Below are 116,467 nucleotides of genomic sequence, written 5' to 3' on the forward strand. Positions count from 1 at the left end.
AATTTAGTAACCACTGTGAAAGTTTTCTTCTCATCCGGTCTGCTGCCACCAGTTTTAAACAGAACCATCATCATTCTGATCCCTAAGGTCACTCAAGTAGAAAGGTTAGACCAATATAGACCGATCAATCTATGTAATTTTATTTAAAAGATGATATCCAAGGTATTGGCTAACCGTCTCAAATGCTTGCTCCTTGATATAATCTCACAAGAACATAATGCTTTTATTGTTAGAAGACAAATTCAAGACAGTATTCTGATCGTTCAAGAGGTGTTACACCAGCTGAAAATCAGGGTGACAAAGCACAAAGTTCAGGGCATCTTAAAGTTGGATATGCAAAAGGCATATGATCGGATTGAGTGGGATTTTATGGAGGCGTATCTTCACAAATTGGGGTTTGATCCTAGATGGATACAATGGATAATGCAGTGTATCACCATAGTATCCATTAGCATCAAGCTAAATGGAGAAACTCTCCCTTACTTTCAGCCATCCAGGGGCCTACGCCAAGGGGAATCTGGAAAAGCCAAAGGAAGAGGGAAAGGTCAAAATCAAACGATACTCTCGTTGTCTCCGATTTGGGAATTGGTGTAACTGTCTGCTCCACGCTTTTGAGATCTTCCTTTTTGCATCTCTTTCAATGACATCAATGCACAATTTCATTGTCATTCTAGACGATCAAAAGTCAGTTCCATGTCTGACTTTTCCATCAATATATTTGTTTTTCCTTTTATCCTCCATCTTTGAACCGTTCGCCCGTCTAATTTTGTTTGATTTTGTTAATTAGTGTCCTTAGACACTAGTTGAATTCAATAAAAAATGAAACAATACATTTCAAGATACTTGAAAATGAGAAAAAAATACACAATTGATTAAAGTCACTTACGCGTGATTTGGATAGAGTGACAATGAAATACCCACAAATCATCAGGTAATGCACGAGATTAAGAAATTTGAAAATGAAGGCCATAAGTTAACCTTGAGCGATGAGGTTTCTCAATGCAAACACTACACTCGATTCCACATCGAATTCTTGTTGAAGTCCATAAACACATTGGCTTCAATTAACGAGATTTGAAGCTGGAAATGGATCCTACAGAGATAATTGAAGAAGGGAGTGGATCACATGAGGATCCATTCGTGAGCAGAGGTATGTATCATCTAGAGTCAACCATATAATCCACGAAAAAGTCTAATTGCCAATAACATCGATGATCAAGCACGAGATACTCACCTAAACATAATGTTGTAGCAATTTACCAATACATAGTAGAATGCAGCTTAAGGGTAGGTAATACCTCAAATTAACCGTTCATTCTTAAAATTTGATTATTTAGATTATAAAAAAGAATGAATATAAAATATTTTTATCATCCATGTTTATATATAAATTATTGTTAATAATGAAAATATTTTTTATTGACTAATTATTTCAAGTGATACAAGCGACATTTTTTCAGAAAAAATATTTTTCAAAGAACTCTTTTTTCGCAAAAATAAAGAGAGGCTAATAAAGCAAACGCCATCTCGCATGTGCTTGTTTGAATCCCAACCCTCCTGAGCATTGTTTCAAGTATATCATCGCGAAGACTCGGACGGCAGTATTCCAAGTAAATTAAGCGAAGCATAACACAACTTCACCGAACAACCCGTGAAGGTCGCAACTGCGAAGCACGTGTACTTCACTACGTTCGTCTATTTCCGGACATTTTACGAAGCCTGAAATGCACCTTTTTTTTTTTTTGGGTGGAACTGCAATGCACTATTTACTTAATTCTAATATTAGCTGATTGAGTCAGAGATTACGTAGGGTACAACCGACATCTGGATGGTCCGAGTAATTTTGCATATTTTTGTTCTATACTAGCTCTTACTTAAGGGATATTTATCCAAACAATCCTAAATTTATTTATGGATGTGAGTTCATTCATGGGCTTTTCAATTTTGTTGATGTATATATTATTAACTTTTATGTAAAATTTTAATGTAGATTTTCCTACCAACTATGGTCGGAATTTGCCAACGTGGCCTTCGGTCATTGTTGGCCGTTCTCTATGAGTCTATGACACACTAATATTGATAACTTGTATATCACCAAGATAGTGATCTCCAGTGGGAAGTGATTCGAAGGGACAAAATTAGGAAGTTAATTAACATTAAGACAATATGTTTAGAATTGATTCTGTGATTTTCCCTTTAATTAATGCGAAATCTTGTATGGTTTCTTGACTATTACCTAGGTAAGTATAAGCACTCATCTTCATGGATCAGCACACAACGAAAAAGGTATCATATTTATGTAGATACATATTTGGACTATGGTCTACAAGTTACAACACGATAAACTTTTGGAAATGCTTGTTTGGGTCATGAATCGGCCCACAAAAGATGTGAGATTAGGGATGTCGCTCTCTCCTCGTGAGTAACGATAAGATTTCCCATCCAATACAAATTTTAAACTTAGGGAGTGTTTATTCGAACGAATTTTTTTTTTCGCGAATTAATTTTCTAAACTTTCACTCGTTATTGAAAATAATTAATAAATGGGAAAACATTTATGGTTAAAAAAGTATGCATTTTTAAAATCAAGGAAATAAATTACTTAATTTAAGAAGGGGAAAATATTTTCCTAAAGGATGATTTTTCGGAATGCATTTTCTTTGATTATAAATTATTCTCCAAAATAAACACAACCAAGTGTAAATTACTTGTCTTGAACTTGTCTAGTGAGCTGGGGTCCCGGGGTGCACATTCCAGCCCAAACGAATCCAACTCAAGCCATAATCTATGCAATCGTGCATGTTCGACTCCCATTAAAATCATCAACCGCCAAGCTGTCTCATCCATAAAAAAATCCATGCAAGAAACAAGAGAGCAAGGTCAATTTTGATCCTCCTACATCCTCTACAAGCTCAAGGAGAAAAAATAAGCGGGAGATTCGCTTTGAGATGAAAAAACCTTACAATGTCACCCTTATATTCTGACTCATCCGAGAAGAAGAAGAAAAGTTTGCTGGGAACTTGAGACCTCTTCAATAAGGAAGGTAGACTCCACATTTAAGAGTCAAATATTAGATTTACGTTCTGTGAAACCGATGGCCGCAAGTAGACAACACACACGCCTCCAATACGCCAGATCATGGTCCACATGTCCCGGGAACATCAATGCCTATGCGTATCTGACCGCTTTATGTCTCTTCGTCGATAACAGAATCTAGACTCGATCGACCAGACACAAATAAACGGGAGAATTACCAAAAAGTTCTAAACCTATTGCAATTATGCTAATTCAGTCCTAAACTTTTTTTTTTTTTGTCCAATTTAGTCCTAAACCTTTTATAATTGTGCCAATTCAATCCATCCTACCAAAATTGGCTGACGCTAATGTGGACGCCAACGAGGGACAGCTGGCGGCGAGGTAATTTTTTTAAATATTTTAAATAATTTTTTTTTTTTTTTTTCGAATTTTTAAATATTTTTAAATATTTTTTAATTCAAATTTTTTTTTCTTCTCCTTCCTCGCCGACGCCCGCGAGGTGAGGGCCGGCGAGGTCGCCTCGCCGGCCACCGGCAAGGCTCGCCCGCCGACCACCGGTGGAGGCGAGCCTCGCCTGCCGACGGCGAGGCGGCGTCGCCCGATCTAGCGACGCCGACCTCGCCATGGCTAGGCGAGGCCGAGCCTCGCTAGATCTAGCGATGGCCGCCTCACCGGCCACCGGCGAGGGCGAGGGTCGACCTCGCCCGGCCGGCAAGGCCGCCGTCACCATCGCCACCTCCGCCGCCTCCCCGTCCCCGATCATCGGCACGATCTCCCCTCCGAGCTCAAGCGGCCCTCCCAGCCCGTGACCGTCGCCAAAACCCCGTTCCGGCGCCTGGACCGACGAGGACGAGATCGAGCTCCTCCGCGAGTTCCTTGACTACACCACGCAGCCGCGCAGTGGCCTCGCCTGCTGGCCGATGAGGGCCGAGCTCGCCGGATGTCGGCGAGGCCGCCGTCGCCAAACCGGTGAGGCTCGGTCTCGCCCGGCCATGGCAAGGTCGAGCCTCGCCCGCATCTAGCGACGGCCGCCGCCGTCGCCGGGCGAGGCTCGCCGCTAGTGGCCGACGGGGCGAGCCTCGCCGGCCCTCACCTCGGCCGGCGTCCGGCCGAGGAAGGAGAAGAAGGCCAAAATATATATATTTAAAAATTGAAAAAAAATAAAAATATTAAAAATATTAAAAATAACATCGCCGGCCGGCCGTCCCCACCGGCGTCCACGTCATACCGGCCAATTTTGGCCGGATGGACTGAATTGGCACAGATTATAAAAGGTTTAGGAATAAATTGGACAAAAAAAGTTTAGGACTGAATTGGCACAATTGCAATAGATTTAGGACTTTTTGGGTAATTCTCCCCAAATAAACGAATAAAAATTTTGAAATTTAGTTTTGTCGAAGTGCCTTGCGTCGCTCATTAAAGATATTTGATTTTTTTTTTCCTCTGGAAGCCGTGTCTCTACTGAGTAATCTGAGAGGGGTTGTTGACCATTTCCAATGAATGCAAAGAATTGCCTAATTGGTGCTGAACTTATTTTGCGAATGTTAATTTAACCTTAAATTTCTCAATTTTATTCTAAATCCTTAGGAGAGATTCTAATGTAGTTATTTCGACTAATTTTTGTTGGAAATCGTTGACACGATGATGAGTTTAGGATTGAGCGGAGGGCCTACATTGGATGGTTGGTAATGACTTGACTGCTCTGTTAGCAAATTTTGGTAAAGATTGATCGGAAGGACTATATTAGAATTTTGCGCAAATATTTTAAACTAAACTAATAATATTGAAAAGTTTTAAATTGAATTGACATGAGTTTATGATTGATTGGGTAATTTTTTTCTCCAATGAATAGTTAGTTTATTATGAATTGTTAGAAATATTACAAAAATTCCATGCAAATACCACTAAACATGTAAGACTCATCATAGAGAGGGATTACAAATGAATATTTGAATGTTATTACTTGTTTAGTTCTTTTTCATTTGAAATTGGGTATATGTTAATGAGAATCTCTGAATACTTATCTTGTGGCAAAGGAATAGCTCAAGTGCTAAAACTTAGAAATGTGGGATACTTAAATGCCAAAAGTTAGGAAAGTGACATTTAAGTACTATTTTTTTTTTTTTTTGGGAAGTCTAGCTAACCTCACCCTCACCGGAAATACTTCGTGACATTTTTTTATTAATATTGCTCGCTTATGTGGCTTGTCAGAGAGCTGACTTAGTAAAAAAAACGCCAAAATAATGTTGTTTTGGCTTGGATTTGAATTTTAATATAAATATTAATTAAATTAAATTTAAAACTAAATTTAAAAAAAAGGAGGAAGATGGAGATTGCAAGTGGCCGGGCTGAGCCCTTGCTGCCGCCTCCCCACTGTCATTGGCCCTTCTCAGCGACCGTGGGGGAATGGTTGGCCGGTGTTGCTAACCCCTCGGTCCTCCCCCAAATCTAGTGAGGGTCGGCGACCCTCATCGGATATGGGGGAGGTGGCAACCTCGGCCGACTATTTCCCCACCATCGTTGGCCCTTCTTGGCAATGGTGGGGAGGTGCCCTTGCCGCCTTCAATCTCCATCTTTTTTTTTTTTTTTTTAATCTCTTTCTTTCATTCTTTATAAATACAGTTTTGAATTGAATTGAATTTATATTAATTATCTAGTCACATCAACGTGCAAAATGATGTTGTTTTGACTTACCTCGTTGTAAAACTGCCACGTCAGCATTTTAGTCGATTGTTAGCAATTAATTAATCAATTTTGCTCTGATTTTGATACTTAAGTGTTATTTTCATAATTTTTAGTATTTAAGTGTTTTCTTATATCAAATTTTGGTACTCCAGATGTTCGAAACTCCTTAGCATACATTATTCGAAATAATTTGATTTTCAAGATGGCGATTGTGCTTGCCACGGGAGCAGTAATTTACAAAGCTATTCAATGAACTAGTGTTTTAAATTAATCTTAGTTCAGCTTAGGCTCGGTTGCCTAATCCTTTCTGTGTTAAATTTTGTCCTATTTCGTTACGACGGCAACAGCAACCTGGAGCAAGTAAGTTTTTTTGTCCAATTATTATAAATCTCTCTCTCTCCCCTTTAAATCTCGTGAGTCCGCCACAAACAGATTTTCCATGGCGGCAAAGGGAGCTTGTCTCTTCCCGCCCGTCTTCTCTCTGGCTCGCCATCGCCGGACCGAAGCTTCAGACACCGCGGGCTCCAATCACAAATCGAGGCTCAGCTCATTGTCCACTCGCAGATTCGCGCAACTGTCCTCTGCAGCAGAGACCGCGACTACTTTTCCTTCGTCTAGGCCGGTCAGTTTCGGTGAGAACAGGAGGAGCCCCGAGAAACATGGAGAAAAGGCGAGCGACCAGGGCTTGTCGTCGCCGTTCATGGAGGACGTGGAGCTGGAGAGCGGACGCCAAAGGCTGAGGAGGTTCTTTGACGAGGCGAAGGATCTGACCAGAGCAGACGGGGGACCGCCTCGCTGGTTCTCTCCTCTGGATTGTGGCTTTCGCCTGGAGAAGTCGCCCCTACTTCTCTATTTGCCTGGTGAGCTCCCTCGAGGCCGGCGTCGTAACTAACTTAACGTTCTTGTCCGCGGTTGTGAGATTTGTTAACGTTCGATTTTGTTGCCTTCATCGTTGAAGTCGTCCGACAGGAATTTGAGAATTGGACAGGACTTGCACAACGGCACTCTTGTGATGTCGGGGCGGTGCCTTTTCAATTAATGATTGCTCTCTTTATCGTGACCAAGGGCTTGTTTGTTTTCACTTTCGAAAATAATTAATTCTATTTTTTCCTTCTCGAGAGCCAAAAAAATGGTAAATTTTTTTGTTCCTAAAACAAAAAATAAATTATTTTGTTCACGAGAATAGATTTGAAATAAAATCAAAAAGTAGGAAAAAGTAATTCATTGTTTCCAAAAACAAAGGCTAAAATCTAATTTTTTTCTTCTCCTCCTTTTCTCTTTCATTTTTTTTTTCTTCTTCCTTTTGGCCGATTGTTGGCCTTGATTATGGCCGTTGACCTCACCGAAGCATTGCCAACCCTAGTGATGCCGAGGCTGGGTGAGGCTCGTCGGCCCAAGTCTCACCGGGGGTTAGGTGAGCTCGGCCTTGCCAATCTCGGCGAGGTTGACCTTGCCCTACCAAGGTGAGGCCGAGCCTCTCGTAGCCATCAGTTAGGCTCGGCCTCCCCATCCAGCATGAGGTTGGGTCTCGCCAAGCTAGGGCGAGGCCGACCTTGCGCCCCGTGTGAGGTCAATGCTCAAGCTTGCTCGGATCCGCGAGGCCAAGACTCGCCGTGGCTAGGCGAGTCCCCGATGAGCTCATCGGACATTGCCTTGGCCTGGCGAGGCTCTGGCAAGCTCGTTGGACCTCGTTCAGCTAGTCATCGGCCACTGTGGCTTGCGACTAGTCACAAAGGAGGAAGTAGAAGAGAAAAAGAAAAAAAGAAAAAAGAAAAAATATAATAAAAGTATTAAAAAAATTAAAAGAAAAAAAAATCCTACCAAACATATTTCTATTTTGGGAATATAAATTTTGTGAGTTATCAAATGCATTTTTTTGCTTAGAAATTATTCCGAGAATAAAATCAGAAAAAATCATTTTTGTTAAAAAATTGTTCACTTAGTAACATAATGGTTATCAAGCACACCTTGACATGCCAAATGATATCTGAATCTTTTTTTTTTTTTTTTTTGCTCCAAAATAAAAGAATGATAAAAATTCATTTGGTAACATTTTTTTTTTTTAGATTTTAAACAAAATCAAGAAGTGTAAAAAAAAAGTTACTAATATGTTCTTGAGAACAACTTCAAAATTAAACCATTTTTTTTTCTCTCTTTTCTTTTATTCTTCATCTTCTTCTTCCTCTTGCCAATAGCAAACCTTCACCAAGGCTAAGTCTCATCGACCCGAGAGGAATCTCATCGACCCCCAGTGAGGTCGAGCCTTGTCGACTCAAGTCTCGTTGGTGGCTAGCCAAGGCTCGACCTCACCTAGCCACCGTGAGGTTGGCCTCGCTGGTGGTTGGATGAGCTTGGCCTCATAGTGGTTGGGCAAGGTTGAGCTTTGCTGATGGTTGGGTGAGCTCGACCTCGCCTTAGCTAGGTGAGGCTTGACTTGGCAAGGCCGAGTTTGATTACGCGTAGCCATCACAAGGCTAGCGTCGCCCAACCATGGCAAACCCGATCTTGCAGTGTCGCCCAACCACCGGCGAGGCTTGGGTCAATGAGCTTGGTCTTGCTAGAGGCCGGGCTCCCTCGAGGCCAGCAACCGCCAAAAGGAAGAAGAAGAGGAAAAGGAAAAATAGAAAAAAAGAAAAAAAATGTAATAAAATTGTTAAAAAATTAAAAGAAATTTTAAGTTAAAAAAATAAAAAGTCCGGTCAAAACGCTAAAACGTATTTCGATTTAGAAAATAGAAATTTTGTATAGTTACCAAATGTCTTCAAATGCTTGAAAATTCATCTAGCAAACATAATGGAAATAGAATGGTTGAAGGATCTAATAATGTCCGTTTCTTCTGTTATGGAGTTGTTGATGTGCAGCTTGATGTTGGAGCCTTTTCCGCTTTTGCGTACAGACGTCACTTTTGTCTAATCATGAGCTGTTTGGTTTTCTTCTGAATTCGTTATGTTTCTGTGAAATTTTTCCGATCGTGATGGGAGCTTCAATGATTTCTGTTTCCTGATATGTTGTTTCTCAGGAATCGACGGCAGTGGAGCTGGGCTTACTTCACAGTACAAAAAGCTCGGCGAGTGAGCACGCTCACTCTTCCTTGATTATTCGATCTTCCGGTTTAGCACTGAAATTTCAGCATCTAATTCCGCTTATTGCCGGAATGCATCAATCATCTCTTGACTATACTTTCGAGCACTCTGGTTTTGAGCGCCCACCTGAACTTTATAAGGAAACCAAAGAGGGGGTAAGTGTCTGGCAACATAGGCACCTTGTTTATGAACAAACGACCTCAGTCCCCTACCAGCCAGATCAATTATAGGGTCGCACAGTTTGAAATCTTAGAAAATAATTCCGTCAAATCGAAGCACAGTGGCTTCCGTTAAGATGGATTTGACTGGTGCGTTTTAGAGATGTAACAAATCAGTTTTTATTTTCTTATTCGGAACAAATCTGTTCATTCCCTGTTCACTGTAGAAGATGCGGTGATTGCCGCACTTTACGTAAGGTTAAAAGCTCTTTCATCTCTCTACTGAAATTGGCTTGAGATGAGTCACAGCGCCTATGTTACTCTACCATCCTTTGAGGACTACTCTGGCTTTTAATAACTATACAATCTGTTTAGTAAAATATAAAGTGGACAAGATAATTGGGAAATTTTCTGTATAATTCGAAATATTCTAATAAAGAATATACCGGTCTATTATAGGTTTAATGATAGGTTATCAAAAGGAATATATATCAATCAATATATGGACAAGCAAAAGATATATCACATAATCTTGAGAGATATTCAAAATAAAGTAGATTTCCCAAATATCTCTAACATGTTTCATGCAATAGATGATGCACTTCACTATTTAATGCTGTAAATGGCTAACTAGACGAATGTTTTCATATGTATGAAGGATCTTCGACATTTGGTGCTTGCACATCCCAGTCATGGATAGAACGTCATTTCTAGGTCCACCTCTTCTTACTCTCTCCAACTGCTTTGCCAATTCTAAATATACGGTAACAATCTGAAGACCATGTCATTCGTAATCAACAATTCAACTGCCATTCTTTTTAGCTCCATTGCGTAGCAAGATCATATAGTGTTATTTTGGAGTTGTAATACAACAAATCCAGGTTTCTACAGATGCTTGAATTATCTATCTCAATACCATATGTGTTGATAACTTCTAATCAATTTACATGGCTCAGACCTGGTGAAAATGTTTGAGAGAATGATAAAAGCAGAGACCTACCGCTCCCCAAATAGACCTATATATCTTGTTGGAGAATCATTGGGAGGATGCCTTGCGTTAGCTGTCGCAGCACGCAACCCTAACATTGATCTTCTATTGATCTTGGCCAACCCAGGTGAGAAACAATTTCTAGTGAAGTTAAGATACAACACGATGAGGAAATCAAGTTATTATATTAACTCAATGATTGGTTTTCTAACTCAATCTCTGGAAAACAAAGGAGACAAGAGGCTTATGCATATGCAGCCTTTTCTTGGGGTAAATGAAATGCTATATGAGTTATGCAGTGTCCACGTTGAATTATGTAGTAGTTAGGGTTATCTTCATTTAGAACCTCTGTCAGTTGTGGCAGCCTTGCTAATTAAGTGAAATACACCACACGTATTTTTTTGCAGCCACATCTTTTGACAAGTCTCAAATACAACTGCTATTACCTTTGCTGGAGTTAATGCCGGAACAATTGCAGCTAAACTATCCTTTCATCCTGAGTTTGATGGCAGGTTTGCAATGCTCCTTTTTATTTGTAATTTGCTACAATTTTCCATGTAACGCAGGAAATGTTTCAGGCATATTATTTTCACTTCTCTATAGTATACGTCGCTACTGACGCTGATAATATAGAAATCTACAGTTGAGTCTAGCAAATGTTAGTAGAGAGAAAAATCTCACTGACGAAACTTTCCAGCCTTGCCGCCACTTGAGACAAGAAGCACGGGGCCAAAGTTTGATGTCTGGCTGCAGTTACAACTTACATCATCGTGTTTGACATAGTGACTGCTTACTAATTTTAGATGAGTACTGTATCAATTGTTTATTGAAAACCTGTGGGAATGTTTGCATTCTGACTAATTGAAAGTAAGTGTCATTGGAGAGTTCGACTTCAAAAACTACTGAATTACTGAGGATAGCCTTGGCATAGTTGCCTGTTATTGTCACCGGTACCACGTTTGTGTATTTAGCGAACCTTTCTATTCAGCTTCTCTCTCTCCTGGCTGTTTCTCTTTTAGAAAGTTCTTTGTGGGGATACAATTACACAACCTTTGTTTCATAGTTTAGATGATGTTGCCCATTTTTAGGAATACCTTATTGCTTGCTGATGGTGAAAAGGGGGTGCCGTCTGCTGTGTAAATGTGTTGGGGCTGGGCTAGTAATGAAGTGCTTCTGAAGCGAAAATATAGTTTGGGCACACTTAGTACCATAATAATCTGGCTGCAGCCATGCTGCAATTTCTCCTCTTATTCCAATTCATTTCTGACAAATATAAGGTGATCCTTCGAGGATGTTCAAGGCTAGCACAGAAAAAGGGCTTCCTCCCCAGCAAACAGTTGGAGAGTTATCAATGGACTTATTGATCATGCCATCTTACATATCAGTAAGCTAAACCGTGGCCATCATCTTTGTGAGAGCAGCGTGCTTTTTTGTGATATATTTTCTAGAATTCAAGTAATGAGCAGAACTCTTCCCAATTACATTTTCTTCAGATGTGAACAACGGGCTAGACTTGCGCTATGTATATCCACTGTAATTTTTTGCTTGGAAAAAGATTCATGGAAAAATTTGCAGGTTCTTGCTGGTATTCTCCCAAAAGAAACACTACTGTGGAAGCTTCAGATGCTTGAATCGGCTTCAGCATATGCAAATTCACGCATTCATGCTGTCAAGGCAGAGACTCTACTTCTGACTAGGTCCTTCTTTTATCCATTTCTGTCAGATCTCATGCAATTAGATACTCAGAGATTGGAGTTTGCAATGGTTATGAAGATCTTGGCAGGGCTGATATTGCGGGCCAGACTTATTTCTATCTCACACATCTCCTAAATAGCGAGGAGGAAACATGATACTGGCTCATTGATATATCATTGCAAAGGCAAATGAGGATCAACTAGTTATACTTTTATTTATTATCATTGGATTTCTTTTTATCCCTTAAGCTACTAATATGTTGAGTTTCATAAGTCCTTTGGTAAAGCAAACTAAATGGATTCTCTCACATGTTTGTGAGATTAATATGGAAAATTTCTAGCATGTATGTATAATCAAGTAAGATCTGCATCTTCCAATCAGCAACTTAAACATATCTGCATTGAAGAATGATTTCCTTGGGCCGGAGATGCCTAAGAAAAGATAATTAGAGTGTTTAAGGCATATGGATGAGCCCATCCACATGTCAAAGAGATAAATCATTATCTTGAGTGCAGATATTAGATAGTAAAAACAGGCTATGCAGTGCAACTACTAGCGCAGTGGATATTGTCTCAATATTTTGGCAGAGTCGCAGGCTACAGCCTCATCTGGAAGAACTTCGATGAGTTTTCCTTCAACTAGAATTTAAATTATCGTCTTTATTCAACTACATAGAGTCATTTAGTAAAATCTATATAATACTGGCTTGTGAGATTAATATGAAAAATTTCTAGCATGTATGTGTAATCAAGTAAGATCTGCATCTTCCAATCAGCAACTTAAACATATCTGCATTGAAGAATGATTTCCTTGGGCCGGAGATGCCTAAGAAAAGAGGGTAATTAGAGTGTTTAAGGCATATGGATGAGCCCATCCACATGTCAAAGAGATAAATCATTATCTTGAGTGCAGATATTAGATAGTAAAAACAGGCTATGCAGTGCAACTACTAGCGCAGTGGATATTGTCTCAATATTTTTGGCAGAGTCGCAGACTACAGCCTCATCTGGAAGAACTTCGATGAGTTTTCCTTCAACTAGAATTTAAATTATCGTCTTTATTCAACTACATAGAGTCATTTAGTAAAATCTATATAATACTGGCTTGTGGAAATGGCCATCACCGCCGAAAATTGTCCACTATTCAGAGGAAAGTTCATTGTAATCCTTCTTCTCTTTGCCTGAACCAACTTGATTTCGTGAGCAGCATGATGGTCACATCTCCTTTTTTTTTTCATTGTTATTAGCTTATGAGGTGCTTGGTCTCTGTTAAACTTCTTCACCCTTCCCTTTTGTCCCCTTTCATCAAACTTTATTTCTGAAGATACACAAACTTATCATTTAAAGTCGTGATCGTCATGTATTTCTGTGAGGCAAATGTGGACTAAATTTAATTGGAATTTGTAATTCTAGTGGGAAGGATCAGCTATTGCCAAGTCTAGCAGAAGGTGGTAGACTAGACGATGCACTGCAGAGAAGTGATCTCCGTAAATTTGATGACTGTGGTCATTTCCTTTTCTTGGTAGGTCTCTCTTTCCAGAAGCTAGAATGATGCATGAACTGATCTCATATGTGCCTTGCAATTTCAATAGAATGGAGAAGGAAAAGTGCCTTGGAAAGAACCGAACAAGTTTTTGTGTCACCACAACCCTTTCTAGCTTGGTTTGCCATATCAAGTGAAAAATTTCACGAATAAGAACAACATAGAAACTTGCTGCCAGTCTCAAGTGCTCTTCTTCCTGGATGACTACTCGACTTCAGAACTTCCACTATCTCCAATCTGAGTATTTGTGTTCTCCCTTGGTGAAATTTTGCAGAGCCATTAATATTAAAATTTACTCCTTTGATTGATATTTCGGATAGGTATTCTGCAGTACGTCATGAGATAATCATCAGAGTCTATTCTGCTGATAAATCTGTTAATGCTAGCTTTACTATGCTCTTCGATGATCATCCTTTATCTATATTTGGAGATATTGTTTCTTGCTGATCACTAAACTCTAGGTCAAAAAATATCGGTACTTTCTGGCTATCAACTCTATTACATGAGTATATGATCCAGCACAGCTGCATTATACTTTAGTTGTAATTGATTTTTCTCTCCTGGATGAATGATGTCACTGCAGAATCATACTAGTGAGGTCATATGCCCTACTAACCTCTGCACATCAGAAATATGATGCAGTTTAGCTTCATTGAAGCATTCTCTTCACTGTCACGGAATTGCATTCTTCTTTTTGCAGCTGATATGGGTTTAGCTTTATCTAATAAGGGGTAGTGTTGTTCTTCTATTTGTTCTTTGCATGCAGGAAGAAGGTTTTGATTTGGTTACCATAATTAAGGGTGCTCGTTTCTACCGTCATGGAAAAAGTCTTGACTATGTTTTAGACTACCTGCCGCCAACCCCTGCTGAATATAAGAAACAATTTGAATCAAACAGGTAAAATTTTTTTGTCTTGAGAGTTTAAGACACCACGGAATTTGAACGTATTGTCTAAAGAAGATGGGTGTTGTAAGCAAAATAGTTACAGTTGACTAGTTTGTTTCTATAGCAAGATAGTCCTGTCCTCTTTAAAGGAGTTCCAACTTTGGATTTTTTTTCAACCTTTAGACTATTCTTACCTGAAACTTGCATTATCTTAGATGGTTTAATGAGATAACTGGACCAGTGATGCTGTCAACCTTAGAGGATGGGAGGATTGTTAGAGGTCTGGACGGTATTCCATCAGAGGGGCCAGTTCTATATGTTGGCTATCACATGTTATGGGGACTTGAACTAGCACCTTTGGTAACTGGATTCATGAACCAGAGGAACATACTCTTACGAGGGATAGCACATCCTATCATACTTGAGAAATACAAAAAAGGACAACTGCTTGATTCGGCATCTTATGACACTCATCGGTTGATGGGTGCAGCACCTGTTTCGGGGACCAATTTGTTCAAGCTTCTTTCGTCAAAGTCCCATGTCTTACTCTATCCAGGAGGCATGCGTGAAGCGCTTCATCGTAAGGTACTAGTGCTGGAACCTTAATGTACTGCAAATGTCAGAAATTGCTGATAGCTTTTCTTCAGCTGTCGCTCCAACTATACCCCAGGTGTTATCTGTAGTTACATTACCATATCGCACCATCTAAAGTGTGCATGTTTGTGGCACATGCACAAGGGACATACTCAATTTTCATGTTTGCTTGCTGTAACAAATATAAACATCTGTACCTACATCGGAACTTGAAGTGATGTCATATGTAATTGCCAGGGTGAAGAATACAAGTTATTTTGGCCGGAGGAACCTGAATTTGTCAGGATGGCAGCTAGATTTGGAGCCAAAATAGTGCCTTTTGGTACCGTTGGAGAAGATGACTTTGGTGAAGTAAGTCCTCCGTGAGTTACTGTGGAGCTTTGTGCTCCCGTCATACTGTTTTATTTTTTGTTTTTTTTTAATTAATGCTTATGTGTTCTGCTAATCGAGTACGTCTTTTGACTTGAAAATTAAGCAGACAGGACATTTAGAGTTGGATGCTCTTATTTTTCTCGAAAGCAATGATTTTTGCTGTCAGCTGGCGCAATTACATCCGAAAGTCTTCGACTATATTGATGGAGATGTTAGAACTTTTTGCAGAGCTTTTAACAGGATAGCATCAACTGGACATCTTCGAATGCTTTCGTATTATCCTCAAGCGTAGACGCATTTATTTTCCTAGAAGTAAAAGTTAGATCCTGACCCGTTAGTTGCATGAAGGTAGAAGGAGAACTTTTTTAGTCCACGGAACAGCAATAGTTACACATAAATCCAACTCCGTTGACTCATGTGGTGTAACATCCCGCAGATGTTCTTGAGTCAATGTCCACGTTGTTGTTTAATCTAAATTTTGCACGCAGGTCTTTTTCGATTATAATGACCAAATGAAGATCCCATATTTCAGGGACCAGATTCGACAAAGGACGGAAGATTTAGCAAAAGTGAGGTATGAAAGCCCAGCAGACTCCAATTCATTTTTCCTGTGAACACTACCTTTTGCATGACTTTGACAGGGCTAACGCAACTGGACAGGTAGCCAATCAAGATTTGCACACTCCTTGGATTCGGCCAAAAATTCCTGGGCGGTTTTATTATCGCTTCGGAAAACCAATAGAAACAGCAGGTATGTCTATTGCTGCAACATACTATCTGATTCTTAGAATTAGCTTCTCACATCAAGCTGCCATCTGTAACGAATTTGCGTGCGTGGATGGAAATGAAGCTGTCCTTAATTACATCCATGCACTCATCACCGCTTCAATTTCCATTGCATAACTTGTGTTCTTATGCTCGATTACTGGTGCTCTTTTTCTTTTTTCTATCATTTTTATGCTAAAAAAGTCTCATACTTTGGCCAATAGCGTTGATGTTGATCATGAAGCTGCACTCTTCACTTCCAATCCTAGAGCGCGCACCTTTGTCTGTTAATGATTTTCCATTACATTACATGTTTACGTGCTTGTACACTCCTGAAGGGAGGAAGCAGGAACTGAGTGACCGGGAAATGTCCCATGAATTGTATCTGCAAGTCAAGTCAGAGGTAGAGGGATGCTTGGCGTTTCTGAGAGAGAAACGAGAGAGCGATCCTTATAGAAGCATCTTCTCCCGATTGATGTACCGAGCCACACATGGTTCCACATCTGAAGTTCCAACATTTGAACCGTGATCGGAAGGAGAACTTTGACGTTCTTTGGAGAAAACACCGCTGAGGAAAGATAAAAGATTTTACAAGTACGTCTTTGACAAGTGTTACAGGGGACATGTCAGTATCATTCGACCAGAACGCAGGTTTTTGAGATCTCCGATCTGTGACATCCACGACTGCTGTATTCGATGTCGCTCAGGAGCCTCACAGTCTGAAGAACAATCGTGGATGGGCTTCTCTTCTTTGCCTTTTGCCACTCTTTACTGAAGCGTGTCCTTAACGTTCATCTTGTAATTTTAGAAGGAAAAGAGCAGCCTTTTGCCTTCAGAACTAGTGAATGTAAATTATAGATGCGCTTCTCCATCATTCTCACCCCGTCCATTTGATTTGAAGTTATTCCTGCTTTATTCTGGCGTTTCTTCCTCTCTTCATGCCATTGTCAAGTTCTGAAACCTTCGGGACCATCCACTTCACACCAAGACGACCATCGAAACACAAAATATAGTCATTACTTGGTCAAGGTACCTATCACTTGCATCAGCGTGATATATTTACGATACTGTAATTATATACTAAGTGGTCGTATTTTCATAGTTTCTACTCAGCGACCGATTGCTAGTTATTGATGCTTGTCACTTCATTATGCTTTCCTATTGAATTTCTATTATCGACATAGTTCTTTTTTTTTTTTAACAAATTCACAGTTGCGTAATTGATGTGTTGACACAAAATTATCTCCAAGTACGCATGTGGGGTTGTTTTACAAGACCGACCGTCTGACGTCGGGCATCAATTTTGACTTTGTATCAGGTGGACATTCTCCTCCCCATCTCAGACATGTTTACAAAAGCACCCGCCATGTTAAAAAAAAAAGAAAACGACAGCGACCGTCGTGCTGGCGCGACTCCGTTCGCTATAAAAGTGAAGCAACTTTTTAGCTTCTTAAAAAGTCCTACAAAAAAAGAAAGAAGAAGGATACGATTATTAATAATGATTGGGTGTTCAAAACGGTTGACAGATATGGAAAACTGGCCTTTAATAATAATAGTAATGATAATGATGATGATGATGATGCATATATATACGTATATGATGGATATGATATGATATGGCCTCGGCTTCCAGCTCTACTAGATAACTCCATTTTGTTAAGATACGAGTTTTTTGTCTTTGCTTCCTCACGAGTCACGACAGCCAGGAGCAGCACCGTCGCCGGCGAGGTCGTTGTCCAATCATCGATACTCCCGCCTTTTATAATCTCTCGGAGTCCGCTAACGACAGATTGTTCCCAGCTTCTCGTTCATTCTGTTTCTTCATTTTAACTGATCTGACCTTCCCAACCGTACTCTCTCTCTCTCTCTCTCTAGTCTCCGCCGTCCATGGCGGCCACCGGCGCCTGCCTCCTCCCGCCCGGCGTGTCTCCGGCTCCCCGTCTCCGGGGCCGAGCTTCAGCCGCCGCAAGCTCCGACCAGAACCCGAGACTCAGCTCGTCGTTGACCCGCGGATGCGCCGTTTCGAAGCAGCAGGCGCCCTCCGCATTGACTGGAACTACCATTCCTCGGACGAGACCGGTTGGAGAACACGGGAGGCGCTACGAGAAGAGCACGAGCTACCGGGGCTGGTCGGCGCCGTTCATGGAGGACGTGGAGCTGGAGAGCGGGCCCGACAGGGTGAAGAGGTTCTTCGATCATGCGAAGGACCTGGCCAGGCCGGACGGCGGACCGCCTCGCTGGTTCTCTCCTCTGGAGTGCGGCTCTCGCTCGGAGAAGTCGCCCCTGCTTCTCTATTTACCCGGTGAGTTCACTCGAGGTCCACGTTGATGACCAATCAACATCCTTGCTCGTGTTCGTAAGTTTTGTTGCCTTCGGTGGTTCATCGCTGAAGTGATCCGACAGGAGTTTGAGAGTCAAACTGGACTTATGTGGCGACGCTTTTGCGATTTCGACCACGATGATCTATAGATATATGTCATCGGGGCTGAACCTTTTTAGTTAATGATTGCTCTCCTTATTGCGAGTGACACTTGAGAATCTAAGGGTGCCAGCTTTCTTCCGTTGCGAAGTTGTTGACGTGCAGCTTGGAGTCGGAGCCTTTTCCGCTTTTGTGTTCAGACCTCACTTTAATCTTAATCATAAGCTGTTGGGTTTCCTTCCAAATTCGTCACGTTACTGTGAATCTTTTTCCAATCTTGATCACACTTTAAGTGCTTTGGGTTCCCGATATGCCGTTTTTCAGGAATTGACGACACTGGAGCTGGGCTTACTTCCCATCACAAGAAGCTCGGAAAGTATGCATGTTTACTATTCCTCAATTATTCAATCTTCCAGTTTAGCACTGAATTTTCAGCATCTAATTCTGCTTTTTGCCGCAATGGATCCATCGCCTTTACACTGTATTTATTCAAGCACTCTGGATTATAAGGAAATGAAAGATTGAAAAAAAGAAGAAGCAATATCTGGCAACATGGGGCAGCTAGCTTGTTTATGAACATACAACCTCAAATCCGTTCCAGCTAGATCAGTCCAGCTAGATCAGTTATCAAATAGCAGAGTTTGGAAATTTAGAATATCAGTTGTCAAATCAGAAGCAGTATGCCTTCTGTTAAGATATATTTGCTCTGGTTCATATTAGAGACATGATAAAGCTGCTTCACAAATCAGTTTTCTTTTCTCATTCCTAATAAATCTGGCGAAAATTCATCCACTTCCCGTTCACTATAAAAAAAAAAAAGCGGTGATTGTTGCACTTTGCATGATTAAAGGCTCTTTTCTTTCTCTCCTTAACTTGGATGAAGTAAGATGAGACACAGAGCCTGTGTTACCCTACTATCATCTGCAGGCTCTCGGGCTATTAATGACTGTGCAAACTGTTTCATGCAGTAGATGACACTTCACTGTTTAATTTAGTGGGAAATAGCTAACTACATGAATGTTTTCATGTATGAAGGATATTTGATATTTGGTGCTTGCACATCCCAGTCATGGATAGAACGTCATTTCGAGGTCCTCCTCTTTCTTACCCTCTTCAACTGCTTCACCAATTCTGAATAGTAACGATCTGAAGACAATGTCATTTGTAATCAACAATTTAATTGTGATGCTTTTAACTCCATTACATAGCAAAAGCATATCATTTTATAATGGAGTTGTAAATAAAACAATGCTAGATTACAATAGATGCTTTCGATTATCTTATCTTGGTACCACTCTTATGAGTTGATGACTCTTGTATCAATTTGCATGGCTCAGACCTGGTGAAAATGATTGAGAGAACAATAAAATCAGAGAACTACCGCTCCCCAAATAGACCTATATATCTTGTTGGAGAATCACTGGGAGGATGCCTTGCACTAGCTGTTGCAGCACGCAACCCTGACATTGATCTTCTATTAATCTTGGCCAACCCAGGTGAGGAGAAATTTCTAGTGAAGTTAAATAAATGGAGCAAGAAGCTCATGTACATGCAGCCTTTTCTTGTGGTAAATGAAATGCTCTATATGAGTTTTGCAGCATCCACATTGAATTTTGTTGGATTAAGGCTTACCTTAGAAGAGAACCTGTGTAAGTTGTGGCAGCTTTGCTTATAAAAAAGGAAACACCATTCATTTTTTTTTTTTTTTTTCTGTAGCGACATCATTTGACAAGTCGCAAATACAAGCACTATTACCTCTCCTGGAGTTAATGCCAGAACAATTGCAGCTAACCTACCCTTTCATCCTGAGTTTTATGGCAGGTTTGCTTTGCTCCTTATTATTTGTATTTTGCTACACTGTTTCATGTATTGCAGAAAACCTTTCAGGTTTGTTTGTATCACTTCTTATAGTATACTAGGCTACTGACTTATTGGAGGCTGATAATATAGCAATCTATGGTCGAGGTCTAGGGAATGTAAGAAGCGAGAAGAATCTTACTGAAGAAACTTTTGAGACATGCCACCTCCTGAAACCAAGAAGCTAGGGACAAAATTTGATGCCTGGCTGCAATTACTTCATCATAAGCAATATAGTAACTGGTAATCTTAGATGAGCATTGCCTTGATTTTTTATTGGAAATCGGGGGTTTGCATTCTGACCGATTTGGAAGTAAGTGTTATTGGAGATTTTGACTCCAGAAACAACTGAATGACTGAGGATAGCAGAGGTGTGTTTGCATTTTAATCTCATAGGAACCACCTTGGGGTATTTAGTGAACCTCTCTATTCAGCTTCTCTCTCTCCTAAATACTTCTCTTTACAACCTCCATTACTTTATGGTGCTACAATTACAGGCGACCCCAGAACTTCCGTTTCACATGCCCACATGTAGGAATACCTTATTGCTTGATGATGGTGAAAAGGGGCACTGACTGCTGTGTAAATGTGTTGGGGTGGGGCTGGTACTAAAGCGATTCTGAATTGCGGCCCTAGTTTTGGGATACCCAGTAGTCAATACCATAATTATCCAGCTGCAGCCATGAAGTAATTTTCTCCACTTATTCCACTTCATTTCTGGCAAATACAAGGTGATCCTTCGAGGAAGTTCAAGGCTAGCACAGAAGAAGGGCTTGCTCCACAACGAACAGTTGAAGAGCTATCAAAGGACTTATTGACCATGTCATCTCATGTATCTGTAAGCTAAACAATGACCATCATGTTCATGAGACTAGCATGCTTTTTTGCAATTTATTTTCCTTGAATTCACGTATCAAGTAGAACTCTTCCCAATTACATTTTCTTCTGACATGAACAACAGGCTACACTTGTGCTATGTATGTTCACTGTAATTTTTTGCTTGGAAAAACATTCATGGAAAAATTTACAGGTCCTTGCTGATATTCTCCCTAAAGAAACACTTCTGTGGAAGCTTCAGATGCTAAAATCAGCTTCAGCATATTCAAATTCACGCATTCATGATGTCAATGCACAGACTCTTCTTCTTACAAGGTCGTCATTTTATCCAATTTTGTCAAATCTCATCTAATTAGGTGCTGGGAGATTGGAGTTTATGATAGCTATGTACATTTTGGCAGACCAGATATCCTGAGCCAGTCTCATTGCTATCTCACACATCCCTTAGACAGCAAGGAGGAAACATGACACTGACACATGGATATTTGACAATAAAGGAAAATGAGGATCATCTTGTTATCTTCTTGTACTGTCATTGGATTTCTTCTTAACCACTAAGTAACTAATATGGTTGAGTTTCATAAGGCCATTAGTAAAGCAAACTAAATGGATTCTCTCACATGTTTATGAGACTGAAATGAAAAATTTCAAGCACTTACATATAATCAAGTAAGATCTACATCTTCAGGTGAGCAGCTTAAATATATCTGCATTGAAGAGTGAGTTACTTGGGCCGGAAATACCTTATAAAAAAAGGTCATTGAGAGTGCTTAAGCCATATGCATTAGCCCATGCGCTTGTCAAAGACAGCTCATTTTGTTTTAGTTCAGATGTTAGATGGCAAAAACAGGCAATGCAGTGCAACTACTGGCGCAGTGGATATTGTCCCAATATCGTAGGCATAATTGAAGGCTACAGCCTCATTTGGAAGAACTTTGATGAGTTTTCCTTCAACTATGAGTTAAACTATTGTCTTAATTTATCTGTGTAGAGTCATGTAGTAAGACCTATATAACACTGGCTAGTGGCGACGCTATTGCTGTGGCAGATTTGCCCACTAATCAGAGGAAAGGTCATTCTAATCCTTCATTTTCTTTGCCTGAACCAACTCGATTTGTGAGCAGCATGATGGTCACATTTCCTTGCCCTTTTTTGTTTTTTGTTTTTGTTTTTTTGGGTGTTCTCTCTGTTTATGAGGTGCTCAGTCTCTATTAAACTTCTTTCTCCAATGATTGTTTCTGAAGATGCACAAACTTATTATTTAAAGTTGCAATTGTCATGTATTTTTCTGAGGCAATTGTGGACTAACTTTAACTGGGATTTGTTATTCTAGTGCGAAGGATTGGTTATTGCCAAGTCAAGCAGAAGGTGCTAGACTAAACAACGCACTGCGGAGAAGCCATATCCGGAAGTTTGAAGACTGTGGTCATTACCTTTTCTTGGTGCGTTTCTCTCTTTCCAGAAGCTGGAATTATGCATGAACTACTATCTTGTTTATGTCTTACAATTTCAATAGATGGAAGAAGGAAAGGCACCCTATGAAAGAATTGAAGAACTTTTTGCGTGACCACGATCCTTTCTAGCTTGGTTTGCCATATCAACTGAAAATGTCAAATAGGAAAAAAATAGAGAAACTTCTACTAGTCTGGAATGCTCTTCTTACTGGATGAATATTCCACTTCTGAATTTGCACCGTCTTTAATCTGAATAGTGTGTCCTACCACGGTGAAATTCTGCAGAGCAATTAATTTTAAAGTCACTCATTTTGATTGATATTTCCGATAGGCATTCTGCAATACTCATGAGATAATCATGCCAAGTCTATTCTTCTGAGTAATTTTTCTAGTAATGCTAGCTTTAGTCTGCTCTTTAATGATCATATACACCTGAGCCACTCAGAATTGTTTTCAGATACTCTTTCATGCCGATCACTAAACTCTAGGTGAAAGATATCAGTACTTCCTTCTCAATTAATGACCATGGCTGTCGACTCTATAACATGTGTATATGACCAACACCACAACCACTTACTACTTACTTCTAGGTGATGTTTCTCTGTTGGATGGATGATGTCCCTGCAGAATCATAATAGTGAGACTGTATACTGTAGTATCCCCTGCTCTTCAGAAATATGATGCAGTTTAGCTTCATTGAAACATTCTCTTCACTGTTATAGTGCATTCCCCTGCTTTTACCAGCTGATATGGGTTCAGCTTTATCTGATGAGGGACGGTGTGATTTATTTTCATGTAGGAAGATGATTTTGATTTGGTGACCATAATTAAACGTGTTGGTTTCTACCGTCGTGGAAAATGTCTTGACTACGTTTCGGACTACCTGCCACCAACCCCTGCTGAATATAGGAAAGTATATGAATCGAACAGGTGCAGTTTTTCATCTGAACTTTGTCCAAAGGTCAAAACAGGATAGCAGTTTAAGACCCCCAGGAAGTCCATAAATATCATATTCTGTGTACTTAATCCAGCATTTGGTCTGCTAGAGGCCTTGTGTCATGATTGACCTTCATATCTATGCTTATATTATTCTAAAGGTTCAATGAAATGAAGTTCACAAAAGAAGATGAGTATTGTATGGTCAAATCAACATACTTTTTAGTCGAATAGATTGTTTCAATAGCAATATAGGCATGTCCTCTCTAAAACAGTTCCTCCCTTGAATTTGTTTTCAATGTTTAGACTGTTGTTACCTGACATCTTGCATAATCTTAGATGGTTTAATGAGATAACTGGACCAGTGATGCTGTCAACTTTAGAGGATGGGAGGATAGTTAGAGGTCTGGATGGGATTCCATCAGAGGGCCCAGTTCTATATGTTGGCTATCACATGTTATTAGGACTTGAACTGGTACCTTTGGTAACTGGATTCATGAACGAGAGGAACATTCTTTTACGAGGGATAGCACATCCTATGATCTTCGAGAATTACGAAAAAGGACAAACGGTTGAACCTGAGTACTTTGACAATTACCGGATAATGGGTGCAGTACCTGTTTCAGGGACCAATTTGTTCAAGCTTCTTTCGTCAAAGTCTCATGTCTTGCTCTATCCAGGAGGCATGCGTGAAGCACTTCATCGTAAGGTACTAATGCTAGAACCTTAATGTGCTGCAGATGTCAGTGATCATATGATTGGTGAAATAACCTCAAATTGGATCGTGATGGCAAGCCTTCTGTTGAATAATAATCATACATATCAGTAAATAGTTTTTATCACCTCCTCCCTCCAAATACGCCTCAGGTGTTAATCGTTGGATTGCCATATCTCTCCATCTAAAATGTGCATGTTTGTGGCACATGCACAGGGGAATACTTGATATTCATGTTTGCTTGCTTTGGAAAAGATGAAATCTACCTGTACATTACAACTTACTAATGTCAGAAAACATGTACATGTAATTGCCAGGGTGAAGAGTACAAGCTAATTTGGCCAGAACAGTCTGAGTTTGTCAGGATGGCGATTAAATTTGGAGCCAAAATAGTGCCTTTTGGTACAGTTGGAGAAGATGACTTTGGTGAGGTAAGTCAATAAAAAATTCAGCTTGCAATGTGAGTTCTTGTTGGCTTTTTTCGCCTCATTGTACTTTAGAGACGCATGGAATTGTTGAGGACATGATCGTTTGACAGAATTTTTAGATTATTTTTTTACTGATTATTTTTTTTTTCTTGATTGAGTTTGTCTTTTGACTTGAAAATTAAGCAAACAGGTCTATGTTAAGGTGGATGCTCTTATTTTTCTTGCATGCAATGATTTTTACCGGTAACTAGCATAAATTACATTTGAAAATCATTGACTAGTTTTATGGAGATGTCAGACCTTGTTCCAAAGCTTTTAATAGGATAGCATCAACTGAACTTTGCTTTCATATACTCTCATATTATGCTCAAGGACAATATGCAGTTCTTTACCTAGAAGTATAAGTTTGGATCATGATCCGCTAGTTGCATGAATTTAGATAACTTTTCTTAATCCACTGAAAATCAATATTTGTTTGTAAATCAACTCTGATAGTTCGTGTGCACATGAATTTAATCACGGTACATCCTGCGGATGTCCTTGAGTCATTGTCCGCATGTTTGTTTACTCTAATTTTTTGCGCCTAGCAGGTCTTTTTTGATTATGATGACCAAATGAAGATCCCATACTTTAGGAATTGGATACAGCAACTGACGGAAAATAGTGGAAAAGTGAGGTATGAACAATCCAGCAGATTCCTTCTTTACCAAAAAAAAAAAAAAACAATCCAGCAGATTCCAAGCCATTTTTCTTATGATTTTACCCCCACTCCCTGTTTTCTGCGTCTATTTGCAGTGAACACATATCTTTTGCATGACTTTGATAGGTCTAATGCAACTGGAGAGGTAGCCAATCAAGATGTCCACCTTCCTTGGATTCGGCCAAAAGTTCCTGGCCGATTCTATTTTTGTTTCGGAAAACCAATAGAAACAGCAGGTAATGCCCTTGCTGCAACCTACAATTTCCACAGAAGTATTATACAGTGATTCTGGGAATTAGCTTCTCACATTAGAACCCATCATCTCCTAAGAAGTCATATACATGACTGGATATGAAGCCTCCATTAAATCAATCCATGCCTTTGAATTATCCTGTCTTGCTTCAATTTATTATTTTTCCATCGCACAACTTACATGCACAAGCTTGATTTCTAGTGGTCTTTCCTTTATTTGTATAAGATGGATAGTGGTCAATTCACTGAACCTTGTACGACAGATGCAGAATTTGTACACTCGATATTGATCATGAAACTGCACTTTATGCCCCTTGATACCGGTTCCAAAGCACTCTGCACAATAATTTGTCTCTTGCTGGTTTTCTCAATTCAAATCAAATGGGGTTTACTAGTAAGTTGACTTTATGACGTGATTGTACTCTTGAAGGGAGGAGGGAGGAACTGAAAGACCGGGAAAAATGTCATGAACTATATCTACAAATCAAGTCAGAGGTGGAGAGCTGCATGGTATACCTGAGAGAGAAAAGGGAGAGCGATCCTTATAGGAGCATCTTCTCCCGATTGATGTACCAGGCAACACATAATTCTGCATCTAAAAAAATTCCAACCTTTGAACTGTGATGGAATGGAATATATTCGGAGATGGACCATTTTGCTTTTTGGATTCCCTCTCAAACAGCGTAAGCCACGGGCTTTTTATTGTACAGTGTAGGAGGTCTTTTGGCTAATCATTATTCAGACTCAGCTGACTTCTGGACTTGCTGAGCCTCAAGAATAATTATGGACAGGGCTTCTCTGCTTGGCTTTTCAAGCTCTTACTAAATTTGTTCTTCAGTTTTCTTTTTTCCTTCTAATTTATGTGGTCTCTCAGGAGTAGAGAAGCTTTTGCCTTTCAGAACTGGTGGATGTAATAATGGACAGCCTTCTCTGTCGCCATAGATGGTATCAAGTGGTTTATTTTCGCATTATCACTCTTCTTATGCAACAATTGAGTTCGGAAAACTTGCACATGTATATATTGGCACATTTATATAAGCCTGGAACATGCCACACTCGATAAATACATTAAAAACATCATGTTGAAAAAATGATCAAGAAGAGGGGGTTATATTAGTTTTGATGAAAGAAGAATCAAATCTGGGGGTCGATGTCCATTTTAGTACTAGATGAGTAAAGAAGACAGCCACAATGTCTCAATTTTGTAGTAGGCGCTAGTTTCACTTGTTTTTTGAAAAGCAATGGTTATGCCAACTTCTTAGATCAAGAAATATCAATAACCTGCACAAGAAATTCGTGTCCACTTCAGGATGGATCATGCCATGCTCAATCTGTCTCGTCTCTGAGTTCTCATCTCATAAGTAGGAGAACATAAGTGTAATGACAGGCAATGAACATTTGCCCATTCGCATGTCAAAGACAATTCATTTTCTTTAGTTCAGATATCATATGGTAAAGACAGGCAATGCAGTGCGACTACTATTTCAGTGGATTTTGTCCCAATATCTTAGGCATATTTGAAGGCTACAGCCTCATTTGGAAGAACTTCAATGAGTTTTCTTTTCTAAAAGTTAAATTATTGTCTTAATTCAACTGCACATAGTCATTTGGTAAGATCTATATAACACTGGCTAGTGGCAAAGCTATCGCTGCAGTGGATTCATCCACTATTCCGAGGAAAGGTCATTGCTATCATTCATTTTCTTTCCTGAACCAACTTGATTTTGTGAGCAGCAAGATGGTCGCATCTCCTTACTTCTTTTCTTGGTGTTGGGTGTTCTATCAGTTTATTAGGTGTGGCCCCTGTTAAACTTCTTCAACCTTCCGTTTTGTCCCCTTTCTTCAACCTTTGTATCTGAAGATACACAAACTTCTCATTTGCTTTCGTCATGTATTTCTGTGAGCAATCTTAAGCTTACTTATAATTGGGATTTGTAATTTTAGGGGGAAGGATTGGTTATTGCCAAGTCAAGCAGAAGGAGCTAGACTAAACTGCGCACTGCAGAGAAGTCAAATCAGTAACTTTGATGACGGCGGTCATTTCCTCTTCTTGGTAGGTTTCTCTCTTTCCAGAAGCTGCTATGATGCATGAACTATTATGCCATATGTGTGTTGCGATTTCAATAAAAGGGAGAAGGAAAAAACACCCTACATAAGAACCGAATAAGCTTTTGTTTGGCAAGTCCTTTCTAGTTTGGTTTAGCATGTTGACTGAAAATGTCACAAGAAAAACAGAATAGAAACTTGCTGTTGGTCTGGAATGCTCCTTACTGGATGACTATTTGACTTCTGAATTTGCACTGTCTCGAATCCGAATATTGTGTTCTATCATGGTGGAATTCTGCAGAGCCATTAATTTTTAAAAGTACTCCTTTGGATTGATATTTTGCATAGCCATTCTGCAATGGGTCATGAGATAATTATGCCAAGTCCATTCCATTGAGTATTAAATCTGTTAATGCTAGCTCTGCTCTTTATCGATCATCATTTCTCCTGAGGCATTCAAAATTGTTCAAAGATATTTTTTCGTGCTGATCCCTAAACTCTAGGTGAAAAGATATCAGTACTTTCTTTTCAATTAATAACCAGTGCTATCAACTCTATTTCATGAGTATACGATCCCCCACAACTGCATCCTACCCTAATTCTTGCTGATGTCTCTGTCAGATGAATGATATCATTGCATTATAATACTTGTGAGGCAGGCATCAGAAATATGGTGCAGTTTAGCTTCGTTGAAGCATTCTCTTCACTTTTTAAAGAACTCAATTCCTCTGCTTTTTACAGTTGATGTGGGTTTAGCTTTATGTGATGAGGCGTATTGTCATTAATTTATATATCCTTTGCATGCAGGAAGATGGTTTTGATTTGGTAACCATAATTAAGGGCGTTGGTTTCTACCGTCGTGGAAAAGGTCTTGACTATGTTTCAGATTGCCTGCCACCAAGCCCTGCTGAAATAAGAAACTATATGAATCGTTCAGGTAACGTTTTTCATCTGAACTTTGTCTTGTGGTCAAAACAGGATGGCAGTTCAAGACACCTAGGAAGTTTACAAATATCATATTTTGTGAACTTAATCCAGCATTTGGTCAGCCAGAGACCTCATGGCTTGATCCACCCTGGTTTTCATGCTTATGATATTCTAAAGGTTTAATGAAACGAAGCTCACAAAAGGAGATTCATGTGATATTCCCAAGGTCTTCTGTGAGTAAAGTGACAACGGTCTTGCTCTTCATGGATGGCCATGGCTCTATCTGAGTACCATACTGTCAAAGAAACATATTCTTCAGTTGACTAGTTTGTTTCCAGAACAAGATAATTGTGTCCTCTTCAAGGGAGTTCCTACTTTGAATTTGTTTTTAGTCTCTGGACGACTGTTACCTGGCAACTTGCATAATTTTAGATGGTTTGATGAGATAACTGGACCAGTGATGCTGTCAACTTTAAAGGATGGGAGGATTGTTAGAGGTCTGGATGGGCTTACATTGGAGGGGCCAGTTCTATATGTTGGCTATCACATGTTATTAGGCCTCGAACTGTTTCCTATGGTTTTTCGATTACTGAATCAGAGGAACATTCTTTTACGAGGGATAGCACATCCTAAGCTCTTTGAGAAATACAAAAAAGGACAAACGCTTGACCCGGCATATACTGATGCATTCCGGATGATGGGTGCGGTACCTGTTTCAGGGACCAATTTGTTCAAACTTCTTTCGTCAAAGTGCCATGTCTTACTCTATCCAGGAGGCGTGCCTGAAGCACTTCATCGTAAGGTAATATTGCTACCCTAATATACTGCAGATGCTAGAGATCATATAATTGGTGAAATAACCTGAAATTTGATCGAACTAAGGCAAGCCTTCTGTTCATAGAATCATACGTCTCAGTTGATAGTTTGTTATCACCCCCTCCCATTTACACCTCAGGTATTATCTGTAGTTACGTTACCATGTCTCTTCATATAAAAAGTGCATTTTTGTGGCGACATTTTATTATTTTTGTTTGATTGCTTTAGCAAAAACGATAGCTGCCCCTACATCAAAATTTCAAGCAATGTCAAGTGTCCATGTCCATGTAAAATTGCCAGGGTGAAGAGTACAAGCTATGTTGGCCAGAGCAGCCTGAGCTTGTCAGGATGGTAGTTCGCTTTGGAGCCAAAATGGTGCCTTTTGTTGCCGTTGGAGAAGATGACTTTGGTGAAGTAAGTCCATAAAATTCAGTTTGCAAGTGAGCTCGTCACCTTCGTGTTTCCGTCATTGTATTTTGGAGATGCAGGGAATTGTTGACAGAATGTTTTGTTTTATTTGTTATCTTTAACTGCTTATGTTTTTTGCCGATCGAGTTTGTCTTTTTACTCGAAATTTAAGCAGACAAGTACATGTAAAGGAGGATGCTTTATTTTTTCTTGCATGCAATGATTTTATCGGGCAACTGGCGCAAATTGCATTTGAAAATCTTTGAAGTTTAATGGAGATGTCAGAACTTGTCGCAAAGCTTTTAACAGGATAGCATCAACTGAAGTTTGCTTTCAAATGCTCTCATATAATCCTCAAGGGCAATATGCAGTTTGTTTCCTGAAAATAAAAAATTTGGATCTCGACCCATTAGTTGCATGAAGGCTCAATCCACTGAACATCAGCACCTGTGCATAAATCCAACTCTGATACTTCACGTGCGCATGATTTGATAACATGCTGCAGATGTTCTTCAGTCAATGTCCAGATGGTTGCTTTACTCTGAATTTTGCACCTGGCAGGTCTTTCTCGATTACGATGAGATCCCACTTTTGAGTGACTTGATACAACAACTGACGGAAGATAATGCAGAAGTGAGGTATGAATAGTCCAGCGGATTCCAGTCCATTTTTCCTGTGAATTTACCCACAGTCCCTATTTTCCTTGTCTATTTGTGATGAATAAATATCTTTGGCATGACTTTGGCAGGTCTAACGCAACCAGAGAGGTGCCCAATCAAGATCAGTGCCGTCCTTTGATTCGGCCAAAAATTCCGGGCCGGTTCTATTATTGTTTCGGAAAACCAATTGAAACAGCAGGCATGTCCATTGTTGCAACCCACTTTCCAATTTGCTTTAGGTGTTACAGAATGATTCTTGGAATTAGCTTCTCACATTAGAACCCGTCATCTCCTAAGAATTCGTACACGTGACTGGAGATGAAACCTCCATTCTGTCAATCCATGCCACTCATTCATCCCTTCAATTTCCATTATTACATGGCACTACTTCGGCGCTCGTGCTTGATTTCTCGTGGTCTTCTTTATTTTTTTTCCCTGCTGGAGAGTGCTCAATATGTCCAAACCTCGTCAGATACATAACTAGTACAGTCGATATTGATCATAGAGCTGCATTTTATTCCTTCCGTTACCAATTCAGGAGCACCCTCCACAATTTTCTCAGTTTATCTCAACCGTGGTTTACTAGTAAGTTGACCGTATGACATGATTGTTCTTCTGAAGGGTGGAAGCGGGAACTCAAAAACCAGGAAAAATGTCACGAACTGTATTTACAAGCCAAGTCAGAGGTGGAGAGCTGCCTGGCGTACCTGAGAGAGAAACGAGAGAGCGATCCTTATAGGAGCATCTTCGCCCGATTGATGTACCAGGCCACGCATGGTTCTGCATTTGAAACTCCAACCTTTGAACTGTGACGGAATCTCGTCCAAGATGGACGACATTGCTTTTCAAGCTCTTACAGATTCGTTCTTCAGTTTTCTTTTTTCCATCTAATTCTATGACATCTGGAATTTTCATAATAATACTTAAGGAGTGCCGGACATCTAAAGTGTCAAAATTTGGCACGGAGAGACATTCAAGTACCAAAAGTTAGGAAATGACACTTAAAATACCAAAATCGAAGCAAAATGGATTACTCAAGTGCCAACGGCGAGAAAATCCGGTTAAATGCTGACGTGATGATTTTCTGGTAAAATAAATGTAAAACGACGTCATTTTGCATCTTGACGTGGCTAGACAAATGCAAAAGCGATGTTGTTTTGTCTTTGACATAGTAAATAATTAATATAAAAATTAATTAAATTAAATTAAAAATTAAATTTATTTAAAACATTTAAAATTTACAAAAAAAAAAAAAAAAGGGAGAGAGGAGGCACGTGGCTAAGGGTTGAGCCCTCGCCGCCGCCACCTCCCCACCATCGCCAAGAAGGGTCGACGATGATGGGGGGCGTCGTCGGCTCGGGTCGCCGAGCCCTAGCTAAGGGCCGCCGACCCCGGCCAACTAGTAGCGAGGGCTCACAAGCCCTCGCCCAAATCTGGGGTGAGGTAGGCGAGGGCCACCGATCTCGTCGGATCTAGGGAGGGCCACGACATTCACCCTAGATCTGAGCATGGGCTCGGGAGCCCTTGCTGCTAGTCAGCCAGGGTTACCGGCCCCTGGTCAGGGCCTAGCGACCCCAGCCAACCCTCCCCTTACTTTCGCCGGCCTTTCCTGGCAACGACGGTGAGGGCTCAGCCCTCAACCACCTTTTCCACCCTCTTTTTTTCTTTTTCTTTTTAAATATATATTTAATTTAAATTTTTATTTATTTATTTTTAAAATTTAATTAAATCAATTTTTATATTAAAAATTCGAATCTGCACAAAAAAACGATGTCATTTTTACATTTATTTGTTGAGTCAGCTCTCTAGCAAGTCACGTAGGCGAGAAAAATAATAAAAAATTATTTCCGGTAGGGTTCATCGGAGATGGCACTTAAGTATTTCACTTTAAAAAAAAATAGCACTTAACTATTACTTTCTTAACTTTTAGTACTTAAGTATTCTTTCGTGCCAAGTTTTGGCACTTGGGGTATACTTTTTTCAATATTTAAGATACAAAGTTAAGTATTATTTAGTTTCAAACTTTGGATAGAATATAAATCATTAATTTTGTGAGGTACGCAAAGTGCAATGGACAGTTGTCGACAACCGTAATAGTCCAAAATCCAATATGTTAGAATTAAATTGTTGAAATGTATGTCGATAGCTAAGGAAAATGAAAACAGAATTTGTGGCATATATGTTATTCGGCAGCATGGTCCTTCCGACCTCATAATAGGAACTGCCTGTTGGCCACCAAATCCTTTTCATTTTCTGGCTCATATCATAAAACAATTCATGATAGCATAATTTTGATGGTTTCAATTGCACCAAGTGCAAAGCATACTATCAGGATTAACCAAAATATCTATAGTTTTAAAGAATCATATCAGTTAATTAGAAAGTAAGTTAGGAGAGAGCTTTAAGAATTCGTGCGTTCTACCCCTTAGCATTACAAGTAGTGCCTTAAATAGGCATAAGACAAACACCAAACAATGCTTATTGATGATAGTTCTGGAGATCAGCAACAATTTGTACAGGCAATTTATGGCCAACAATGACCAATAATTTGTACATAGTATCTCTTATATTGACAAACGTGACTTTCAGCCTGACAAGCTGTTATCACGCATTTTTTGCTCTGCTGCAGTGTGCTACAGTACTCCTATAGTGTACCACAATGCTATGAATAGTATTTCTGCAACAATAACTCAGGCCAAATTTTCTTCATTTAATAGCACTTTCTCTTGTCGCGTTTGACTCTATCGCATGTCATATATATGAATTGGTTTTTCAATATTATCGTCTAAGGTACTGAACCACATCCATCATTTTGCTTTATGTATTCTTTTATGAGTCTTTCAACCTCTAAGACTTCGAGCTAATCATATTGTGTGGACTCCAGAGGGGCTGATGAGAACTTTGATGGAATGTCAGTGAACTCACCAAAGTACTTGTCTTAGGTCTGTCTTCGTATTGTTGCCTACGTTCTTTCAGGAGCCTCTCCACCTTTTCAATTTCTAAGGCAATTTCTGTTTTTAATTCAGATGACTTTTGTCTTTTCAAAGACAAATGAGGACTTATTAACATTTCAGTGGAGCTTGATGGAATGCCAGATTGGGGTAGACACCCAACCTAGAGTGATGGGTTTTCTTTCTTGGATCCTAGACTAAGTGTAAGCTGTAATTTACTATAGTCGTAAGGATCATGTGACAATCGTCCTCATGACTGCGATGACCATGCCAGCTAGTTTTGATTTAAGTAGAATGGATACGTAGATCTTGCACACTTGAAAGGTATTCGTACTTCTTCCATCATCTTCTTTACTCGAGTCAAACTTTTCAATCTCATTTAGAATCCGAAACATCGGGGAATGCTACGTCTCCACTTGGGCTAGAAGAGGCGGACTCTCAAGAAAATGACATGGTAGTACACTCTTCACCTCCATGAAGTCTTCCGCAATGACAGCATTGAAATCTTCATGACCATAATGAGAAGTCGCTTCTGCAAAGGAAAAGTAACTATAGGCACCACAATAGTTGCGCTTTTGTGAGCAATAGTGCCAGTGTAGGCTTATCCTTGTGATTTTCCTTGAGTGGGTACTGTGTCTATACACAACATACTTCGGAGTGTCACATTTGCATCAGCTATAGCATACCTAACTTTTGTTTCCTCATATAATGCAGTTGGTTGAGCCAAGACCTGATTGAACATTTTCGTGCAATAGTCAGTAGATAAAGATGTTTAAAACAGGTGTAGAAATAGAGAAATGGACATCACGTTTCAGAATTTTTGCTGATATAGTAAAGATAATTATAAATTTTTTATAGAATATCGAGTTAATCAGAGTGATAAGACTTGTAAAGAAACTCTTATTAAGGAAGTTCATGATAAGAATAAATAAATAAATAAATAAAAACTTCATGTTTTTATATAGCTCCCCTAATTAAGATCACAAAACATCTTCATCTGGATACAATGTTATGCTTTTCTTGCATTTTTAATCCAAATCTTTTTGTCAACATTACAAAAGAAACAATAATAATGGAAAGAGTATCACTTAGAGAATATGCTATTTAGCTCATTTTCACACACAATCTTGAAAACATATTTGGCATGAAACGCAATTTTCAGAAACAATATCTTATAGATGCTACCGTGAACATAAAATATATGCAATATAGCTCATTTTGTAGAATCAAATACCATATACATCAGTATATATCAATGAACATGATTGCAATATATAAATTTAACATACCTTTTTTGTCATAATAAAATGATAATGAAAATATGAGATTTATAATGATAAAAGTGAGTGAAATAGGAAATATACTAACTAGATCATGTAGAACTTAGCAAGTTCTAACATACATTACCTTTTCTTCCATAATGAAGAGCAAGCAACAAATTAAATTGATTTAATTAGGATTTTCTCACACTTGATTTACGCCCCCACCTCAATTTGATGCCTTTTTTTGAGATGATCACGATTTTTTTGCCTTTACTGTGCATCCCCTTTCTCCTTCTTCGATATATTGTACCAATTTTGCGCAAAGATGAGAATTTTCGATTCTTCAAAAATGGTGCGGAATCTTCTCAATTTTTCGGATCAAACGTTGCAAATTTCATACGGAAAGATTTTTTTGCCACCTTCCCCTTAAAAAAATATTCTCACTCAAGATCCTTTTTGATTGCATCATAATTTGCGATCAACCTTCCTTTGTATAATTGCCTGCAATAAACTCATTCCCTTTTTGGTATATCCTTTCCGTTTGTTAGTCACAAAATAGGAAACTTTGCATAATCTAATGGCATATAAAGAAAGATCATCACGTGCATAATCAAATAATATTTCAAAAAATTCTCACTTTGCAACACATGATAAAAATATAAAATCAGACCAAGAAATCTAAATTATCTTTAAGCAATATATCAAACAATCACATGTATATTAAAGATCATATCTCATGAGCCACCAAAAAAACACCACACCATTCTTTCTCATGAATTCTATTGTTATTTCTCAAAAATACTATTGTGATAATCATTAATTATATATATCTTGGCTTATTCATGTGAAGCTTCAATTCGCGCCTTAACTTATCGATTGGCTTAGTGAGATATTCTCATATAATTAGGTAACCATTTGGATATCTGATGACCATGTCAAATGGTGACATACTAAGCGATTGCTCTTAAAAAATAATTATTGGCTAAAACCTTTAGAGTACTTGATTTTGACATTTCATCATTTAGTGATCATGTTATGTTTCAAGAGCCTCTAAAAAATATATATAATTTTTTTATATATATGTACGCTCTTTTCTTGATCTTTTATAAATGTATTGTTTATAATGTCAATTGATATAATTGTTATTAGAAAAATTATATTTTGAGTCATAAATTACCTTCTATGTCACGAGAATTTTCAAAATTATGATGGGTGGAATTTCTTTGAAAAAAAAAACATTATATATGGAAATATATCTCAAGTTTATTTGGTGGCATCTCACGTGTGATTTTAAATGCATATGTCATATTAAAGAAATTGACAGTGAATGTTGTGGTAGCACTAACTCTTCAGGAAATATTTAGCAATCCAAATGATAGAGCATCTCCCTTTATTGTAATTGTGAAGTAACTTCTTAAGTCTCAATGATTGATATCCTTCACAATAGCTAGCTCATTAGATTTTACCAAAAAAAGATAAATGATGGATGCTTAAATTTGCAAAGGAAAATATCGAATTTAACCTAATGTTGAATATTACTGATTCTAGTAAAATTATTACTTCTTTTCCATATAATATACATATATATTATCGTTTCCAAGTTTCTGATAGATTCCTCCTTTTTTGTTAATATACTTTCGTCTTGTTTCCTCAAGAGTGACCACGACAGTCGCAGCACCGTCGCAGTCGAAGTCATTGTCCAATCATGAGTACTCTCTCTCTCTCTCTCTCTCTCCTCTCTCTTTACCTCCCTCCCTCCCGCCTTTTTATAGCTCTCGAGCTTCGTTGAATTTACTTCACTTTTCAGCCGTTGCTGTCTCCAGTCTCCACCGTCCATGGCGGCTATCGGAGCCCCTCTCTTCCCGCCAGGCTTCTCTCTTGTCTCCGCCATCCTTGGTGACGACCGGACCATGCCTCTTCCCGTCCGGCTTCTCTCCAGCCCCCCATCGCCGGAACGAAGCTTCGGCTGCGGCAAGCTCCAATCAGAATCCGAAGCTCAGCTCATCGTCGACTCACAGATTCGCTGTTTCAAAGGAGCAAGTATCCTCCACAGCCATCGGAACTGCCTTTCCTTCGTCGAGGCCAATTAGTTTGGGAGAGAAAGGGACGCGCTACAAGAAGGATGGAGAAAAAGGGTTGACGCCGTTCGCGGAGGACGTGGAGTTGGAGAGCGGACGGGAGAGGCTGAGGAGGTTCTTCGACGAGGCTAAGGATCTGACCAGATGGGGTGGTGGACCGCCTCGCTGGTTCTCTCCTTTGGAGAGCGGTTCTCCGTCGGAGAAGTTGCCCCTGCTTCTCTATTTGCCTGGTGAATCCACTCTGATCAACATTCTTACTCGTGGTTGAATGATATGTAACCGTTCGAATTTGTTGCCTCCATGGTTCGTAGTTGAAGTGATCTGACAGGAATTTGAGAGTTGACCTGGACATACGTATGGCACTGATCATATATCATAGAAAAGATTCTCTTCAAACAAACCAGCTTATCCCTGTATAGGGCTTTTACAAGGTGGTTGGAACAAAGACACATTTGGTTATGAATTTCCGGAATCAAAGAATTAGTAGATCTGTTCTACCCAAAATGAGAATGGGTTAGGGTTAGGAACTTATAATGATGATCGAGTCGATTCCATGATAGCACCTTTTCGATAAGGATGAGCATGGTCCTAAAGTAGAATTGAGAACGTGATAATTAAATCAGTAGATATTGGTCCATTCCAAATTTTAGGATATGAACTTGTTTTGATAAATAACTTGGAATCTATAACTTAAAATTAGTTTTTGTGTTTTTCTTTTTTTATATCTTCGCGGAATCCTATGACATTTCATGGTGTTCAATGATAATGAGCTGAGCTTTCATTTCCGGCGATATCCACAATTGATACTTTTATTTTATTAATATTTCATAATATTTGTGTATTTAATTATGAGTCATGATTAATAGATTGTAATAAATGATGATCATTAAAGGTGATAATTCACTACAATCGTTTAATTGATAGTACAAGTGGAACTTGGATAAACCCTGAAATCGATTCCAAAACTTGTGATAGGATAGTTTCTAAGTTGCTAAATATGTAGGATAGGTTTCAAGTTCCAAAAATTAGAGAATGCGTTTTAATGAGTAGATTCTAGATTTTAATTGGACAAAACTTAGAATCGCCCATCCCTACTTTTTGATTTATAATCGCTCTCTCTACTGCGAGTGACGATTGAGATTCAACAGTATAGTTTTCTTCCGTTATAAAGCTGTTGATGTGCAGCTTGGAGTTGGAGCTTTTCCGCTTTTACGTTCGGACGTCACTTTAATCTAATCACAAGCTGTTTTGTTTTCTCCTGAATACGTCATGTTTCTGCGAATCTTATGCGGTATTGATCGAAGCCTTAGTGCCTTTCTATATCCCGATATCTTGTTTCTCAGGAATCGACGGCACAGGAGCTGGGCTTACTTCGCATCTCAAGAAGCTCGGAAAGTACGCATGTCTACTCTTCCTTGATCATTCAATCTTCCAGTTTAGCACTGAATTTTCAGCATCTAATTCGACTTATTGCCAAAATGCATCAATCGTCTCTCCACTAAATTTTTTCCCGCACTCTGGATCATGTGCGCCCACCTGAACTGAATAAGGAAATGAAAGAAGGGCAAAAAACAATAGCAGTGACTGGCAACATGGGGCAGCTAGTTTGTTTATGAACATTCAACCTCAATCCTTTCCATTTAGATCAGTTATCAAATAGCACAGTTTAAAAAAACCATAAGTACATCAATTTGAAGCAGTATGCCTTCTGTTAAGATGGATTTGCTCTGGTACATATTAGAGATATGATGAAGCTGCTTCCCAAATCAGTTTTCTTTTCTCATTCCTAATAAATCTGATGAAAACTCGTTGGCTTCCCTGTTCACTGTAAAAAAGTTGGTGATGTTGCACCTTTCAGTAGGCATAAAGGCTCTTTCATTTGAGATGAAAGACGGAGCCTGTGTTACCCTACAATCATCTACAGGCTTCTCAGGCTATTGATGAATATACAATCTGTTTCATTCAATAGATGGTGCACTTCATTGTTTACTGCAGCAGGAAATATCTAACTAATTAAATGTCTTCATATATGAAGGATGTTCGAAGTTCAGCGCTTGCACATCCCAGTCATGGATAGAACATCATTTCGAGGTCCTCCTCTTTCTTACTCTTTCCAACTGCTTTACCCATTATGAATAGATGGTAACAATCTGAAAATATGTCATTTGTAATCAACAATTTAACTGAGGTGCTTTTAACTCCATTACATAGTAAAAGCATATCATGTTATTATGGAGTTGTGACACAGCAAAGCCAGGTTACAATAGATGCTTTGAGTTCTCTTGTCCTAACACCAGTCATATGAGTTGATAACTCTAATCAATTTGCATGGCTCAGAACTGGTGAAAATGGCTGAGAGAACAGTAAGATCGGCGAATGACCACTTCCCAGATAGACCTATATATATTGTTGGAGAATCACTGGGGGGCTGCCTTGCATTAGCTGTTGCAGAGCACAACCCTGACATTGATCTTCTTTTAATCTTGGCCAACCCAGGTGAGAAGAAATTTCCAGTGAAGTTAAATAAATACAGCAGGATGAGGAATTTGAGTTATTATATCAACTCAGGAATGATCATATTTCTAACTCATGGTCTCTGGAAAAACAGATAAGACAAGAAGCTTACATGCATGCAGCCTTTTCTTGTGTTAAATGAAATGCTCTATATGAGTTTTGCAGCATCCACATTGAATTATATTGGATTAAGGTTTAGCTTCTTTTAGAACCAGTGTCAGTTGTGGCAGCTTTGCTCACTAGATACAGAACATCACACATATTTCTTTGCAGCAACATCTTTTGACAAGTCACAAATGCAAGCTTTATTCCCTTTCTTGGAGTTAATACCAGAACAATTGCAGCTAAGCTGTCCTTTCATCCTGAGTTTGATGGCAGGTTTGCCTTTCTTTTTATTATTTGCATCATGCTACACTTTTTCCCGTAATGCAGAAAATGTTTCGGGTTTGTTTTTCTCACTTCTTATAATATACCATGCTACTGGCTTAGGTAGGCTGACAATATGGTAATTTACGGTTGGGGTCTAGAGAATGTAAGCAGAGAGAAGAATATTTGAAGAAACTTTTGAGACATGCCACATCCTTGAGCCAAGAAGCTAGGGGCAAAGCTTGGTGCCTGGCTGCAACTACATCATCATGAGCGATATAGTGACTGCTTACTAATCTTAGATGAGCCTGTTTTGATTTTTTATTATAAACCTCCGGACACGTTTGCATTCGGACCTAATTGAAAGTAAGTGTTATTGGAGATTTCATCTTCAAAAACAAATGACTGAGGATAGCACAGGCGCTATTGCCTGTTAATGACATGGGAACCACCCTTGCGAATTTTCTTACCTCTCTGTACTAACTGCCTCTCTTTTACAACCTCCATTAATTTGTGGTGCAACAATTACAGGCGATCCCCATAAACACGTTCCATAGAATGATGATTTTCTAATTTTGGGAATACCTTTTTGCTTGCTGATGGTGAAAAGGTGGCACCAGCTGCTGTGTAAATGTGTTGGGGTGGGGGGCTGATACTGAACTGCTTCTGAAGTGCCGTGACAGTTTGGGAATAGTCAGTATAAGTATCATATATATCTGGCTGCAGCCATGCTGTAATTTTCTCCACTTACTCCAGTTCATTTCTGGCAATTGTAAGGTGATTATTCGAGCACATTCAAGGCCAGCACAGAAAAAGGGCTTCCTCCACAGCAAACAGTGGGAGAGCTGTCAAAGGACTTATTGACAATGTCATCTTACTTATCTGTAAGCTAAAATATGGCCGTCATTTTCAAGAGACTAGTTTGCTTTCCTGCAATTTATTTTCCTTGTATTCATGTAATAAGTAGAACTCTTCCTAATTATATTTTCTTCAGGCATGAACGACAGGCTAGACTTGGGCAATGTATGCCCACTGTAATTTTTTTGTTGGAAAAGATTCATGGCAAAATTTGCAGGTTCTTGCTGATATTCTCCCTAAAGAAACACTTCTTTGGAAGCTTCAGATGCTTGAATCGGCTTCGGCATATACAAATTCACGCATTGATGCTGTCAAGGCAGAGACTCTACTTCTCACAAGGTCCTTATATTATCCGTTTCTGTCAGATCTCATCTAATTATATGCTGGAGACTGGAGTATATGATGGCTATGTAGATTTTGGCAGAGCAAATATTCTGAGCCAGTCTTATTGTTGTCTCATGCATCTCTTAAATAGCGAGGAGGAAACATGATACTGACACATGGATATCTTACAATAAAGGCAAATGAGGATCTACTCGTTATCCTCTTGTACTGTCGTTGGATTTCTTTTCTTAACTACTAAGTTACAAATTCGTTGAGTTTCATAGGGCTATTAGTGAATCAAACTAAATGGATTCTCTCACATGATAGTGAGACAGATATGAAAAATTTCAAGCTTGTAACTATAATCAAGTAAAATCTGCATCTTGCAACGAGCAACATAAAACAATCTGCATTGAAGAGAGATTTACAAGGGCTGGAAATGCCAAAAAAGGGGTAATCAGAGTTTAAGGCATGCGTTAACCCATTCGCATGTTAAAGACAGCTCACTTTCATTAATTCAGATATTAGATGATAAAAACAGGCACTGCAGTGCGACTACAGTTGCAGTGGATATTGTTCCAATATCTTAAGCATATTCAAAGGCTACAACCTCATTTGGAAGAACTTCAATGGGTTTTCTTCTACTAAAAGTTAAATTATTGTCTTAATTCAACTGCATAGAGTCATTTGTTAAGATCTACATAACACTGGCTAGTGGCAAAGCTATCGCTGCCGTGGATTCATCCACTGTTCTGAGGAAAGGCCACTGTTATCCTTCGTTTTCTTTGCCTGCACCGACTTGATTTTGTGAGCACGATGGTCACATCTCCTTGCTTCTTTTCTTGGTGTTGGGTGTTCTATCAGCTTATTAGGCGCTTGGCCTTTGTTAAACTTCTTCAACCTTCCCTTTTGTCCCCTTTCCTCAACCTTTAGTCTGAAGATGCACAAAATTCTTATTTGCAATCGTCATGTATCTCTGTGAGTCAATCTTGAACTTACTTTAATTGGGATTTGTAATTTTAGTGGGAAGGATCGGTTATTACCAAGTCAAGCAGAAGGTGCTAGACTAAATGACGCACTGCAGAGAAGTCAAATCCGTAAGTTTGATGACTGCGGTCATTTCCTCTTCTTGGTAGGTTTCTCTCTTGCCAGAAGCTGTTATTATGCATGAACTACTATCTCGGATGTGTGTTGCAATTTCAATAGAAGGGAGAATGAAAAAAAACACCCTAAGTAAGAACCGAACAAGCTTTTGTCTGGCAAGTCCTTTCTAGTTTGGTTTACCATAATAACTGAAAATGTCACGCAGGGAAACAAAATATAAACTTGCTGGTAGCCTAGAATGCTCTTTACCAGAAGACTATTTGACTTCTGAATTCGCACTGTCTCGAATCCCAATGTTGGGTGCTATCATGGTGGAATAGTGTGGAGCCATTAATTTTAAAATTACTCCTTTGATTGATATTCAGATAGGCATTCTGCAATGGGTCATGAGATAGTCATGCCAAGTCCACTCTGCTGAGTAATAGATCTGTTAATGCTAGCTCTGCTCTTTATTGATCATTGTTCCCCTATACACCTGAGATATTAAAATTGTTCACAAATATTCTTTCTTGCCGATCCCTAAACTCTAGATAAAAAGACATGAGTCCACAACCGCATCCTACTCTAATTCTAGCCTATGTCTCCGTTGGGCAAATGATATCACTGCAGAATCATACTTTAGCTTCATAGGAGCATTCTCTTCACTGTTTATAGAGTTGCACCCCTCTGCTTTTTACAGCTGATATGGTTATAGCTTTATCTGATGAGAGGTATTGTCATTTATTTATGTCCTTTGCACGCAGGAAGATGGTTTTGATTTGGTAACCATAATTAAGGGCGTTGGTTTCTACCGTTGTGGAAAAGTCCTCGACTATGTTTCAGACTACCTGCCACCAACTCCTGCTGAGTACAAAAAACTAGATGAATCACACAGGTAACATTTTTCCATCTGAACTTTGCCCGGTGGTCAAAGCAGAATAGCAGTTCAAGACACCTAGGAAGTTCACAAATATCGTGTTCTGTGTACTTAATCTGGCATTTGGTCAGCCAAGAACCTTATGGCACGATCCACCCTGGTTATTATGCCTATGATATTCTAAAGGTTTAATGAAACAAAACTCACAAAAGGAGATTCATGCGATATTCCGTCGGCCTTTTGTGAGGAATGGTCTCCCTTTTCATGGATGGCCATAGCTCTATCTTAGTACGATACTATCAAAGCAAAATATTCTTCAGTTGACTAGTCTGTTCCAGAGCAGGATAACTTTGTCCTCTTTAAGAGAGTTGCTACTTTGAACTTGTTTTAAATCTTTAGACTATTGTTACCTGGCAACTTGCATAATTTTAGATGGTTTGCTGAGATAACTGGAGCGGTGACGCTGTCAACTTTAGAGGATGGGAGGATTGTTAGAGGTCTGGATGGGATTCCATCAGAGGGGCCAGTTCTGTACGTTGGCTATCACATGTTATTGGGGCTTGAATTGAGTCCTATAATTCGCCAATTCTTGAACCAGAGGAACATACTTATACGAGGGATAGCACATCCTTTGTTCTTTAATAAATACAGAAAAGGACAGACGCCTGGACTGGAGTTTAGTGACATTCTTCGGATGGTGGGTGCAGTACCTGTTTCGGGGACTAATTTGTTCAAGCTTCTTTCGTCAAAATCCCATGTCTTGCTCTATCCAGGAGGCGTGCGTGAAGCGCTTCATCGTAAGGTACTAGTGCTATCTTAATACACTGCAGATGTCAGAGATTATATAATTGGTAAAATAACCTGAAATCACACATCTCAGTTGATAATTCCTATAATCCCTCCCTCCAACTACACCTCAGGTATCATCCGTAGTTGTATTCCCGTAACTCTCCGTCTAAGATGTGCATTTTTGTGGCGACATACTTTTTATTCATGTTTACTTGCTCTAGGAAAGATGACATCTGCCCCTCCATCAAAACTTCAAGTAATGTAAATTGTACGTGTCCATGAAATTGCCAGGGTGAAGAATACAAGCTCTTTTGGCCGGAGCAGTCTGAGTTTGTCAGGATGGCAATTAGATTTGGAGCCAAAATAGTGCCTTTTGGTTCTGTCGGAGAAGATGACTTTGGGGAAGTAAGTCCATAAAATTTAGTTTGGAATGTGAGCACGTCACCTTTTCATTGTATTTTAGAGATGCATGGAATTGTTTACAGAATGTTTTGTTTTTTTTTCCCTGCTTAAGCTGTACGCTGATCGATTTTGTCTTTTGACTCGAAAATCAAGCAGGCAGATATATATAAAGACGGATGCTCTTATTTTGCTTGCATGCTATGATTCCTTGCAGTTAATTGGCGTAAATTACATTTGAAAATCTTTGAAGTTTGATGGAGATGTCAGAACTTATTGCAAAGCTTTTAACAGGATAGCAACTAAAGTTTGCTTTCAAATGCTCCCATATAATCCTCAAGGGCAACACGCAGTTTGTTTCCTAAAAGTACAAGTTTGAACCTTACCAATTAGTTGCATGAAGGCAGACAGAACTTTTGTCAATCCACTAAACATCGATACTTGTACATAGAATCCACTTCTGTTGGTTCACGAGCGCATGATAGGATCGCATAACATCCTGCAGATGTTCTTCAGTTGATGTCGACATGGTTGTTCACTCCAACTTTTGCGCCTGGCAGATCTTTTTCGATTATAATGACCAAATGAAGATCCCGCTCTTGAGGAACTGGATAAAACAACTGACGGAAGACTCTGCAAAAGCAAGGTACAAATACTACAGCGGATTCTAGTTCATTTTTCTTGCGAATTTACCCACGGTGCCTATTTTCCTCATTTAGTTGTGATCAACAAATGTCTTTGGCACGATTTTGACAGGTATAACACGACCGGAGAGGTAGCCAATCAAGATTTTCATCTTCCTTGGATTCAGCCAAAAATTCCCGGCCGGTTATATAACTGTTTCGGAAAACCAATAGAAACAGCAGGTACGTCTACTGCTGCAACCTAGTGTTCAATTTCCCATAGGTACTATAGATTGATTCTGGGGATTAGCTTCACATCTTAGAACCCGTCATCTCCTTTGAATTTCGTATACGCGACTGGAGATGAAACCTCTATTCCATCGATCCATGCCACTCATTTATCATGTCATTGCTGCAATTTCCACCATTTATGCATGGCACAACTTCGGTGCAAATGCTTGATTTCTCGTGTTCTTTCTTTTTTCCTTTTTTTTTTCCAGTTTCGGCTGGAGAGTGCTCAATACGTGCAAACCTTGTAAGACAGATTCATAACTAGTACAGTCGATATTGATCTTGAAGCTGCATAACATTCCTTTTGTTACCAATTCAAGAGCACCCTCCGCAATAAGTTGTCCCTAGATAATCGGTTTTCATGATTTAACTCAACTGTGGTTTACTAGTTAGTTGACCATACGATGCGATTGTACTCCTGAAGGGTGGAAGCAGGCACTCAATGACCGGGAAAAATGTCATGAACTGTATCTACAAGTCAAGTCGGAAGTGGAGAGCTGCCTGGCGTACCTGAAAGAGAAACGAGAGAGCGATCCTTATAGGAGCATCTTCTCCCGATTGATGTATCAGGCCACACATGGGTCCGCATCTGAAATTCCAACCTTCCAACCGTGACGAAATCTCGGCCGAGATGGGACCACATTTGCTTTTGCATTCACTCCCGAATAGCATGAGCCACAGTTTTTACTGCACAGTTCTGGATATGCTAAGTCAAAAATAATTATGGATGGGGCTTCTTTGCTTGCCTTTTTCAAGCTCTTACTAGATTTGTTCTTCAGTTTTCTTTTCTCCTTCTAATTCATGTGGTCTTTCCGGCCAGAGAAGCTTTTGCCTTTCAGAACAGTTGAACGCAATACTGGACGGGCTTCTCTATCGCCATGGAGGGCATCAAGTGGTGTATTTTGGCATTATTACTCTTCTTATGCAATCATCGGCTTATGAAAACTCACGCATGTATATATTAGCACATATATTTCTTAGAACATGCCATGCTTGATAAAAATATTAAATACATTGAAAATTATATCAAGAAGAGGGGATTATATTAATTTTGAGAAAACCAAATCGAGGGATTGAAGTCTAGTGCGAGGGAAAATTATTATAAGAGTCATAAACCTATTGTAGGAATGTCAATTCAGTCTCCAAACTTTAATTTAACTAATTTAATTTTAAGCTTTTTGATAATTTGCTAATTTAGTCAATCCGACCAATTTTGTTAGAAATCGATGTAGATGCTAGCCTACTACATGATATGACCCATGTTAACACGGACAATTTTTTAAATTTTTTTCTAAATGCTTTCTCCTTTTATTTTTCTTTCATTTTTCTTTTTCTCTTTTCCTTATTTCCCTAAGCCAATCAGCGGCCTGGTCTGCCATCCATAGGCGAGGGTTGTGACTATTAGGATTCAACACACAACCACAAGGAAATCAAGAGTACAGGTGAGAGAGAACTTAAGATATAAGGTTTTATCATAATTCACCTTTAAACTAGAGTTACGTTCAATAAAGGGTTTCCACTATGATTAGCACATTGCACATTACATTCCTCAATTACAAGAGAAAGAGAATACATATATCCAGTGGCTATTCATGAACTCAAACCCAAACTATCAATAAAATGTAAACTCAAATTATAAAAGCCTTTTGACAGCTCAAGAGTGCTTTCCCCATGACCCTCGCCAAGTGGCCCCTAGACTCTTGCCAGCGGCCCCCAAACCCCTACACGCTCACTCTAGAACGAGACCCCGTCCTATCTTATCGATGGAAACTATAAATCACACCCCAATAGAGACGCTCTCCCTAGCCCTCACTAGCTCAATTCTGGTGAGAGTGTCATAGCCCTCAACAAATCTAGGCAGCTATGGTCAACGAAGGCTTCAGCGAGGGTTACCAACCCTCAATCAAAAAAATGAAAAGAAGAACGAATAAGATAAAAAAAAAGTCTTATAAACTTGTAAAATTGTACACATTAAAACCAATTGTGTCATGCAAGATGACAAACGTCCACGTTAGCAACTTTTATAGCCAAGATTGATATGAAAAACTGCATTTGCAAATTATCAAAATATTAAAAAAATTGACCAAATTGATAGATTTACGACTAAATTGGCATTCTTATAAGGGTTAATATGTTGAAAAACCTTAAACTGGTATACATGACAAATTTACCTCAAATTAATTTTTTTACGGTCAAAAAATCCAAACCGATACACTTGACACAAACTTACCTACAAATGACCGCAAAAAACCTTAAATTAGTATACTTGTAATAAATTTATCTCAAACTAACTTGGAATAATACCCCCAAAAATTACAAAAATGATACAACTGTGACAAACAGAAAGTAAAATCTCAAACCGATACACCAGTCAACTATCACGTGTAGTCTAACTCGACAATTTGATAAGAAAATTTAATGAAAATTAATAGATGATAAATTTATCACAAATGTATCAGTTTAAGGTAAATTTATAAAAGATATACTAGTTTAGAGTTTTTAGTGGTCAAAAAAATAGTTTGAAGTATATTTATCATAAGTGTACCAACTTAGGGTTTTTCATAATATTAACCATTTTTATAATAGACTTAGGATTTTTTTGGTAATTATACCTTTACTAGAGCCACAATATTACAATGTTGTAGTTATTGAAAAACTCCACCAGTCTGGTATAAAGTATTATTTATGCAACCTTCTTAGATTAATAAGTCATAACTAAAATTTCATGTCCACTTCAGGACGGACCATTACATGAACAATCTATCTCGTCACTGAGTTCTTATCTCATAATTAGGAGAATATAAGTTAATTGGTTTCCAGCAAGAATGTCGTCAAAGCGGAAGCCAATATTCAAGCGTTTTTTATAATCCAACTTTTGCAGCGGGTTTGCATATTCGTATCTCCTTCATATAGGCTCTGTATTTCTAACATCTCATTGGTTCAAAGAACTGAAATATCCTTTGGCCTGACCGATCCTTTTGAAGATTGAACCAGACAGGTGTAGAAGCAGCTTTCTTCGTGTTTGATTTGTGCATTGTCTTTTTTATAATTCTTCAATTCTCCGTTTGTTTTATGGAAAATAATTTCCTAAAAAACGTTTCCGAATTTTTCGAATTCATTTCATGGAAATGAACTAGTAAAAAAAACGTTTTCATTATTGGAAAAGACACATTTAAAAGTGAGGAAAATATTTCACTTTTCAAAGGTAAGAAACACTTTCCACTTTTTTTTCACTAAACTAGTTTTTATTTAATTTTTATATGATCTTTATCTTTTATCTTTTATCTTTTATCTTTTTTTTTTTTTTTTTTTTCTTTTAAAAAATCAATTTTTAATTCTTTTTCTTTTTTTCTTTTGTTCTTTTTTCTTCTTTTCATTGCCGATGGCCTCAAGCGAGCTTGAGTCTCATCAACCTGTGGCAAGGCCAAGCTCGCCCAACGCTAGCAAGCTCAAGCCCCACTAGATATGGCCACCTAGGCGAGGCTCGGGCCTCGCCGAGGTCACCAAACGTTGGCGAGGCTCGAGCCTCGCCCAACTCGCCTAGCTCGCCCAGCTCGCCTAGCTCCAACCGGCCTCAAGCAAGCTCGAGTCTAAAAAATCCAGATGTTCAGCGTCCTTGGATGAGGCTCAATCTCCACCCAAGTGGCTAAATTTGGCGGGACTCGAGCTCACCATAGATCGGCAAGGTTTGACAGCTCAAGCGTCGCCGACCTGTGGCAAGGCTCTAGCTCACCTATGGTCAATCATCGGTCGATGCGACCGGCCAATGAAGGAGTAGAAGAAAAGGAAAGAAAAGAAAAATGATCAAAAATTAATTTTTAAAACATATAAAAAAAATATTAAAAGGGGTGCACAAACAAAAAGATTTTTCTTACCGAACAACGAAAACATTTTTCTTACCGAATAGCGAAAAGCATTTTTCTAGTTCACTTTCAAGTTTCAGTTGAACACCAAAAAATATAGTGGGTTTATTCGTTTCGCGGAAAATGTGTCATTTTTGGAAAATGTTTTTCAGGAAGCCAATTTCCAAGAAAATAACCATATTTTTGCTATTCAGTTGAAGCCTAAAATTTAAGTAGAAAATATTTTCCACTATTTGTTATCTAATTTGATTTTTTAGAAAAATTAAAATTTTCTTTTTTTCTTTTTCTTTTCTTTCCTCCTCCTTCCTCCTTTGCCGCCACGTGCCTCAATAATAGCTGCCTGGCGGCCAACCAAAATGTATATCGCCAAGTTCAACAAGCTTGAGGCTTGGCCAATCTAGGCATGCCGCAAGCTCACCGGCCGACGAACGCGGCTCGCCTTGATCAAGGCGGCTCACCCAATCCAAGCGAGCTTGAGCTCCGCCGAGGCCAAGTAGCTTGAGCCTACCCTCACTAGATCTGGCCTTGAGCAAGGCTAGAGTTGGCCTATGGCCCACGACCGGCCAAGGAAGAAGAAAAAATTTAAAAATTAAAAACTATTTAAAAAAAAAAAAATAAAATAAGTGTTTGGTGAAAGAATGTGAGGTAAAAAAGTTATGCAAAATCTTTTTTCCATTTTTCAGAAAAGGAAAATATTTTCTCCACTTTTGAAGGTGTTTTTTCTAATAACAAAAACGTTTTTCTCGATTAGTTTATTTTCCGTAAAAACGAACATCGGAAAATTCAAAAAAACTTCTTCCCAGAAATTATTTTCCATGAAATAAACAGAGTTTAAGGGTGTATTTATTTAGCGAAAAACTCAATAATAAAGGAAAAGTAAACATTTTCCATTAATACAGTCTGTTTTTCTTTGTTTGGTGATGTATAATCAAAAATGTTTTCCAATATTTGAATTCCATTAGAAAATGATTTCACACTTTATCTCATCCCAAAAAAAAAAAAAAATCCAATTTTTTAATTTTTAATTTTAAAAACTTCTAATTTTAATTTTTTATTTAACTTTATTTTTTGTTTTTTCTTTTATTTCCTTTTTTTCTTTTTCTTTTTTTCTTTTTCTTTTTCTCTTTTTCTTTTTCTCTTTACCTTCTTCTCCTTCGCTCCTCTATTCCTCATGTCATTCCTTCTGCTACCTCTGGCGATTCATCCCCCACTAGCTTACGAGGGGCGAGCTTGAAATGTCGCCGAAGGCCGTGAGTTCACTGCTCTAGCAAGGCTTGAGGCTCACTGCCAGAGGCTGCAAGCTTGCCCAATCTGGCAAGGCTTGCAGCTCGCTGCTCGAGCCTTGCCTCGCGAGCTCACTAGCCTCAGGCAAGCTCCAGCCTTGCCACCTGAGATGCAAGCTCGCCCGATCTGGTGAGGCTCAAGGCTAGCCAGCCTACCTCTGGTGATGAGGCTCGAGCCTCGCTAGCTTGCCGCCATAGGCTATGAGCTCGCCCAATCTGGCAATGCTGGAGGCTCGCTGCCAAAGGCCATGAACTCGCCCAAGTTGGGCAAGGCTTGAGGCTCACTAGCCTCAAGCAAGCTGGAGCCTTGTCGCCAAAGGCCATTAGTTTGCCTACTCTAACGAGGTAATTAAGTTTATGCTCATGACCAAATCAAAAGGAGCGAGGCAGTCAATTCAGCTGTTTGGAGAAAAAGGAGAGGGATATAATCGCAAATTCCCAAGCAAGGCTGATCAAAGAGTAAAGACTGAGCACTAGATATCAAGGGCTGTTATTACTGTCTAGCAATAACAGTCCCAACAGCCAAGGAAGAAAAGGATGGATTACAAGTCTATACATACGGTTGTCACGTCTTTGCCTTTTCTCATTGAAGCTTTGTCATGGTAGAATACCATAACAGAATAATCAGATTTGTACAGCCTTACCAAGAGACAATGAGAAGCCAAAGCACAAAACTGCCTGTGGTGAATAAGCCCCCCAGTTTCGATGTATGCAGAAAGGATATGTAGACCTTGTAGACTAGAAAGGTCTTCCTGCTTCTGCCATCATCTTCTTTACTCGAGTCAATTTTTCAATCTCCTTAAGAACCTGATACGTCAGAAAGAAAGACAATGTCACATTTATAGTTAGGCTAGAATAGAGTGGACTCTAATAAAAACATCACAGAACACTCTTCACCTCCATGGCCAAGTCTTCCACAGTTACGTCACTGAAATCATCATGACCACACTGAGAAGCTACTTCTGCAAAGAAAAAGTGACAAATCGGCACCACAATTGTTGCACTTTTGTGAGCAATAGAGCATGTGTAGGTTTATCCTTGTGTTTTTCCATGAGTGAAATATATTCTACTGAATAATGTGATGAAGATATTATACACGTATGTATACTAAGTCTACACAAAACATACTTTGAAGTGACACATTTGCATCAGCTGTAGCATACCCCACTCTTGTTTCCTCATACATTGCAGCTAGCTGAGCCAAGACCTGATTATTATTTTCATGCAACAGTTAGTAGACGAAGATGTCAAAAACGGGTGCAGCAATAGAAAATGGACGCCACAATGAGTTGCACGTTTCAAACTTGCATTCTCTTGGAAAGTTTAGAGAGATCACACCTCTGAATATGATTGGGAAGTAGATGGTTGAGAAGAAGGAAGGTCTTCTACCAACCCCCTGGCAACAATATCTAAGGGCACATCTATCCATATCGAGATCCCATGTCTAAGGAATCCCCTGCAAATTTTTAGGCGCAGCTTAAGATGAGAAGAGAGACAGACAGACAGACAGACAGACAGACAGAAACAGAGATGGAGACGGAGATGGAGATGGAGATGGAGAAGGACAGAGCGAGAGAGAGAGATTATTTCCATACAGATTAGTTGAACTCTGAACTGCACCATCTCCAGCACAAACAACCAAGCGACCCATGGATGATAACTGCTTTAAAACTTCTGCCTAAAAACAGAAGTCCCCTGATTAGATGCCTAGTGAACCTCAAATATAAAATTTATCTACTGATGAAACAGGAGTTTAACAAGAAAATTGAAGAAAAAAAGACGAAAAACTACAGGATGCCACTGCCAAAGTTTTTGACCACAACAAATGCCACGAGAACTAAGTTCCCACACTAGTGTTCATTCAACCCGATGCCGCTAAGACTTACTTCACCAGATAACAGTCCATTGAACTTCGGCCATCTAGTCTAGGCCTAATGTGCAAAAGCAACAAAGACAAACACCCTAATATATCACCTCAGACTCACGAAATCCTTGCTCATCTGTCTCCCTAAGAAGTTTTGCAGAAGCTTCACCGCCAGCAGCTTCCTCGACCAATGCATCACTGGAGCAAACAAACCACAAGTTACACATAGCAATCCATACACTCCACAGACACTGTATTGAAATTCCTTCAGCTCTCTCAACCAATAAAATCAGAGTACCTATCAAAGAAGTAATATCGTAATGCTTCCGCCAAAAGTCTAGCCAACTGAGTTTTAATGGAGCTCTTCATCCCTTCAAAGCAGACAATGATCATCAGATACTTGACTAGAACTTTTAACACAAGTGCAATTCTCAGACTGAAGAAAGATCTTACCGACAAGAAATATGGAAGTTCCTTTCAATGCTGGCGCAACATCCACAGCTTTTTTCTGAAGTAAAACTGACATTATAAGCTGTTGGTAGTCGCTATGACTAACAGTCGTAATCAAAAGCACAAGGCGGTAAGTACTAGTGCTACTAAATGATCGTTAGATTCCACTTGGGTAGAGGAATAAGGTGAGGAAAAAGGCAAGACAATAGACATCCTTCTGCCGAAAGCAATATTTCATGATCTTCATTCTCTCATTTTCTATGGATGTCAAACAGAGTGCGCATATAACATATTGGTCAATTAAGGACCGTGAACTCACCTTAAGCGCAAGGGTAGGATCGACCACGGCCTCCGGTTGTGCACCTTGAAAGAGATTCGAAATCACACAATCAAAAAAGCTGGATTATAGAGGGAGGGGAAACAAATGCCGCGAAAAAAAAAAAAAAAAAAAATCCATCAATCGGCTGAAAACTACTGAAGATTCGACTCTTATTACTCAATCGTCGATCAGTTGCGCCAAAGGCAGGACCGATAATTTCCCCATCTAATGTAATCATCCAAAAATCACCACCTACTCAAGAACTTTGAAACGCATAGACAAGCCTAACATTCCATCGCGACATCAACCAAATGATTCGCCGGGACAACACTCTACACCGTCGCTTCACATCGGGACCATCAAATTCTAGCTCAACTCGACCTTACGACAATTAACATACTTCAACCCTCCCTCCTTATTCTCGAAGGTCGCGAACTGAGACCACGAGCAATCGGCCGAATCTTCAAGCCAAGACGAATTAGCATCCAGAAAATAACAGAAAAGGACTCACTGAGTGTGGTCTCCTCGGGCAGCGCGCGGGTCGCGGTGAGCGATTTCCGACGAAGAGATGCTTGGAGCCGCGAACGGCGCGGTTTAGCAGCAGACGACGAGGAGGACGTCGCCGACGACGACGACGACGACGACGAAGAAGAAGAATACGACGCGGCGGAGAACGGCGATATGGAGCTCAGAGCGATTGCGCTGGAATCGCCGCGGAATTTGAGGCCGCCGTTGTAAGTGGCGAAATGGATCGTCGCCATCTCCGATTGGTTCTCCGGGAGCGGTGCGGTGAGCGACTGAGCGAGCCGCTGAAAACTCAACTCGTTCTGGTTCTCGCTTCTTCGCGTTTGCTTTGTGGCTCTTTTTTTATCCGCAACGGCGATGCTGCGGGAGGAGGTTCTATCCGCAGGCACGTGGGGCCTTTGGCCAACTGTAGCAACTGATTCTGAACTTCCTTTGTTAAATGGGTAAATACCGCAAAAAAAATTTGAAAATGTTATATCTATAATAAATTTATGTTAAATTAGTTTTTTATCACAAAATTCCCAAATCGATCTACTTATAATTTACTGTCAAATTATTAAGTTCGATGACATGTAACAATTTACTAGTATATCAATTTATGATTTTTTTATTATATTAATCTAATTTAACGGAAACTAACGAAAAGTAAATTTATCGCAAATATAACAATTTATGATTTTTCGTTGTCAAAAAATTAATTTGGGTAAATTCATGTACCGATTCGGAGATTTTTGTAATCAAAAAACTAATTTAAATAGTTTTTTGATTAAAATAAATTTATCATAAAAGTGCCAATTTAGAATTTTTTATGATATTAACCCTGACTAAATCAAGTTCACAATTTTTTTGCTTTTCAATTTGGGACCTTTTTCCAAATGTTCTGCAAATCAAAAATCTTTTGGGGAGTTTTACGTTAATCAGATTCTTATGGTATTTAGTTTGAGGAAGCCTATAAAATGTCCATACCCCGATACCTGTTTTGTCTAGACCGAAACTGAAACGCGCATGATCGTTAATCAAAACCAGAAAGCTCGTCAATCAACTTTCAAAATCGAGCTTTGTCCATGGGCTTTTCATGCGTTCTGGTCGCCTAGACATACCCTTCACACTTCTTTTTCAGTCACCACAGCATATGAATTTCTCAACGCATCGAAACTGAGCGCTGACTCATCCACATCTCTTCGCTTCCCTTCAGAAGGTCTTTAACAGCTATCTTATAACTGTCAGAAGACAGAAGAAAATGCAATAATTTTGCTCTTTCTTCTTGCGAACAACTCACAGATCGGAACCGGTGGTTACAAAATTGTTCGCCAGTAGCTAGCATATAAGTGCCGTCCTGTTCAGTAGTCTCACTTTCGATAGAGAACACCGATCCCTCAACGGTCAGTCCACAGTACATACATCAGTTCGGTGAGTTCTAATCTATGTTGCCGAGGCCCTCGATACAAAGGTCCATCCAAGTGAGAACACTACCTGTTTCCTTTTCAAACATAGGCCACGCTAGCAAAGAAATACAAAACCACGATCCACCAGAATAAAAGAAATGATTAAATCAAGGATGACCCAATGCTTGTTCAACCATCTAGCAGGAAAAGGATAGAAAAAGAAAACCCAATAAACCATTTATCGCACCACCTCGTCACTAGTCCAGAGAATGCGCATGCAATTGTCTCTATTGCCATGTAGAAGTCTCCTCATGTCCACCAAAACGCAGCATTTGATTGTGCACGAGAAACTGCAAAAAGCAATACCAGCATCTGTACTCTATGCTGGAAGGTCGTGCTTTGGCTAGTTGGATGTTTGCTGCCCTTGCTAGCTTGAACTTTGGGGAAGCACGTGTCTTGTACAGGAAGACGCTTGGTCAATTCCCATCTCAACTACCCAACTTACATATAGCCATGCCTACAAGTAGCACACCTAAACAGCTAATGCACAGCTTGAACCAATATCAACAAGTAATGAAGGGAGGCTGTTAATGAGAGGAGGCAACTTGATGATGAGGATGCTGCAGTTTTTACTCCAATTGACACTTTCAAGTTCTGACGAAACAAAGCCAACGAGATACACTTCTGGACCTCAAGAAATCAATGCATACACTTTCTCCAGAAGATCAAACTTAACAGCAAATTTAAAAAAGTGACACTAGCTTCAGATGTGTTGCTGCCTATTTCCAACCATGCCAACCACAGACGTCTATACAACTACTTCTCCGAATGTACTAGTGAAGGGAGGTCCTTAAGTCCAAGTGGAATCCATCAGACCTAGCATTCGGACATTAGCTCAAACATCAAGAATGGATCTTTACTATTCCAAGTTTCAGACTACTGCAGGATAGAATATCAGAATATTCATTTTCCAAATGGACGGATGGATGAAAGACAATCAAGATTCAAAATTCAAATGCTATGCAAGATTGTCATTACTGAAATCTAACTCAGAAAGCAAACAAAACCTTATTTAGGTAACTACCCTGGTAGAGAAAAATGAATAAAGTTCCTCACTAGAGGATTTTCATTACTGATCACATCATAGATGTCCAATTGCCCTTCTATCAACAATAGCAATCAAGCTGGTGAGACGACGACATAACAAACTATAAAAAAGCCACATCATATATACAAATGTGACCCCAGCACCAAACTAAGAATAAGTATTACCATGCGAGGAAAACAGTAAGAGGTAAAAATCCACGGCTTCTTTAACAAAAATCAGCCTCCACCTGCAACCAGCAACAATGCAACACCAAAATCTCAAATTTGCTCCTTCTATGGAAGCAAAAGATGCATGAGGATAGGCAGGATAAGGCCCCATATATCAAGACATTCAGCTCCATTACAGCAATATCATCAAAGAAATGGATCAAAAGTTTTAAATGTCTTACCAGTTTTAGGTGAAAAAATGTTGACTCTTGACACTTGAAATAGAAAACTTACAATACAATACTTTTTTTTTATAAAAAAGCAAAAATGCAGAAAATGATTAACATCTACATCGAAATAATGAGATAATGAAGACAACTGGTTGCGGACAGTAGACACTATATACAGAATTTAAGTCAAGTCTAATGAAGACCACCAAGTTCAAGTATTAACTACACAAAAGATCATTAAATAAGATGCTTTCCATAGACAATCTTAAAACCAATCACATTCAACTTTAATCATCTCACCAGAACTGACGACTTTTAAAAGTTACAGAAGCCAATTCAAAGTTCTAGAAGGCCCAATGGAAGTGTGACTCGTTTGAGAGGATTATCTTTCAAGGCTGCGCATAATTTTTAGCTGACATTTATACATATTCCTGCATACATAATTTGAAAACCATTTATACATTTCACAATGCCGATTGCATGTATAACTGAGTGCCATTAGCATGACAGTGCGCTGCTACACAGAGACAAATAAAAACGTAGGACAAAAGGGAGGACAGCAATTCTCTATATCATAACAACAGAAGATAATTTCTTGAACTTCTAGACACTTCAAGGGTCGCATTTCTAACTTCCTTACCAATTCTTTTTTTCTGACCAAAAACTACTTGAACCAACTCATTAAACTACATTCTCAATGTTACACATGGGATGACTGAATGTCCAGAGGGAGCCTGAAAGGCCTCGATTTCTTCAACTTATCTGCCGTCATATAGACATGCACAAAATTTGTTGAAAAGGGAGGAACACCTCCACGTTGAAGAAACTACAGATATGTAGTTCATATCTCATTCACCTCTTATAGTACCGGGCTGATAGGCAGCAACATTTGAAACTGGTTTAATGTCCACAAGAGAAATAGGAGTTAATGGAGGCGAAGACACTTCTTCCACCTTTTCTAAAAGTTGTTGGGACTCCGCTGTCTTAGCCACATTGATTCCCATTGCTCTCTGACTACTTGAAGGAATGGAAAAACTTCGAGGCATATTCAACGGAGGAGGTGGAAGTGGAGACGCTGCTGAGGGTATTCTACTGTTTGCAGAACCCTCCGGATTTCTGGGCACTAATGGAGCAGAGTGACCAATGAATCCAGAAGATTTGACTGGCTTCATAGCAAAATTAACAGGTGGTCTAGGAAGCTCATGAAGCTCACTTATCCTTGGAGAAGAAACAAGAGGAGGTGAAGCAGTAGGGGATGCTTTTGGAGATGAAGGCTGAGCAGCGCGTGGAGGTATTCCAGAAACCAGTTGGGCTTCATGAGAAAGAAAGATGGGACCACTTGCATTTAGGACATGCTTCTTAGGCATCGGCGTCAGGGGACCAGAGAAGGCTTGCCTTTTGACTTTTTCTGTGTTGTACACAAGTCCCTCCATCAGAGGAGGAGGCAATTGGCCAAAACCATTGTGACCATTAGTGCTCTCTCTGACTTCTGGTACAGATTTTAGGTCTTGCTTTCCTATCTCCAGTGGAGAAGAATGCCACAAATTTGGGTTCTGTCCACTAACGCCAGCTGGTCTAGAGCGTGTAGCTGAATTACTTGTTCTTAAAGGAGGAGTCTTCACATCAACAGGAGTAGGCAACACGTACGAGTTCGACTTTGGTGAAGATAATTGCTGCACATGTCTTGCTTTCTCAACAGGATCAAACTTCTTCTCAGGAAATAGTGGAGCTGAATGGCTGCCCATTTTGTATTCTCTAATACGGACATCCCCTTGGCTTTTTTCAATATTCACCTGCTATAAGAGATAATGAATAAAATTAGGACTCCAAAAAAAAGATATTAGCCAGAAAAATAAGATATGAGAAGAATAATTCACATTTACAAACCAAAGAATACAGATCGGATCAATCCGTCCTACAAATGGTAGGACCTTAAGTAACCGCCACCTTAGTTTCCAAGCATCTAACCTCCAGTTCATTTTGCCAATTATATTTCAAACTCCTCTCTCACTTAAAAAATAAAAATAAAAAGAATATGTATTTTATCAGTCAGGATGATAACTCCTAACAACAAGAACTCAGCTGCATCGTTACCTCTGCACCTTCTTGAGTAGAGCTTTGAGTATATGAAAGGTTCACATCGTCCACCTGCTTCGTCATATGAAATGTCATGTTAATATAGCACGCCAATAGCTTGACTGTCCTCCATTGGGCAAAAAAACAGGGGAGTAAAGCAGGAAAATACCAGAGTCTACAAAATGATATGAAGTGAGAAACTAATAAACTGGGAGCACGTTGTAAGGAGAAAGTCAACTGGGAAGGGTTCAACAATATTAAAGACCTTATCATCTGTCCAAAAAATAAAACAGCCATGCCAATTAGCTATAGAAGTTTCAAATTCCCATAATGATCTTATAAGTGAACCAAAACCAGGCCCGTGAGATATGCATTTCCGCTAGCATAGATAGAGGAGAGGCCAAAATAGAACCGTTTTGATGGTTAAACTGCAAACTCGTCAGTTAATAAGTTCTCATTTCCACAATAACCAATTAAGTGGGAGGGGGTCAAAAGAGAGAAGGTCATCTTTTCTGTGGGATCGAATCAGATGCTGACCTCCATTGAATTCTTTAATTGCGAAACCATACTCAGGCCCCGAGTATCTTGTCTGTAGTCAAAACTCGATTCTCCATCTAGTTTAGCTTCGTAGACATCTGCACCATCATCTTCGCCATCTTCCCCATCATCTTCAAGTCCACTAAATTGGTAATCAATATGCTGTTCCTCTGTAACCATTCTGACATGAGGTTCAACTGCCTCAAGGGATTTTACACCCTTCCGGAAGAAATTTAGCTGCATGATGGGTAAATAGGCACAGAATATGTTGTCAGCAAGCATTGATCCATCAGAGTAAAATCTGCAGAGTTTAGAAAGATCTCCTTCAAACCTGAGCAGCATGGTGACGGGCTGCCTGAGTAAGAAGACTTCGAGACTGCCCTTGCTTCAACGATTTTAATCGAAAAACACATAGAGTCGCCTCCTCTTCAAATTCATCTTGTGCTCTTTGTATTTGCTGCAAACTCAAATTATCAACTTTCCCACTCTTCGACTTTCCTTTTTCTCTCTGTTGCGTCATCATAAATTCGTATGCTTGTCTGAAGACATGCGCAACATTTCAGAATACAATTGTATCAGAGAATAGAACTTAGTACAGAAAAAATAAGGACCTTTTCTCATCGCATTGTCTCTTCATCTCCTGCAAAAGCAAAAAAGAGATATTCCAGTTAACACTAAAAGCTAACATGTTTAGATGACATGCTTGGAAATCAACCTATCACAAAAATGGTAAAACCCTCAGAGCAAGATCAAAGGTAAACCACTGACAGTTCACCGCAAAGCCATGCACAAATTAAGCCAACATAGCCACAACTAACAACTCTTCCCCACATTCTTCCAACAGTTCAACAGGCATTTAAAGGTCCACACGAAATAAAAAAACCAAGGAATTTCCAAGAGCATGATGGAACCAGGACCACAATTTAGTTAACCACCAAGCATCTATATCCAACCATTTGACAGCTTACGAGGACAGATGCCACTCTGGGGTATGAAGTAGGGCATCTATACGGTAGCAAACAATTTCTCAAGTGAACTATGGACAAATAAATCTACTTAATAAGGTCTGAAGTGTACAAGGAAGCACCCAAAATAAGCATTCCATTGCAGGAACTGGAAAATGCACATTCAAAGAGCAACAAAGAGAATAATCACAACGACTGGCTAACATGAATTAAAATAAATGTCAAAGAAAATAAGGACAATGATGTAATCTGCCATAACTATCCGACCTGCATTAATGAAAGTATTAAGATTAACGGGGAACACTAAATAACCATACATGAAAATAAAAATAAAAATAAAAATAAATTGACGGGAGGATAGAAGGAGACTAACCAAAAATAGATGGACAAAGGTAAGAGTACGAACCTCAACATTCCGAAGTTCACTGAAAAGAGATTCTGATGGATTTATAATTGTCGTGAATATATGAGAACGCTGGTAGAAACAAAATAAATAGTGACTTCCGGGCTGAGGTAAAAAATTACTCAATACATATCTCCAAAAGAAGTTTGCTTACATAGCTGTCAATAAGTTTATGAAGTTCAAACTGGACTTGTCCCAGCATTGACAGTACTCTATCTGCAAATGATTGCTCGGCAGTCATAAAAGAATCTACCACATTCAGAACAATTCAGACTTAAGTCAAACGATCTCCACTCTTTGGACGCTGATGAATTATGACTGACATGGAAACATAAAAGATAATTCTTGCATGTTGATTTTCTGGTAACAATTGAATTCATGCATTTGCCTTATCTTCAATATCTTCATGCATCTGCCCATTTTCAATATCTTCAAAATACATTGTTACTTTGTAAAGATAATGAGTGCTTAAGGACACACGAGGACTAAAAGGAGAAATTGTAGATGATCCATAAACTTTTTCACTCACCAGTCTCTTCATCACCGTGTGAAGTTTTCTCCAAGAGACAAGTACCCATCTCCCGCAGTGATTCCGAGAACTCTGGAATCATAGATTGTTTTAAGTAGGAGCAGCTCAGGAAGATTAAACATGCTTCTTACATTCATCATGTTTAAGCCTATTGAAAGTGGCTAAAATTGCAGCTTTTCTTACTATTTAACAGCAATAAATATTGTGCAAGATTACAATACATGCTAAGAGTTCCGGCATAGGCAGTCTGACATAAATTAATTGTAAGGGACTGGAGCTACATGATTAGGAAGGCATCACTGGCATGTGTTGTTGTTGGAAGAAGATTTCCCTAAGCTAGCATGTCATTATTGGCAGATAATGAAAATATTTCAACAAACGCATGAGGGATCCAAAATGATAGCTAGATGTATCTATCTTCTAGGTCCACATTTAAATATACCGGACCTCCAAACGCTCAAGTATCTGAATTAACTGCAATTTGGATTCACATTGAGCATTACCACAAAATATGGACTACAAGAACTAAAATGCCTAAGATGCAAACAGCTGCTCAAGTTTTGAAGAAGACAAGTGGAAAAGAGTAGAAAATAATTCTACCATATGCGCTGTTTGCTGTTGCAGCAGCAGCCGAGAGCAAGCTATCATAACAATTCCTCATCGCTTGCATGTCCTACAAGGTGAAGGTAAAAAAAAACCAGAATATGAAAAATAAGATGAGTTCCCAAAGTCGTAATGGTATAACATATTCTGAAAGTAACTATGATGCATGTGCATGCAATTTCTCAAATCAGATACAACATCTGCCCGAACATCTCCCCATCCCACCACAAAGATGCTATAGCCTTCAAGACAAATAAAGCAAGATTTGAAGCTCAGGCCACATCGTGTACTAAGGGAATTAACCCGAATCAATTTCATATAAGAGAGCTTCCAGCCAATTAAAATCTCTTGGCAAATGTATTACGAGAGAAGAGGCAAAATATGGACCTTAACAAGTACATGCAGCATTCTTCGAACTTCATTTAAATTTGAAAAACGTAATTTCTCACAGACATTGCTTCAATTGTGAGAAACAGTTGTAATGTCTGAACTCAATTACCACACATTGCGGAACCTCAAAAATTTTATGACTAAGCAATTAAGAAGAACAACGCTGCTATTACTAATACGAAAGAAGGAAGAGGACAAGGACTTAAGGGTGGTGGACTCTATAGCAATTCTCTGGTGTTTCAGCTTTGAGTACAGTGCGACGGTTCCATAAAAACATAAGCAAGTCTTTATCAGGAGCTACACTGTGCACTAAGAAACATGCAAGCCAAGAGCATTTCTCCAATATTTTAAGCTTTTATACAAATGGCTTTCTCAAAATAAAAGTGATACGTCACCCGAAAAACACCAAAAGACGAATATAATCCGAACATCATATCACAAGCTAGACAAGAAGAAAAAAACTCTTGCCTTGTCCCATCCAACTAGTGCTTACACCGGTCCACTACCAAACACTTCCACAGCCACTTCTTACCTTGAAATAAGCCTCAAGAAATGGATTTAAGGACCTAGCAACACCATATCGAAGTCTCCAAAGCCACATATATCTCGTACTGGAAATGATGTGGCAAGATCTATAAAAGCCAGTTAACTTCATCCTGACAATTTGCGAGGACCTCCAGCTCTCATTAAACTCTTACTTATCAAATTCCAGAGTCCAGAAAAACAAGGGGCTACATTTACATTGTCGCCTTTCCCTGTACTACTCTGTACTCAATCCTGGGCCTTCATCATCGATGCCGCCACCAACTTGCAAAATCTTAACTGACCATATTAATTCTCTCCAAAGTACGATTTTTACTAATTATAGAGCTACGTCACTGAGAATGGCGCAAAAACTGCCCAATTACAATCAACTTCTCGCGACATTATTCTTTCGCAGAGAGAGGGAGAGAGAGGGGATGTGGCTAAACTTAATTAAATCATCTTCGAACAAAATCAAATTAAGAATTAAAGCACGCGGCAACTCCGCCCGCAATCACCGATCACATTCCAGAAATGGAAAGAAAGAGCCGAAAAAGGGTACCTTCGATGCCTGGCCGAGCTCATCGAGCTGAGCCGAGGGCAGAAACTCCGGCTTCTCCTTGTGATCGCTCTTGTGGAGCGCCGCGAATCGCCGAAGCCTATCGAAAGAAGACTTCATCGCCGCCGACGGAAACCCTAGCCCGACGGGGAGCCGCCGATGCCCCGCAAACCCAAAGGTCTCCCGTCGGAGGAGAGAGAGATTCCGCCTCGCGCTCGAAAGCCTCCTTAAACTCCACCGGGAAATCTTCGCAGCCGGCAGCAGCAGCAGAAAACAACCAAAAAAAAAAAAAGAAAAAATCCGATGCCTGAATCTGGGAGTCCGCCAATCGAACGAGGAATCACGGCTACGCAACCATCGACATTGAAGCGAGAGAGAAGAGAGAGAGAGAGAGAGAGAGCTCGTCGCTGTTGCTCTTGTTGCGCAGTCAAAAGCGAGGAGAGAAAGGGAAGAGAGAGAAGGAGAGAGGAGAGAGAAAGAAGCGGGGGAGAAGATTGACGAGGAAAACGGGAAGGGACGGGGAGGGGAAGGAGGAGAGGGAGGAAATTAACAGGGGAGCGAGCGGAGGTGGGGTGATAATTCTAACCTCACTCGGGAGAGTGAGGGGCGCCCTCTCCCGTGGCGACACGTGTCCGTCCGGCGGGGCCGGGGGTGACGGCGCGCCGTGCGGGTGCGGGTGCGCCGTGCGGGGACGCCGTAATTCGACGGACGACGGCGCTCTTCCGGGGGCAGGGAGGGGAAGTCGACGGTGACGTCGGGAGAGCACCGGTCAAAGTACGTATAGAGAGAGGGAGAGGAGGGATGGACAAGCGGGTCAAGGGTCGTATAAATGGGCAAAGCAAAAGGCGGGATCTAATTGGCGAGAAGGGAAGAAAAAGATAAATAAAAAAGTGAGGAGGAAGACCCGCTTGTGATTTTGGCTTGATAGGAAAAGTAGATTTTTCTCGTAAATTAGAGGTGGCGTGGCGTGCCCATCTCGCGTCTCGATTCCTTCCGTATCCTGGATGAGTTGAAAGCCCGTGAACGTTTTTACGGCTTTTCTTTCGGTGTTTCTGTCTCTTTTCGGCCATTTTCCCTTTTTCGAGTTGGCCTCCGTTCTAAGGAAATTGCTGTTTTTTTCTCTTTTTTAAGAAATTTGCTGTTTCCTGGGTAGGAAGAATCTGCACGAAAAGTTCACCGTGCTACACATCATTCCGAAGCCACCTTCCTTTTCGGAGAAAGAGGGATTTTATTATTTGCCCCGCAAATTTGGGAACCCCGGAAGTTTTGCTTTACTCGTCCGATGCTGTAGATCCATATGGACAGCAAGTGGCTCGATTGGGGAAGCCGTGTCTTGACATTTTGACTGATTGAATCATCTTCTCAAATATCTTTTTTGTTCAATCAAGTCATTAAATTAAGAGAAAATTCCAAATAAATACTTAAAGTGCTTTATCGTTTTCTCAAATAATAGCACGAAATAAATCATATTTTAAATAAGAGCCAAATAAAATTTATTTTAAATAACGATCTAAAATGATCATATCAATTTCAAAAAAGAATCTAACCTCTCATACCAAAAGCATTTTTGCCTTTTAATTTATTTTGTTTTGATTATATCCTTCTTCTTTTTCTTTCTTCTTTATCCTTCTTTTTCTTTTTTATTCTTTTTCCCTCTTCCCTCCACTAACCATGATAGAGGTTGCTAGACTTTGGCGAGGGTCACCCACCCCACGAGGGTGCTTCTCGCCAAATTTGGCGAGGGTCGCCCTCGCCGAGCGTTGTTCAAGGGCCACCCTCGCCAAAACTAGCTCGAGTGACCCTCACCTCGCCCAACCCAAGCGAGGTGACCCTTGCTAGATTCGGCAAGGGTGACCCTCCCACTTGCTTGGGTTGGCAAGAGCTACCCTCACGTGAGGGGAGCGACCTTTGCCAACCATCAACGACAATGGCCGGGGAAGGGGAGAAGAAAAAAAAAAAATGGTTACAATTTTTTATCAAAATACCCTTTCTTCAATGATTGAAATAGTTATTGGCCGGCCAAATGCCCTTATTTGAGATAATATGGTTATTTTAAACTCTTATTTAAAACTATTTGGCCGCTTTATACTCTTATTTGAAATAAAGTTCATTTCGAGTTCATATTTGAGAAAACGATGACATTTCCGGTCTTTATTTAGAATTTTCCCTTAAATTAGGAATGTGCAATGGAAATTGCCCGGACTAGGAATCATCTGGACCAAACCGAATTGATCGGTTTTGGATGGTTCCTGGAGAAGACGATCCAACTCCCAATTCCCATTCTTGGAACCATAGGCCGATCGGTCTGGTTCTAGATTCCAAGTTAGGAACCGAACCGATCGGACTGGACTAGTAGATATTAAAAAAAAAAAAAGTTTAGAAAAACCCTCCTGCCCTTTTTAGGAAAAAAGGGCAGGTGATGACGCTCGTAGAGTTGTCGATGTTTTTCAAGAGAAATGCGATCTCCCTCTTCTCTATCTCCATTCGCTCGTTTCACTTTCGTAGTTCGCATGCTACTTCAAGCAAGACTCCTAATTCATCAGCAAGCTACACGCACGGCGAATCTGGACCCGACGGTGGTTTCAGGAGGCTCCATGATGCCGTTTCCTGCTTCGACGCAATCGTCAAGATGCAAGCTTTGCCTCCCGTGAAGGAATTCAGCCGGGTGTTGTCCATCGTGGTTTGGATGAGGCATTACTCTGCCGCCGTCGCTTTGATCAAGGAGATGCATTCTCGCGGGGTGGGCTTGAATGTCTACATCTGGGGGATCCTGATGAACTGCCTCTGCCGCTTGAGGAGGGTGGAGCTGTGTTTTGCTATTCTAGGCAGAGTCTTGAAGCTCGATTTCAAGGCCAACTTGGTGATGTTGAACACGCTATATAATACCGAGGAAATAAGATGCAAACTGTAACATTTTTCAATTTATTTTTGCCCTCAAACAACAAATTATCGGTTCCACCAGACTAATCGGTCGGTCCGGTTCCCGATTATAAGACTGGTCGATCCAATTTCCAATCCCGAAATCTAGGAACTCCCAGTATGGTTCCCCGTTCCACCTCGAACCGAACTGGACTGGAACCGATCAGCCCTACATTAAACTATATGTAATTCAGAAATAAAGGATATCAAAAGGCTAAATAGATATTAAAAGTTTGTGAAGAAAGGAAATTTAAAGAAAAAAACCAGGTGGGGGAAAATGCGAGGCAGCAGACAGTGGCTGGAGTCACACAACCCTGTGATCAAATGGCATGGATCGCTAGAGTCCAAGCTAGATCTTCATCACCTATGGTCAAGCGACATTGGCAGTGCGACGAAGTGGGTGTGACGATCTCGGCCAAGTGATGACTGTCGAAGGTTAAGCAGCCCTCACTTAAGCAGCAGATGGCTGGGCAATTCATCTCAGCATTTTTGTTTCTATTGTAAAGATTTAATCGAACGAACAGGCATATATTTTAAGGATCCAATTGCACAAAAAAATATCTATCATGAACAAGCATATATTTTAAGGATCCAATTACACAAAAAAAAATATCCATCACGTAACTCAACAATTTATGAAAAGTTTAGGGACTATTCCTTTATCCACTCTTCTAGTATGTAAGAGAATAATACCCGATATATTCTTTTGTTTCAACTCTCTTTTGTTTCAACTCTCTTGAGCTCGTATGTAAGATGAACAACTCAAGGAAACGTAGATCAGAACAAGGGAGGAGCACGATGAATCAATTATCAAACTCCAATTATCTTGCTCCGGTGCTATATTGAAATCGATTATTTGGAATGTCTACGAATCGCTAACTAAGCATGCTAATTCAAAACAATTTTTCACTCAAGTTTCAAAGAGAGGTTTGGACTTTGGAGTTCAATTTGTAGGCTCACCTTTCACCAATTTACGAGCTGTCGTTATATATCTCCACTGCGTTGCAGCAATCCTCTTGCTAGTGGACATTACCACTTTCATAGATTTTTATTTTTTTGTTGGTCTTACTCTATTCCTACTATATTCCTACTCTAATTCTTACTTTCAGACTTTTTGCCCTGCCTCTTTACAGGACGTGGAAGTCGAAACCCACTCCTAAAACTATGTTGTCCCCACCCCAACTCCTGAGAATGTGGCGATTCGAACCCTTCACCCCTCCCTTTCATTGGAAGGGTGGCCTTTCATAGATTTGAGCGGTAGAATACCAATATTCAACTTTCACAGTATTCAACTTTCACAGTTTTTTCAACGGACAGTTGCCCGATCATTTTCGCCCATTAATGAGTTCTCCTTTTCGTCACTCGTCTTCGGATTCTACAGAGTTTTCCACTGTGCTAGGATCAAACGATGGCCCACTCTACTTAATAGCTCCTTCTCCAAGTTTTGCTATCGCTTTGTGCATCCAAGAATTTCAAAGGGTTAAAGGTCGTCCGCTTGGGCTGACCGCGAGAGAGTGCAAACAAATTTGATCAATTTGAGCAGCTCAAAACTAAGTCAAGTTCTTCCTCTCTTGCACTCAACTCCTTCACATCAATCGTGACACCTATCAAATATAAAATCACACAGTACGCTATTGTGTTAGCTATTTCTAACAAAAATTGACCGACATTGACTATTTTAGAATTTCACGTAAAAAATTAATATTAAATTGACAAAATTGAAATGCTTAAAATTGATACAGTATCCTTACAATACATTTAGGATCGGTCAAACAATTTAGCTCCCATTACTTTGATGACAAGAAGTTTGACCCGATTATACATCAAGGGTCGACATAGACACTCCGAATGCCGACGTGATCTCGCGATTTGAACACACCTTACGAGGACTTGCACATTTTTCGGAGCTTTCTTACTGCCGGTCAAGGTTTAGAATTTCGCGAGTGACGAAGAAAGAAAGGGAGGGGGAGGGGCTTCTGGAACCATATAAGATATAAAAGGGAAGAAATTCCGTCTTAGTTTGAACGCAATGCAAGTCAAGACGCCGAAATTCAACAACTTGTTGAACGAACTAAAGCTAACCAAACAAGCAAGCGCATGGAGAGAAGAACGATATTTTCCAACTTTGAAATTTTTCGAGCCGCTCGATTAGCAGAGGCGCGCGGTTCTACCGCCGGAATCTTTTTGATTTATGCGGTCGGATGTCCAATTCCAACATTTATACCGATGACATAAGAAACAACCGCCTCGGATGCCGCATCAATCACCTTAGAACGGAATCTCGTCCGATGCGCATGCGAACTGAACGGCTTGCGTGCCTTTGTTCGGGGAAGGCTCGGATTCCCCGTCGTGTCGATCAAAAGATATCAATATCATCATCCACGCCGAAAAGACGTCCTTTTTTTCTTCTTTTTTTTAATCTATTGCGAGAGATGCCGACGACCAAAAGGAGGGAGAGGAATTCAAAGTCCAAAAAAAGAGAGGTGCAAGCAAAGGCAGACGGTCGTAGCTTACAACGTACGTGATGTTCTCTCTCCCCACACGACTGAGCGAATCTTGAATTTTTCTGGCCAAAGCAGCCAGCATCCGCGGAAGGTCAAGAAAAGGGTGAGCAACGGAGATCGTCACACTTGGGTCGGATTTTTCCAAATTTGCTATACTTTGATTTTCTATTTAAAAAAAACGGGGCGGATCTTTTGTTCCATCCAACGCCCGATGGAAAAGTTGATTCTCCCAGGCTTTATTGATAAATAAAAATATATCGGATGAATTCGTATTATAAAAAATAAAAAAATACGATGGATGGAACTAATCAAGGTGCAAAAAGTTAGTGGGAACTAGCACTATTTAGCAATGCTGACGATATGGATTCGATTATAACTTTATATGTAATTAGCACAAGCTGTTGGACCAACTCTAATTCTTCAATATCAGTAAGTTGCTATGTACAGGCACGCTATAACAAGATAGAACAGGCCCTTTATTGTTAATTGACACGCGATGATGCGAAATGCTATTTAAAAGAATCTTTTTGACCGATCATTATAACAGATAAATTTTCATTTATTTAGTGGGAAATGAATGATTCGGAATAATTATTCTAAAAATAATCGCATGTATTACTTTTAAAAAATGAACAAATGAAAAATATTCATTTTCATCATCTACGAAAATGTTTAGATGTGAATTGTTATTGACAATGAAAATATTTTTCATTGACTAATTATTTTAAGAGTTACGGACAATCAATCTATGCGAAGCATTTTTCAAATCATTCATTCTTCACAAATCAGACGTAACCAATAAAGGTTATCTATTCGAATCTTACAAACTATACGCAACCTGTTCTGAGCCAAGGTCGCTTGCATAGGCCAAACATCTATATTTAATCAATTCATCCTACTTACTCCGCATTTGATGTCCTTTTTAAGTAATCGATCTCTGTACGCATTTATGGAAAGCACGGCAAATTCCGTCATAAAGATCTTTGACCATTGAATCTATTCCCACTAAATTTAAAGTGGAAATCATTTCTAAGACAAGAAGAATCAATGCCCTCCCGCTTCTTTGAAAAATAGCCTTTGAGATAAAGATAGGAGAAATGCTTGCAAACTCAACTCGCAACGTGACCTTCAACGCACAGTACTTCGTCTCTTTTGTCTTCTCTTTTACCTTTCTCATTTTGTCCGACTTTCAGAAGAACTTTCTCTTCGCTTCCCTCCGGCCAAAGCGGCCGAAGGCCAGCGAAAACTCGGACGTTGGTTTCGCTGTGGCGGCGATCGACGGAGACCGAAAGCGAAAGTGGGCCACGCCGTCGTTTCAACGGGGAGACTTTCTCCGGTCAAAGGGGTCTCTGTTTTTTCTTTCTCCATGGCGATTGGCAACAGAGAGCTTCCGTGGAACGGAAACCGAATTCTAGCAGGACCGCCATTTTCAAAGCCGCATTGGAGACCGGACCGGACGGTTGGGGTACGCGACCAAGTACGGATGCGGTAAAAGCGGGGCGGGGGGATGAATTAGGAAAAAAGAAAAATTGGGTGGGCTTGCAAGTGTAAATAAAATATAGCTGAATCAAGTTCACGTCCCCGCACAAGATGCGCTAAAAGTAAAGATATGCAAAATGGACTGCCCAAATCGAAAGCTGTTTGGACTCGACCGAATTGACTGATTGGATTGCTTGATTCCTGGTTACAAAGGTCGGACCTGTCCAACTTCATTTTTTTTATTTCTTCATAATATAAGGTATCAAGCGATGGGGAAAAAAAATAAAAAGTGACCGGTTCCATTGGATTACCGAACTAGAAACTAGACTAGATCTTAGTTAAAAGTCCAAATAAATAATTGACTAGAAGGGCAAAAATATAAATGATGTAAAGGATTTTTTAGAGGCAATTGACAGGAAAGGGAGAGAGAGAAAGGAAATTACTCTACAGTTTAAAATAAACCGAGGAGCTAAAAAAGAAAGAAGAAAGAAGAGAAGCCGCTTCGAGTACATCTTGCAAGCTCGTCCCTTGATAACGGGTAATGTTCGTTTTCTCCCCCCTAATTTTACCTTTTTTTCGCAGTTTTTGTCCCGCGGGAAATCACGCAGCTTTGCTAAATGATCTACGAGGGCTACAGGAAGAGACGTGCAGTAGGCTTCTAATCCCATCTGCTGGGCCGCGCCTGGGTACCCTGAACCGTCTTCTCTTCCTGGACTTCTTTGGTACCTGCTCATGAATGAGGACGCGTCAATTTTTTCTTATTTTTTTTCCTTTCTTTTGGGCCCTTGAATATGAGGTTTGAGGAAATAGAATTTATTAAGATGAGAGTAATAATCGGATCGATAAATAAAATTGGGGTACTAAATAATGCGACGGGATGCAAGCAAGCATTCAGAAATGCACAGGTTGGTCGCATCCTACACCCAATAAATCAATCCACCAAGTTACGGAATATGGCAGTTTTGCTGGCCTATTTCATTGTACTCGATATAACAAAAGATTATGTAGTTTGATAAGATGTTGAACCAAAACACATGTATTTTGTAATTTATATATACAAGGGAACTGTGGTATTGATGATGTTTTAGCGTGTTTATAGAAAACCCTATTGTTAAGATAAAAATGCGTTTGCATGTTTTTCTTAGAGCTTAAATCCTTTGAACAAATATTTATGGCTCGACTTTATTATATGCAGTTAAATTCGGAACTTAGAGGATGTTCATTCCTATGTTCCCCACATGGCACTTGTCTTTAGCTATGTATCTATCGTGTGGCACGACACTTGGCATTGTTTACCACATGGTCCAATAACTTTACCAAATATTGACATATCATCCTATCATCCTATGTGTATTCTTCAAATAGTAAATAAAATCGAGGTGTAAACATCTCCAGATGTCATATGATATGAAAATTACATATATAATCCATAAACTTCTAAAAATATTTTATCTATAGTTGAACTTGGTGAAAATAATTGAATTTAACTAAGAATACCATAAATAAGTATGTTTCTTGACATATATCCAGACTTAAATTTTTTGTGTTGTTCATAGTTAGTACATGGTACAACTACAGATTACCCAGTTCTCATACTTAAGTTTCACTTTACATTCCCTAAATTAAACCTCACAATAAAAGAATAAAATATTTTCTTTGAAACATGCATTTTAAACTTCATTCGCTTTTATTTCGTTCTTTGAAAATTTTCCTGTTTTAAATGAAAATATCATACGAGGCAAATTTGTTTGCAAAAAGTGAAACCAAAAATATATTTTTCCCATAAACCACTTAATTTCAAATTTTGATGGAAGAAAACAGACAAGAGAAAAAGTAAATGAAGTTTTAGTTTAATATGTTGATATTCGACAATTAGTCTATTACACAAATTAAATTTGACATTTAAAGAAATTAATTTATGAAGAATTCCAAATTTTCTATTATTTATCTACTTTATTTAATTTTTATTTGAACTTTCAAGCTGCATTTCGTATGTCATTATTGGACAATTTTTTTTTCTCGTTAATTTCTACGCTCAATGGATGACTTCCCTAAGTATTATACATATTTAAATATTATTAACATCATATACGAGAGTGATAATAAACATATATAAAGTATATATATCAATGCATGTCTGCGCAAAACGCTGAACAAGTAACTAGTTCGATAAGGTACGAGAATTTGATATCTCAAGGTCAAATTTAAAGTAAACTAGATTTATACAAAATTACTAGAAAAGGTGTAGCAGGTTTACCTCGACGACGGAATCTGAAGTTGGCAAGTTTGCCTTTTCCTTTCCGTTCTCCACCTTGGTCGTATCACTTTTCCCTGTTTATCGCATAAAGAAGGTAGATTGAAAATTTCATGTATGCAAATCCCTTTCGACTTTTTAAATGCTCAACGAAAGCACAAACATCACTTTATAAATATTTTCTAAGTTAGTTTTCAAAATTCTTTTACATTATTCATATAAAAGAAATCGCAGGAGTGAATTGTCATGAGAAAGATAATACTGTCATCATATAAATTCAATGATCGGTGAATTTCATGTATAATTTTCATAAGTGTCAAGATCACAATCCAACATTTATGGTTTCACAAAATTATGATATATAGAAACAAAGATATGAATATTGTCGGAATTCACCGGGCAATCTCGAGAGGGAGAAAAACAAAACAAAACTCACCGTCGACGTTCTTGGGGCTATCATCGGCATCGCCCGACTCGTCGAAGCACAAGACGCAGTATTCCCTAAAGCTCGGCGACCCCGGGTACAACTGTATGCTGTCTTCCCTCTCGGCTATTCCCTCGACCTCCTCCTCCTCCTCCTCCTCCTCCTCCACCTCATCCTTCTTGACTTCGTCTTTGCGTTCGACGCCGCTTCCTCTCTCCTTTTCAGCCACCACTTCCTTCACCACCTCCTCCGCCACCTCCCCTCCGCCGCCTACCTTGCCCCCTTCCTCGACCTCTCTGACCTCCTTGATCATCTCCTCGCCGTCCTCGCTGCGTTCCTTTGCCTTCATCACCTGCACTGGCGGTCCGCTCATGCGCGTGGGCGGGAGGAGGGTGGCGGCCGGGGCGGCGTCGTCTTTCTTCGGGGGACGCGGGGACGAGATGCTCTTGCGTCCGCAGCCCCCGCCGCTGCAGATGTCTAGTTTGGGGTCGCTGCCGAGAGAGGAGGTGTCGGCTTCGTCCGGGTCGACGTAGAGGAGCTGCTTGCTGGAGGGGTGCTGCCGTCGGCGAGGGCGGTGCCGGCGGCCGCGCCGGCCCGGTCGCCCCGGCGGCGGAAGGCAAAGTCCTCGATGCGGCGGTGGAGGGGGTTGATGTAGAGGTAGGTCGGCCCGGAGGCGGCGTGGGGGCCGTCTTCTCTGTTGAACCTGGATACGCCGCAGCCCATGGTGGAGGCGGGAGGGAGGGAGGGAGGGAGGGAGACGCGAGCATGAACAGAGAGAGAGAGAGAGAGAGAGGAATGTGGCTGTGCGAGAAAGGTTGGGACAAGGGAGGTGGTGATAGCTGGAGGTCCAACGGGGGTTTCGGAAATCAGGGAGGCGACGCAGGCCACCCCAGATTGTTTTCAAATTGGTAAGGGTGGGTTTGTTTTACCTGTCAGATTGGTATGACTTCTTTAACTGTTCAGGAGAATGCTAGATATAGTAAAAGGAATTGATAATTGCATATTCTTTCCCTACGAGATAGGTTTGGATTGAGGTGGCGAACGTGTTATGATGTGCTCAAAGCGAAACTGAAACTGCGCCGTTCCGTCCATCATCGCGCCGTGCCTAGAGAAAAACCTTATTAATAACGAGTGCCTGTAATGTCAATGGTTTGTCTTGCTTAAGGTGGTCTAAGGTGAACCACTGGCCTGCGGCACAAGCTTGTATAAGTCCCAAGCTACAGATCTTTCACCAGCCACCGAAGCCACATGGCGGGGTGGCGGCGGGGTGCAGGCGGTGACGGTGACGGTGGGGTGCAGGCGGTGGTGGTGACGGCTTGATCAATTTGACCCGGTACACTTCCCATTGATCTCCTTCGAGCCGAATCTCTGAAAATTCAGTTGAATGGGCAAAAGGACTTAGCCCCCACTGGATCCGGATCCCTGCAAGTTCTCTGTGACGAGCCAGTAACCATGATGTCTTCTTGAACACGTACCTGGTTCCGAAGCCGAAACTCGTGCATGATCCACACTCGTGTCGAGATTGAGCAACATTGGTTGAGCTTCCTCCTCCTCCTCCTCCTCCTCCGCGATAAAAGGAGGCTGCTCGCGATTGCATTGATGTAAGTGTAACGATTCGCTTCTCTGTACCAGTTATAGCTTCCCATAACCAGAAGCACCATCTCTTTTGCACACTCCCGATGAATCTTCAAAGCTCGCTTCGTTCTTTATCTGGCGAAAAGAAGTACCATTCCTGGTCGACATCGCCGGTGAGCTCACTCACCATTGCTAACTAAAATTGCGCCAAATGACATCAATAACTCCAATGGATTCAAGAAAACAATGGCAGGGTAAAAAAATAGCAATGTAAAACCATAGTTTTCCGATCTCTTTATACTGACATTACAATTTTAGATAGCTTTTAATAGGCACGGTGGCTCCACGCCAACAAAGTGAATAATTGTGAAAATATTTTCCTTAAAATAATTACTTATCTGTCAAAATAATCAGTTTTAGAGCAACGCTAGCATGAGGGCCACTGTCATTAGTAGGAATCGCGGTGAATGATGGTGGCCTCTCGACCTCAATTATCTCACACCAAGAGAAGGCAACAGGCTGAGTAAGTTAAGGCCACCATTGACTAATAAAGGGAAAAAAAGAAAAGCTAAATAGAGAAATAAATGATCCGTCCATTACTAAACAATAAAAGGATGAAGGACATGAGATATTTAATTTGACCATTTATAGATTACTTATTTAGAGTTATTTAGAGTTGGACCACATCAAAAAATTTATTGTTAATTGTCCATCCGTAGATGACTTATTTTTTACTGAATTGAGATAGCAAATTTGTATATTGCTTTGTGAAAATCATGTTAGATATTATTTTTGTCTTAACAGTAGGAACGCAAATTTTTAGGGGAACATGAAACCGGTAAAGTAAAGAGAGAATAATAAGAAGGGACAATGCTAGCCTAATGGTGCCGTAAATACTTCAAACTAGCAATGCATTTGAGCCTTTAGTATCATTTTAAAAGCAACATGCTGCCAGAGATTTGCTTAATTAATAATTCAACTTCATTAGCAAAAGATTGCAGGCATTTTATGAAAGAGAGAAATGAACGATTTTTTTTTTTAATTTAATAACTTAATATTGATATAAAATCTATTTCGTATGAGACAACTTCAAATCTACCTAGCAAATTTGAAAAGCAAATTTTAATTCTCATACGAAAAATTAATGGCATCTAGGGTGATGAGATTTAACAAATCCCCACAAAATCCTATATTTCCTAAGGAACAAACAAGTTGTCCGATTTCCTTGGGAATATATGGGGTCAAGACTCAAGATTGCACCGTTACTCTTCATAGAGTAACAGTACAATCATCAAAGCTTTTTTCTTAGATTTTATTATCGATAGTAATTTATATTTATACGTCTTCATTGATGATAAAATATTTGTCATTTCTTCATTTCTGTAAGTAAACAATCCATCGTTTTAGGAAAATATCTTTAAATTATTCATTTTTGGGAAATAAACACTCTTAAAAAAATAGTAAATAACTAAATACTAAAACAATGACAAATTAAATACGTTATTGAACCTTGAACATAAAATAAAAGGAATAGAGAAGTACATCGGGAACCCGACTAGCAGCAATCATGAGCAACCAATCTTAAACATAATGTTTTAGGACTCGATAATACATTCGTGACAAATTTTAAAATTTTTGCATTGTACCTATCCTTCATTAGAATTCGAGGGGTGCCTGATACAGCATGAAACACCATATTCATGGCACCTAGCAAGTTCCACGGCTCAGTTCCGAACACATCGAACTACGGGGATCAAAGGCGGCAACGGGTGGCCATCAATCTTGCGCCTCGAGAGCAGGCCAACAAGCTCTTCGTTGCTGAGCTTGAACCGGCACGCGACTGGTAATCGGGACCCGGGCCATGGATGATATACATCGAAGGAGGATGCGATTCGGGGATCTGTGAGCTCGAGCTCACCGTGTGGTCGAAAAAGTTGTTTCACAAATTGTGGCGAAGAGCCAAAGAATAAAGAAGAGCTCTTCACAAGAGTCTGTTTTATGTAAGGGCGAAGGCGTTTTATATGGAAGCAAAGCACGAACTGTTCCTCGACGGGTTCGGCGAGAATCCTTACCGCGTCGCTTGTTTTTGTCCGAATTTTGGTAGGACTAGGGCTCCTCGATTCTAGAAGTCCCCAATCTTTCAGCAAAAATTTACGGCGGATGTGAACCTTTCTTTTGGAATTGTCAAATCGAATTGTCAGATTGTAACCGTTGATTTAAATTTGACAGAAAACTACGACAGGAAACTACGTAAGGAAAGTAACCAAGTTAAATGAAATTGTGCAAATATGAAAATCATTAAGATTGATTTTGTCTATCTTGTAGGAAAAAGAGTGGATTTGATTATGTAGTGAGGGGAAATAAATAAATATTCCCACCCTAATAATAATGAGAGGTTTTCTATTTAAGTGGTTGTTTTGCTTAATGTGAATATATTCCATCTTGAGCCCTCAAGTTTTCTTGACTTGAACGCCCTCAGCACAAGCTTATACTAGTCTTAATTTACCAATTCTTTCACCAGCGCCGAAGATGCACGGTTGTGGCGCTGGCGGCCTGATCTATGCATAGGTAATTCGAGTGAATTTGAGTTAATCTTGGCTTAGATCTGGTATAGGTCTTTATACTTGCGTTACATGGATCGGTATACGTTAGTCCTTGAATTTGGTCCAAACTTACAATCGGACCCACCCAAATTCAGCTCAGGCCCGCCCGAGCGCCCTGCCCATTTGAGGCCCAAAGATGGACATTAAGATGAATCAAAAAGAGACAAGAAGGCCTATAAAAAAATTGTCATTAATCGAAAAGGAATGCCGGGTCTCCTGAAAATCTTTCTGCTGAAACTACTTACTGTAAAGCCAGAGCGAACTCGCGAGATGGAAAGGCATGTTCGCAGTCTGCATGGTCACGATTCAAACCCAGACGGATACTCTTTTAAAACTTTTTTTCTGTAACTTCGACAATTCAACTCGAACTCCGCGAATTAAGTCCGGTCGAACCGCCGCTTGAGACACTGTTGCGAGCTCGACGGGAGAGACGTGACCCCCTTGGGTCTCTTGGGTTTCTTCTGAAACACCCGTTACGCTGCTCCCTGATCTCCTTCGATTTGGTTCCCCCGCAAATTCAATTGGACGGGCAAAAGAAACACGCCAAAAAATTAAAATATATATATGATCATTATAGCCTTGCATCAAAAGCCAAAAAAAAAGCACTTGAAGAATTCAGATATACAAGAACAACTCCATCACAAAAACAAGAAATGACAAACACTGATTAAGGACCTCCGTCCTTATCTCAAAACCTTTATGATTAAGGACATTCGCCCTTATCCGTATATATGGACACATCTTTTTATGTTCAACCATCAACAAATTAGCCTCAGTCAAACCTGTCTGCCGACAATCGAGGATCCTTTAGGACTCGTGAAGAAGCATCTTCATCAATTGATGCAAACATGTGGAATACCCAAAACTCCTCTAACATTTGATTTGCAAAACTTGAACAAAAATATAAAAAACATCTTCCGGTAGAAATGGACAGTTCTAATGACTCAAATTATGATTATAATATCTATTACTGATGACTCAGAAAATCGCTGACTCAAGTCACTATAGCATATATATAGCTTATTGCTACAGTGAACCAAGCCGGTCATTGTTCATGTGAGTCTCACAAAGAAAGTCCCACTTACGATTTCATGTTTCTTCAATCCGAAAGGATGGATTAATAAGTCTTGTTTGGACCGGATCCGCTGAACTGGCTGTCCTTTAAGCGGGTCTTGATGCGTGGGGCTCATGGGAACTCTCGCGAAATGAATGGCTGTGATGGGCTCGACCCACTCCACCCGAATCCCTGCAAGAAATTCTCCGAGACGAGTCGAGAAAACATGTTGTCTAGAATATGTATCCGGTAGTGAGGCCAAAACTCATGCATGATCTATTTTGGTCCGGTCTGAGCAACATTGGTTGAGCCTCCTTCTCCATCTTCATCATCATCATCTTCTTCCTCTTCTTCCTCTTCCACCTCTCGATCTTCTCCTCCTCCTCCTTCACAAAAAAGGAGCCTGCTCTTGATTGCCTTCAATGGGAGTGTAAGTATTTGCTTCTCCGTACCACTTAGCTTCCAGTAACCAGAAGCACCAACAACTCTTTTGTGTGCCGCCGATCAATCTCCCAACTTCGCTTCCTTCTTCATCCGGCAAAAGAAGTACCTTTCCTCTTCGGCATCGCCTGTGAATTCACTTGCCATTATTGATGAAAAACTCCAGTGGATTCGAGAAGACGAGAAGACCAAAAATAGTAATGTAAAGCTATAGTTTTTCCAAGGCGAATTTTGGCAACTAACTTAGAATCAGGGGACCGATTCAGGGGAGAAAAAAAAAACAGAGTTTTGGGGAAAACAACGGGGTTTCGACCTTAATTGCAAGCTTAAGGTTAAAAAGAAGAAGTCTTTCTTCTCCATCTTCATCAGATACAAATCAACAATCTCGAGGAGGAACCCGATAAAGGTACCAGGAAAGTTCCACGGCTCGGTTCCGAACACGTCGAGCTCGAGGATAAAGGAGGGCGGCAGCGGGTGGCCATCAATCTTGCTACTCAAATAGTCGCCGACAAGCACTTCGTCAGCCGGTACCCATCAGGAATAGGGACCGCGGCACATAGGATCCACTGGAGGAGGATTCAGTTCGGGGACCTGTGCACTCGAGTTCGCCGAGTGGTCCACTTCATTCTCGTGGGTCGCCTCCTCGTCGTGCCGCACACGTTGGAATGTATCCACAGTTACAGGAAAAGCTTGTCACGAAATGATGTGGCAAAGGAAATAAAGAAACAGCTTTTCACAAGCACTTCTTGATGCAATGGGAAGGCCTTTATATAGAAGCGACTATAAACCCGGGAATCCAACGGGTCAGGTAGAACTCGTTAGTGTCGGAATGATCAGCATAAATTCTAGATTCTAGGAGCTCCGGAGCCATCGGCAGAACTTACCGGTGGATTGAACCTCCCCTTTCGTAATTGTCAAATCATAACCGTTGATTTGAACTCGGATTGGCCATGGATGGAATGTACGGTCACAACAATGCCATGGCAACTTGACCAAGAGGCTATTTTCATGAGCAGCCAGAACTTGAATCACACAAGGCAAGTTGAGTGAAATAACTGATCTACTGCCCCCCCAAAGAAAACATGAATAAACGACCCAAAGGTCCAAGAACCATTGGGATTAATGGGGTTTTGGGACGGTCAAGAAATTTCGGATTTTTTTTTTTTTTAAACATCGCTATAAAATTATCTTTCGAACAGCCATCTCCTACCAATGCAAATTTCAATTTGAAAAAAAGGGATAAAGAACAAAAAGCTTCTTAACTCATTTGGATTGGATATATGCTACATTGAATGCAACTAATGTTGAAATTATCCAACTGACAAAGTTGAAGTAAAATGAAAAATGCATCTTGTTATTTGAATAGTTTAAATGCTTTGACGATTGTAAATAGTTAAAAACTGTAGCTGATTCCTATCTGTACTAGGCGTCCAATAAGCTTGAACTTAGTAATTTGCAATATGAATGTTCATATGTTATTGTATTTGAACTTTAACCTTACGTGTAATATCGTGTGGTCCATCAACTATTAATACCCGTATCACCACTATTCTTCCCCCCTCCTCATCCCCCCGGCCCTTGAGAAGATCATATTGACTTATGATTACGAGACTCCTATTTAGTTCATAAATTATATAAAAATATTCAATATCGTTCTTTTGTTAATTCAAGTTTGCGAAATCTGCTAATGTGACTTTCAATCTGTTAAAAGTATGAACAACGGGCAAAAAAAGCTACACTTGGATTTTATCCATGTGATATATTCATCTCAAATTAAGAAAAAAAAAATCACATGGGATAATGGAAGTCTCTAATTTGTTTTTCTTTCCCTCTTTTAAAATGGACCAATAAAAAGATGAAAAAGTCGACTCGTCATTTTATAAATCCACCTTGACATACACAATCAACATCATCAAAAAAAAGTATGATTTGTCATTAAAAGATTCGCATTGAACAAACTAAAAATTTAAAGATGATATTGCACATTGAGTGAATATCCAAAACTCATGGACCATTTTTGTTATTTTCAAAAACTTCATCTGTCTTTAGTCAAATGTAAAGACAAAAGATCAATGCCTCCAAAAGTACCAAAACCTCAGTATCGGCCAAACAAATTCAGGCCGTTACAATCGTGTGAATGCCAGTCTTCCGGAGCCTTTCCCTTCACATTAATGTAGTTTCTAAGTCAAAAAAAAAAAAAAAAAAAAGATCGTAGAAAGACGAGAAAAATACCAGGCTAAGAAACATGGAAAAAACAGGCTATTCAGCCACTTATCATTATAACTCGTATGAATATGCTACAAAATGGAGGACCCGACGAGGAAGGGCATGTGCTCCGTGTAAGCCCTCTCGTCGTTTTCAAATTAGTATTTCAGACAGAACGAGCGAGAGAGGGAGGAACTAATTTGACTATGTACAGAACAATGAGAATGACTATGCTTTTGGCTTCTCCTCCAACACCACACATTCTAATGCACAACGGAAGGCTACTCTTGTTTCTTCTTTTCGGAATTTGTGGGTTAATAATAATTGGCTCCGTCTTCTATAGCTGTATCAATTCTGGGATGAGCTTGAGAAGAAAAGCAAGCTCCTTTTTTGAGAACAGAGGCTTCAACTCCAATTTCCCCTCTTCCACTTCACCTGCACTCTCTCCAAGTCCTTCCTTGGCTGGCTTGATCAGCTCGGACACCGCCTCTGTGATTTCTTGAACCAGATCGACGATCACTCCATCGATGCCCATCAAGTGTTGCATGTACACAGCCTCGGAGACATTGCTGCGATTCCCACAAAAACAACATGCGGCGGAACGGTCAGTTTCGTGTTGTGATCCACCAATGAGTCGATCAATCAATCATGTCAACGAAAGCTGAAGGTGTAGAGTCTTACTTTAATTTGCCATATGTTAACAGAGAGAGTTTGGACTCCTTGATCTTGGGGACGGCGGCTGGATTCCTGAAAACGCCCTTCACCTCGGAAACAATCCCCTGAAGTCCACCTTCCAAGCACAACTTGATGGCCTCCTCCAATGAATTTCTCCGAGAATCGTAGTAGATCTCCGTCCCACCATTAGTCAAAAAGAATACCTAACAAGCCAATTCACAACTGCAATTCAATACCCTTTTCTCTAAATAATTCCACGGAAGATCTCACTTTCCACACCCACCACGAATCAGTCTAATTGCTTAACATCGAATTTTTGTATACTAATCTCGATACACTAACTACCAAGCATTTCTCTCAAATGAACTGAACCCGATATTTCTAACACTTACAGGGTATATGCTCTGTAATTTCCTGATCAGAAGAGCTGCGTCGGGCTGGAACGAGGAGAAGATGATGGGCCGTCCTTGTGCACACTCGAAGACGACCTTCAGGATCACTTGGAGGACGTGGACGAGGTGGTCCTGTTGGTACACGATGTGGTCGTCGAACTTCAGCTCGATGTTGAAGCCGAGCGAAGGCTCCACCTTCTCGAAAGCCTCCTGCAATGTGCAGAGGGAGTCCTCCTCTTCCACGTTCCACTTCACTATCTTTCCAGATCCCGTCTTCCTCCAGAGCGACTTTCCGATCTTCCCATTTTCTCTCTGCGGTCCGTAGCTGAGGAATTCGGCCAAGGACAGCTCTGTCATTCTTTTTTCAAATATCGTGCCCTGAAAAAAATTAAAAAGAAAAAAAGGGTTAAGATCGATGCCGGATTTACTAAATTTGGCATAATGATCTTAAAAAGATTGGATTTTTATGTTAGAGATAGTTAAATCATAAGAAATTTCACCAGCATATTTTTCTATGTTAGATCTAATTAGTCAATTTCTATTGATTTTTCCTATATCTCAAGATTGGGATTATATTTTTAGGCTAATTGTGCATATTTTGAGTGATACACTGTCTTAAATAATTATTATACCTTATATATTCTTTATTACCGTAGACAGAAATATACAAAAAAAAATTCACAATTTTATTATCCACATCGTACTACTATTTTTTAATTGAACATATAGTGTAACAATGTCCTAAAAAAAGAACATATAGTGTATGAATAGAAGAAGGGCTTACGTTGTCTTCGGAGAGGATGACGTCGTCGTGAAAAATGACCGGGCAGTCATCTCTGGTCACCTACAAAAAGAACCCAAGATTTTGTTTTGGCTTTACTTTTGTTGTTCTTAGGCATTAATACCACCAAACATCTTGAAGGATCAACCAACGAGCCAACCAAAAAAAAAAAAAAAAAAAAAAAAAGCACCTCATCAGTATCGCAAATTAAGGAAAAATCTCAAGCCGAAGTGGAAAAAAGAAACAGAGCAAAAAAAAAAGGAAGTCCCCCGGAAAGAAGCCTAATTAAGTAGGATGGCCAAATAATACAAAATCGCAAAGGCTCATCTAAATCAGGAAAGCGTCGTTTCTAAAAATAATCTAAATGGCCATGAACATATTTCTAGTCGATAATATTGTTAAACAGTACGAGCAATTATTTGTCAAAACTATTTATTTTTTGCGAAACGGATAGTCAAAACATTTTTATATCATTTTTTTATTTATTTTCACGTAGCCGCAATGCCTGGTTCATAAATCAAGCTCTAAAGGGACCCCGCGCGCGGAAACGGACAAAACCGGGCGGCCGTACGCGGCGATGGCACGATGCGACCCGACAACGCACGTGAACGCAGGCTCGCTCGCCAGGTTTCGATGCATTGAAACGAACCACGAACGCTACAACGAATCAAAGAACACAAAGAAACACCGAAAAAGTTAAACAAATAAATGACTTCCGAATCGGGATCTGGAGACAGGTCAAATCTCCTCCGGTGAAACCCACGAACACCCCAAAAGAAGAAGAGAAAAAAGAAGAATATTTTTTCTTTCCTTATTTCGCGAACAAGAAAGCAGAACAGCGAAGCAAACGACCATCAAGAACTCAAGGCAAAGACGACCAAAGAAACCGGAGGCTCACCTGGACGTCGAACTCGACGAAATCGACCGGGTGCTTGGCGGCGGCGTTGAAGGACAGCAGGGTGTTCTCCATGAATCCCCGCATCCGCCGGTCGCTCGACTGGAGCGCGTTCATGCCGTGCCCGCGGTGGCCGATCACCAGGAACTTGGGGGCCTTGAACGGCGCCCGGGCCTCGCCCCTGGCGAAGCCGGCGGAGTAGAGCGCGACGGAGGGGCCCTCGGGGACCTGGTCGAGGTTGGGGACGTCGGAGACGTGCACGGCCTTGAGAGCCATTTGGAAGCGAGGAGAGAGAAGGAAGGAAGGAAGGAAGGTTGGCGGCAGGGGGGGGCAAAGGGGAATTTCGTGGGGCGGGGTTGGGAGAGGAGGTATTGCAAGAGGGGTTATATAGCGAGAGAGGGAAGGGGGAAGGAATCGGACGTGACGCGGATCTGAAAAATGGAATATTCGGAGGGATATGTTGAATAGAGAATTCGAACTTTCTTTTAATTTTTTCCACTTTTGGGACTATTGAGAGGAAATATGCTTTCGGATATTCGGGTCCTCCGTCAACGCGGGGGGTCGGCCGACGCCGTTAATTGGGGGGGTCAAGTAGACATTGCACGCGTGTCGACTGCGCGCTCCGCTGAGGGTTCTCTAACGGCCGCCGTTAGGCGGCCGTTTGTGGATTGAAGAAGAGTGCGTGTTGAGGAAAGGTGGTCTCGGGAGGTACAACACGGGGGGAATTTGCCCTGAGCGAGGTGGTGCATGGCGGAAGAGCTACGTTTTTCTTTTAGGGCCGCTCTTGGGTTGGACCACGTGCCGTCATACATTTCGTATCTCGGTCGTGTACCGGGAAACTATCTTATGATTGGACAGGATACCGGTCCACGCGCAAATACCTGATCGCAGAATAATTAGAAAGAGCAGTTGGATTTATTTGTCCGTATGCGTGGACCAAATAAGACGGGAATCTTGGTATAGATGAAAATACGCACAGTATGTTATTCCAATAGTTGTTTTAGTTTATTTAGGAAAGAATTTTTTTTTTTTTTTTTAATGTGTGAATTGATTATGATGAATATTACATGGTGCATGAAGAACCTTCAACTGTGATAAGCTAAAAAACCAAAACATTCCTCTCAAATAAGCATCGATCTTTAAGATCAACAAAACGACACAATATCGAGGAGTTAGGCATAATGGCATGTATAGTTTGAGAAATGTTTGGTACTTCGATGTACAAGGACCATGGCAATTCTCCCCTCCCCGTTTATTTGATTCTTTAAGCAACAAAAACATTTAATAGTCACTAGACATGTACAGATTTAATCAATTAGATCTAACCTTGACATTCACCTCACATTGACATCCTATCAATCCAATTGATATATCAGTCTACATATCTTTGGCTTATTTTGTAATGAATTATCGCATCTCTTTTTTAAGTCAACAATCATTCACAAAATAATGGCCAAATGACGAAGGGTAGAGAGACAATGAAATTATAGATCGGAGTCGTGGATAATATATTTAATTTAGAGTTGGCAATGAAACTTAATTTTTTTTTATCCCTTTTTGTTCGAAAAATTCTTTCCATCTTTAAATTTTGCGGATGAAAATTGACGGTGGTTGTGGGCAATTCGGTTCTCGATTCCCCGGGGGGGCATCGAACGGTCCAGAAAAAACGTTGCTTTCGAACGATTCGACAGGCGTTAACGGGGCCAACGGCCGGGGCTCCGAAGCATTTGGAGTGCTGTCGCCTACCGTGCGCGTGCGTATGTCCTCTCCGCCAATCACGTAATTTCCTTTTTCTCTTTCCTTTTTTCTTTTCGGGGTTCTGTGAATTTCCAGAAAACGAATATCCGGGGGAATATCTCGATCGAGACTCTCGCGTGTCGGCTTCCTCGTCCGCCTCCTCCGTGTTCCCCACTAGCCCTCCTCAGATTCGCAAGGGTGCGTCATCCTCACGGCCATCCTCTTTTTATTTATATTTAATTCCATTTTTTGGAAATTCCGGTATGACGCGGTATCATCTTCTTCTTCTTTTTCTTTTTTTTTTTTTTCGTGACATGAATTATTATCATGTCACTTTTCATTAGAAATCAATATTATCAAAAAGTCTAAATTGAAACATGTGTAACTAATAAAGGCTAAAATCTTAAATTTAGTATACTCATTAACTGTCATGTATCATGCAAGAGTAATCTATCAAATTGTATCATTTATGAGTTTTTTGGGTAAATTTACTATGAATATACAAATTTAAGGTTTTTCCGTAGCATTAACCCTTTTATTAACCAGTATTTTTTACTAATTTTCACGGCGATCTAGTTAAACAAGGACATGCAAATTAAATTGTCCAAGCCGGAAGAACTCGGCCAATGAGAGGGTGACACCAAATTGTTTCAGTACAAAAACACAATTTAACATTGCGTTGATGCCATTTTGGTATTTTGGTATATATTGTGCCAGTTGAAAATAATAATCAATTAGGTGTTTTTGTCCTTATTCTTATTTTATCTTAAAATTCAATAGCCAATCCAGGTTTGGATATTGAGGAGAGATGAACTCGCATTATACTCTTTTGTGCTTCTTTGCTTTATTCGATTTTAGAACTCTTATTCAACGTAACAAACATAAGTCGAGATAATCGGACTAGTATAGGTTTTGCATAGTTTAATTCAAATTTTTTTTTTTGTCTCGAGGGTAACATCCATTGCAGATATATAAGTCCGGTTCGATTTTTCTCCTCAAAGATAAAATTAACTAAATGGTGCTCCGAGCTAATCAATTAACAAAATTCCTCAATTAAGTGCTGAAAATTTAAGAGCTAATCGATTAGGAATACCACTTTTCTGCGCGCTGGTTTGCTTCACGAAATACTGCTTTCACGGAGGGAGAGAGAGATAGCGATGTGGGGTGTTATTCAATCTCAAGACAGGACAGAATCATTTGATTGGCGTGTCCAGAAAAGATTCCTTCGGACAAAAGCTTTCGCACTTAAAAAAACTGCCGAGGGGCGCATTATCCGAAAGACAGGGTGGAGGAGGCGAAGGATGCTGGGAGGGGCCATCCGCCTATCCTGCCACGATTTCGTGACTCACTTTCTCGGTCATCTACCGGCACATTCTCAAGCACAAGCTTCCTTAAAATAAAAAGGGATAATGCTTGTACAGACACGGGTGATGTGGATCCATGCGGGATTCGCAACTCCTTGTCTGGATCCCATCTGTATTGGACCTTCTGGAAGACCCAAGGGACGGACCATTCTCTCTCTCTCTCTCTCTCTATATCTTATTTTCATTTCGATGACCGACGGACAGCAATTTGCACCGTCTTTGCTTGCGCCGGTGGTGGTGGGTAACCACCTTCGTAAGGGCGAAGCAAGGCCCATGACCTTCGAGGTCGATAAGCGAGCGACACCACCCGGCGATGTTAAGGACCGACACTTCTTTGTCTCTCGATCCATCTGTGGAGGTCGAGCGGGCATTCAAGCACTTGACCATGGTCGAGATGTGCGTTGATGGTGGAGCTGGCGTGCGAGGTGTGATTGGCGGCTCTTTATATAAATGACATAATTTACATCCTGAATAATTTTGCACTCAAAATCAATCTAAATTCCTCAAATATGGCCGATTCGTTTCTTTGTGTGTTAGTGAATCAATCAATTCGATAAGTTTAAAAGGTTAATGATCTCTCAACGATTTGTCATGTGGCATAATTTATAGGGTCGAGTGTACCGGCTTAATGTGAATTTCCATTTGCTTTTCTTTTCATATCTTTTGCATGGTAGATCAAAGAATAGCTAATGAAGTTTGATTTTGATAAGGTTAATAACACAAGTTCTTTTCATTTTAATTTGTTTGATGTGATTCTTTAACTTTTGATATATATCCAATGTAGTCCTTAAACTATATAAATATGTTAAATGTAATCCGGTCACGCCGTAAACTCCTGTGACATTTAGCGGGAGGATCCATCATCCCCTCGCATGGCACACTTAATATACCTAGCCTCCTCTCGAGTTTTGAACCCTTCACCTGGGGGTGAGGATCGTGGCGCTCATTCGGCGGGCTACCTCGGCCGGTGGTAACAAGTTCATATAGTTCACGTACAATAATATTTCAAAAATCATATTGAACCAAGAAAAAACTCATGGATCACATTACACATTAAATAATTAAAAATTCAATGATGATATTAATAATCATACATGTCATCTTTCATTTTTCATGTGATGAGATCGGAACCGGATACGGGCGTCGCCAGAAGCAAGAGTCAGCGACGGGCTGGGTCAACAACATCTCTCGGCTACGCAGCTGTCTTAGCCAGCCCATTCGATTCTGCTCTACGTTTTTCTAATGACAACCTTGTCATCTTCAACGACAGGATTTTCCCAGCAGCAAGAGCTACGTGGATCCACGATTTTTTTTTTTTTTCAAATTTTCCTTAAGAAATGCAAGAAAGGTTGAAAAGTCGATTTCATTTCCTTAAACAACGATGAGCTGCCGTTGAAAGTTTAGTCATCGCTGACGACATTGAGCCTTTGGATGGAAGACCTTTACTTTTCTATTTTTTCGGAAACCTGACTTTGCCCAATAGTCCTGTCGTGCTTCGTGATGTCATGAAGTCGTGAGCAATTTGCGATCCTAGGCCAGGAGATTTTTTTTTTTTTTTTTTTGGGTCATAATCCCAGGCCAGGAGATTGATTATGGTAAAACATGTGATAAACAGCGTTGACTAGTCTCTGCCCTTTTGATTTGGCGAAATAGGAAAAGTATACCTTGTGCAATCCAAAAGATTGAGTCAATTTTGTTATCAAAATTCGATAGCTAATGAAAACAATGAAAGAAGACGAAGAGAAATGACCACATTCATTGTAACATTTTTAAAAGACGAAATCCATATATAATAGTCTAGATATATAATAGTCTAGAGATATGTTTTTGAAGAGATACGACATTTTATCATGATAAGTTTCACGTAAGAAGAGAGAAAAATATGTAACATCACTCCTTGGACTATGCAAATTCAAAGTATTGTCGTACGAGTTATGCATAACGGCTTTTTTTGTTGATTATGGAAAAAGTATGCATCTACTTATGAATGATCCGATGTTGCTTTGCTCACGCGATGCGGAACTGGTTCCCCTTGATCTCTCTTCACAGGTTGCTCCCCAAAGCGATCGATCTGGTAGATTTATTAACAGGCCGAGGAGGAGTGATGTCGATGAAGAAGCAAGGGAAATGAGCTGTGCCAGAGTGAATTCTTGCCCTAATGAAGATTAATGTTATGTCCTAAATATGAGTGATTCCTGCCCCTATCAATCAATGAACAAGGAGGAGTACGAACAGTTTAAATCATCACGAGGGAATCGAGCGAGTGTGATTGCTCTTCTTGGACAAGGATGGACCGTGAAAATAGTGATAGTGCAGGAATAGAGAGGGGATGGTTGGTCAAAATCAAAATGGCATGGTGAAATATCTACTCCAGACTAAACAATTGGGTATGGTGTTTGGAATGTGATCCATGATGAACAACATATTGTAAGGACAAGCTGCAGCGTAGTGTATGCATAAAACACAACGTGATTAACAGTCTCTTTCATCCCAGCAAAATTATGTAGATCTCTAAGTATACCATGCCCGGATCTTCGGAGGCCAGGCGCGAGACCTCAGTACCCATGCTCGGTCCCCAGCAGTCATGTCGAGTGCCCAGCTCCCACATCGAAGTCACTAGAGCAAGGGCCTGCATCCATAAATGTTGAGTCCAGGTCCCTCGTGCCCGTGCCTGGGTTCCTAATGGCTGTGCTCAATGAACATGGGCACTGGCGATCGGGATTCCGACGGTTAGTCTTAGAGACCTCTGCGATTGAGCCGAGTCTCCTGAGGCTGAGGCCCAGTCCTTAACGACCAGGCCGGGGTCCTCAGCATTCAAGTTAAGGACGTTGGTGACGCAGCCCAAGAATCCCAAGGCTAGGCCCAATACCTAAGCATCCGAGGCCAGGTTCTGTAAGAGGAAAAATAAATTGTTTACAATATATTAAAGCGATTATGTTATAAAAATTCAAGCAGATGGGATTTGCAGTCCTTATATCTCAAGAATAGCATGTCACTTTAGGAAATTAAAAGTTAAATTTCCTTTCCCAAAGACGAAATATAACCTTCAATTTATTTTGATAATCCAATTAAAGATCCACAAATATCGCCATTTTTTTTTAAATAACTTCCTGATAATCCAATTTCCTTTCTCAGAAAAGTCGAACTTTTTTGCAATACAAACGAATTCCAAGAAGGTAAACAACAGGTCAGATGATAATTCAGAGCTTCTACTGGCGGAGTTTTCTTTTTCTCTTATTTTCTGGAATGTAATTCTAGTTTATTTTGCTACTGCAGATGTAGATTCAGAAATGGAGATCAAGAAAGATAATCTAATTAAAATGGACACGCTCACACTTCTTCTTCGATTACATTAAGACCAAATGGCAACTTCTTTTTTTTTTTTTTTTTTTGATTGAGCCAGATTAAGACAGGACAATTAGACACTGCAATTCTGAGTTAATCTGATACAAGCACCATCACAGAAGAAAAGCCCACCCTCACTCATCCAAGACATTCCATTACAAGAGCGCAAGCGGCTGACCCAGTAGATGAAAGAAAAGAAAAAAACACCCCCATCCAACAAAAGCAAAGCCTCCTCATATTTCACATCCACATCCTAAAATCGATTTAATCAAACTAAGAATGCTATGAGTGCCGATTCTCCTCGTTCTTCGCGCTGCTGCTGCTGGTCGCCCGATTGGATTCTCCGACTCTGGCCGACAAAGCGAGAATCTCAGGCGACATGTCCCAGCTTCCACTCTTCCTTCCCCAGCTGGACCTCCTAGGATGAATCCCTGCACGCTCGCCCGTGTCCTCCACATTGGCCCTCATTTCAGGAGACATTTCACCTAATTCACCATCCTTAAGGTTCAGGCGATCGGTACTGTTGAGCTGTCCTTCACCAAGGTCTAGACCAGAATTCATATCGCCCCACACCGCTTTCCTGCCCATTTCAATGTCCTCAACCGGTTTTCCCATATTTGGACTCATAAATCCCCCGCCAACTGATCGTGTTGGTAACACAGGTTCTCTAGGAAACTTCGCCCTAAAATTGTTCTTGGATACGGGGATGCCGGTGAAGAATATCTCCTTGAAATTCTCAACCACTCCTCTGTTGTAGGGGTTGGCTCGCCTATCATATCTATATCGGAAGTTCTCATATGTGGTCTGCAACATAGCAAATATAATACGACATTCTGTCAACAGAAGATCCAAGTCGAATTAAAATGACCATTAGCAACAGCGGATAGAAAGTCTGACCTGATTTGTACTGATGAGATATAAATGGAAAGCAGTGAGGCCACCAACAAACCACATTGAAATAAAAGTGTAGACTATTAAGACGATTGAGGCAGGGGTCTTGATCATTGCTTTCCAGATGTTTGTATGCTCTGATCCCGCAATTCTCCTGATGTAGACCCAGCAGAATGCAAAGACAAATATACAAAGGAGAGTCGTCGAGAACACAAACATGAAGAAGAACCGATAATTTCGCTGCATGAGATAATTGAGACCCAAAGTCAAAACAATTGAACAAGCATTTAAAATCGAAATAGTCAAATACAAGTTTTGGCCCAATAAGAACTAGGTCAATGCTACTATAAATCATTGTCGGAAGAATATCCTCTTCACCATCAAGGTATACCGTGAATAAGCATAAAAAAGACTAAAAATAATGACAGGGTGGATCACTCAAATGAAAATGTACCACTTACAAGGCCAATGCACTGCCCAACCCATGGACAATGGTGATCGAACCGTTCCACACAGTTATTGCAGATAGAACAATGTGAACAACGCGGAGGCCTATAAAGCATGCAGGTGTCACAATATTTGATCTTCACAGTTATTCCGTTGACATCAACTTCCTTAATACGAGGCAAGCGCAACTGTGGGGTTTGGCCAGCTCCAGTATCTGTACTTCCATCAAAGCCTTCTGGCTCCGGAGGGTGTGCATTACGTGGAATTATACCAGGATCCCTTCCAGAAGTTAGCAGGAGGAGAATTAAATCCTGATATTCAAGCAACTCTATCAGTGAGGTCATATAGTAATTGTTAATAGTTGTACCAAGAAAGAAGCCATGGTAGAGGTTGGTCAAGTTTAACCAGCAGGCAAGCACATCTAAGCAAGATACCATAGTAGATGAGAGCATATGATATCTCAATTCTCAATTGTCTATTAAAACACTAGCAAAAGGGCACAATTGGTTTTACTAATAACATTGTTATCCTAAAAACTTAAATTTGCAATTCTAGATGAAAGATTCACCTTGTCAATTAGGCCTAGTTATGACTGACACCCCCCCAAAAAAAAGGCCTCATTCAATCTACAATTGGATATCATAAGAATTGCAGCATTCCCCACATATGACCTTATAGTCCTAGAAGAAGACTTCTAGTTATGCAAGAAATTCAACCAAATGACTTAAAGCTATCAGCTTCTTATAACCAGTCCTCCTCCTGTAAAGTTGGATGACCACTTGAGTCGGATGACTCCAAAGCAGGTTACGGTAGCAATCTTTGATAAAAAAATTGTGGAGGCCTTATAGCAAAAGCATCAAGGAGGCTTGCAAGAACCAGCTTACAGTTATTGAATTATAGTCCAAGCCAAACAGCAGTTATTCAATACAAGGAGGCTACAAGAAAAGTAACACCAAAATCCAAACATTCAGTAGCACCCACGGCATAGGTGAATTAACAGGACATGTTGACTTTAAAAGCATTGATCTAAATGGTAAGAGGACTAGTTACATTCTTTTCAACCTAAGCAGATGAATTTACAAGCACTATTGGACTCATTCTTTTGTATCAACATCCAAATATTCAGTAGCAACCACGGAACAGATGAACTAACATCAAGTATTGACATGATGAGCGTTTTCCAAGTGATAAGAGAGCTAGTTACATTCTTTTCACCATAAGCAGATCAGCATAAAAGCACTATTGTAATTATTCATTTGTATTAACCTCAGGATCAATGAATGTTCACCCCAACGATCAGAAGTAGAATAACATTTGTAAATAATTACAAACAATGCCACGACAACTTCAAGAATGTCTAACATAAAATAAATTTGTACACATTAAAGAGAGAGTCACTTACATAAACCGTAAATACAACGGCGACTACCATTATTGATATACCATAATGATCAGGAAAATCATCCATCAATTTCCTCGCAACAAAGATGCAGAAAACTGCAACAGGAGCGACTATGAGAAGTATGGTAAGGCCGAGCGACCTCACATCTGGACCAAATATAAGCCTTCCTTGAAGGAAAAATATCTGGAAGAGAGCAACAGAACAAATTAGATCAGAGAATAAACATGTTATCATAAAAGTTCTCTCATCATCTTGCATGTAACTGAAAGGAAGACGTGCTTTTTAAATGATACCATCACAGCCTAAATACTGCCATATCAGGTAGCAGAACAACGATGCCTGTCACCAGGAAAAAACTCCCTCCGACCTAACCATATGATCACTCTTTAAACGATACTGTCACCACCTGGATATTGCCAGATCGGGTAGTAAAACAATGATGCCTGTCCCCAGGAAAAAACTCCCTTCAACCTAACAAGAGTGACACGGAATAGAAATACTGCTAGCCTTATTAACATGAGCTGGAAAACTATTCAATAGCTCAACTAGATTCTCTTATATTACCGAGTATCTGATCAGTAAAATATACAAACCGTCTTCTAATACCAATCATTACTCGAAGCAAATAAACCTCAAGTACGAATGCTCAAATGTCTTTACGAGCAACCAGCAACCTATAAAACCACAAATTTTAGGTGGTGTGCGCGCGCAGGACACCATTCCCCGGAGTAGTAAACTCTTAAAACTTGATAAAAACATCCTTTGTATGGTTACCGATACAACGAACACGCAGGCACTCCCAAACACAGACTTAACTCCCAACCTATTCGGATGATCAGAAAAAGCATAAAAAAAGGCGCGAGCTTCTCTCAATCGAGCTTCCGGCACGGCAATTGCCGAATCCTGCAGCAGCATCGCTCCTCAAGCAAATCTGACGCAAGAAACTCTCCACAGTCCCCCCGGCAGAAGGGAGACCGAGCACTAACGCGCAGTCAAAAGACCTCAAAAAGGCGAGAGGCGCGACCACCACCGGGATCTCGAAGGAGAAATCTTCAAAAACACAACCTCAACATCTCCAAAAAAAAAGCCGCACAGTCAAAAACAAACGCAACGACTCCGCACGCGCGCGGTTTCATCGAACCGCATCTAATCAATCACACTCGAATTCTACGGACACGACATTCGGAAACAATCACCCGCGCGCGCGGGAGCACTACACAAGCCAATCACTACAGAAAAGGAGAAACACGCAACAACAACAACAAAAAAAGAAAGAAAAAATCGCCACCGCGGTTCTGAAGCTTACATTACTGCCCTTCCAGTTCTGGTAGACTTGCGAATCGTCGGATCCGCTTCCGGGATCCGGTTTCTGAGGTGGATGCACCGTATACATCTCTCTCTCTCTCTCTCTCTCTCTCTCTCTCTCTACACTGAAACTGAAGAAATGGCCGACGAAATCCCGAGCCGGCGACCGATTCGGAGAGGCCGAGGGCTAATAGCTCGGGGAAGCTGCCGAAATTAGGGTTCCGGCCGGGCCATGGGGCGGTCAGATCCCGGCGAGGCGGCGCGATCGGCGGCCGGCGCGTTTCGCTGAGTGGTTCTTTCCAATCTTTCTTTCTATTTTTTTTTATTCAGGGGTAGAGGGGAGGCCAGATAGATAGATAGATAGAGAGAGAGAGAGAGGATGAGGGTTTGGCTTTGGCTTTGGCTTTGGCTTTGGCTTTGGGGTAAGACAGAGATTTTCTGAATAACGGTGAGAGGGTGGAGGGGGTGCGTGTTTCGCTTTACAGGCGTGGCGGGGCACGTGGCGGGGCGTGAGTGGGTGGTGACGGGGGAGGTACCAGTGGAGGTGGGTGGACCAACTTTGCTTTCCGCTGCTAGTGCCTGCCCCTCCCTCTCCCTCTCTTTATTTTATTTTATTTTATTTTATTTATTTATTTTTAATTAAGCGGGGTGATAATGAGGGTGAAAATGAAATCTTCCGCAGGGGCACGACTGTCCGGATCGGGCATCGATTCGCTGCTTCGCTGTCCTCGATGGACCGTTTCCCCTCGCCGTAATTACCATCGTACCCTTTTCGTTTCTCCCCGCGCAAAAACCCCCTCCCCTACCTTTCCCACTCTTTTTATCCCCAAAAAGATCTTTGTCTTAGCGTATGGAAATTGCATCTCTCGAATCCCAGTAACGTGATGACTTCACCAATTTTTATAATCGAATTTTTTAAAGAGTACCCGACGAGGTTACGTCTAATAACACTACTTCTTGAAATAACCTTTCGAAGCATGGAAGCTTGCGTTGGATTATCACTTCATTTGTCGCCAAGCAACTATCGCCGTTGATCAAAAATAGGCCCAGTGCGTCGCATGCGCTACGTCGCTGTCGAAGCATCAAAAGAATTTCAATTAACCGTGCGTGATAAAGTCTGAAACAGCAGGAGGGAAAAGCACATGGCCATTGAAGGCGATGGTTCGTTTGACTATTGTTTGGGGGTGAATCCGTGTTTTACTCAATGAGGAATGCTTAAAGTACTAATGTGGACAAGTCTTCTTCTTTTTTCGCCATTAAAAATAACGATAATAATTGGAACAACATTATTAGAACTTTGACACTTGAGAACAGCTGAGTTGATGTATTGTCAGCTACCGCGAATTGCTAGCAAAGAGGTGATGGAGACCATTGCTGGTGCGGATATGCAGCTTGGGCGCCAGCAAGGCAGATAAAACACTTAATAATGGCAAAAACTGGATTCTATGAAGTTTTATAATGGGACACCTTTGCCTATCAAAATAAATACGATTGAAAAACAATCATCGATAAAGATAATCCGTTTTAAAATAAGTCGTTCCTATCCTGAAATTATAAAAAATAAAAAAAACTCGTTGTCTCTATAATTAAATTAGAAATAGTTCAATTCAGTTTTAGTATCAATTCGAGAGTGAATTTTTTTTTTTTAATTTTTTTGGGTTTCTTTTGTTCAAACAACTATTTAGATAGTTTACCTATTATCTATTCTCGTGGTCAAGGAAAGTTGCAAAAGGAACTCATGGCGACCATTGATCTAAAGACGCAAGCATAAAGACACTCATTGACAGGGATAAAACAATGTCTGCTACCTACGCTAAAGGTACTGTTAAAGCATAGAACTATAAAATTGGAATGATGCGAGAGATAGTTGCATCATCTTGCCAAAAGAAATCCAGACGATGCTCGAGCACATGAAAAACTAGCAGGCGCCTCTGCATGTTACTTAGGAGTCAGCTGATATAGGTGTATAAAGTAGAAAGCTACCAACACCATAAATCATGCGTAAAAAATTGAAGTACGATGCAAACTAGAGACAAAAAAAAACTGGGCCGGTTTCGTTAGTTCTATCCAATTGGTCCAATTCCACGCAAGGATTTGGCAATTGAACTGGCTATACCAATTTGAATATCATGAAATCGAGGACAAGTTCAACTCCTAATTTGATTTGGGACTAATGTTCACCCCTAATTATTGTCTAAAAAAAATACTATGTATAAAGATCATAGCTAATTTTCAAGAGGGCTAGTTCTTAAGAAGACTTCACGAGAAGGCAAAATTTCATGACAAGCTAGATTAGACATGTGTCGTACTGAAAAAGTACAATTTATACTTCCACGCAATACGAAAAAACATTGCCTTAAATGCAAATAAATAAATTCTTCACAGTGATAAGAGTTGTTATAACTCAATACACTTAAAAGAGAAACTGATAACACAATTCGGTTTGACCATCTAGAGAGATTAATAAAACACACTTCGCATAGAGTCCGGCCACATAGATACCAAACTTATTGGCAAGCATAGTTACCCTAGGTTGCTAACACCTATCCTATAACAAAACTAAGGACACAAGATTGCAGTCGAAAAGTTTCCGGCACAGTGAATTCGACGGTAACGTCGACGACGTGCGAAAGAGGAAAAGGTAATTAGTGGCCGATGGATATCCGACTTTGGTGGATCTTCGCTTATAATTCATCTCAGCTTTGCTTTTGGGAAAGGGTTCATCCCAAAAGAAAATCAACGATTACTAAAGGCGACGCCGGGGGCTCGCACGTGACAAAAGCATGCGCGGAGTGCGCAACAGGCCACCGCCCATAAAAGCCCATTTGCAGACAATAAAATATTCGGAGTAAAGAGACGGGGACGGGGAAGAAGAAAAAAACATCATGACGCCCCTCCTCCTTTGTACTCGCATGACCTGCCATTGGACGGAACGAATGAATCGATGCTCTCTGTACCTGCAAAGAAGGAAGAAAAGATATTAAAACACATACTTCTGACTTTGGAATTTGATGGCGGGGTTTGTCGCGGACGCTCGTTAGGACGCAGATACCTCATCCGACGCGCAGTGCCATCATGGTGCCTCCTTCAGGCCACGAGTTCTGAGGTTGTCATAATTGGGCCAACCATCTCCGTAACTGAAAGGAACAAGCGCACATGTTACGACGAGGGAGCGATTTGTTTGTCTCGGCCATGTCGCGTGGGAGGAACAAAGGAAGGGGAGGGACTGCGGACAGGCTGGCGTTCGCTCCGCCACGAAAATGGACCGAGGAACGGAGTGGATTTACACTTAATGCGGGATTTGGACTTACGGACTCGAATGGGGTATTGACCTCTGGTGCGTCTGGTCACGTGTTGCGTGTCGCGCATGATGTTTTGCAAAGCTTAGTTTGTCCGGCACAGTTCCTCGTAGGCTCATGCCAGGTGCATCTGCCAACTAATGAAATAAATGCACAAAATACATGATGGGTGTTTGCTCAGCCAGCACTCACATTCTTCAAAAGCCCCTTTTTCCTCTTTACCGACCTCTCACAAGTACAACGACTCCTATAGTTGTATACTAGTTGTATACAATGTCTCCGAGTTTATGTTGAATCCCAGAACTCTGCAAGGGGTTTAGCCATACGAAAGTGATAGGCTGACTCGCAGGGAACTGTCCTCGAGCATTTCCAGCATTCTCCTTCAGACGGTGAACCCCAATCTCCGCCAGCCAATCAACATAGTCTAGATGCAATGGCCATCACACCATAGTTCGAACAATGAATCCAGTAAGTCTGAGCAGAAAGCACTTTCATTTTTTTTCCTTGTGATGACAGTAATGCTTGAAGATTTCAGAATTAGAGGACTGCTGCCAACTACATAGTCCAACGTCAAGTGATTGCATTAGCTGATGTAAATTGAGAAAACTCTCCCATTTTATTGCATCAGTTGTGTTAACAAAATACAGGTGATATGGGGTTACATGATATCAGTGGCTAAATCTACTCAAACAGCAAGTTGGGGGAGTTTTTTTTTTGAGATGCCATCATCTTGACAAATGATGACTATTTCTTTTCAGTATCAATCCACTTCAAAAAGCATGCCTGTGAAAGGACAAGTTGCAACTCTGATTAAGCTTTGAGTACTGAGACCGTTTTTACGGTCTCTTTCCTGGACTCACAGAAAGAGAGGAGATGATTCTCGTCACTTGTTCCGAAACCCGTGAGTTTAATGCCGTAGGCTGCCAGCCTACGGATATCCCGGGGAATGGGGGATTGCCAAAGACTGTCCCACCAAGCTGGAGGAAGAAGCGGCGTAAAAGCACACTGATGGGGCTGGCCACGGCAACTCAATGGGCCAGCAAATCTATTCCAGACGTGTCCCCAGCCGACCTGGTTTCCCAAGCCTTCAGACAACAAGTTACTCTGGAAACTACTAAGAAATGAAAAATCTGAGCTGGTGGAATCATCACCTGGAAAAATGAAGGGGTATTAAAGAATGTCATGGGCACTTCAGCGTCAAATTGAACATCCTAGAAACAGAAGTCAGAAAATGGAGTACCAAGATTGTTTGCAGCAGCCAAGGCGGCAACTAACTGTGCGTATGTAGTTCCAACACGCCGGTGAGCTCCGGCAACAACAGCATGTTTTGCACGTGATGCTAGAAAGAAATCCACAAATGCAACCCATCGGGGTGTTGGTCCCCAATCCCTAGTTCTGAAGTCTAGATTATGCAGCTTAGCATCAGCAAGAGATAAATTTCCCTTGAAATGCTTATAGTCAAAACCAAAAACCTGGTAACACAACTCAAAGAAATCAGGATCAACAAACTCAAAACAGTTTGCCTACGCTGACTTAAAAGAATGCAGAGATATCTCTTACATTATTTCTCACAACAAGAAATTCATAGAGAAGAAAAAGTTCAGCAAGACAACTTTCAGTACGTAAATCTGCATTTTATATCTGTTTAATATTCAAAATAGCTAAACCATCCGGACACACATAGGGTCGACTAGCATCCCAGATAAAACACAAATCCTATCCTCTTCATTATATCAGCAGGTAGACAACGTACATAGGAAAAACTGATATTGAGCTTCTTGCTAAAGTGCAGTGTTTGCTTAATAACTGCACGAAAGAACAAATTGCCATGCGAGGAACTGAAATGCCTTAAGTCATATCAATGGCTTATAGAGCTCATTACCTCAGCAAACTCACTTATATTTTGAGAGATGCTCCGGACGAAAGAGGGCGTATCAGATACTATGACCACCCTGGGTTTTGACAATTGCAGATTGCTTATGGCCTTTCTTATGCAGCTTAATGCTGCCTGTGCTGCTCTCAAAGATCTGAAAAATGCCAAATAAAGGTGCTAACATGAGTAACTATGCAGTCCTGCCTTTGTGTACCTACACCTTTCAACTAATATTACTTCTGGGACCTTCTCATTTCTAGTACACTTAATTTTATACTCATGGACAAGCATGGATGTTCATAATTCAGTGAGTGCACCCTATAAAAGGGTTATTTCTCTAAAACTACTTTTCCAGTCTTCTTAGTAGGGGCACATCTCTGCTTTGGAATATTCTGAACAGATCTAATGAATGTTTCCTTATAGAATCTTCAAGCTGTGTTTGCGCAAAACAACACAAAAGAATTTCAAAATAAGAATGTCCAGTATGTTTTACAGGGTGAAGTTGTGAATTAGAAATCTTGTAACCACTAAAGTGGATTCATGGTTTCAGTTCCAAGTCTAGGAGACATTTGTCATTATGCTCATACCCAGTTCCATCAATCCGTCGTATCCCATTCCATTTTCTTGAATAATCTAACTACAACAAAACATTTCTCTTTCTCTCTGAGATGATAACTCTTTTACGGAACAATACCTATTCATTAGCATTCGCATGTGCAGTGTGATATCAGGATCCTGCCTGCCCTGAAGAGCCCAACTGACTGCTTCCTCCACGTCGCTTGAAGGAGATATTAAAACTCTCATCAGTTCCCCATATACATTGGGCCTGGAATCCAAGGTTTCTGGGGATCCATATAATTCAGTAGCTGCAGCCCTCATCTCAGAGTGTATATTCTTCGAGAAGAATTGAGCTGCCACAGCATCGGTAGTGTTCTGGAACCTGTGAAAGAAGCCAACTCGACCAGTGATGCACTGATATAATAATATAAACACCTTCACAATTCTCCTTTTTCAGCTCTTAAAGAAGTATAAAATGGAAATCTGAAGCATTGCTCCCTGTACCATATGATGGGTTGGTCCCATTTAAGCCAGTTGCTACAGAGGACATTTGTATGTGTAGGTTTCTGAAAATCATCGATCCTCATATTTAGCTGCCTTTTATATTTCTGGACGCAACCATTTCGTCTCCAAAGATGCTTGACTTCTCTTAAAGTGAAGGAGACGTTTGAATATGAGATGTAATCTCCGAAAGGATATTTATCCCTGAAATTAAAGCAGAAAACAAGAATTAACAGATTTAAACGTGTCGTTCAACAAAATTTTGGTAATTTTGGGGACAACTCATGCCATAAATGTGAAGTCCCTCCCTGAAACAATCAGAAATATAACCCCATAAACCCAGAGACATAAAATGCCTCACCAGTTAGTAGGAGCTTTAGCATTCTTTGCATCATATTAGGGAGGTAAACAACTCCTACCAAGAGGCAAATATCTAAATTCTGAGCTCATGTGAGCAAAATGTGTAATATACAAATGCAGTATAAAACGTTATGCAAAATGATTTGGTTTAACTGAGCAATCCAAAGAAAAAGTTAAATGAGCAAAGTGATAGACTAAAGATATAAAGCAGAAAGGATTAAGAAAGAACCAATATGCCTGGTTTGCCCAATAATCAGCGACCGGTTCAACATTATGCTCAATGCTGCAGCTGTCAACATCTTATACATCTCATTACCAAAGCCTGCCTCTGATGCTTTTCCCATCACGAAACCATGTCTACAAAACTGATCTGGAGGGAGATCCCTGACTGTGGCAGCACCTAAAATAACCAGAACGGAAGATTCTCAGTCCGATAATTGTTTTGCACGTAATATTCACAAATGTAATGGTTCATGAACCTCTGCTTCATGTTAAAAGAGCCAGCACCTACATTAAGTGTAAGCAAACTGCATTGAATGACTGAGAGAGTGACAGTTTGGCCACATGCATCCATAAAATTACAACCAACATAAAAACATAGACGCAGTACTAACATTGAAGCATCAACAAGTTTTGGGCCGGGCGGAAGGTATAATGTCCATGTTTCTGACATTACATAATGACCCTACTTCAAGGGGAAGCAACCGAATCAAACTGTATAGTCCATAACTACAACAACATAATATTGTTCTCGGTAGATGATTATGATAGGACTCGCAATCAACACCATTCCGATAATTCACCGTAAATGGTACACAATGAAACACGGACACCGCTTGTCCCATTCACATCAAGACGACAAACTAGCTAACATCCCAACGCTTAGCATCGTATCATTTGAACTCAGCAGATAAAACAAAGCCATAGATTCATCACTCGAGACCTACCGGAGCTAAAACCCGAAAAGAACTCAACAGAAGAGGCGAAACAGAGAGATTGATAGTTCACCGTATCTAGAGAAGTGAGCTTGCAATAATCTCCTAACTCGGAGACTTTCCTTCACGAAACCTCCCCTGAACGCCTCCCCCATTTCCTCCACCGTCGCGCACGTCTTCGCTTCCTCCTTCTCCCCTCTCTCCCCACCAATCTCCGCGCCGACGGCGCGAGTCCCGTTGCCGGCGCCCCCGACACGGAGCTTCGCCGGCACGTCCCCGTCCGGAGAAGGATCGACCGACCTCGCGCTGAGCAACAGCAGGCCGAGACCCGTGCAGATCGAGCACGCCAGAAGGACGCATCGGATGGACGCGCGTCTTCTCTTGGGTCCACCCTGGTGCCTCATTGTCGATGTGCTTCGCGATCCGATGCTGCGCACCGAGTGGAAGCTTACGACATTGGATCTGAGCTGAAAAGCCTGCGCGTGATCCGCGCGAATCGCTGGCGCGGCGGTCCCGAAATGAGCGTCGTGGAGCGAGGCGCTCGCGAAGAGGCTAACGTCATTCGTTAGATCGCGGTCGGGAGATTCGGTTTCGAGGACGATGCAAATATTGTCGGTAAGGACGGTGTTCTTGCAGCTCCAGCGGAAGAGGGAAAAAAAAGAAAAAGAAAAAGAAATAGGAATTTGCCCGCAAAAACGCAACGAGGTCGTTTTTATGTAATTTTTTTATTTTATTGTTTTGTCTGATTAATCCTAATTAATCGCAATTAGCTTAGTGTTATCGTGGTTTTGGGTTGCGAATTATGAAGTGCGTCCACTTTTCTGCGTGTATAGACCCTATTGGCCATTGACCAAAGAAAACAACTTTATTGGCCAAGTGGTTCTTATCTTCGATTTTTTTCAGATTAAATAACTTAAGCTTTGTAACGTTGGTGGGACTGTAAAGGATGACGGTGCAGGCGTGTAAAGAGAGCCTTCCGTGTTGTATAAAGTGCAATTCGTGTGACATGAACAAGTTGCGGGGTAAAGTGCAAATTATACGGAGCAAGTCTCACGATGAATGCACTTGCTAAATGATTGGCACGTTTTCGTCATTGTGTATAAAATATTTATGTTTTCATTGAGATGAATTGACAAGAATTGTAACACCAATATATCACGGCTAGGGGAGCATAATAAAAAGAATTATTATAAATAATGATTTCTTGACTACCATGCTTGTCGACACTTTAAAGGTGATTATATGGTTTGACTTTTAAAGTTTCACTTGGTTATGAAATTAAGAAAATTACTAGATTTATAAATTAATGTAAAAGGAGCAAAGATCTCATTCCTATTTTTCCGTAACCTCACAAAGACAATGGTTATCTTCAGTCAACAAATGCTATCTGCGCCTTTCTATTAATGTGATGGTTGCGTTCTTATTTTACATGTTATTGCCCACATGTCCTACTCTCCCCAATTCCTCTTGTATCATCTTCTTTCTAAAGAGGAATGAATATCCTCTCAGTATTTTACATTATTGTGTTTCGGTGATTTTGATGGATGATAATTGAGATGAAACTTTTTAGGACTTTCTTAGGTTGGGCATTCCTTCATGAAGTCTGCCGAGCAAAGTTTTATGTGCTTATGAAACAAAGAAAATCAATAAATTCATATGAAATGGAATAGAAATCTCATTCCTATTTTTTTGGCTCGATTTTGATAGCCAAATTGAATCAAACAACTAGCTTTCAATAATAAATTCTATGTTTTTCTACGATGTTTAGCCCCAAACTCATTTTCGTATTTCAGTAAGGGTTTTGTCACAAGTGTTTCCAAATCACTTACTTAGGCATAATTATATTGCAATCATATTATTTCTACAAAATACAAAAACACTCGATACTTTGAACATAGAATGCCCATAGACTTCGAAAAAATTTACCCTAGTGAGCAGCCATTCAATTGATTGGAAGCTCTATCGCTGCTCAATTTTCTCCATTCATTGCTCAGGGGGCGCTCGTGCCACGAGACATATGATCGAACGACGGGCGGCCTGCTTACCCTATCCAGGCTGGTTAGTCAAACGAGGGGACTTCGGCAAAAAGGTCTTACACAAGAAAGTTCGACCGGCCTATCATTGGCTCGGGCCGGCCCTTAGAAAACGCCGCACACGTATCGTGCCAGTCAACACACGAGGCCCGACCTCAAGGCGGCCACAGCTCAGCCCGGTCCGAGCTCCGCGAATGATCGCTCGCTTCTTCCATTCGGCGTCCGGCAAAATCATTTCCGATTAGACGACGCGTACGTACGCGCGCGCGCTCTACTCTCGGCAGCTCGGGGCGTCGACTCCACGCGCCACGCGCCTTCGCATCAGCCGCCGAGCCCGCGATGTTCGTCACGGCACCAGAAGACCAGGCGGCGTCATTTGTCCCCCACCGCGTCAAAATCTCCACCCCCCCCCCCGAGCGCCGACCTCGACGCCACGCGTCCCGTCCCACCGTAACCGCCTGCGCCCGACCAATCGCGATCCTCCGCGAGATTCCCCTCGCCTGCCGCCCGCCCTCCCATTCGGCGATTCCGACCGCGCTCACGACCGACGCCGCCGCAGGGAATAACTCTCGCCCGCATGTATTTACTGACAAGCTCTGCACCGTGCTATCGCTGCGAAGATTCGAAGTGGAACGCTCGGCTTTTCCGGAAATCGAATTAAATTTTTAATCGGAGGAAAAAGGGAGAAAAAACAATAATAAAGCGTGAAAAGGAGGAAAGAAGGTAAAGGGGAGAAAAATAATTAAAAGGAAAAGAAAAATTAAAAAAGCTCGAAAGGACGTAGTGGGATTGCACAAACAGTAGCCCCCCGACGCAGTTTCAAGAAGATCGAGCGAGCTCGTTTCCCTCCTAGGGTTTTTCTCTACTCCATCCTTGACCTTTCGCATGCAATCGGTCCGCCCCGCGACGTTCAGCTCTTCGATTCCCGCGGTTCTTCACCGGAAACGCCCGGGAGGTACTCGCGATTCCCCAATTCGCGCCGCGATTGGCTTCGGAAGTCGTCGCGGTTTGATCTTTTATTGCTCGGGAATCGATGCTTGCATCTGTCCGTGCTCTACAGTGAAATCGTCTGGTTTTTATCGGTTTACTGAGATTCTGATTAGCGATTGAAGTGGACCAAGTGGTCGGAACGTCTTCGGTCGTGTGGCGTCGGTTTTTTTTTCTTCTTTTTGGGTGCTGCCGGATTGCTTTGTCGTGTTTTTGTGATGTTTGCTCGATCATGATAGGTGGCTGCTGGAGGTTTTGATTGGTGTTGTGTTGGAATCTTGGCTCGAGAGAGGGATCAATTTTCGGCGAAACGTGAGTTTCGATAGGCTCTGCTTGGCTAGGCGTGGGTCTGGGGGTTTGAGCTCGGTGGCAGAGGGGTTGTGAAAATGCCGGAAGAGGACCTCGTGGAGCTGAAGTTTCGATTGTATGATGGTTCGGACATCGGTCCATTCCAATACTCGCCGACGTCGACAGTTGCCATGCTCAAAGAGAGGATTGTTGCCGAATGGCCGAAAGGTTGGGAATTGGTTTTCCATGTACTGGTTTTCCGGAAAAAAAAAATGTTATCTAGGTGCTTTTGCTTGGGGTTTTTTATTTGACTGCTACGAGAGTTCTCCAATTGGAGTGTGTGATTTGAATGTGTACACCTGGGGACACACTACGGCGATCAACTCTGTGTGTAGGTTCCCTTGTCTCAAATTATTCACTGATCTAGGAAATCGATACAGATGTCATAGCTTGACATTGACACTTAGAGAAGGGTTATCATGGCTTATGTGGGGGTAATGGGACTCTTGGCACGCAGTTGTTAGCCTTAAATGATTTTTCTGTTCCTGATTTTTGTATGCTTTGAAACTTACTTGGATAATCGGCCATATAGCATATCTCTTCAAATGAGATAGTTGTGACCTAATTTTTGTATCAGACTAAAGTTGACATGAGTTGTGCATCCTGCAAGGCTGCCTGAACTAGTAATTAAATTTTTCTCTGAATTTGCCCATAACTTTTTTTTATCAATTTCCAGATTCTCTTAATATTTATTTTAGATTGGGTTGTCAATTTTGGTGTTTGGGATGTGAAAGTTGCACATTTGGCAGAAGGAACTGGTCCTGGTTTCATGCTGTGTGCGCGGACACAGGGAGAGAGAGAGAGAGAGAGATTTGTATAGACTGGACAATTTTCTAAGATGGCATATGCAGGTTCTCTTAGTGGCTTAATCTATGTGCTTTGGATTATGTCTGATGACAACTCACATTGGTTTTTACTCTTCAAAATCGGCTAGTGATCATAGCGCTACTGCATAACTAGAACCATTCCCAAATTGTTGACTGACTTATCAAAGTTTGGATACCTACCTGTATTCTTTTTGCTGATTGTACTTATCCATCCTCCTAAAGGTACCTGGAAGCAATGGTAGTCCAGCATTTATGCTCCACCAATCTACATAAATTTCCAAAATCATGTGCTGGGGAGTGCCTTGTAGTAATGAGTTAGGTCTTGATTCCCAAATAGCTCTAATATTTGGCTTCTTAGGTGAATACAAATTAACAAAGCTGATGCTGTAGTGGAAACTAGTTCAATTTTTTCCCTATGGAGTATTCTTGAAAAGCCTTAATTATCCTGATTTGAAAATGAAGCTTTGCAGTCCAGGGTAATTTTTGGGCTAGATGATTTTGATGATAGAGTGGAAATGGGTGAAACAGTTGACTTGATCACCTTGCCTCTCCACTGGGTTCAGATGTGCATTGAAGTGGTCTGAGCGACACTTGGCTTGTTTCTGAAATTCTTTTCTTTGTCAGTCATTTGTTGAAGTGAACAACTCTGGTTTTCGGACTGCATTTCCACGGCGAGGAACTCTGTGCCAGGATATTGCGTTGGTTTCATTGACCTTCCATTGCTACGATGAAAGCTTAGGTTGATACATGAAATCATTGGCATTGCAGTGATGGAACCCTGTTAGTTCTGTCATGTTATTGAAGAAGTGTAAGGCAACAATTGTGTTGATTTTGGGGGATTTAGTGGAGGATCCTTTGCAGCCAGCCACCTTTTTGTTGAAGAAATGTCTCACATTGCTTGACAATGGGTCGTAAAGGTTCTTTATATTCTTGCGGTCTCCCTCTACCAATTAGCTTAAAGCTTTTGGGTTGAACTTTCTAACATAATATTAGAGTTAGTGCTACTATCCCTTTCGCGAATGTATGCAGTCAAACTTCTGCGTGAATGTGCGTAGTCAAAATTCCACATTCTGCTGGTAATCCGACTTGGATGTGGAAGTATTGTCCCACATTGCTTGAGAATGGGTCCTAAATGTTCTTTGCTTAAGCTTTTGGGTTAGACTTTCTAACACTTTTGGATTCTTGAGTACTCCTACTGTCTTTTTCTTTCTGGTTTTTCCCTATCAAGTGATCTTTTAGTGTTTGGGTTATATTGGTGTATGTGTAGAGTGCCACACCTTAGGTGGTGAAGATCTAGTATAGATCGTTTATCTTCACTTAGATATTGAATCATTGCAATAGATTGTTCTAGTCTGTTAATCAGTCCGGAGTCTTGCGATGGCTAATGAACACGATTTTATAAATTACCAGTATGGGCTGATTAGGGCTTGTGGAAGCCGGGTGAGACCTGATTTCACCTTTATAGTGGCCCAGCATGGGCCTTGTTTTTGGTTGCAGACATTCATGAGTTGACTCACTAAATTGGTGCTTTAATCTAGAAAGATCATAAATAAATCGTGAGATTATCTTGCTGGTCTTGGCTGTTCTTAGTGGCTTCTTTAACACTTGATCTTGCTTCTCCGATATAGCTATCATTTTTTTTTTTTTTGGCTGAACCTTAAATATGCTTCGTATCGGACTAACTGAAATAAAAAAAATCAGGAAACTTTACTCATTCATTAAATGCAAATATCTACTCCAGGCTACTTTCAATAAAAAATCAAGTCCACAGAGTTAAGTTTCCTGATTTTTTATTGAAAGTAGCCTGGAGTAGATGTTTGCATTTAATGAATGCTAACATAATCAAGAAATAAAGGACATCATCCCTCTCATGCACTTTGCATAATTGTATTCCTTGCCATTCTGTTGTTAATTTCATTTTTTCTGTCGTCTTTGTAAGATAAGATGCAGTATGTGTTAATCTAAATTAGTTGAAAAATAAATTAGACTAATTTTTTTTATTTCATTTATTTATATTGCATGTTTGTTTGATCTCAGGCTTGCCAAGAAAGTAACAAAGGCCTGTACAAACCTTTCAGATCGTGTTTTTTGTTCATTTTATTCAACTTATGCTTGAGATATTTCCTCTTTTCCTATGCGCTTCATCCTAATTTGATAATTTGTCACAGATAAGAAAATTGCACCCAAATCTGCAAATGACATAAAGCTGATAAATGCTGGCAAAATATTGGAAAACAACAAGACAGTTGGACAGTGTAGAGTACCTTTTGGGGAGCTTCCAAAAGCTGTGATTACCATGCACGTTGTAGTGCAGCCATCCCTCGCGAAAGCAAAGACGGGTAAATTTACATTGCTTGATGTCATTCATGAAAGTGTGAATCACGATCTTTATGAATTTTTTGCTTAGTTTTCCTTTTAAAGTTCTCTGTTCTGGATTCTAAGTGTCAGAAGTATGGACTGCTGGGAAATAAACAGCGAGCTTGTTTCATAGTTTCACATCTAGTGCATTACTGAGAGAATCCTGTAGCTATGGTTTATTTTTTTTGGCCAATTCTTGATGAATTATGGGGAGCTAATCGTTGTTCTTAGCATAAAGGACACGCTGAGCTCCAATCCATAGGGGCTGGTGATAAACTGATAATCTTTTCCCCCTTATAGCCAGATAGCAATGATTACCTGCTCAGTGCGTTGTACAGACCTCTCCAATTAAAAGAAAGATGTTCACCCAGCTTATCTGGAGATGTAATTCAATCTTTAAGTATGCCTAGAGCACCAGGTCACTAATGTCAAATTTGACATCACCTAAACAGAACGCCTCACTCTTGAATGGGATACATGGATACAAGCTCAATTAAGGCATAAATCCATGCTGTATACTGTTTAGAAGTATTTATTTTTTGACTTGGTCATAAGGGGATGAGATTTTTATCCTGATGAAGTTGAAAGCAATCACGAAGATGATGGGATGGGATCTGATATTCTGGCTTAAATACTTTGTTCACTTTGGCTTGAAGCTTGTGGAGAAATAACACTATTTTGCTTGTCTTCTGGATTGTGTAATGCATAATATGAAGCCAGCTACTTTTATATTGATGTTTAGTGAGATGAGATAATCTTTTTCCTAGTATTTTTCTGAGTAGGAAGGAGTACTTATTTATAATACAGAGTTATGGCTAGTATAGTGCCTAAATTTTTTCCTAGAAGGATTTGGTTCGACTTCCCAAGTGAGCAAATGCATATGATTTGCAGCATTTTCATGCTAGCTTCATTTTTGTGCGGGCAGATTTTTTTTTCTTTTCCTTGTTGTCGTCCTCATGGTTGCTGCCAAGAAGCTCTGCCATTTTTTCAGCGGAAGTGCTGTGAAGTGAATGATCTGTTCAGGGATTCTAATGGTTGATCTATACTCATGCTTTATCTTACAGTCTCCCGAAAGTGTTAATTTATAAAAGAATGAGACTCCTGTCGAGATGATTTTTCTTAGGACAGTGATCCATGCAACTAGCACTTTTTAGTTTATATAACCTACGGATCTTCTGACAGTGTATTGGTTTGGGTCTATGTTGTTCAACAGAAAAGAAGGTCGACGAGGTTCCAAGGAAACACATTTGTTCGTGCTCCATTATGTAAGGAAGTTACCGGTGATTCAGATCATAGGATTGTGTGCTTGATGGAGATTTCTCACATTTCCTTGGTGATGGACAGAGTCGCTGGAAAGGATGTATTTTATGATTCGTTCATAATGCCATCCCTCAAATGTTTGTCGGAGGGCATTCTCGTGTACCGTTGCATGTTGATAATTTAGTCGCATTTCTACGTGGGTGCCCTTCTGTAGCTTCCGTCGCTTATCTTTCTTCGCCTTTAGTTTTTCTCTTGTTGCTCTCCCTCTCCCCAGTTTGTTATACGAGGCTTGTGGTCTATGTCGCACCATTCTCCTAGTAGGAAGGATGTGATGAAATACTCTCAATGCTATTGAAAGCATTTTGATTTCTTTCGGTGTAAATTACTCTCAAGAGTGATTTGATAAATATAATAATAGCTACACTGGATATTTGCCAAATTCATTGACCTCAGGCTAAGGTGCAGGTTAGTTTCCTGTGCAAGCTTTGTGATTTTTGGGGTTCAGGAATATAAAACCTAACCGCTGCTCTTCTGCAAAAGAAACGAGACGGTTCTCTCTTCTCCTCTCCTAGCCTTTTTCTATGATTCTTCATAAATCGATTCATTAGCCAAATATGTAACGCTCGCACTGAGCATTTTCCAAGACAGTGGAATGATGTTACGAGCACCGCCACGCGGATGAGGCGACAATGGCTCTATCTTGCCAACCCAAGAGCAAGCAACCCATGTCCTCCCTGAGGGTATACCCACCGCGTGAATACAGGCCGACCAATGTCTTTGACTGGGTCATGGCGTTCTCGCTGAGCGGAACTCCGGCGAACCCTCTCCCTTCCATCACCTTCCTCCACTTCTCCAGCCTCTCATGCCTCTCTGTCCTCTCTGGCCCTTCGCATGCCACTATGTTCCTTATCTCCGGCGCGAACACGAGCTGCTCCACCTTTGCCCTGTGCACTGAGTTTGATGGGAACGTCACGTTGAGCGAGTCGAAGATTGCGGAGTAGTAGTGCAGCGCCTCAAGGAAGCGGCCAAGGAAGTAGGGCCCGTTGTGGCTGGCTTCTTGCTCGACTAGTGTCACTATGCTTGGTGCCTGGTCCCGTATCATTGTCAGCAAACTCCCCAGACAAATACCTGTTTGTGATGAATCGGTTTTATATGAAGCGACGAGGATCAAGTGTGTAAAGTTACGAAAGACGATTCGATATTGGTTGTAAAGATAGACCAGAGTGTGACCAAAACAATTAGCAATATTGTACTTGGAACACGGTGGAGGCAATTAACCGAGTTAACTGCGAGCGCTTCGCCGACCCTCCAATGCAGCAAATGAGGTTTGAGCGCTTCGAGTTGCTCGCTGACCGGATGAAACTCGAACGGGAGACGTAGCGAGCGCGCCAGTTCCGCCAAGCACCGGCCCGTTTCGCTCACCATCTCAATGCATGACCCAACTCCTGTTATCCTCAGAAACGGAGCGCCACCTGGCCTCGCGGCAAGAGCCTGCATGAAGGACGGCCACTGATAACCTTGTAAGATGTCGAGATCGATCACGTGCACGCGTTCCTCGTCTGCGAAGGCCTCGAAGATGGCTTGGTTCGCAGTGAAGTGGGCGAACTTTATGTAGGGACAGGCTCGGTAGAGGATCTGGTGGATCTCCAAGGAGTTTGGCGGGACTGGAGCGGAAAGTCTCGATGGTTTCGAGAATTTGGTAGGGGTGACTCTAGAGGTGAGCCTCTTGTCGAGGGCTTCAGCGAAGAATGACCCGACGCGTTGCATGGAGTCGCCGATCGGGGTGACTACTCTGTAGAGGCGGTCGAGGTACTGCCTGGCCAGCAGGTAGTCTTCCTTGGCGACGGCTTCTGCGCAGGCGAGGAGGAGGTGCACTAGTTGGAGGCCTCGGTCCTGCTCCTGTTGGGACACGAACATAAGTTGTGATAGGTGATTTAGAGGCATTAAATTGCGAACTTCTAAATTTGTTAATGTATGTGCACGCGTGCGAGTGCATATCACCTGCTCACAATTTGTGGGAACATGCACAACGAAGCTGCTTAGCTGTTGCTGCTCTTGGCAATGTTCTCGCTGCAGTTGCTCCGTTAGAGTTGTCGCTGATGCAAGGGACTTCGCGTTGCACAAGCCACCAATCTCCTGGCAAGTCTCGCATTTGTAGTCCCCTCCGATAGCTTCCTCGGCCGGTCCTGCATGGAACGTCGGAGCATTCGGCATTTCCAGTGAAGCCGTGGCAGTTGTCTGGACATCGAAACACTCTGTGGTTCCGAACCCGGGTACTGGCCCGGACAATGAATACCCTCCGAATTCGTCTGTAACATTATAGTCCTCCAAGAAGTCCAGAGAAATGCAGTCGGACTGCACGGTGACCTGATCACTTTTGCGAGCAGAACTGAGGACTCCCTGAAGAGGACTGAGTCCCCTCTCCATGCGACCGCCGCTATAAGGACACCCCTGTTGAGAAGCAAACCGAGGCGGAGAGCAACCCGAAACGGATTGCCCCTGCATTGCCTGCGCATGGTTGTAATTGTGAGTCAAGGCACTCTCCAGGGAGGGCAGGTTTCTCACCGGCGAGCACATCATGAAGTCCGGCCCATCCATTTGGTCTGACGACAGGATGGACGCCAGCAGGGCGGTGGTGGGCGAGTCCATCGTGGGATTGTCGACCACGTCAAACCTCGGCGACGTGTACTCTAGGCTTGGTGGGGTCAAGGCGGCGGCCTTGCCATTCTCCATGCTATCGGGACATGGGAGAGTGCTGTTTTGATTGCGAAGCCGGGTCGTTTGTTGGGAGAGATGGCTGAATCTGCGTGCGGGAGCTTTGGGCCCTGAGAGATCCCATGCTGCCACAAAGTGAATTAATCATCACTCTTTCTGCAGAAACAAGAGAGCGAGGCCTCAACTTCCGAAGTTCCTTCCCTTAAATGCTCAAGTAAACCTGAGAAGGAGACGGGTTTTTTTAGGGTTTGCTCGCTAAGGTCAAGCTTGGAGAGAATGTTCCTCCATGATCCCTCTCGTTCAGCTCATTCCCAGTCTGCCATGATTAAAGACTTCCTTTGGGAAAGGGAAGAGAGAGGATTTTATGTGAATGGATAATGCGTCGTCTTCGACCTCCGCCAAATCCGAGAGGAGGGATTTTGTCGTCCGCGAGGACCGATTTCATCTGTTTCTGCGTCTTGGGAGGTCTGCTGGTCATGACGACACTGTAAGCTGGCAAAAAGGTTGGGGGCTTTCGTTGTTGCATAGTGATCCCTAGGACGAAGTGTGTTTGTCGGAAACGAAGGAGTACAAATGGGAGAATGTGAGGTGGGGTGGATACAAATCGACGGTCGCTTGCGGGCTCATCATATTCATCGTTGAAAAAGTATAAGAGAAGCATATTATTTTGGATCCAGGACTATTGTTGTTGTCAAGAGATTTGGGGATAGATGTGAGATGGGACCACACCAATGAGTGATTCTTTGGATTTGTTGGTTCGGCTTTGCAAATGAGCATTGGGGAAGTGCAAATATCTATAACCTAAAGTCTTTTAGAGAAATACAAATTATGTAAAAAATCCTTTATAAAGCTATTTTGGCTGTGATAATGCTCTCATTCTATTGATCACTAACTAAGGCACCTGAAAAACATGATAAGAAAAAGGAATGAGCTATCATGATCTAGTGAGTAATACAATTCTTCCAAGCAAATCTACTAATCATTATGCACATTTAATACACAAATATAACTCACTTTCACAAAAACCAGAATTGAACAAACCTTCGATACAAAATATGCAATATTTCTTACTTTAACATAATATGTTCAAAACAAAATTATTCAAGATAATAGCAAGCAAACATCAATAGTCTAACCCAATAGTTGATCTTATAAAAATACACATCAATAGCCATTTTCATTGACCAATCTAATAAAACACATGTTAATGGTCAATTCCATTGATTAATCGTATGCTACACATCAATGGTCTATCACATTAGTCAATCTCATATGAAATCACACGTTGATGGTCCATCTGTTGATCAATCTTTTACTTTAAATATCAAAATATGGTCACGTATAATGCCTATGACAAAGCGACCAATATACCCCCTTCATTAAGTCTCCACTTATTTTGAGCCGATGGCTCAGCCTACAAAGATAACATAGATTAGTGTGTGCATACCGACAAGCCCCTCATGGGTTCACAGCAACATGAGCATCAATACTAATTCACAATAACCTCCACAATTCACAAAGCCAAACCAAAATGTAAGTTTCACAAGTCAAAAAATATAATCTTTTTGCAACCTGACTTATTCATCAGAAATACTTTTCGTAAAGCATTTTTCAAATCATTTCAGAACTCGTTTCTTAAACTATAATATATTTCACATCCTTTTCACAACACGTTTCATAAACCAAGTTCATAAATCAACATATTTATTTATACATATAACCTTTTGCAACAATTTTTCAAAAACATTTGACAAATCATTCACAAATACCAAATCATAATAAATGCTCGATCTAAATTTTCTGCAACAAAACATGCTCTCAATAACTTATGATACATTAAATTTCCATAACTTTCAAGACATGAGTTTACAAACTCATAGAAGAAATAGTATCACTTACTTGGGAAAAGCCGAAACTACGACGATTACTTGAGTCGATGCACTCGAATTCCTAAAATATAACCCAACAACAGTATCAAAAGACCAAGTAAAACGATAATCTACTTGACTATACTATGCCTCTAGCGGAAAAGTATCGTTGTCCGCTAGGCACCACTTGCGCGTTAAATTTCATCACGTCATAACTTCCTCCGCAGAATTCTATTTCTAGTCAACTTATAGTCCTTAGAAAGCCATATTGACATATTATAAGAACCCTAACTCAATCGCCCTAAGACCTTGTCGGAAACGATTGAAATTTGACTTAAAATTTACTATTCGGAACTCTGTCCAAAACACGTGCCGAACTTAAAAATTCCGTTCCGGGCAAACCGTAATCTCAAATTAAGATCCATAAAATGCTATAATTTCACAACATTCCAAACTATCATTTATATAAAAATACACCATCCATAAACTCCCCAATCAACCGTAGCAAATCATAATTTACCTAAAACCAAATTTTTAGTCCTAATTTTGACAATTCCTTTAAGTAGACGATTAGGGGCTTCAATCACATATTGGCGTTGCAAAACGGAGTTGAGTTGACTTGGTGAGTCATATAGATCATGAATGCACGAAAATTTTCCCTTTCGTCCTTTCTTCTTTTGTTTCAGATTCTTCTTCTCTTCTTATGCTTCATTCCACGAGCTCAAATAAGAAGAGAGAAAGAGAGTTGAACTTAGGCTTGGCTTGTTGGGCCATATTATTACATTGCCAATCTCTTGTTGGCCCTTTGCTGATCCAATCTAGCCTTGTCGGCCTTCACCAGCTATCCTCAAGTAAAGAAGATGAACAGTAACAATTGGGGGCAAATTGGAAAATTAAAGAATTAGTAAGGGTAGTTTTGAAAGAAGAAAACTAGTTTTAGCATTTGACTAAATGCTGAAAGCTTAATGCTAGTTCTTACTAGCATTGTGCTTTCAGCTATCTCAAGACCAGCATTTGGCCAAAAGCCCTTGTAATAACTTGCCAAATACCCTAACAATTCCTGAGGGGCTTTTGAGGTCAACAAACTAAACCAAATGCACCCTTGAAGGTGCCGTTCTTATAATTACATTAATTACTTTCCAAAAAAATCGAGATATTATGAGGAAATAATGGAATTTAGCTCATTCATTTTGATTGCCATTTTGGGAAGAAGGGGCCGTTCCCAATATTTTAGAGAAGGAAACAAAACTACACCGCGTTAATTGTGTTGTGTAATATTTTTCGAGGCTTATACGTGCAGGGTTGGTTGAGAGCCTTTAAAAGCCTGCAAAAATGGGCTATCAATTTCAATTAGATGTGTCACCCTTCGATTTACAAGAATAAGGGTATGACATGGCTGTCCTTTTACCAAATGACACGGCCTCAACATAACCAAAATTTAGCATGATATCAACATATATATATATATCTACACACACACAAAACAAAGAGAGGGTATTTGATTACAATATCAGAGTTTTCTATAAATCATCAAAAAACTAACTCATAAACTTATCAATTATGTATAACTTATACCAAAAAGTCTACTACAAAAAGTTCTCTTCGATAATGAACACTCATACCTACTTGCGACTCACTGAAAACCTTAAAAACAAATAGATGAGAGGAGTAAGCTATCACGACTCAATGAATAACACATTTCTTCTAAATAAATCGAGAAATCATTATGCATATTTAAAAAACAACCATAACTCACTTTAACACAACATATTCATAAAGTCATGCATAAACAATCTATTATATTAATTAATCTCATCAAACCACGTGCCGATGATCAATTGTATCGACTAAACTCAAATTACATATCAATGGTGCACTCCCTTGACCAACTCATGCTCAAATGTCTGTCACGCTCGTAATAAGATGATCAAAATTCCCCCATTAGTTAGGTCTTTATCTATTATTAGCTGGTGGCTCGATCCACGAGCTAATATTCACACACCCCTCAGGGTTCATAGGAAACTAAGCATCAGCTATCAATCACAAATATCCAGTAATTCACCATCAGAATGAGAGTCATCTCGTAGTTCAGGCATTTAATATATAAATATCAAAGTGTTCTTCAAGAACTACCAACTTTTCAAGATTTTTTCATAAAGGATTTCACAAACTATTTCCAAGCAATCATTCGAATTGAAATCAAAGGATAACTTTCTCTTTCAGACAACAAAATGACAGCAAAAGCACGATCTGTTTTATATAACAAAAGATGCTATTTATCAACTTGTAACATATACAATCCATAATGCTTTTCAAAACACGAGTTTAAAGTACAAAGAAGATAGTGTCACTCACTTGAGAAAAGCCAAAAACCAACTACGGTGCTTACTCAAGTTGACGCACTCAAATTTCTAACAATTAACCGAAAACAGTATAAAAAAATCAAGTAAAATGATATTCTAATGAACAATTCGACTATACTACACCTATTTATTGATAAAACGACACATACATGCTAACGTAAAGCTCACCTCTAGCGGCAACCTATTGTTGTCGACTAGGCACGGCTCACGCTATTTTCATCAATAAAATTCCGTTTCGAGCCAACTTATAATCCTTAGAAAGCTCTCTTAATGTACTACAATAGCCTCAACTCAGCCACCCCAAGACCTCACCAAAAACGGTTGAATTTTAATCCAAAGTTACTATTCAGAACTTTGTCCAGAATGCATGCCAAATGTGAAAATTTCACTCCAAGTAAACCGTAAACTCAAATCAAGATTCGTAAAATCATACAACTCCACAACATCTTATATTAATATGCAACTCAATGACTCACAAATCGGACTTCCCCACACAAAACTCCAATAATTCCGAATTTCAAGTCCTAATTGTGATGATTTGTTTGAATAGACGATTAAAGGCTTCGATCACTTACCGACATTGCAAAAAAAATTTAGTCGGCTTAGTGAAGCGTCTAGATCACGAGCACTGCAAAATATTTCCCTTTTCTTCTTTTTTTTCTTTCTCTTCTTTTTTCTCCTTTCTTTTCTTCCTCCTATCCCTTTCTGTTTCTCCCCGAGCATCTCTCTCTCTCACAAGCTGAAGGCCCCCCAAAATCCTTTTTTTTTTTTTTTTTTTTTTTTTTGACTTTTCAGCACTCTCTTTTTTCTTCTTTTTGGGCCCACCAGCTAGATATTACAAGATGATTGCAAGTTTGATTATTTGGAACAACTGATTGATATTCATGGAACTTAGACTGATGAAACTATAGGAAAATACCACTTTAGAAGGGCTAACCGGTGATATTCTTATCCTTCGTTAAATTCACTTGTAAAGTTTAAAGTTTAACATCTATTTTGTTCAAAACATACTACGGGCAAAGTGAGATTAGACTACGGTAATTAAAAAAGAAAAATCATAT

General features: G+C 40.4%; 13 protein-coding genes and 1 long non-coding RNA gene across 20 annotated transcripts; 6 read left to right on the forward strand and 8 right to left on the reverse strand.

Moving 5' to 3' along the window:
• Positions 1-6,160: 6,160 nt before the first annotated feature.
• LOC104420608 (acyltransferase-like protein At3g26840, chloroplastic) lies at positions 6,161-16,716 on the forward strand. The gene is made up of 14 exons (XM_039302509.1): positions 6,161-6,581; positions 8,741-8,792; positions 9,621-9,676; positions 9,919-10,077; positions 10,358-10,462; positions 11,228-11,334; positions 11,526-11,647; positions 13,058-13,166; positions 13,954-14,084; positions 14,288-14,657; positions 14,904-15,017; positions 15,527-15,612; positions 15,680-15,789; positions 16,142-16,716. The coding sequence occupies exons 1-14, from the start codon at positions 6,161-6,163 to the stop codon at positions 16,330-16,332; spliced, it is 2,133 nt and encodes a 710-aa protein (XP_039158443.1). The 3' UTR covers positions 16,333-16,716.
• A 718-nt stretch (positions 16,717-17,434) lies between these two features.
• On the forward strand, positions 17,435-26,372 carry LOC104419114 (acyltransferase-like protein At3g26840, chloroplastic). Of its 2 annotated transcripts, XM_039301632.1 has the most exons (15): positions 17,435-17,531; positions 17,679-18,105; positions 18,547-18,598; positions 19,258-19,313; positions 19,560-19,718; positions 19,939-20,043; positions 20,811-20,917; positions 21,110-21,231; positions 22,250-22,358; positions 23,170-23,300; positions 23,646-24,015; positions 24,339-24,452; positions 25,040-25,125; positions 25,276-25,385; positions 25,832-26,372. In XM_039301632.1, exons 2-15 carry the CDS (start codon positions 17,691-17,693, stop codon positions 26,023-26,025), a joined length of 2,130 nt encoding a protein of 709 aa, XP_039157566.1. In that variant the 5' UTR covers positions 17,435-17,531; positions 17,679-17,690; the 3' UTR covers positions 26,026-26,372. The 2 variants fall into 2 exon arrangements, with proteins under 2 accessions (XP_039157566.1, XP_039157568.1); XM_039301634.1 differs by lacking the exons at positions 17,435-17,531; positions 19,258-19,313 and having other exon boundaries at positions 17,860-18,105.
• LOC120288163 (acyltransferase-like protein At3g26840, chloroplastic) lies at positions 26,220-31,128 on the forward strand. Of its 3 annotated transcripts, none has more exons than XM_039301636.1 (8): positions 26,220-26,346; positions 27,346-27,454; positions 28,255-28,384; positions 29,094-29,176; positions 29,491-29,604; positions 30,160-30,236; positions 30,347-30,456; positions 30,879-31,128. In XM_039301636.1, the coding sequence occupies exons 1-8, from the start codon at positions 26,318-26,320 to the stop codon at positions 31,067-31,069; spliced, it is 843 nt and encodes a 280-aa protein (XP_039157570.1). In that variant the 5' UTR covers positions 26,220-26,317; the 3' UTR covers positions 31,070-31,128. The 3 variants fall into 3 exon arrangements, with proteins under 3 accessions (XP_039157570.1, XP_039157569.1, XP_039157571.1); XM_039301635.1 differs by lacking the exon at positions 26,220-26,346 and adding an exon at positions 26,508-27,195; XM_039301637.1 differs by lacking the exons at positions 26,220-26,346; positions 27,346-27,454 and having other exon boundaries at positions 28,291-28,384; positions 28,601-29,176.
• Positions 31,129-36,175: 5,047 nt separating this feature from the next.
• On the forward strand, positions 36,176-45,623 carry LOC104420609 (acyltransferase-like protein At1g54570, chloroplastic). Its single transcript, XM_018862842.2, has 15 exons — positions 36,176-36,179; positions 36,278-36,778; positions 37,892-37,943; positions 38,584-38,639; positions 38,886-39,044; positions 39,336-39,440; positions 40,206-40,312; positions 40,504-40,625; positions 41,634-41,742; positions 42,458-42,588; positions 43,003-43,372; positions 43,651-43,764; positions 44,319-44,404; positions 44,515-44,624; positions 45,097-45,623. Exons 1-15 carry the CDS (start codon positions 36,176-36,178, stop codon positions 45,285-45,287), a joined length of 2,217 nt encoding a protein of 738 aa, XP_018718387.2. The 3' UTR covers positions 45,288-45,623.
• A 4,620-nt stretch (positions 45,624-50,243) lies between these two features.
• Positions 50,244-53,328, reverse strand: LOC104419115 (probable inactive shikimate kinase like 1, chloroplastic). Its single transcript, XM_010030661.3, has 10 exons — positions 52,963-53,328; positions 52,452-52,495; positions 52,136-52,190; positions 51,981-52,053; positions 51,793-51,880; positions 51,414-51,496; positions 51,157-51,274; positions 50,947-51,025; positions 50,716-50,780; positions 50,244-50,625 (listed from the first exon to the last, which is right to left on the reverse strand). Exons 1-10 carry the CDS (start codon positions 53,210-53,212, stop codon positions 50,557-50,559), a joined length of 924 nt encoding a protein of 307 aa, XP_010028963.2. The 5' UTR covers positions 53,213-53,328; the 3' UTR covers positions 50,244-50,556.
• Positions 53,329-54,511: 1,183 nt separating this feature from the next.
• LOC104419116 (uncharacterized protein At2g33490) lies at positions 54,512-63,085 on the reverse strand. 4 transcript variants are annotated; one of them, XR_720775.3, is made up of 11 exons: positions 62,433-63,085; positions 60,956-61,028; positions 60,356-60,427; positions 59,981-60,075; positions 59,830-59,898; positions 59,070-59,098; positions 58,790-58,997; positions 58,459-58,695; positions 57,940-57,993; positions 55,634-57,641; positions 54,512-55,237 (listed from the first exon to the last, which is right to left on the reverse strand). XR_720775.3 is itself a non-coding variant. In XM_010030663.3 (10 exons), exons 1-10 carry the CDS (start codon positions 62,547-62,549, stop codon positions 56,694-56,696), a joined length of 1,899 nt encoding a protein of 632 aa, XP_010028965.2. In that variant the 5' UTR covers positions 62,550-63,085; the 3' UTR covers positions 54,512-56,693. The 4 variants fall into 4 exon arrangements, 3 of the variants coding, with proteins under 3 accessions (XP_010028965.2, XP_010028964.2, XP_010028966.2); XM_010030663.3 differs by having other exon boundaries at positions 54,512-57,638; XM_010030662.3 differs by having other exon boundaries at positions 54,512-57,641.
• A 1,763-nt stretch (positions 63,086-64,848) lies between these two features.
• Positions 64,849-65,340, forward strand: LOC120288490 (pentatricopeptide repeat-containing protein At1g62670, mitochondrial-like). The gene has a single exon (XM_039302510.1). It carries the CDS (start codon positions 64,849-64,851, stop codon positions 65,338-65,340), a length of 492 nt encoding a protein of 163 aa, XP_039158444.1.
• Positions 65,341-71,564: 6,224 nt separating this feature from the next.
• Positions 71,565-72,382, reverse strand: LOC120288491 (major centromere autoantigen B). Its single transcript, XM_039302511.1, has 2 exons — positions 72,022-72,382; positions 71,565-71,662 (listed from the first exon to the last, which is right to left on the reverse strand). Exons 1-2 carry the CDS (start codon positions 72,380-72,382, stop codon positions 71,565-71,567), a joined length of 459 nt encoding a protein of 152 aa, XP_039158445.1.
• A 3,965-nt stretch (positions 72,383-76,347) lies between these two features.
• Positions 76,348-78,385, reverse strand: LOC120288177. The gene is made up of 2 exons (XR_005546469.1): positions 77,273-78,385; positions 76,348-76,672 (listed from the first exon to the last, which is right to left on the reverse strand). It is a non-coding gene; the product is annotated as an uncharacterized LOC120288177 (long non-coding RNA).
• Positions 78,386-79,923: 1,538 nt separating this feature from the next.
• On the reverse strand, positions 79,924-82,989 carry LOC104419117 (glycerophosphodiester phosphodiesterase GDPD1, chloroplastic). Its single transcript, XM_010030668.3, has 5 exons — positions 82,634-82,989; positions 81,739-81,798; positions 80,955-81,332; positions 80,569-80,765; positions 79,924-80,456 (listed from the first exon to the last, which is right to left on the reverse strand). The coding sequence occupies exons 1-5, from the start codon at positions 82,904-82,906 to the stop codon at positions 80,225-80,227; spliced, it is 1,140 nt and encodes a 379-aa protein (XP_010028970.2). The 5' UTR covers positions 82,907-82,989; the 3' UTR covers positions 79,924-80,224.
• Positions 82,990-89,043: 6,054 nt separating this feature from the next.
• Positions 89,044-93,538, reverse strand: LOC104419118 (probable protein S-acyltransferase 7). Its single transcript, XM_010030669.3, has 5 exons — positions 93,123-93,538; positions 91,817-91,999; positions 90,429-90,725; positions 89,974-90,207; positions 89,044-89,880 (listed from the first exon to the last, which is right to left on the reverse strand). The coding sequence occupies exons 1-5, from the start codon at positions 93,207-93,209 to the stop codon at positions 89,359-89,361; spliced, it is 1,323 nt and encodes a 440-aa protein (XP_010028971.2). The 5' UTR covers positions 93,210-93,538; the 3' UTR covers positions 89,044-89,358.
• Positions 93,539-97,013: 3,475 nt separating this feature from the next.
• LOC104419119 lies at positions 97,014-101,279 on the reverse strand. The gene is made up of 7 exons (XM_010030670.3): positions 100,721-101,279; positions 99,950-100,112; positions 99,356-99,556; positions 98,988-99,233; positions 98,303-98,447; positions 97,661-97,892; positions 97,014-97,571 (listed from the first exon to the last, which is right to left on the reverse strand). The coding sequence occupies exons 1-7, from the start codon at positions 101,049-101,051 to the stop codon at positions 97,231-97,233; spliced, it is 1,659 nt and encodes a 552-aa protein (XP_010028972.2). The 5' UTR covers positions 101,052-101,279; the 3' UTR covers positions 97,014-97,230.
• Positions 101,280-103,452: 2,173 nt separating this feature from the next.
• Positions 103,453-108,899, forward strand: LOC104419120 (membrane-anchored ubiquitin-fold protein 4). The gene is made up of 4 exons (XM_010030671.3): positions 103,453-103,635; positions 103,907-104,183; positions 107,011-107,181; positions 108,414-108,899. The coding sequence occupies exons 2-4, from the start codon at positions 104,054-104,056 to the stop codon at positions 108,467-108,469; spliced, it is 357 nt and encodes a 118-aa protein (XP_010028973.1). The 5' UTR covers positions 103,453-103,635; positions 103,907-104,053; the 3' UTR covers positions 108,470-108,899.
• A 219-nt stretch (positions 108,900-109,118) lies between these two features.
• LOC104420612 (GRAS family protein RAM1) lies at positions 109,119-111,193 on the reverse strand. Its single transcript, XM_039302512.1, has 2 exons — positions 109,714-111,193; positions 109,119-109,588 (listed from the first exon to the last, which is right to left on the reverse strand). The coding sequence occupies exons 1-2, from the start codon at positions 111,191-111,193 to the stop codon at positions 109,119-109,121; spliced, it is 1,950 nt and encodes a 649-aa protein (XP_039158446.1).
• Positions 111,194-116,467: the final 5,274 nt, after the last annotated feature.

The sequence above is a fragment of the Eucalyptus grandis genome, chromosome 9 (assembly GCF_016545825.1).
Source record: "Eucalyptus grandis isolate ANBG69807.140 chromosome 9, ASM1654582v1, whole genome shotgun sequence".
Taxonomy (NCBI): domain Eukaryota; kingdom Viridiplantae; phylum Streptophyta; class Magnoliopsida; order Myrtales; family Myrtaceae; genus Eucalyptus; species Eucalyptus grandis.

What these genes read in the sequence shown, in the direction of transcription:
- LOC104419117 (XM_010030668.3), bottom strand. Translation starts at nt 82,906, where the DNA reads ATGGCTCTCAAGGCCGTGCACGTCTCCGACGTCCCCAACCTCGACCAG. An exon ending in TCGTCGAGTTCGACGTCCAG is followed by an intron (nt 81,799 to 82,633) that starts GTGAGCCTCCGG and finishes TTCTTTTTGTAG; the next exon opens with GTGACCAGAGATGACTGCCC. An exon ending in TCATCCTCTCCGAAGACAAC is followed by an intron (nt 81,333 to 81,738) that starts GTAAGCCCTTCT and finishes AATTTTTTTCAG; the next exon opens with GGCACGATATTTGAAAAAAG.
- LOC104419120 (XM_010030671.3), top strand. Translation starts at nt 104,054, where the DNA reads ATGCCGGAAGAGGACCTCGTGGAGCTGAAGTTTCGATTGTATGATGGT. An exon ending in TGTTGCCGAATGGCCGAAAG is followed by an intron (nt 104,184 to 107,010) that starts GTTGGGAATTGG and finishes AATTTGTCACAG; the next exon opens with ATAAGAAAATTGCACCCAAA. An exon ending in CCTCGCGAAAGCAAAGACGG is followed by an intron (nt 107,182 to 108,413) that starts GTAAATTTACAT and finishes GTTGTTCAACAG; the next exon opens with AAAAGAAGGTCGACGAGGTT.
- LOC104419114 (XM_039301632.1), top strand. Translation starts at nt 17,691, where the DNA reads ATGGCGGCCACCGGCGCCTGCCTCCTCCCGCCCGGCGTGTCTCCGGCT. An exon ending in CCTGCTTCTCTATTTACCCG is followed by an intron (nt 18,106 to 18,546) that starts GTGAGTTCACTC and finishes GCCGTTTTTCAG; the next exon opens with GAATTGACGACACTGGAGCT. An exon ending in CCATGTCATCTCATGTATCT is followed by an intron (nt 20,918 to 21,109) that starts GTAAGCTAAACA and finishes AAAAATTTACAG; the next exon opens with GTCCTTGCTGATATTCTCCC.
- LOC120288491 (XM_039302511.1), bottom strand. Translation starts at nt 72,382, where the DNA reads ATGAGCGGACCGCCAGTGCAGGTGATGAAGGCAAAGGAACGCAGCGAG. An exon ending in TAGCCCCAAGAACGTCGACG is followed by an intron (nt 71,663 to 72,021) that starts GTGAGTTTTGTT and finishes TGCGATAAACAG; the next exon opens with GGAAAAGTGATACGACCAAG.
- LOC104419115 (XM_010030661.3), bottom strand. Translation starts at nt 53,212, where the DNA reads ATGGCGACGATCCATTTCGCCACTTACAACGGCGGCCTCAAATTCCGC. An exon ending in ATCCTACCCTTGCGCTTAAG is followed by an intron (nt 52,191 to 52,451) that starts GTGAGTTCACGG and finishes GTTTTACTTCAG; the next exon opens with AAAAAAGCTGTGGATGTTGC. An exon ending in CTTCCCAATCATATTCAGAG is followed by an intron (nt 51,026 to 51,156) that starts GTGTGATCTCTC and finishes AATAATAATCAG; the next exon opens with GTCTTGGCTCAGCTAGCTGC.
- LOC104420612 (XM_039302512.1), bottom strand. Translation starts at nt 111,193, where the DNA reads ATGGAGAATGGCAAGGCCGCCGCCTTGACCCCACCAAGCCTAGAGTAC. An exon ending in TTGCCTCCACCGTGTTCCAA is followed by an intron (nt 109,589 to 109,713) that starts GTACAATATTGC and finishes CATCACAAACAG; the next exon opens with GTATTTGTCTGGGGAGTTTG.
- LOC120288490 (XM_039302510.1), top strand. Translation starts at nt 64,849, where the DNA reads ATGACGCTCGTAGAGTTGTCGATGTTTTTCAAGAGAAATGCGATCTCC.
- LOC104419119 (XM_010030670.3), bottom strand. Translation starts at nt 101,051, where the DNA reads ATGAGGCACCAGGGTGGACCCAAGAGAAGACGCGCGTCCATCCGATGC. An exon ending in AGCTCACTTCTCTAGATACG is followed by an intron (nt 100,113 to 100,720) that starts GTGAACTATCAA and finishes TGGTTATTTTAG; the next exon opens with GTGCTGCCACAGTCAGGGAT. An exon ending in ATGCGAATGCTAATGAATAG is followed by an intron (nt 98,448 to 98,987) that starts GTATTGTTCCGT and finishes GGCATTTTTCAG; the next exon opens with ATCTTTGAGAGCAGCACAGG.
- LOC104420609 (XM_018862842.2), top strand. An exon ending in TTTAATCTTGGCCAACCCAG is followed by an intron (nt 39,045 to 39,335) that starts GTGAGAAGAAAT and finishes ATTTCTTTGCAG; the next exon opens with CAACATCTTTTGACAAGTCA. An exon ending in GCGGTCATTTCCTCTTCTTG is followed by an intron (nt 41,743 to 42,457) that starts GTAGGTTTCTCT and finishes CTTTGCACGCAG; the next exon opens with GAAGATGGTTTTGATTTGGT.
- LOC104419118 (XM_010030669.3), bottom strand. Translation starts at nt 93,209, where the DNA reads ATGTATACGGTGCATCCACCTCAGAAACCGGATCCCGGAAGCGGATCC. An exon ending in AGAACTGGAAGGGCAGTAAT is followed by an intron (nt 92,000 to 93,122) that starts GTAAGCTTCAGA and finishes GCTCTCTTCCAG; the next exon opens with ATATTTTTCCTTCAAGGAAG. An exon ending in CCGTTGTATTTACGGTTTAT is followed by an intron (nt 90,726 to 91,816) that starts GTAAGTGACTCT and finishes CTTGAATATCAG; the next exon opens with GATTTAATTCTCCTCCTGCT.
- LOC120288163 (XM_039301635.1), top strand. Translation starts at nt 27,140, where the DNA reads ATGGTCGCATCTCCTTACTTCTTTTCTTGGTGTTGGGTGTTCTATCAG. An exon ending in GTGTTCTATCAGTTTATTAG is followed by an intron (nt 27,196 to 27,345) that starts GTGTGGCCCCTG and finishes TTGTAATTTTAG; the next exon opens with GGGGAAGGATTGGTTATTGC. An exon ending in AAACTATATGAATCGTTCAG is followed by an intron (nt 28,385 to 29,093) that starts GTAACGTTTTTC and finishes TACCTGTTTCAG; the next exon opens with GGACCAATTTGTTCAAACTT.
- LOC104420608 (XM_039302509.1), top strand. Translation starts at nt 6,161, where the DNA reads ATGGCGGCAAAGGGAGCTTGTCTCTTCCCGCCCGTCTTCTCTCTGGCT. An exon ending in CCTACTTCTCTATTTGCCTG is followed by an intron (nt 6,582 to 8,740) that starts GTGAGCTCCCTC and finishes GTTGTTTCTCAG; the next exon opens with GAATCGACGGCAGTGGAGCT. An exon ending in GAGAAGATGACTTTGGTGAA is followed by an intron (nt 15,018 to 15,526) that starts GTAAGTCCTCCG and finishes TTTTGCACGCAG; the next exon opens with GTCTTTTTCGATTATAATGA.
- LOC104419116 (XM_010030662.3), bottom strand. Translation starts at nt 62,549, where the DNA reads ATGAAGTCTTCTTTCGATAGGCTTCGGCGATTCGCGGCGCTCCACAAG. An exon ending in AGCTCGGCCAGGCATCGAAG is followed by an intron (nt 61,029 to 62,432) that starts GTACCCTTTTTC and finishes TTCACCTTGTAG; the next exon opens with GACATGCAAGCGATGAGGAA. An exon ending in CTACTCAAGAAGGTGCAGAG is followed by an intron (nt 57,642 to 57,939) that starts GTAACGATGCAG and finishes TATCTCTTATAG; the next exon opens with CAGGTGAATATTGAAAAAAG.